The following is a 138,064-nucleotide window of genomic DNA, read 5'->3' as shown; positions in this document are numbered from 1 at the left end:
TTCGCCCCTTTAAGCCAGTCCTTATAAGGATAAGGAATCGCTATTTATTCTTGTACAGTAATAAGACTAATTATTACATTTCTCTAACTAATAAGATGCATTTGGTTTTGCATTATTATGGTGCTGCGTGTTCCCATGTTGACAGCAGACGAAGCCGTTTTTTTTTGCAATTTCCTCCACCAATCACTAGCAAAACTGACATTATCTTTGTAATTACAGAATTCAAGTACCATTCATGGAAAAGTCGAAAATGTGACGCACCAAACAAGTACTCTGCGAAAATCGGAACCTTCTACAGTTCTAATCTAGAAATTTCTACATTTAGAACAATTCATTTTGGGGAACTCCACCAATACACTGCAGGCTAAGAAAAGACAGAATTCAAATTTGTCTGACGCTTCCATTTGTTTACATTTAGCAACTTCAGAGCCAGCAAGTAATCCAATTAATAATGTCATGTCCCTTCAAGGGGAAGAAGTGCTATGAAGCCCTGGCCAACACAAGGCAGACGAGCCTAGAGAGGGATCCCACCCAAGTATGGACTTCACTTACTCCTTCCCTCTTTCATTCAGGAGCAGCACTGCAGACCAGGGCGATTAGGATATCAAGAGGTTGGAATGAACCTATGAGTGTGTAGCCGAAGTCCCGAAGTCCTGAGATGTTCTTTTGAACAATGTCCGTGACAAGACCATCTTTGATTCTTAAAAGAATCTTTAATAATATCATTGTACAAAGGATAATAGGTAGTAATAAACAGTTCATAAAATTGATTTAATCAAATGGATAACAAATATTTAGTAAACCAGACTTTACATTTCAGGATCCTTCTCCTAGCATTCCAGCAATCCAGTCTATCTAAATGAGGTATTTAAAACTTCGGGGTGGGGGAGTTAGCGATGCAGATAGTTTGCACTATTTGTTTTGTTAATCGGTCTCAGCCAAAATAATACTCGGAAGTCATCTGTTTGGATTTGGTTTTCATATTTTGCAAAAAGTCTCGTTTGCTTGTTACTAGAATTTGATGAATTTGATAATATTTCAAAGCAAATGAGGACGGTAGATACTGAGAATGTTCATCCAATTCTAGTAACACCTAAGGAAATGTTTTGAATCCTGTTTAAAGTCTGGAGGATTGAAGATTCATTACTTAAGGATCAGGAGATCAGATTTTTTTTTTTCTTTCAAAAAGTGGAAAATTACTATTAAAAAAATAAACCAACGAAGTCTGAGATTGTATTAGCTCACATATGGAGATGTGACAGCAGAACTTAACTAGTGATATTAATGTAATATCACTGAATGTTTCTTGGTAGCAAGATGGGGGGGGGGGGGGTCAAATCATCATAAAGAACAAATATCCTGATAACAAGGAAATAATATATTTTGTGAAAGACTTGTTTGTGTGAATAGCCATGAAAAGTTGCTTTAAAAAAAAGGGGTGGTGGTGGGGGGGATACTTTGATCCATAACTTATGGGTCCCATGTAAAAAAATAAAATTTTAAAGCCACTACTTTTCTTGCTAAACAATGTACTATTTTCTTCAATTAATCCTCAGGATTCTACGTTGGTAATGTTCCGTTATAGTTTATGCAAATTAGTCATATATAAGACAGGCGTCGTCCGGCGACGACTTCTAGTTAGATCCTATCGAAATGTCAAAGGAGTCGGTGTTTTATATCCAGGGGCGGCTCATGCATAGGCACTGCGGAACTGCAGCACCCCCAATTTTTCTCGATACAAAAATATATTTATTAATTTATTTATATTTGCATGTAATATTTAATTTTATCATCAACAATCCTATACAATTCTCTTATTTTGTATAAAAACTAATAAAAATCCATCTTGTAGCACTTAGGAGGGCGAAGCAGCAGCACTGTGTCATCTTGCTAGTATTTGCTACGCGCGCAAGCATATGCACGTCATAGTGAGATGCGAGCTATTAGCGTAATGCGGCACTGTCCGTCGCGCAGTTCCACTGTTGTTTATATGCAGTTTGCGCCAGTAGTAGAGTGTTCGTAGTGCTTATCGCGTTTACTCCGTCTCTTTAAATCGGGGGTCGGGAACCGGCGTGTTACGCATGAAATTTTACGACATGAACGACAACTACGTACATTTGAAATACCGCTAAATGTTAACCCTGCCTAAGGTAACTAGCGCCACGGCGAAAATTTGAACTAATTGATCAGCTGTCCTGTCAAACACCACGGTTTTTAGATACATGACGGATTTTAACTGTCAAAATAAATATTTGGTTAGTTAACTTATTTATTGTGGTACTAAACTGGTGTTTAATTTAGTGTCAGGTAATGTTATGCACAAATTATTTTTTATTATGTTGAATTTGTGTTTTTACTTGCAGGTAAATTTGTGATAATAAACCTCCTAGTATGAGTTCAAGAAAAAAGGAAAATAATCGAAGAAAACAGAGGATTCAATAAAATGTGGATAGAGCAATTTGCATTTATAGAAGTAAGTGGAAATCCACAATGTTTAATTTGCCATCTACGACTTCAAAATAACAAATCAACTAATGTCGAACGAAATTTCCAAGGAAAACATTTAGACATCAGTAAAAATATCCTGAGGGTGATAACATAAAAAAAAAAAAACTATTGAAGAATTACAATAGAAAACATTGCTTCAGCAAAGAAATTTGTCAACTTGGACGAAATCTTCGTCGAATACTACTGAAGCAAGTTTTTGTTATCCTTTGAAATAGCAAAATAAGGAACGAGATACGTAAAAAAATTAAAGATTTACCTCTTTCGGCTAGAACTGTCAAGGAACGGATTGTAACAATTTCTGCAGAAGTTTCAAATATGCAAATTATGGATATTAATTCTGCCGATTTTATATCTATTGCTGTTGATTAATCAAATGATATTTCCAATATGGCAACATGCTGCGTGATGGTTAAATATATCACATCTTCCGGTGTTCGAGAAGAACTTCTTGATCTGCTAACACTTAAAGGACACACTACAGGTCAAGATATTTCAGAAAACCTTCTAAACAAGTTTACAGAATAAAAATATAAAAATTAATAATATAGTATCCATTGCGACCGATGGCGCGCCTTTTATGACTGAGAAAAATAAGGGATTTGTTAAATTATTCTCCACTCGTACTCCACAAGGAGTTATTTCATTTCGTTGCATTAAGAAGCTTTAGTTGCAAATTCTTTGGGATTATTACCACAGCTAAGAAGAATGATGGATGTTGTTGTGCCAATGATCAATTTTATCCGATTTCAGGCGTTGAATCACAGACTTTTTGACACATTTTTAGAGGAACTAGGTAGTCAACATAAAGATTTAGTGACATGGTTATCAAGAGCATTAAAACGTTTTTTTCAGTGTTTAAAAGAAGTTTTCTTAACTACTAAAAATTATAACGTAAATCATGTGGAACTTCTCAGTAATCCTGAATGGATACAATATTTTTGTTTTTTGCTTGATATGACGGAACATTTTAATAAGCTAAATTTGAAGTTGCAAGGGAAGGGAAACACAGCCTTACGATTACTAGAGGAAGTCCTTACCTTTGAACAGAAACTAAGAGTGTTTTTCGAAGATGTTACTGAAGAAAAATTTTATATTTTGAAAATCTAATAAATTATAGATCGAATTTAAGTCAAGAAAAAGTTGATTGCAAAATATTTGCTGAAACGATTACTGTAATTTTAGATTCGTTTACAAGCAGATTTCGGGATTTTAAAAAACATCAGGAGATGATGAAATTTACATTACATCCGTTAAATTGCAATTTAAAATTAATAGATATTGAAGCTTTTCCCGGAATATCAACTGCAGAACTACAAATGGAACTTCTAGAAATTCAAAATAAAAGCAACTGGGTACAAAAACTTCAGGAAATGGTAGCACAAATTTTGAAGAAAATGAGGCAACTATGGAAGATACACCACAGGAAATTAATTCTTGTGGTGTTTTATTTAAATTGTGGTGTTTTATTTAAATGTTGTAATTTAATTTAAATTTTTAAATTAATTTAATTTAAATTAATTATATTTAAATGTGTGAATTCTTTCCCAATTAATTATTTAAATGCCAGGCGACTTGCTTTTGGGGTTTTCTACTGTTTTCGGTTCAACGTACAATTGCGAACAATTTTTTTCTTCAATGAATTACATTAAAAATAAGTATAGGAACAAATTGACTGATGAAAGTTTGAAAGCCGAATTACTATTAAAGTGAGCTACATACAATCCAGATTTAAGTAAATTGGCTGAGAAGATGCAAAATCAAAAGTCTCATTAGTCAATTTTAAATAAAAACAATCCAATATCTATTAAAATACATAATCTTGTATTTTTTACAATATTATACTTACTTAAACATGTTTTGTGATTAAAGACTTAAACTTAATGTTGTTTTTTTTATTGAACATATAAAAAAATTTATATGCAAACATAAAAGTGGTATTTAATATCTGGAAGTACTGAATTAAAAACAAATTTACTTACGTTTGAACTAACTGCAACTTTGAGTCACCGGGAAAAATCGAATTAAAGTTGCGGCTCCCAAAATTTTGTTTTAATTAATTTTTTTTTTTTTGGTGGAATGGCTCTTTGGTTCAAAAAGATTCCCGATCCCTGCTTTAAATATTTGGACATTACAATTAAAGACAAACATTTGTTACAGTTTTTATTTTAGAACATTATTGGGGTTATGATAATGGATTTTATTTTTAAGTAATTTTGAATTATACCAAACTGTATTTAATTTGTTTTTTTGCCATAATTCTGATATTTTATCCAAACACGTATACACTGTATTTACAGCGTGTATGGATATTTTAGAAGTTGCAGCACCCCCCACGATTTCAAGTCACTAGCCGCCACTGTTTATATAAAACAATGTCGACTTTACGCGTAGGAAATTGTAATAAAAATTCAGTTGATCTATTCTATTTTTAATTAAGAAAGAGAAGCATGCTAATGTCTGCTAATGTCTGGATCTGTTTTGAGGGGATTCTGCCATCAAATACGCGCGCACTTTTTTAGACGGCCATTTTTGCAATGATTAAAAAGAGTGATTAGTAAGTCCGTACGATACAAATAGATTTATTGTATAAACAACTCATATTTATTGCACAACTCAGGCATTTCATGATTGACATGATGTAACTAATAACATTAATGACAGTTTACGAGAGCAGAAGCCAAACGGTTCTTAAAGAGAGGTCACTTCTATAAGGCCAGCAATCATGGACCGCCTATGGCCAGCGATTGAATGAGGTCATTAAACAGATATCACGCGCAGCGAGACCTCCCGCAATGTACATGTACGTGTGGTCCCAACGAATAATGCGAGCATATTGTGTATGCAATTTTTGTGAAAGGATCTTAGGGAAGAAAAAAAAAATCAATTTGGGTCCTGACTAACTTAGTATCGAGCGAAAAAATCCAACTGAGTAATGTTATCTCGGATGACGTAGAACAGTTTTCTTTGAAGCAAACCATCCTCAAAACACGTGCAGTTTACAGACAGACAGACTGTGGGCATACTGCAGGAAGTGGATTAATCTTAAGATTTGCTTAAAATGGTAAACAAGCCAGTTTTTCCCATATAGTATGAAAAAAAGAAAGCCTGGGGTTTCCTAATAACTCTAAAACTGTTCCAAAACTTATAGATGCCTGATTGTTTTGACACTTAATTTATTCCTATGTGGAAGCACTACCTTGCCCTTTCAAAAAACGGATTAGGGAATCACGCGGAATCATTCAGAGATTTTGGTAGTCTAAAGGACCACTTGCATTTCGCTCAAATTGCCTTATTCAATTAATACGCATGGAGCGGAACAAACCGTAGCTGATAATTTAGCTCTCCTCTTCTTGGTGTGGGTCTTTCACATGTTCGAAATCTTACTTCTTGTGAGTACACTCGAGCGATGAGGAGTTCGTCGCTCGCCTTAAATTCTTTCAAGAAACTTAAGCTATCAATGTTTTCATACCAGAAAGTACAAGTCAAAAATATTTCTGATGCAAAAATATGTCCGGCGTTATTTTTTTTGAGCTACCGAATACATGGTCATAAAGGAGAGAATGTACTTTTGATTCTCAACGATTAAACCATCGAATATTTACAACAGAATTTATAGAAACGTAGCAATATTTCAAAAAACTTAAAGTTGTTAAAAGATTAAAATATGTTCAATACGAATGTGCTGAAGACAGGAGAGAAAACAGGAGTCAACCCTGCTGCCATCATGTGATCCTACTTAACACTCGCAAGTTTTGTGGCTGATTTTTGGAGGTGGGAAGTCCTACTTCCCTGCTCCAAAGATCGACTTGCAAAGGAGCTAGCCAAAGAAAGGCCAACAATTGATTTATATTAGGATTTCAAAACATGGTGTATATTTATTTTCAGCAAGCATTAGAAATATTACACAATGGAAATTTTAAGTGTGGAAGTCAGTAAAAATGTATACACGAATCTTCACTTACTTATTTTTAATAGAAGGTCGAAAATTATTTGCCACTATTATAGTTTCTGACAAGTTTCGTAAATCGTAGGATTTACATCTTCAGGGGGTAAATAGTATAACTTAAAGTTTTAAACAAGAGAATTAATAAATACAAATCATAAAACCGTCTGGCTATTCATAAACTCAAATAACAGAATGCAGATATAAAACGTTATTGACGTTGAACAATACTGGACGATGTCACGTGTTCTTGTTCTCGTTCATACAGTCCGAGCTCAGATTGAGGTAGATTTTTTATTAGAGCTGACCACACTTGATGGAGAATTAAACCTTGATTTTTATTGCATTGGGTTGGGTTTTTCTGTTTTGCGTGTAAAGTAAAACAGCTACATATAGTCCTAAAAGATCAAGGAATAGCAGATGGCATAAATTGCATAAAAAGGAATGTTCGCATGATATGGAATAGAAGCGAAAGTGACCCTTCTATCTCATGACTATCATATCTTGTACATTCTACAGTCGTAATATTTCTCAAATACGATGAATGCCCCTTCTGTCAAGGCTGTACAAGAGAGAAAAAATCCAACATGCTGCATATGGCTTTAAAATTGGAATCTAAAGTATTCAACATTACACAATCTACTTTGTTCTTCTTTTGTTCCAAAAGAAGAACAAAGCTAGTAATAATAAGCTTGATTATAATCGTTCAAATATAAAATAGTGCACAAATTCCTAGAGAGAGAAGATGCAAGAAATGAGAAATCCCATTGACTATGTTATTGTTGACAGCGACATCTTCAGGTTGGTTCAGGACACAAGAGTATACTGGGAAATTGGAAGTGATTACTGTTTAGTTTTGAACAAGATAAAAATGAATATCATGCTCAAAAGAAATACATAAAGTTCTAAAAAAAGAAAGATGAGCAGCTTTCAGAGGTGAACTGTAAACTCAAATACATGAACATTATTCAGGGGGAAAAAATGAGTTTGAAAACTAGAATCAAGCTTAGAAAACAGTAGCAGATTGAAGAAAGCATCGACAGATCAACCAGAGAGGTATGTGATGAAGTTGTTAAGTGTTAAGTGGAATAATGTCTGGTGTATGGGCTTATTAAGAAAAAATCTACCCACTAATTTGTATAATTTTCTATTTAAACGCAATTCATTATTTATTTTTAGGATTAATAATAATTTAATTACTATTAAATGAAATAATACAAGTGAAAACTGTTGCTATACGGTTCTAGTGCTTTTGAAATGTTGCGACTAGTAGCGCTATCTAGTGGTGATGCAAAGTTCCAAAATCAAATCACCGAAAGAAACTGAATATGGTGTTGTTAGATTTTTATGTAATTCGTGTCAGTCTCATAAAATCATTTCAAGCGTAAGGACTTTTAAGAAGCAATAGTAGCGTATCTATTCTACTGAATTCCTTGTTTTCTACCATTCCAAACTTCCACTGTGTTTATTTATTTTTTATATTCTCGAAACCCGACAGTAATTTGTGCATGAAACCCACTAACTGTAGACTTGAGCAAAACTAACGTATTCTCCCGGTTCACGTACATTCACCTGGTTATATCGCAATGTCTTAATTCAACACACGTCAAAGTAGAGCGTAACCAATTGCCCGCTACCAAGCGACAGACTCGTGTAAGTTTCTCACGCCAAAATGCTCGCGCCCAGGAACTTATGCCTTTAAGCGTTGAAATCACTGTTACTACATGCAACAAACGCTATCGTTTCCACGCGCAGCGTTGGTCAACGTCACAATGTGTCAATTTCATGGTTTGCTTTTAGAATAGCGGTTTACTGTTAGGCTGATGCTACTCTAAAAGGGGGCTTAGGCGTGTGGGAAGTATTTGCATAAGTCTACCCCCCCCCCCTTGGTTTTCCGTTTCCCTCCGATACACGTGTTTCGTTTAAGTAAATAATAGCTTTAGGTAGATGTCGGCAAGAAATTGCGGCTCAATTGGCCACGCACGACTGAGATTTAATGGGTCAATGTTTCGTCCGGGGCACGCCAGTGGTGCTAATAACTGCACCGGGCGTTATGCTGATCAGAGGGAGCCTTCAATGAAGATGTCAGTGTCAAACGGAAAGTTATCAGTCACCGTGATCAGGGCATGTGATTACGGCACCAATTCGGAAGGAAGGTTGGGGGCAACGAAATTGATGAAGGCCCATACAAGTCGGTCCCCATTTCCCATGACGAGATTTATCTTTAGTTAACATTAAGAGCCTTCGACTACATCTCATTTAGGAGAGAGGGCTGTTATGTGTAATCTCCAGTTCGCTACGTCTAAAGAGCATTGGGGAATCAATAAGACGTATCCCTAAATCAGAGGTTCACCTCAATGCATAGCTATTAGATTGAATTAGCTACAAGAGTAAATAAATTGCATTTAAGAAATAAATGGGATGAAAACGTAAAATTGAAAGATAGAGTTGAGATGGTTATTGGAAATGTCTCAAGTGGTACATTTTAACACTCCTTTAGGCAAAGATTTCAATCCCATGATTAACTGTTTAGGGGGCTTTCTTCTCTCGCAAACAGACTTCGGTCTTAAAGGATAACGTATGATTTTAAGAAATTCAGTAGTCTTGTTATAATTTAGATTCTGAACCTCAATTTTTGACTTCATAATATTTCATGATTATAGTGTTATAAATTTGTTAACCGACCTGCTGAGTCACGTGCATAGTGTCGACTCTGCAATCCACAAGCTGGGGGGGGGGGGGGTTTCAGAGATATTTGCGAATGCTTTTAGATCGTGGTGAATTTCAAGTTTAAATTCAAATGATTCAAAAGCACGCGGTCAGAAGTCTCTGCTAAATTACAATAAGACGGTACACATTATGGTGATTGGATTTATTTAATTAAAGCTGTATTAATAATTTAAATAAAATTTAAAAAAGATCCACGTGTTTGTAATTTATTATAACTAAATGTTAAAAAATAAATATCTATCATTAAATTAATGGTATGTGAATGAAATATTATTGATGACTACTCCCAAATTGCTGTGTGTGTGTGGGGGGGGGGGGGGAAGTACGCCTATTATTCAAATTTTAAAAAGGATACGTTATACTCAAAGCTTCAGAAAACCTACTATAAATTTAATTCGCTAGCTACATTTTTTTGGGCTAGATGGGTGAAGCAAGAATGCTTTTCATGTTCCTCGTTATATATATATATATATATATATAAGGATAGGATGTTATTCTTATCCTTATAAGGACTGGCTTAAAGGGCGAAGCAAGAATGCTTTTCATCTTCCCCGTTATCTGTAGAGGACAGTGTAGGGATAAGGTGTTATTGAGCTATAAAGCTCTGATCATGGCAGGAGGGTAACAGCAATAGCCGAGCCTCAGTTAGAACTTCATTGGCTACAGCATTGCCATCCATTACCCTCCAAGGGTATTAATCACCGCATCTCACGGTCGATCTCTATCAACAACCATCCTTAAAATTTTTCTTAAGTTCTTAAAAGAACTGGGAGATGGACTGAGTCCTTGACTCTTTATCCCGTCATCTGAATGAAGAAAATCTGTGTGGATGGGGTGTTATTGAGCTAAAGGCCCTAGTCATGGCTGGGTAACGGCAACAGCTGAGCCTCAGTTAAGACTTAATTGACTACAGCATTGCCATTCGTTACCCTGATAGTCCTAAAAAGATACACATCCATATCCATTCCCTCTTAAAATTTTTATACTTATCGTCCTTATAAGGACTGGCTTAAAGGGGCGAAGCAAGAATGCTTTCATTTTCCCCGTTGTCTGTAGAGGACAGTGTAAAGATAAGGTGTTATTGGGCTATAAAGCTCTGATCATGGTAAGAGGGTAACAGTAATAGCCGAGCCTCAATTAGAACTTCATTGGCTACAGCAGTGCCATCCAATACCCTCCCAGGGTACCAATTTTAGTCGCCTCGTATGACATGCATTAGCTACATTGGTGCTATTCTTGCATCTCCCGGCAACCACATGGGTTTTTTTTTGTCGGGGGTTTTATTATTTAAAGCATTATATGAATAACTTTTATTGGTGTTCTTAAATTTATAAAAAAACTTTTGCAAGATATTAAAATTTAAATAATTTCTTAAAAATTATCAAATTGTATTTAACTTGTGTAATGATTTTATATTAATTAAAATCTTTTATTTCAATGAGAACATATTGAAACAATAAACATTGTAGCAAAGTCATCATAGGAAGTCAGGAAGCAGTTGGCCTTACTCAGCTATGTTTAACTATAAAATAAGGAAGGCATCAAAACAACTGCAACATTCCAACAGCACGGGATAAGAACGACATAAATGCAATTATGAATATCACTCACGCCTACTATACAAATTACAAACAATCACCGACATATTAGGGCGCAGGCATACTACTATAACAACTCTATTAACATAAAAATTGAACTGGAAAACCCACTCCTGAAAGGCCACGAGGGAATGCTAATTCCTCCTCCCCACACAAGTAATTCTCCTATCCCATTACTTTCAAGTTTCCCATTTCCCCTACTCAACAACAACAATGGCAGCTTCAAGTGACCATCCATACTCAGCATCTAACCCAGATAAGCTATCTTTTTTTCATAAAGCTCAGGGTGCTAGGGACTATTTCGACCACGACTGTAACCATCTTTTTCAAAATGTCTGTTTTCTTGTTTCTCATTGTAACTTTCTCACATGTTTCCGTGTTCAGTCAACTAATAGATAAGGGGGGGGGGGGCATGAAGCGTGTGTGTGTGAGGTTTGCTCCGGTCAACTATTCATGGTTGTGAATCTACATTATCTGTGCTAATAATGTGTGATGCCAGTCGGCATGAACAATGCCTCATTGTTATCTCAATTTGTTTTCGTGTGCATCATTTTAATGGCGGGAGTCTTTGAGCTACTATTAAATGGGCGGGAATTATCACGTTCATCTCGATGAAAGTGATTCTTTCGGAGATCCTGCTGGCCATTTTTTTTTTTAATTTTTTTCTTTAATAGCAAATAACCTTGTTGCTGTGAAATCTCTCTCGTTGTGTAATTATAATCACACCGTATAAATAATACAAGTAATTATTTGTATATATATTTATACGGGATGGCCCAAAGGGGGGAGTTTAAAAACGCTTTATATACTTCATAATAAGATATAAAATCCGTTTCTAAAATAACAGTGTCGTTTTGCAGAGAACAAATATCATACAAATGTCTTTCGCTCTCTCATCCACAACATACTTCACGTGTGTTCCATACGTCATCACAATAAGACCTGATTTTTTACAGAGGAAAAGCCGTTTTTCCCCCCCTTCGAAAATAAGCAATACTGCCTTTTTATATAAATAAAATTAATCACCATATGAAAACTCTGGAAATCATGCACTTTCTCCCTAAATCAACTACCGAAAATTCTGTTAAAGAAACGACCATGAGTTGTCGTTTCTTTAACAGAATTATTAAAGATGGTATTTATTGCAGTTTGGTATTATTGTGGATAAAACTACTACCATCAGATGGTGTCACTATTTAAATATAAAGTAAAGTCATTTTAGATATAAATATAATAAAGTCATTTAAAGACATTTTAGATACACGTTACCTTGCATAAAACAAATGCAGTTGATCATCATGGCAGGAGGGTAACAGCCAAAACAAATGAACTCCCTCACATGAGGGAATCTATTTTCTCTATTTAATTTTTAAAATGGTGTGGTTGATAAAATGTAAGATACGTTGAAAATATGAAAAATATTTGATTTTTTTATGTTTCTTCTTCTTTTCTTTTTATTCTATTAATTTATATTTCTCAGATTTAATACAAATTTTATTCGAAAAGATAATATATATACAAACATTATGAAAAATATGATTCATGGTTCAGAATCAGAAAAGGCTGTTGTGCTACATACATGCTAATATATCGGAGAGAAACCGAAACAAAAACTCGAGTTCTTGAACACACATGCAACCGGATCAGTTTTTACTGAAAAGTCATATTGAGGTTGACATTTTTCATTACGGGATTTATTTAATGCAAGTTTGGCAAAAGAGAAATCACTGGAGTCGACGCATACAGAATTCGCTAAACGAAGAAACTAGAAAATACAATAAAAATTCCGAAAGTCGAATTTCACTAAAATGTGTCGTATATCAGTTTTGGTTAAAGAGAAGCACAACATTTACTACCCAACTTGAAAAAAGTCCTTTTTAGGACTTCCAGGGTGACAAATGGCAATGCTATAGCCAATGAAGTTTTAACTGAGGCTCGGCTATTGCCGTTACCCAGCCATGACTAGAGCTTTTTAGCTCAACAACACTCCATCCACACAGATTATCTTCATTCAGATGACGGGATAAAGAGTCAAGGACTCAGTCCATCGCCCAGTTCTTTTAAGAACTACCCAACTTTTAGGACGGGAATCAATCGACCGTGAGATGCGGTGCTTGATTCATTCAATCCAATACCCTTGGAGGGTAACGGATGGCAATGCTGTAGCTAATGAAGTTCTAACTGAGGCTCCGCTATTGCTGTAACCCTCCTGCCATGATCAGAGCTTTAATAGCTCAATAACACCTTATCCCTACACTGTCCTCTACAGATAGCGGGGAAGATGAAAAGCATTCTTGCTTCGCCCCTTTAAGCCAGTCCTTATAAGGACTACCCAACTTTTACAAAAACGATACTAAATAATATGATACGTTAAAGAAAGACATTTAGTATGTTGCCGAAATCTACGGAATTCTTGTCATAAACAAGAGATTACTGCAAGAATATATCAGCACACTGTTGATCAGCGAACATGGTAGTAATTCTGTAACAATCGCAGCAGGGTCGTAAATATTTTAAAAAATCCGTCTGAGCTGTACTCAATTTGTAACCAATATTATGATAAACGGGACGATGCAGCAAATGCATTTATTACTCTAATTGGGTTTGCAATCAAGAGGGAATCATTGATAATACAGTAGGAAAAGAGTATACAAAAGAAGACCTGGAAGGTGTTCCAGCATCAGTTCAAATGTTTGAGGTTAACGAGCGATCCATCATCATCAAAACTGGGAGTAATTAGGCAGGGGAAACTACAAAGCCAGTTGCAAAGGACAGAAGAGAATCCATAGGATGCAACTTAAGTAGTAAATAACATTACTGTTTAGTCACTACAATAAGAAGTTCGGTTGGCAACAGGATACCCTCATTCCAAGGTTATTAATATTGCCATTTCAAGAGATTAGGATTATTGTACGTCTTGAAACAATAAACCGGATAAATATCTTACTAAAGTGAGACAAACTTAGCATTGAATTATGTTATTAGGAAAAAAATTATTCGCTTCAAGTAAAATAAGCATTTTAGAGAAGTTCTGGTGGATATATCACATGATATATGCAAGTTGATAGACACGTTTTGAGTGCGTGAATATTGTAGTCTTTATTGGAATAAAGGGAAACAAGAATATTTTTAGCGATAGTGGAAAATAATAGCAATGTTTTGCTGTGAAGAATGCAGATATTCATTCGTTATCGCCAAGTTACTTGATGTGTTTTAATCCTCCAAGAATAAATGAATCTGAAAAGAAATCGCAAATATATTTGGAAACTTTTAAGAGATATCCATGAACTCACTAGTTCATGGAACTCACGTACATCATTAATTTTCAAAGACGTATTTTGTTTCTGTTCTTGTAGCCAAGTATAACAAGATTACCATACAGTCAAAAACTAAGTTCGTCCAATACGATACTTGGAAAAACCATTCCCCATACATTAGGATAAGACAGTCTTAGAGATGAAACTGACAGGAATACCCCAGAATTTATACTTAGTATTCACATATTAAACAATGTAATATTTTCATCGAGAATGAAAAATAAATAAATAGATAAAAATCGAGTCAGCATGCTTTAGTACAGAACGGTAGACATCCAGAAGCTCCCCCCCCCCAATTCCTCCCCACTGGTTCACCAGTCTCGGATTTCATTTCGCTAACAACAAAATCCAAAGAATGTCCGCTTACGCGTGGTAAAAAGCGGCTAAAAAAGTTTACCAAAAAGGTCAAACTCGTACCGTGGTCGTGCCGTCACTCAAAAGATGATCTATGGGCTTGAGCAGCTATGTTTGCAGTGTTTCCGCTCGGGGCGCGAGCTACTCCCTGGGATGGAAGATGGCGGAGGCGAGCTTATCAATCTGTATCTATGGTTGTGGTATATAATTACCGCCACCTGAGAACCCGCCTTAGAGTTAATTGAGATTCACCGAGAGCGGCGCGTGAGGGCGTGACGGTGGAGAGATGACTTCATTCATCTTGGGGCAATGGTGGGAACAGGAGCGCCCCCACATATTTATCAAATCTAATTATAGCCTACCAGCATCCTTAAGAAACTATATGAAGTAGCTTTTGAACAGTGTGCAATAGCTGAGGGCGATATGGCAACAATACAGCACCAAGAATAAGGACTGAACGAGAGTGGGGCGGTTGGGGACCTAACAAATTGAAAAATATTTCCTTGCAATGGCAATAAATGGAGGGAGGATGTAATAGTGAAAATCTTCGGAGTTTTCTTTTGTTGAACTTATATGTGCAGTCAACAGGTGTTCCGTGAGTTTTATTCAATAGGCAGGTCATACCACTTCAACATGCCTCATAAAGCAAGTCGCTCAACCATTATTAGATATTAATTCATTTTCTTCAGCCACAATTGATGTTAGAACACTCCGCTAGATTTATAACTGCAGGATCCTGTCTGTCTCTTCTCAATTACACGTACAATTTACGTCTTTGCTCATCCCATTTTTGCCTCTTTAAATAAATTAAGTACGTTGTACATATATAAAGGTCTACATCTGTATTATCCACTGATCTATTGTGTACATTCAGATGTCTCCAGCTCATATAAATCAACCGAAGGAGAGGTGGGGAGGAGAGGTTCTGAATTAATTTAAGAAAAAGTAATTTACTCTCAATATTTTAAAAATTAGTCTCAAATGAAAATTCAGTCTGAAGACACAAAGCGATCATAAAAATACATAAGAATGACAAGAACAGTAATTTGAATACAGCGTGTCAAAAGTAATTTTTAGATGCAAAATCGTGGGTCCAGAGTTTAGTAATTTGTGGTGAACTAATATAAAAATTGCTCTCCATGTCAGAAGTTACTGGAAGTGGATCTACACGTCTATTTACTTATCACTTAGATGTCGCTTAAGGTTTTCCATATGGAGTGAAGCCCCCATCCCTCAACCCCACGCTCCGTCATATATCTTAGAAAATTATGTAAGTAGCCAGGAGTGTCGAATGCATAAGCTAACTAACTCGTCGGCTAAGTTTTTAATATGAAGGAAATGGTTGACCTCGCGTGAGCAAGGTCAACCGATTATTACAGCATGGGTAGTAGTCAGGGGCACCTTGGAATGTCTGTTTATTTAAAGAGTGATGGAATACAATATTCCGGTTTTAACTATGTGACAGAATGTAAACCTCATGAGCGATGGCTTGAAGTTCGGCGATTTTTTTTTTTTTTTTATCGGATATAGTTTTAAACTTGTTGCCGCTTCTTCTAATTCATTATGCGAGTTGCTTTCGGTATCCACTATATACTACCAAATAGCAATAAATCAAACTACTTAATTATGGTTGCAAGATATAATACGAATCTATTATTATTCATGTGGATGTAATTCAACGAAAATTATAATCATAACTTGAAATAAATGTGTATATAAACAAGGTATCACACAAAAGTGTTATAAATACGAATATTCATGGAAAAAGATAACACACAACAGTAACAAATATGGAATTTGAGAGGGTTTAAATGAATAAGTTTCATAAGTTCTTAATTATTATTATTGTTGTTGTACGAGCACCTCCATGGAGTTCGAAGAGTCATCGCGGAGACCCAATCTATCTACACAATCGATCATACCTATCCTTGAACCCATTGACAGAAAAAGCACTCACAACTGACTCTGGCAACCCATTCCACTCATTCACAACTCTCCTCCAAGCAAAAAATCTAGTCCTCACACCCCTACTAACCACATTTTTATTCAACTTCCAGGGATGACCCTCTTGTTCTGGCCCCTCTAGCCAAGTGCTGAAACATTTCTCCTGCACCAATCCTATAGAAACATTTCAGTTGCTTAAAGGGTTTTTATCATATCCCTTCTTTTTCTCCTATCAACCAACTTCTGCAATCCATACACCCTCAATCTGTCCTCATAGGGAAACATTCCACAGACAACTCACCATCTTGGTCATTCGCCTCTGAATCCTCTCCACCTCATCCCCAAGAAACCCAGTATATCAGACCTGAGCGCAGTAATACAGATGTGGGCGTATCAACGCCTATAAAGAGGAACAAAAACTTCCTTATCTCTACTTGTGTGTTCTTCAATAGTCAAGTAATCTTATAGGCTACTTTAGCAATATGTTCTCTAAACTTCAACTCTCTGTCTATCACCACCACCCCTAAATCCTCAGCTTCATCTATTTCCTGGATTTTTCCGATATCATTTATGATATCGGAAAAATCCAGATATCAGCAATGATACTAACATCAAATCTTGCGGTACATCACTAATTACCTGTTTTCGCCTCGATTCTGTCCCTCAATATACCATTTTATGATATATGTCCAGCAGCCACCTCCTATCCAATTAACCAGTGTCATATCCATCTCCATTTATTCTAATTTGCGTAACAGAGTTCCGTGTGTTATTCTGCCAAATGCCTTTGCACAATCTAGCAGAATCACCATGTAACCATTTCCTTTATCCAGCTCAGCTGTTACTGTATTATATAAAGTTAGTAAATTACTCAGGTATGACCGGCACTTCACAAACCCATGTTGTCCCTCAGAATATCACATTGTTATTCATCCATTCTTGAATTCTCTTTTTGAATATTTTTTTCCAGTACTTTTACACCACTTGTGAGATAAGGATTTTTCTATAGTCTTAGAACCTCCCTTATGCAAAGGAATTATTTTGTCCTCTTTCCTCTTAGCAGTAAATGCACAGCTTTGCATGCATACTACATGCAACTCGGTTATTTCCATGAAATTGCCGAGTTACAAAAATTCCATGTAAATAAACAAGTTCGGAACTTGTTCCTCATTTGTACGCCTTTAAGATATCAAACAAATTTTCTGTATGTATTTGGGGAATGTTTCCAGACAACCCAACTCTTCTTTATCGCTTTTATATAAGAATGAATTATGAGTAGATGGAGTTTTTTAAAAAAAGAAATTAATATAATATGTAATTTTGTATTGCAAAATACGAATTTTCTTACTTATTTTAATAGATTACATACATGTCTTGGTGAATTGCAACAGTTTTTTTTTTTAATTCAAATGAGGAAATTGCTCTTTTTTGTGATGATCGCATTTCTGAAGAGACAGAACTATAATTATAATAAATATACTGTATCTAATTCTCGGTTACATAATAAATATATATTTTTCTCTTTTTGTTTTTCCCACATGTGGACTCCCTGAAAGCTTCAAGAATTAATTCTGTTGGTGTGGTATAGATCTCGGTAATACTTTCATTAATTTCCATGTTATGACACATCCAGTCATGTTGTTTTTGCTTCCCATCCACCGAAAACAAAACAAGAACAATTCTTTATTTTTTTTTGTCTTGTTTAAGCAGCAAGTTGAAATTACATCTACGCGTGATTCGATGTATCAATTATCACTCCACCCCGACAGGTGGCGCTTAAAAGACGTGGCTCGCAACAATAGAAAATTGGATTCTAGCATTTAATTACGTATATTAGTGTCATATGAGAAAAAAATGACCTTTCAAGACTTGACGTAATATATACGTATTTTATGTTGTAAGGCGACATCTACAGGTGAGTTAACAAATTATCTAAGTCTATGACAGTACATTATTATGATGTAGGTGGAGGCGTCTTTTTTTTTTTACAGAGGAGGTTAACATTTAATTCTAGTCGCTCGGAAACCACGAGGGCCCTGACTTCTTAATGGAAGGGCGGTGCGAACAAATTGAGTTGTCTTGACCTACCACTATATTTCCTTGCCTGCGAGACACGTGCGTTTCTGTTGTCTGTCATGGGAAAGTCCATAAATTTAGAACAGGATGTAAGACGTTTAATTGATAGGGAATGTTTTAAAAGTCAATTTTAATTCAAAATGGTGGTTGTTCTCCATCTTATAATAAACCATAGATTTTATTCTTTAAGAAAGATAAAATTACGATTACTTAAAGCGAAATACAAATCTCTCACGCCAATTTCATGTAATAAAATGAATTTGGAAATATTTTATCCGTGAAGTAACAACATATGAAATTCCTATTTATTTATATATATTATATTTAAATTTTAAGAAGGTGTGCAAAAGAAAGTGCCTTTTTCTTTTTAGAAAATTATGTAAAAAATAAATTTTGTTTTCAAATTATAAACTACATTTTAATTATAATGTAAAATGTAAAATTTGTTAAAGCAAAGGATTGGAATTTGGCTGTAGTACCGTGAGTGTCAAGCCAGCCGTCTAACTGATCAGCAAAGTACAGCTTTTCTTTTCTCCAACCTACAGGCTGAGGATTGGAATTCTACAATGGCATGGGTGGCTGCGAATATCGTTATACTTGGTAGATGATTTTCATCAATCGGTGTGAGAATACCATACTTCTTATTGGAGGCCTGAAGTGGCTTGAAAAATAAGTTGGGTTGTCATAAAAAGATTCGTGATAGTGCAGACTACCATAAGTGACGCTGGAGGTCAAATGTTAAATGGCATCGTATTTATGGTATACGGTATTTGGGTTCCTGTTTAGAACCTTCAGAATATGAGAAAACAGTGCATTATTTTTGCACTATTAAATCTTTGTTCAAATGAAATTAAAGATACACTTAAGCAGATTTCTTTTTTGCCATCAGTAAAGTAATAAAGATAGGCAAAAGAAGTCCGGATCATCCAGTTCGCATCAATGCCCTCTAGAGACGGGAATTTGCAAATTTTCGCACCATTCACAAATAATAACCAAACAATGGAGATGGTGAGCCAACTTCAGCCATGTATAGCTGATGTGCTAAGGGATTTTCGCTGTTTTTCAAAAAAATAAAAAAATAAAAAAAATAAAAAATAAAATAAAAAAACTAATGTGAATTCGTGATGGATATTTACTGTATTTTACGAGAAAAAAAATTGAGATACTTTCCCTTATTTAATTTATATTACTACAAACAAAAACTGTTTTATTATTGAAAACTGTTTTATTTTATTATATTGAAAGCAAATAAAACAATAAATATAATCTTGTTATCTGATGTACACAGTGGAAACTCTTTTTATAATAATTATAGTTTATTAAAAGTCAATTTTGTTTCCCGGGAATTCAATGTATAAATATTCGATTTTTGTTTATTCCCAATAAGTATATTGTCGACAACATTATTAGAGAAATGTATGAGATTCATTTTGAAATACCAGATAAACTAACAAGATTTACACGGTTAAATATGGAAAATTCAGAAGCACAAATTATGATATAAAATTATTTAACAGATTCCTTTCCGATAATCGAAGGATTAAAACAATGTGATGGTCTAGCTCCAATACTTTTAACTTAGCTTTGAAATACATTGTCCAATCTATCTAGCAGATACTAAAGGCACTAATAATAAAAAAAATCAGTACAGATTGTAGCATATTCAGTTAACATTAACATCATATCAAGAACAAACAAAGCAGAAAAAAAAAACATATTTGGAATTACTTCTAATTTAAATATTAGGAGTAATGATTTCAGCTATTGAAAGGGAAATATAGAAAAATATTTGGCCCAGTGCAAGATGATCAGATACACCAGTGAGTTATACTGGTTCTATAAAAAAACGTACAATATCTAGTGTTTGCGGAGGTCAAGAGTTTTTCTCATGAAAAATGACAATTCGTAAGACTATAAATAGTAACATTTTTGGTAAAAGACCAAAAGGAAAACCAAGAACAAAATGGAGAGATAACGTGAGTCAAAATACGAGCATCAACTGGAAAAGTAAGACATGAGATAGGTAAGGTTCGAATGGTGACAAATCCAGGAGGCCGAAGCTCGATTTTGGCTGTAGAGCCATAGGAAGAAGAATTATCATGCTAAAGATCCTGAAGGCTCAAAGTTTTACTGTCCTTAATTTTTAGCTGAGGATTAAAAGGAGGGACAGCGTAAGTAACCAATGAATGGCATTTGTTTAGTTACTGACTCTAAGCAGCAACGTTTTGAAGCCAACATTCGGGTTGAACCTGCAATATACAGAACTTGCAGTCTGTGTATCATCTCCGACTATAAGGAGGAAGAAAATCGGCTATGTCACTCCAGTTTTAAAATCTCATGAAGGTTTCTCGCGTTCAAGACAGAGGTTTTTTCAACAGAATGTCGCGATATTTTGTCAACTTTGCTAAGGACACTCCTACCCGAAAAGCAAGTGCTGCATACATTATTATATAAAATAAACATATTTTTACGAACAGTACAACCGTTTTATTAGTCGCATTAGCAGCAAATTAAAATGCAGATTTTATCAAATGAGGTTTTAAGTTAAAACTAACATGTTGAAAAAGGCTAATTACGAATTTATTTTGGCGTTATTCTGGTGAAGTATTTCTCGTAGAGATCCAAAACGGCTTCATAACTCTATAACCACTCGAAATCTCGTAACATATCTGGTTTAGTAATCTGATGTAAATCACATAAATCTCCAAGCTATCAAAGTATTATCTCATACGTGACTAAAGAACTTCGACAAGCAGGATATAATGCAGTCTAGACTACGTTAAAAATGTCACACCAACAACATAAAAATATTCATCTTACTTTTAAGTACGATGTAACAGTATGCGAATAATATGAAATAAAGGAGCCTGTCCCATCAAGGGTCTTCGTCTATTTCCTTCCCCATCGAAGCTCAGGTAATGTTTTCTACAAGGATAGTTTACGAACTTTAATCGTACACAATATTATGTTCCTCTCCAGTAGTTCACACGTGCGCCGTCACCTCGCCGATTTCAAGAAGGGCAAAGCAAATGCGCTGGGAGGGGGTGGGAGAGAGAGGGTGGCGCGCGCACACACGCACACATACGAGAAGCGAAATGTTCCAGTAATTAATGAAAGGAGCTGATGTATGCGATGATTCAATTAAGGACTGTACAGCAATGATTAACCCGGGGTTAACGCTACGTCGCCTGCTTAGCTCGGTACGTGCACTTTTATGAGATGTAAAGTCCGACGTCCTAGATATAGGCCTATCCAAAGTTATTAAGACTCGAGTAAGGATAAGCGGGGAGGGGGATAGGGGAAGAAAGAAAGGGGGAAGGAAGAGCCACCGAAGGCCACAATATTTCGTTATTAATGACGCGTGAGACACAAGCACGCTTGCGAGATTTCTACTTGAAGACTAAAGTTGGAGCTGGGCTTTAATCACTCCTAGTTATTCGCGGGTCACTGGATGTAAGAGGCTGATTTTCCAGACGTGACTGACTGCAGTGTGGTAGTGAGCATGCTAATTGAAAGTACCTTTTAAAAAAGGTTGAATTCCTATGAAACTATTCTACACTAAAACCCACTTCTTCCATTCCCTCCTCTTCCAAACAATAAGACTAAAATCCATTCAATTTTCATCCTTTCACAAACAGCGGTTTCATCCAGATAAAGGCTTGCGAACCTTTTTCAATATTTACAAATGCGAAAAATCAACAAACCCTTAGTTAAAATTATCTCTCCCCCAAGTTCTGCATAATCTCTTTCTAAACCATATCGTTTGTTGAATGTCGACCTAATATGAATATGACGCATCCACTTCATAAGTTTTGCTTGCGTGCAACGTCCAGTTCATATTCATAATACTCTAGTGCAAGAAGCTCTAATCCAAATATTCTAAATTGGATGGGGAGAAAATTACATCTTTATTTTCACTAACCTCTAACTGAAATTTAGCATTTCCTTTAAGTATGAATGTAAGTATCAGACACAGTAGTATTAGCAATACCTGTGACTGTCACCCAGAGAAATCACAGCTATTTTGATATCAGTTGCTGTCCACATTACAATTCTTATGCAAGCTAAGCGACAACAGCTTTCACACCTACCCACCCATATGTCTTTAAACAAATTAACTTTAACTTGGCTATATTTTAAATATATTGTCTTGCTATTTAATTAGTAAAGAAACACATGTATCATTATGTCAAAAATTTGTATTTTTAATATTTTGATTAGCTAGCCTATTATAAAGGCTAACTGATAAATATTCACTAAGCGCCAAAAGGATAGACATCTGTATACTGCCTTCTTTGATGCAGGTAAACGCCCATCTAATGGGAGTACAAATCCAATGCGTGCTAACATGTTCGATGTACATCTCTCTCTCTCTCTCGCAAGATGGTTCCAGAAATTGGATTTGAATCATCTGTTTCATAAAGGCAAAAATGCAAAAGCATTGACCTTGACTATGTAATTAGCATGCACTCGTACGACATACATTAGTTACATTGATGCTATTCTTATCCCGGCAACCATACCTAGCATGCACTTCAAAAAAGTCCTTGTAAGGACTGGCTTAAATTATATAGTCCTTGTAAGGACTGGTTTAAATTATATGGTCCTTGTAAGGACTGGCTTAAATTATATAGTCCTTGTAAGGACTGGCTTAAATTATATAGTCCTTATAAGGACTGGTTTAAATTATATAGTCCTTATAAGGACTGGCTTAAAGGGGCGAAGCAAGAATGCTTTTCATCTTCCCCGTTATCTGTAGAGGACAGTGTATGGATAAGGTGTTATTGAGCTATTAAAGCTCTGATCATGAATTATATTTTTTGTAAATTGGTGTTTGCTAAATTTGTCTTTAAACGCAATTGTTTTGCTAGCTATTTATTATATAGTTCATTTTCTAAATTTCAATTAAATGTTTCCTGTTTTATAAAGAAGCACAAATTATTATAAAAAACACATAAAATTACTTACTAGACCTACGCATACAATTCGGTGTGCTCACTGTTAAAATGCTTCTAAAACTTGGTGGAAAAACGCTATAAATCTTATAGAGATCAATCAGAAAGAAAATGAATATAAATCGTTAATTGGATTGTGGAAACTTCAACCTCCATTTTCTGTTTAAATTCGGTATAAAACTACATTTCTTTTTAAAGTGTCCACCATGTTCCCGACTAAAAGGTGGGAGAAATATGGAGGAGACGAAAGATGAAAGTTTTAATCTGATTTAACCTAAATCTTTTAATCTGATTTGGTCCTGAAGATAGAGAAAGATACAAAGTTTTTAACCAAGCTTCCTACGCAAAACAAGCAAGAAACTGGAGAGCTTGTTTTAAACATTTCTCTTTCGTTGCACTTACTACCCAAACAAGGCAACACTTTTAATACATCAAACAATGTCTAATTATGCGATTTTTTAAGATTTTATAGCTTTTCCCCTCTTTACACTTTTATTTCCATCAGCATTTAGAATCTTCGTGAATCCAACCAATGTAAGGTAATAGACCTATAAGCTAGGAGGCCATGTGTTATAAGCTGTGTGTTGTGTCTATTAATTGTGTCTATTAATTAATAAAAACATATAATCATATATTAACTGCTGCAATGCCCTATAACTATATGAAGACAGGCATTAAGAAAAAAGTTAAAGAAAATGAATTCTAAATGTAAAAGAATAGCGTTTGAAGAGGGGGGGGGGGAATCAATAATAAGACGCATGCACCACATTACATGACGTTAGAAAAACATAGATGCATATTAGTTGAACAGTAACTATTAATTCGGTTGCTTTAACCAAATAAAAGTACGCCGGTTGTGACTATTAAGTCTCGCGGTATGTTCAGCACTCGCGCTTAGGCAGCAGCTAGCTCAATCTGTCTGTTGCCCACGCGTGCTAAAACGCAATGGGGTACCCTACAGCGTATCTCATAGGCAGGCACAGCAGGTCCGAACGGGAACAAATAGGTGCTGTCATTGCTAGCCTTTAATATAGATTTCCATAAATCTCGGAAGTTTATTAACAATAGAAGCGACTCTGATTTAAAAGACCACCACTGAGAAAGAACTGGTCTACCCGTACAGATGTGTAAGCACACTGTATGGCATGCCCAGTGGAGGAAAATAATAATGCACATACATTCAGAGAGAGGGGTATGGGGTGAAAAAAAATATTATTGTGAATTTATATGAATTGGAAATCTGGCTTTTGCATTTATTCTTGATATATTAGAAATGGAAGGGAATTGATTGCGTTAAAATACTTTGTTCGCCGTTTTTTTTTTTATTTATTTTTTTATTTTTTATTTTTATTCTTTCGGGGAAAGGCTTGCATTTTGTGCGCTGTTATTAAACTCGTATATCATAAAAAAAGAAGGGGAAAAAACACACTAAGAGGGCAGTGGAAGACAAATAGAAAAGCAAGGAAACATTTTAAGATGTAATGGAGTATTATACGTATTTGTATTCTTACTTTCAGTTCTTTTAGTGGTAGAATGTGTCAAAATTTATGACTGTGAGCTATGATCAAAATGTTGCATTTGTTTCTTTTCTCTTTCCATTTAAAGTCTTGGAAAGTTGAAGGTGAATGTATTATAGTTTTAAAATCGTACTTTCACATACAGCCTTATTGCATTTTATAAAAGTTTTCATCTCTAAAACTCTTTCTCAGTATATAAGCCATACTAGGCTGCTGACCGTTAATGATAAAACAACGACTACCGAACTCAGCTACAGTATTTTTTTAAAAATTATTATTGAAACCTTGCTAAAAGTTAATAAAATAGCTTTGATCTGATTAATAAGAGAATCAATTAAACAGAAAATGCAGATATAAACCGTGCATTCACCATGCACAATTCAACTCTTCGAGACATCTGAAAAAAGTAAAATTTAGAAATTGAAAAACCTATTACAGTATTTTGCTCTAATAAACAAAATTATTTTCTTATAATAAATACAATAGTAACTTTTATTCCTTTTAAAACTAAAAGGAGATATGAATTTTTTAAATATTTTAACTATAAACGATGTAGTCAGGAAAATACACCTAATTAAATTATAAAGAAAATAAATTTATAGGTAAAACTTTTTATTGTTACTGATTAATTAATAGCGCAATGGTGAGACAAGCCAAAAGTCCTTTTTAGGACTTCCAGGGTAACAATTAGCAATGCTGAACCAAGGAAGTAAACTGAGGTTCGGCTGTTGCTGTTATCCTGGGTGATGAGTTTTTGAGTTCGCTCCCTTAGGGTTTTTGCCTTAAGGGAGCACGTTGAGTCTCCGGGGAAAGTGTTCTCCGGCACGGCCCGCTGAGGGGTTCTTGTCGGTGAATTAAATTATTTTCCTCGGAAAATTTGAGCGGTTCTGCTCAGTAGTCGGGGTGCTAGGACGGGGCGGCCGACACTGAGTGGAACCAATGCTGAGCGGTTCTGCTAGGACGGGGCGGCCGTCACTGAGTGGAACCAACGCTGAGATATGGACGGTCTTTCGTCCACTATGGAGTGGCCTAGAGATCGTCCGATTTTTTGAGATTTTACCCTTTACTTACTAACCAGGGTAACAAATGGCAATGCTGTAGCCAATGAAGTTTTAACTGAGGCTCGGCTATTGCCGTTACCCAGCCATGACTAGAGCTTTTTAGCTCAACAACACTTCATCCACACAGACTTTCTTCATTCAGATGACGGGATAAAGAGTCAAGGACTCAGTCCATCGCCCAGTTCTTTTAAGAACTTACTAATTAATAGCACCACTGTAGCCCATGGATGTCGTATGAGGGACTAAAGTGAGTATTCAGGGAGGGTAATGGATGGTAATGCTGTAGCCAAATTAAGTTTTAACTGAGGCTCGGTTATTATTGTTACCCTCCTGCGATGATCAGAGCCTACAGCTCTATATTACCCTATCCATCGGGGAATATGAACAGCATTTTTGCTTCACCCATCTAGCCAAAAATAAAATAATAAGTTACTAATTAATGATAAATTTATCTATTTATTGCTCAAATTCATCGATAACTGCTTTGATTTTTTTTAGAATGTTCTATTCATAAAACTCTTTCATACGTGTCTGATTAATTTTTGATTTTTGAATATGCGTTATGAGAAGAGAGTAAACTCTGTTACTAAGCAGAGTTTCATTCGTTGATGAATAGAATTCTTCTAAATAAAGTACTTTAGCCCCATAAACAGTTATGGTCTCACTGTGATACGAAACCATGACGACCTCAAAAAAATTCATATTTTGATCTGTAGAGGAAGATCTCTGTTACCAAATCCTTAGTCCACCTGTGACGTCAGTTTGCACCACTGGTTTTCCAACCAATGAAAACGATATTAGTAAAAATGCATTTTAAAGGATTATTTGATACTCGTGTGGCTACCATTACAAGAAATATCAAAATGAATACGAAATGCTTCTAGCGAAAAGGAACTGGTAAAGACTTCAACTTAAACAGATTCTTATCAATAATTAATACTGTATTAATAAGATTTTCTTGTGGATAAGATTATCGCCATAAGCTACATTATTTTGCTATAGCTATCGAAGTATGAATAAGAATGAAAAAAAAAATGATCAAGCTTGTATTTTTCCCCGCTATAAAGCGTTTAAGTAATCTCCAACTACCTGTTTCTATGGTGATGAGTACATGGAGCGCAGGAGTCAAATGATAAACTGCTCTTTCGCTCTCTTCTCCAGGTGCGATGCTGGGAAAGTGTGTGAATAAGGTATTGAAACCTGGATGAAGTGAAGCGTTAAGAGGAAGACTCACAATCAAAACTGATTAGGTGCTTCTTCGTGTAATCTGCAGCTATTCTACGTGGAAGGGTAACGGTGTCGCGGGAAACACTTTTAACTTTGGGAGAGAAATCTTACACCTGCTTAAGACGGAGAAAGTAAACGACAGAGACGATGAAAAATGTTGCCAATGACTATCAGTCTGTGCCAACCTTTAAGTGATTGTAGCCACAAGGGCGACATCTGGTGCAAATAAAACTGCCACGGTAAATTTCCTGTTACAGAAGGATATTAAATTGAAACTCGCTATTTGAACTAAGCTTTTTCTCTCTATGGAATTTACGATGTGAAAGTAGGTGGACACAGAATCGGAAAGCACTGTCTTCATCTTATTTATTGCAGTTAGAACGAAATAACACAAAAGGAAAAGAAAATCTTAGCTTTGTATAGGTTGAGGCAGTTTAGAAACAAGAACAAAAATCTTCGGATATGAAGCTTCGTCTGATTGGCAAAAGTATTAATCAGAAATGTCATTCTTTTCTTCAGAGGTATCCACAAAGGTCTATTTATTGAAACTGCATCATTTAACAATCATGATATTGATTCACCGGTTTAAAATTGATCACTATAGAGACATTATGGAATGCACACTACTTTTAAAATCCTATAGCTACTAACCAGCAGAATCTAATTTAATACTCGATTATTCCTTCATTGACGCAAGCTAAAATATGTCTCATCACACAACCCTCTTCATATAAGCAAATAATTTCGTGTTCTTAAATTCAGTGGAGCACCCAGAAGGGGACCACTGGGCCCTGGTACCCCCAAAGAAAAAAGGAAAAAAAAAAACACTGGAAAAATTTCCAAAAATATTTTCCTAATTAAAATTCATTTTTTATGTTGTGTCGTGTTTCTATTTCTAATCGTCTACTCAACTCCCCCCCCCGAAGATTAAATCCTGAGTGTCCCCCTTCTTAAATTAGTATCATTCGAATTATCTATGGATAATATGAGCAACTTATGTCATATTAAAAAATGGTACCGCTGTTAATCGATATCATCGTAAATCCGAATACAGTTAACGCGATTATGTTTGACATTTCATCCTATTATTATCAAGCGATTTTATTCAACTCAGTAAAATCATCTTATTTGTATTATTTACTACTCATTAAAATCATATTTTGAGTCTCAATTTTATGCGAATCTTTATACACTTCATAGATCTTTTTAAAATAATTTCTTTTCCCCTAAAGTTTGTTAAATAAATATAAACAAACTAAATACACCATTTATTTTTAATAATAATGTTGTATAAAATTTGCAGTAAGTTACTTCGTAAAGCTTTAGAATTAAATAGGATATGATGAGGGGACCTAGGCGGGAGAAAGTCCTTTTTAGGACTTCCAGGGTAACAAATGGCAATGCTGTAGCCAATGAAGTTTTAACTGAGGCTCGGCTATTGCCGCTACCCAGCCATGACTAGAGCTTTTTAGCTCAATAACACTCCATCCACACAGATTTTCTTTCATTCAGATGACGGGATAAAGAGTCAAGGACTCAGTCCATCGCCCAGTGCTTATAAGAACTTCGTAAAGCTTTAGGAAGAACGATGAATCGATCGTGAGATGCGGTGATTGATTAATACCCTTGGAGGGTAATGGATGGCAATGCTGTACCAATGAAGTTTAACTGAGGTTCGGCTGTTGCTGTTACCCCCTTTGGGCGATGAATTTCGAGAGTTTTTGAGTTCGCTCTCTTGGGGTTTTTGCCTTAAGAGAGCAATTTGAGTCTCCGGGGAAGGTGTTCTCCGGCACGGCCCGCTGAGGGGCTTTGTCGGTGAATTATTTTCCTCGGAATTTGAGCGGTTCTGCTCGGTGGTTGGGGAGCCCGTCACTGAGTGGAACCAACGCTGAGATATGGACGGTCTTTCGCCCACTATGGAGTGGCCTAGAGATCGTCCGATTTTTTGAGATTTCACCTTTACTTACATAGTCGGTGACTGAGTAATTAATACCCTTGGAGGGTAATGGATGGCGATGCTGTAGCCAATTAAGCTTTAACTGAGGTTCGGCTGTTGCTGTTACCCCCTCGGGTGATGAGATATCCTTGGAGGGTAACGGATGGCAATGCTGAACCAATGAAGTTTAACTGAGGTTCGGCTGTTGCTGTTACCCCCTTGGATAATGAGTTTCCAGTGTTTTCTCTCTTGAGGTTTTTGCCTTAAGGGAGCAATTTGAGTCTCCGGGGAAGGTGTTCTCCGGCACGGCCCGGTGAGGGGCTTTGTCGGTGAATTATTTTCTTCGGAATTTGAGCGGTTCTGCTCGGTGGTCGGGGAGCCCGTCACTGAGTGGAACCAACGCTGAGATATGGACGGTCTTTCGCCCACTATGGAGTGGGCCTAGAGATCGTCCGATTTTTTTAAGTTCACCTTTACTTAAACAGTCGGTGATTAATACCCTTGGATGGTAATGGATGGCAATGCTGTAGCCAATTAAGCTTTAACTGAGGCTCGGCTATTGCTGTTACCCTCCTGCCATGATTTATGCAGAGCTTTATTTATATAGCTGTTGTAAAGTTTTAAAGAAATTCACATTTTAAAAGAATTTTTATGAATTCAAAACTTAAAATATCAAAATTTTCATTTTAGCATTGTTTCTAAGTAATGATTCTAGTTCCTAATCAAACGACTGTTTAAGCTTGAGCCCTATTTCATTTAGTACAAGCTTTACAAATAGGTATTATTACCTGCTACTACAAGTCCAGGAACTCTAATAAATATGATACACAGTTTAATAAAAATTGCGGAATTGACGTAAAACACAGAAGTAGATTTTTAGATTTCGTCGTTAAAATGTTTTTTTTTTTTTATAATCCCTCACTTTTATTTCATTTAAAATATATTGTGATATTCAATTTACAAGTTGTTTCTGCAAATATCGGACTTTTTCACCGTGAAAATAAGCAATTTTCTATTAAATTTAATCTGGAAAATTTCCAGGCCACTAAATAATTAATGTCACTTCTTTAGATAATTCTTTTTTTTTTTTTTGAATTAATTAAATACGAAGCCAAAAGGCTTATTGGCTTATTATTATCCAAAAGGCTTATTAATATCCAGAATATAAAGCAGAAAGGCGATGGTGCCTTTATATGGAAAGACTTCAATTCGATTAACATCGTCGTAGTATGTAAGGAACAATTATAACAGCTTTTCAATTAAAGATGATCTACACAATCTCCCTTACCACCTTTGCTAAAAAAAAAGGGGGTTAAGTAATGAGAGGGGAGGGGTAGAAACTGGCCAAAGAACGCACACACACACACGCGTGATCTTCACGAGCATTATACTCGCCTCAAAGTCTTAGCTATCTTGTAATAACAAGAAAATAACTCAGAACTAACCAAAAACTAAAAACTATTTTGGAAACTGTTCAATCAATGATGTGTTGTTGAAACTGGTAGCATCTTTACCGCTGATAGCTGACAATCGGCATACGCATCTATCGTCGTAATCGACCTGATAAGAGAGGATGATCAATTTGCTACTGGCCAATGGCGACCCGTACATAGACACTGCAGCACCCCCAAGGAAAAAAATGAAAAAATTAAATTTTGTCTGTGTTTATAAATAGTAACAATGCTTACAACATTATATAAATGCAATACAACATGTTAAAGGTTGCAGCTTATGTTTTGACATTGATTGAATAGTTAATAATTGGAATTGTTCGATTAATGCTTTAGATTACGAAACAAATGCACTGCGATCTAACGCCGATATTCGTTTGCGCTTGTCATTGCTGTTGATACGAAACTTTTATTATTGGTGTTTGTTCGTGGTGAGGATAAAATATTTTTAATAAAGCAATTTTAATATGTAAATTTATTTATTAATAAATTCGTTACTGATTAGGAAAAAAAAAGTTGTTTTTTTTTTTTTTCGTATATGCAGCATCCCCACTTAAAATTTTCACCGGTCGCCACTGCTACTGACAGTCAAATAAGCCACTAAATTTCGAAAAACTAACTCTGGTCACCAACACGAATGTAATAAAACTCTTAATGCTTTTAAAATGTCATTTTAAATTCAATTTCTATCTGAACAGGTTACGGAACACGTTAAATGCTTCCTCTTCAGTGGGAAAGACTTGATGGAATCCTCTGTACAAAGGAAAAAAATCTTTATTAAATGCTTTTACAACTAAAAGCGAGTTAGCTGATCTCATATGGAAAGGTTCCCCCCCCAAAAAAACCCTTAAGGTATCTAGATGTGTATGAAATAATTTATACTATCAACTCGTCATGTCTGCGTATATCAATATATGGCGTAAAAGCTAAAATAGATTTTAAGGGGGGGGGGGAGACATTTTCTTTTCGAACAAGATGTTGATATAGTAGTTTGATTGAAGCTTGCCGGGGGGATTTTTTTATTTATTCATTTTTTGGACTGAGTAAACATAATCTAAAGTAAATTTAATAAAGAGAGAACGATGCGAGAAAGAACGTACGCATGCATCACATCGTAAGACGTAAAAGAGAAACACATTCGTCACATGCATTTGCTGTTTTAATAAACGGATATCTCGCTTTGATATTCCGTGACGCAATCCATCTTCACCCATTAGTACAAATTCTAAGGATTCAGGTGTAACATACTTCTGAACACTCCGCCACCGCATACACAACACGTGCGCCATTCGCGTCGCTTTCGCGCTCCATTTCCCGCCCATTTGCTTCTTATTATACTAGCAATGCACACTAACTTGGCGTCTAATGCACTCTGCCACATTACCGTCACCCCATTAGGCTGCAATTAGAGGCAGACATTTGCATGTAACTTCACTACCCGCATGAGATATACGAGTTTACATACGACGGTAATAAGAAATGATTATTGCCGCGCCGTTCCTCGGCGTGCGAAATAACCCCTCCCCTCCCCCCCACCTTTTCCCTCTCTCTTCACTGACAAACGCGGTGTAAGAACGCTACTGTGGCGTCCGGAAGACTGGGCTCGACGGGATGCGGAGACGAAGTGAGGATGTTGATAGGATGTGTGTTTGATGAAGGGGCTCCCTTAAACAAACTCTCCAAGGTAAAATGTGTTCCAGATGCGAACCCGGGTTATTATGCGGGGTGATTTATACCAGCACTTTAGTGATCTGACTTGGGATGGATGGATTAAAATAAGCTACAAGTATCGTAGCAACGTTTCTGCACAGGCAGTATTCCTTCCCTATGGCCGTGACCGATATATATGATCACCGAGGGATGGCAGGAGAACAGAAGGATGATATAATATGGGAAGTACGCATACAATAAAAGGAAACACTAAATTTAAACCACCATTTAGGCTAAGAGCAGCTGTTCTCTGACGTGGATTTGATTAGTGTTGAAAGTTTATTTCGGCGAATCTTCGAAATTTTCCGCTAAGTCCAAGAACTAAATTGCGAGTTAAGTCCCACGTAAATAATCAGTAACAACACAATTTCTTTACTGTAATTTTATGATAGCATATAACTCCATCTGGTGTCTAAAATATGAATTTAACAACAAGCTTTGAGTTTGATTACATGCTAGGATCTCTCCGTAAATTTAAGATACGAATATCTTTTAAGATATTAAACTATAATCAAATGAGTAAAATATCTTAAAATATCCATTCTCTAATTTCATTCATTCTGTTGTATTTCATATCCAATTTATCAAGAAAAAATAAATAAACAATATTTATTCTTCAAAGTTCAATCCAGCAACTATAACCAACCATCCATCATAACGTAACACAAAAAAAATCCTAACTTACGACCACAAAGCAGAAATAATAATGCACATTACGAAATTCACTCCTCTTCCGAACAAAATTACCACTTCAACAAACGGCCTTACGATCCGAAGAGGTCATAAGACCTGCTATGCCACATGCGGTCGAGGAAACCGCAAAATAACCCTAAGAACACTCTAACCCGATCGGAATATTTCCAAGGCCACAACTACACGCTTTAGGGGCATTCGTTTGGATAATTACTACGTCGCACGCGCAGTTTCTAGGTGTTATTATCCAGAATTAAGGTAATAAGGTTTTGTTTATGTTTTTGGTGAAGTTTGAAGACTTACTTAGCAAGTGTCAGGTCAAGTCATAACCTTTCTCTTCGCTGTGTCATAGTTCTTATCTACATCGTATTAATTTAACCACGTAATATATCAACCGCTTCCTTCATCTACTACGAACTAACTCATTAGAGAGGTATATGAATTGCTAATTACTTTATAAGTAAGCAAAGGCATTTTTAAAAGTCGTATAGAAGAGATAAGAAAGAAACAAGAGACAGAAAAAAAAAGGATTCCACTGCATTCTCTTTGTTGCTGGCAATAACATTTTCCCAACTCACCTTTTTCCACTTTAAAAACATAATACCTGTTCGTACACAGCAAAAATGCCATTTTTATTTACCGCTTTAAACATTAAAAGTGCAAAAAAATATCTATTTTCCAGCAAGCCATACCATTAAAGCTGACATCCAACTCCTTAATGTTCAGTCGACCGCCCTGGAAAGAACATGTTGACGGTGATTTATTACCTAATACATTCAATGTTTACTGATAAAATATCCACCTTGACACTAGATTAATGGTCGACTTAGGAAAATTCAGCAACGTAATGCACACCCGTACTTGGTAAAAGATGCTTGTTCGTGTCTTGAAACGAACTGCTAAACTTCGCGAAGGTTATTGCGTAATAGCTGTGTCTCAGGAGGCGTGGTCTTGAAACGTGTGCCTGCAGTGAACGTGAACAGCACGATGAAACATTAAAGGGCCCGTGCTAGGCTTTGTGAAAATGATTAAGTCGTGAGTTTTTCCCTAGATGCTTTTTTTTTCTTCTTTGGTTTATGCTAAGAAAGGGATGAGATGGCTTACATCACTTGATAAAGGCTTATTTATTTCGGTGATGCATTGCAAGAATGAAATTGTTTTAAAGAAATTAGACGTCTTGGATGGATTCAACCGGGATGGGAGAGAGTGAACAAAGCATTCTCTAGCTCGTTTCTCGCATCTTACTTTTTCTTTTCTTTTATTCACTTTTAGAAATGATGCTTTAGGCATCATTTTTAAAAATGATGGCTAGAAAAAATACGGAGTATCTAACCCTTAGCCCACTCTATAAAATATATAAAACAGTTAAATGCATGTGAGGTGGCGATGACCCCTTGGTTTAAAAGACTAAGGCTCTATTCCTTTCCATATCCGTACGAGGACCCCGACCTCGTACCCTTCAAGATATGGAGAAGCTTATCCTCTCACATTCCTATTCCTACATGTGAGGTGTTTGAATTCCAGTTGATGTCTTAAGAGTAGCAGATTAATTCCATTACCCGATGTGCGACCACCAACATGCTTGATGGATTCCTGAAGAGAGATTGAAAATAGATGCATTTTTAGTAGCTAGATGAGGGATTTCGGATTGATTTCTCAAAGGTGACGATAATGCGCTAGTGTATAATTCCTGTGGATTTAGAATCGTCTTAAAGAACAGTTCTTTCATAAATTATGCAAAGCTATTGAAGGAGTAGCGGAATTATAGTTTTGTGACAACGGGGAGGGGAACGTAAATGTCCTTTCTTATTTAAAATAAAGAACCAATAGGCTTCATTTCAGCGATGTAAACATTATTTAAATTAAGGGGATATTAAATCCCACATTGTTTTAAAACCGAAAAAGAAACTCATAATGTATAACATCATACATCTCCTAGGAGATGGGTTTTACATTATGAGAAATACTAAGAATAGCGATCAGAACTTTCTCCACCTTTGCAACGAGTTGGCCTAGTTTGTACTACGTACTTGGACTGCGTGCTTTAGCTTACGCTAGTAGTCGCCGATACTTTTATAGTTACTATATTCGGCATGAAACTCTTTGATTCCGATCTTTCAGTTTCTTATTCGGTTTTGAAACAATGTGGGATTTAATATTCCCTTAATTTAAATAATAGTCCTTTCTTATATTTCGGGAAATATTTTCATGCATGGTGTTCTAATGTGATTCCTTAATTGTTCAAGATTATGTCAGAACAACCAAGATTTTCAAGTTTACATTATTAAGCAAAAATGTTTATGCAGTTATGAGCTGTGTAATTGACCCTTAGTTGAAATTCGGACAAAAACCAAAAAAAAAAAAGCAGAATCAGAAATGCAAACACGAAATTATAAGTGTTAACAGAGCTACACGATTTAATATCCATAATGGGAATAAACGCCATCTATCAGATCGATTACTATAAAGAGTTTTGAAGCATTACTTCAGTCTTTCCATAAGGCATCAATTCGTGAAGACTTTTAATCTTCTTCTTCTTTCATTGAATCCAGACTATTCCGACTTCTAGTACTTAATGCATTTTGTGCTCCTCGCAAAGAAAAGTTGCAGATCCTCCTGTTTGGCCAACGTAGAATAAACCATCGGTACAACTGATCCGAAAAATACCAGGGAATCCCAATGGAAGATTTATTTATTCTTTGCATAACTTGAAGAAATTCTCCAGATGGGGAGGAATGCAACTTGAATGGCAATAGCCCTAATTAACATGGTAATAAAGGAATGCCCAGACGGTTGATATTCTCTGTAATTATTCACGACTTTACTGATGGTCTGAATCGAAACCATTAAATAAAAGTCGACTGGATATGTCCCATTTCTTGATATAGCAAAGGACATCAATGGAGAAAAGGTAGAACCTGATGAAGGGCAGTCTTTATAGTACCGCATTTTTGATAACGATGGTGTGATCCAGCATGAACCTAATGTCCAGTGTATAATCTTTCAAAAGATGGGCAACAAAACTCCCCAAGGTGAGATATGTGGCTTCCACATACGAAAAGCTTCTAAAAACCTACAGTAGTACATTTATACAGTGGGTGGGTCAATTATTATTTTTTTCTATTTTGATTGAAATCCTGCTTTAGAAACCGAGCTTGGAACTTTTTCAAACCACTTTAGGCCTCCTATACGCTAGAGGGTGGCTTCATACTTGCGAAGAAACTCATCTCCCACTGAAAGACCAATTGCAAACATCCATGCCCCAAAAACGAAAATGATGCAGCAGAAAAATATTCGTGTTTAACCTTTATGTTAACGAACAAAGAATGAAGATCATCTTATCTGAATGGTTTAAAATTCATCACTTCCTGTTAGGGTATTACATCCGGTGGTCTGAGACAAAGAAATAATAGCGAAATGTGTATCAGACATTGAGCATTTAAAAAAAAAAAAACTTTCATTCATTTTTACTAAAACATCTTCGTGTCATTGAACAAAAAAAAGGGGGGAAATGAGGTTGTTCAAATACACGTTCAGATCCCCCGGAGAAGTTGTTCCTGACAGCCGTATTTTACAAGACGTCAAGTACCCCGAGAGGGACTATCTGTCCGCAACTGCCTGTAAACAAGCCATAAAACTCATCTCCTACAGTTTCCACTAGAGGCAAAAAGAGAGTGGAAAACTCAGAAGATGGGTTCCTACAGTGGACTGGAGAGATAATCCGTTCAATTGAGCATCTCTTTCGCACTATCCTAAGTTATGGGCAATTTTACGGCTGTTAAAAAAAAGAACCGTAGTACTCATCCGTTTATTTATGGCATCCTCTACCAAGTACTGTCTTTTCCTTTCAGCGACTAGAAAAGAAAGAAGGGAAGAAAAGGCAGGACTGATCACGCGCTTCATTATCTGCGCATGCTCGCTAGAGGCGCGAACTGAAATCGACAAGGACAACAATGAGCTCACATTCAGTTGCTAATGTAGTGTCCTCCGATTGTTAGAGAGTGGCAATTCTTTAGCAGGCGCGCGCTCCATCTCGGTGTTGCGTAAGGGAAAAAAAAAAAAAAAAAAAAACTCCGCGGCACATTAATACACAATAAATAGTTTTCTTATAGCCCCGGCTTCACAATAGCTGGTTAGGCTTGAGGCGACGGGGAGTCAACCGCTGTGTTTGCATCTCCATGCTGGCGAGAGAAAGACGCGAGGCCATATGTCACCTAATCAACAAAAGAGCTATGTCCGAGAGTCGACGGGACTGTGACTGGAGTTGTGGCGTTGGTCGTTAAAAAGTGACAACAAACGCTAGAAATATTGAGTAGGGAAAACGGAGACTATTGTCAACCTACCTATTTCGCCAAAGGCCCCCAAGGAGCGACAGAAGCAAGCCCTTCCAAATGCACACACACACACACACACACACACCACTGATGCGGCTGTTGATACTGCACTGCATATAATTTCTTTTCCTTCCACTCCGCGATTTTTTTTTCTTATTTTTTTTTTAGGGGTGCTACAAGGAAGCAGTTTACCCCGTATTCTTTACTTAGGCAGTAATAGAACAGAAAATCCCATCTAACCGTGAACAGGCTATAAAGAATAATGTGTTTAGTTTTTCGACGTACATTCCAATGCATAACACATTAAATGGGTTTACATTGATAGGAAAAGACTCAACAAACAGTACGTCAAGTCTTTTTTTTTTTTATTCACCTTTTTGTCTCCCTTGAGGTCTTCGAACTCTTCTACTATACTTCTCTTTTTCATTGTTTAGATTAAGTGGAATAAATTTAAGCTTTAGCAACCTTTCTGTTTGATATTTTAAGTAATTCCATGAAGTATTTGATATGATAATACACATTTGTAATTAATCATTATATTTGAATTCAATACAATGCATTAGGTGTATTTAAAAATAAATCTATTCAAATACAGAATGCCTTTCTGTTTGTCCATTCATATTCATCTGTTATACATAATTTGCACCTTTTATTCCTAAGGATCACATTTCTAAGGACTTGATTTTTATTCGTAAAACCCGAATCTCTCTCTCTCCAAGATGAGATTTCTCTTAGGATAACTAATCTCCTATCTTTTCGGCTTAAACATATTAAAAACATCACCACCTCAGCTTTATGTTTTAAACTGAAAGAGTTACCAGTCTCATCAAAGTTTTGATCCAACAAATGGCTAGAACACAAGCAATATACAGACACAAGTACACTAGCCTCATAGCTTTGTTGTTTTGTGAATTCAGAACAATCCAGCTCAGCTTAAAAAATTAGGTTTTCTCTTTTGTGTATTAACTATCCAAATCGCTTCAACCACTCACTGGAATGTTTTTTGTTTTTTTTTTAACATTTAGGGGGGGTACACTCCTAATAATTCAATTCAGAAGCGGCCAATTAGTTTGATTAATTACCAGTGTCTTCCCAATTCGCTCAACATTTTCACACAGATATTCAGTTTTTGCTGTTTACATTTTATACGGATATTTCTATGTTCACCGTTCATCACAACTGGCATTAATAATAACCTCTCTCTCCTCTAAATTTGTCAACAGAGTTAGAGAAAGAAACTACTCAACAACCTTCGCAGTTCAATTCTAAACACACAGAACAAAGTCTTCTTGAACTGTACCTTTAGGAAAGATGTTCCAGTTTATTTATTTTCAGGAGAGTACAACCTACAGGACGTCAAATTCAATGATGAGTTTCTTTTTTCTCAACTTTGTCAATCCACGGAGTACTTACATGAAAGGTTGTTCAGCCTGTCGTGTATGGGATTATGGTAAAGCAGTATTTTCGCATTGTCTAATCCTTGGCCCATCTGTGGTACTAATCTTCTATAGAAACAAAATCTTTTGGGGTGGGCATATAAAAAAATATAAAACAACAACTTGGGTGAGCGTCGTGTATCTCATGATTATTTTGTAGGCTTGGACTATTTGCAATTACAGTCGGAACAACTAAAGCTATGAGACCAAACAATAGAAATGTAGCCGAAATAAATTTGGGGTACATTTCTATTATTTGATCGTTTTCGAAATTTTTTAACCCTTTTACAATACGATTTCCATCTGATCAACTTATGTTTGTATCGTGCTTAAAATTGTCGGATATTAAAAGGAATTTTTCGTCCGATGAGATTTTAACCAAACCCGAATATTTTATTCAAGGATTTTAATTATTTTTTCATGCTCAAAATGTTTGGTGTTTCTCGCTAAGTGATTTCAACGTGCTTGTATTTAAGTCTTCTGATATCTGTGCAAATACTGCTGAATGATCACTGGTAAGACATGAGGCGCTACCTAAATCGTACGTAATATCCTGGAAAAACTAGTGGTCGCATACACGCTCTTGTTTATTGTTATTGATGCTAATCCTTTCTGAGTTAGTTGGCCAATGCGTACTACATCAAACTCTAACGAATTCCTCTAAGAAGAAAAGACTAATAAAGATCCAAGGTAGATCTTTCCCAAAGTTCTCCTTTAGTATGTTTATACCAAATTACCTGTGAGTATCAAATTCTTCTGCAGTATATATTTCTTCTCTTAGATGTTCGAATAAAGCTCATTTAATTGTAAAAATAGGAGAGCAAGTAAAAATCACAAGTAAAAATTGACAGAATTCTTCCCATTGAATTCCAAAAGGACAGATGAGGCTGCCTCGCTCGTCTGACATGATTAGCTCTAGAAAAATTTACAATAGTCATTTCCTCTCTTTCTTTTTTTTTTTATTTGCTGAAATTTTCATATTAGATTCACTCAGCAACAACAAATTAAACTTTAAATTTCTGAAATCTAAGCGATACATTAACAAATGTGCTTTTTCATCCTTATAAGGACTGGCTTAAAGGGGGAAGCAAGAATGCTTTTCATCTTCCCCGTTATCTGTAGAGGACAGTGTAGGGATAAGATGTTATTGAGCTAAGCCTTGATCATGGCAGGAGGGTAACAGCAATGGCCAAGCCTCAGTTAGAACTTCATTGGCTACAGCATTGCCATCCATTACCCTCCAAGGGTATTAATCTTAATCACCGCATCTAACGGTCAATTACTCTTCCAACCACTTTGCTTTTTCATTTTAATGTCATAGTTCAATAATAATATTATGATATGAAAAATTTAAAGGTATATACTATATTTTTAAAATTTTTAAAGATTTTTTATTATTTTAAAATATTAAATTAAAATTAAAAGTAAAATATAAGTTACACTAATTTCTTAGAAAAATAAAATAAGTTTAAGCTATTTAAAAACAATATGAATAACAGTACTTTATTTTAAAAAAATCGCTCCGTATTTCTATATATATTCATATCTTCCTAATTTTCATGCTCCCTTTTTATATAATTGTGCTCGTTGTCAGAGTTAGCATTTTAATATTATTTATGAAATAAAATAACATAAAGTATCGTTATTAAATCACATAATTCAAGTTGATAAACTATTTTAATGGCAATGCCATTATTCTCGAACTAACGTATTCTTGAAAGTAAAAGATGGAACTTTTTTTCCAACCACCTTCAGGCCGCCAATAAGTAGGGAAGTGGTATCCCATTACTTGCTCATTACTGCTACTCAAATAAATAAATAAATAAATAAAGATGGTTAAAATGTTTCAACAGAAAGGAAAAAAAGGACGGACAGGTGTTTGTAGTATCAAATTTTTAAAAATGAATAAAAGGCGTTATTAGTTGTTGATACGAGTGGTTAAGGCGCGCGGACTTAAGCAAATGCACTTTATTTTCTACTACAAGTAATAAATACAAAATAAATATATTAAAATAAAAAAATAAATATTTTATGAATTGTTCTTTATTTTATTTTTTTTTAATTCAAGCAATTTTAATTCCTACACCACTTTCTAAATAACATCCTTAATATTGAATTGCTACCTCATAGAAATTTCTTATAAGCATTTCGTACAGAAATTTTTTTTTTTTGTAAAATTTTCGTTGACTTCGTTTTTTTTTTTTTTTTTGATATTTTCTTCCCTTTTTGGGACTTTTCCTTTTAGACAGAAAAGTCAAAAACAACCTTTTTTGACTAAGAAGTATCCAAAAAGTCTGAAACTGAGGCCTTTTTTTTTCTCCTCTTTTCGATCTTATCTTTCCTCCTACTAACTCTGCTGCTGACCCTCACAACACTCCTTTTATAATATCTAAAGACCAATGATGACAGCCGAATTTTAAAAATTACACATGAATCATTTTTATCGGTTCAAAAAGTTCGACAGTCTCCAAAGAAAAAGGGGATAGTCTGCTATAATAATAGACCCAGTTCAATCTACCTTATTCAACAGTTCACTATGGAACTTCTGACGCGATATGGTGTCAGATTCGCTACGAACATATCATTAAAACGAGTGCCTCCCGCTGCCCGCAGAATTGTGGCAGTTGATCGGGTTTTTGTTCTACCGTTTTTCAATGAATGGAGCACCACATGCTCTTTTTTTTATTTTTTGGAAGAAAGAAAGGAAAAGCCACCTTCCTGCATCCACACGTACGCTCTCGTATGCACAGAGACGCAGAAAGAGACACTGAATGCCTGTATGCATACATGGGAGGCGGGCGATGGGGTCAGGTCGGCGTTAGAAAAGGCGGGCAGACGATATACTACCCTAATGGAAGATCGCGTTAAAAAAGAATGAAAAATGGTCTTTTCCCTGAGCCTGTTAACACGGTTGGCTTTTAGATAAACAGCCCATCGATGATCTTAACCGTAACTTCAACAGATTTCGTGTCGTAACAAATGGTCCTTTTTGTAGTCATTGTTCGAGTACCAATGCCGTGAAACGATTTATTTCATGTCATATGTTGGCTGTTCTTCCTAAAAATTTCTCCATCTTGTTTACATGTGCTGATTTCACAATGACCCAGAAATAGTGCGCATCTGTTCCACGTGGCGTAAAACCACCAGCGCATGCGTTAGAAAATTTCTAATCAGATTTCAGTGTGGTGTCACCGAGATAACATTGATGAGACCGTTAAACCCAAGAAGCCATTGGGAATTGGTAGATGATCGTTGCGCATGCGCCAAAAATTTTATACTGGAACGGAATTTGCAAAAGACTGGTCAAATGATTCTCAAAGCAACGTGTATGGAAACGGAGTAACTGATATCAAAACAAGATAAGGACTGAAGCCTGGAAGCATGTTTAACAATTCATAAGAATATATATATATATATAGAAATCGGTGGTCAGGAAGCGACCTAAACTTGTACCAGAACCTTTCATTAGAAACGTCTTTTCTACTCTTTCCTTTCGTTCTCAAGTTCAAAATAACCAACCGAATCAGTCACGTAATCATAATAGGTAAAATCAGTCAATTAGCGACGTTTATATTACTTTTATTATATTTCAAGTAAATTACAACTCGCATTCAGATATAACGAAATATAATATCTATCTATCTGTTACACATTTTTACGTGCACCACTGCAAATTTGTTATCCTCTGTGATACTTGATAAGCATAAGCTATAAAATTATTGAAAAGGTGTTTGAGCTTAATTATATTTAAAAAATAAAAGATATTTATAATTCCAAAGAAAATTTTTAAAATGACTACGAAAAAAAAATATACGAGAAGATTATAGAGAGAAAAATGCTAACAAAATTAATAAAAAAGATAAAAAATATTTATTATTATAAAAGATATAAATAAATATTTATATCTCTTATAAAGATATAAAGTTTTACTATTATAATATAGTAAATACATGTATATAAAATAAATTCTCTAATACCTTTGATTCCCAACAGGAGTTAGCAAGATCTTTTAGCTCAAAGATCGGTGGGTAGCCAGTCTCCTTATCCATCATTGAGCCCAAGGTTATCAGTAAATTCATAAACATCTGAGATGTCTCTGAATTCTAAACCTAACAGGCGTGTTTAGATATAGTGTGCGAGTTCTATGGTTGATTTTTTTTTCATATTTTTACTAATTTATATCATTTTTATTTTTCTGCGAAATCTTGATATTTAAAATTAAGAAATAACAATTAACTCAAGAAATAAATGGAACTTAGAAAAGTTATGAGGATCAAGAATGTGCAGGTTGAAAAAAAAATCTTAAAGAAAATAAGTGTTAATGGAAAATGGTGAAAAAATTTAAATAATTCACAAAATTAAGAATAAAGAAGAAATATGCAGACTATAAAGGATTCTAGTTATTTTGAGAGGAAGGAAATATTTTAAACTCCTCCGTAAACCAGACATTTCCTTCATAACAAGAGAAATATTTTTATCCGTGCTTATTCAACTGAACGAGTTAGCCCTTCTCCTATAGGGTAGCAGAACGATTTCATCCCGCATACAAATAAATCGGCCAGACAACACACGCAGTTAACAGAAAAATATAATTAGCGGGCAGTAGATGGCGTAACGTGTAGATAGCGGATTCAGTAGTATAGATCGTGAGTTGTATGCTCCTGAGTAGCCTTCCTCGATGAGCTTTTGGATTACTTGGAAGTGTCACGATATATAACACTCATAATGCACACAAAAACGGACAAACCGATCCCGTGAACACACACGGCTACAGTCCTAAAATATACTACCGCAAGGAAGGCAACGGGAAACCACCTAGCTCATAATCATCTCCATATAGCTACTCCCAGCAACCGTATGGCTGAGGGAATAGGAGAAAGACCATCGGGGGAGGGGGAGAGGCATTGCCCAGTCAGTAAAGCACTTTGTCACTGATCATCTATGGATTCGAGTTTCATTATTTGAAAATATTTTAGGTTATTAATGAGCCTCGTCGGTCTAATTATACGACATCGTTTATCGGAGGGATAAGATGGCACAGAGAGTTTAAAAAAAGCAATGATTTTAAATAACAGCGTCTCCACCTACGATATAAATAATTTAGTCACATCTTAAATGTTTCTGATTTGTTCATAGATATTAATATAAAATATGTAGTTTGTGTCTAAATTATCTCCCTGGTTCCAAATATTTACTGTTAGATAAAGTTTATACACACACACACACACACACACACACAGTCGCGCGCGCAAAGGCTTTAAGATGTTTTTTGGATTAGGATATTTGGATTTTGGTTTGGACTTTAAATGGATTAGAATCTTTCAAAACAGAAAAAAGTTTTTTTTTTCTGTTTTGAAAGATTCTAATCCATATAAAGGACGTATATGTGCAACTGAGAATCCTATAATTAGTCAGTGGTTCCCCTCCCCTACCTCATTAACACCAGGACAGCTCTGATATGACACGCTGCCTTGTAATGGCCATTCAGTGATGTTCCACAGTAAACATAGCTTTGGACCTCAACATCTCTCTATGAAATTATGCCACAGGAAAGTTTACATTCATCAGTTAAAAAAAAAAAAAAAAAGAAAGAAAGAAAGAAAGCAGTCTATCCGTGAAGCTACTGTAAAAAGTTGTTTCGAACATAGCACATTTTTTCTCCAATCTAATTTCCCAAGAAGTTGTTTAAAAAAAAAAAAACGAAACTAAAACACCACCCATTATATCTCCAATGTAGGTAAGATCTAAACAAGTTCGGGATTTTGAATTACTGCTCTTATTTGGTAACCTTCTATGTCTTGTTTCGCGAGATGTTTCTCAAAACATACAACATTTATGTGTTTGTTTTAAGGAACAGTGGAGGGTTTGGGAAAGCCCTCAGCTTATTTATTTATAGGAGTGACGTTAGTTTCAATGGCTGAGATTTAATAATACGATACTGAAGTGGTATTCTAACCTATAAACCAAATTGGTATATTCATTCGATTTCTTAAGCCAGAGATCTTTGTTACGGGGATATCTAAGTGTGTATGAGATAATATGTCATTGTCACATTCTGTTTTGCACAGACAGGGCGGGCCTTTTGATGTTAGAAAAAATAATATTAAAGGATGTTGTATATTGAAGAAACGACAAAACGAAAACTGTCGTCATGTGCCATTGGAATTTGAAAATCATGCTTTATCTCTAAAGAAAATAAAATCATAAAATGTTATTGATTAAATATTACGTGGAATCTCATTTTAATTGTAAAATGAAAAAGAAAATACGAACATCTTTAAGACGGCAGTAGTACATTGTAGACAACTCAACTGGATCGGTCCTTATGCGTTTTAAATTACGGCAGTAGACTATGAGGCCAGTGTATTGTGTACGTTAATTGTGGGGATGGAATTCTTCTGTCCAGTTTGCAGGGATAAAGCCTCAGATTCTGGGGGTAACATTTCTTTCATCATCGTATAAGACTGGCTAACTCATCATTAGTTGAAAAGCCCTCAAAGATTGTTGGCATGCAACCAACAAGGCATTCGAACTTCAGTTTTTTTTTTTTTTCAGACCATGGGACTTCGCCGTTACTGACTGATCTACGGAGGATCTTTATATGAATCTATAATGTGTGGTGTGAATAGGAGTTAAGGATTTGATAATTCTGTTCCCCCTGCGCTAGAGAGCCAACGTGGTACTTTTCAATCCACTTCAGAACTATGCTATACAGAATGATAGTCTCAAGACTGAGGGAAAATCGTTCTTCCACCTAAAGGCTTTCGCAAAGATCCGTGTCGCCTCTGGATTCGAACCTAGTCTGTTGGTTGGACGACTAAGATTCTATTCATGGCTGGCAAAATAGCATATGATCAGTTACTGACAATTAAACAGGAGCTATTTTGCCAGCATTGTTCCTATTTGATTAAAAATAAAGGGGAAGTGGAAAACCCTCTTCCCCTTTAATATCAAACAAGGTCTGTGCGATTAGCTGAGTGGATATGCGCTTCGCAACCATATGATTGGAAAAGGAGTGTCCTGGGTTCGATTCCCGTCGTTGACGTGAGGATCTTAAGGATCTTTTTCAGACATAGCCAAGTTAGCCAGTCGTGGACTGCAGGGTTTTTCTCCCCCAAGCAGGCAAACCGGCCCCGTGAACACACGCATCTACAGACATAGGACTCACCGGGAGGAATAGGGCTAGTCACCTTATCCTCGGAACCGGTACGGCTTGGAAGGGCTCCGTAGTAGGCCAATAGGCCTAATACAAAAAAAGGATGGAGAATCAAACATCTATCGCAGCACTTGAACAAGGCTTGCATTTCCATGACAACAAGCAAATGCGTAAACACAGTACAACAGACGACAAAGAATTCCACATCATATTTTTGTGCTTATTTTAATTCATACCTTTCAGTTTCATCTATAATTTTTGATTAAGATAGTTGGATTTAACTTTTGAAACTTTGGGGGGGGGGATTATAAGAAAAGTTATAGGTTAATTATTAATAATAATATTAATAGAAAAGAGAAGAGAATTTCAAAAAGAAACACAAGTGGCCTTTACTGATTATGAAAAAGCCTTTGGCAAAATTAGTAGACAAAAAATGTTGAAAATATTAACCTATTTAAATATATCAAACCAACTTTTACAATCTATTCAAGAAATATATACAGGAAATAAAATAGCAGTTAATTTAGAACACATCTCAGAATGGAAAGATATATCAAGAGGAGTACGACAAGGATGTACCCTCTCACCCCTGCTTTTTAATATATATATATGAATGAAATATTAACAATCTGGAAACACCATAACCCATTTGGTATACAAATGACCCCGCAAATGAAGATAGATACGCTACTATTTGCAGATGATCAAATAGTATTAGCTACATCAGAAGATGACTTACAAAGATCATTAAAATCATTAAATGATATCTCAAAGCAATATAATGTGACAATATCTAAAGAAAAAACAAAAATAATGGCACTCACAGGAGAAAACCCAATAAGAAGTAAAATAGTGATAGATAATAAACTACTAGAACAAGTAAACACTTTCAGATGCTTGGGATGTGATCTATCATGCGAAGAAGAAAAAGACAGACACTAAAATATCAAACTTTGTGTCAAAGTAAATGGCATTATAAATAATATATTTAAGCCATCCCTAGTACAAAAAAAAAAAAAAAAAAAAAAAATAGAATCAGACTATATAATGTCTTGTCAAGACCGACTTTACTATACGGAAGCGAAACATGGATCATAATAAGGAAAGATGAAAAACGAATTCAAACAGCAGAAATGAAATTTCTCAGAAAAACAGCTGGAGATATCAAGTGGAACCATAAAACAAATGAAGAAATTTTACAATCCCTGAATATGAAACCAATTAATTACTACATAAGTACAAACAAAAATGGCTAGAACATTTAAATCGAATGGACAACAGCAGACTACCGAAAATATTATACAGATACAAAATAAGTGGAAAAAGAAGAATCGGAAGGCCACCTGACCTAAAATCATATTAGGAAGAAGAGGAAGTTATAGGTTAATATAAAGTGCAATCCTTCTTTAATTTTAATGATATAACAACCTTTACTAATGCTTCTTTTATTCATATAACTTTTATAATACCGCTACGTGTATAATGGATTGTTGTTGTTAATAGCCTAACAATGCATAACAAATACGAAACAGGCCACAGAAAATGATTCACGAGCTGCAGCGTTTAATATACAATAGCGATTTTATAGCTTTAAATATACAACAAAGAAATCGCCAACTTTTAGCCAACAACAAAGTTGTATATAATCTTTTATATTAGTAAGAAGGACTTGGGGAGATGTGTTTTCAATAGGAAAATATATTGGGTTACGTTGGGTGCAGTGCGATGGACCGCGGCTTCTTGACCTTACTGGGATCTGTGGAATTTTTTTTTTTTTTTTTCATTTTAAAATATTCCATTATTTCGGTTTTGTGTACAGACATTTACTCCTATAAAAACTATTAGTCTTAAATAAAATACGAAAGTTCACTTGCTTAGAAATGTAGAGGGTAACTACAGCAACTGTATTCTGTATTGCTAGTTCAATCTGTCCTTTGGAAACTGTCGTTAACATCAACCAAATATTATCAAAAGCAATTAAAAAAAAGTAATGTTAAATTGTTAAACTTTATTTGCATTTCTATTCAAATAAATTCACTAAATCATCGATCACTCATCGATGAGTAAATCTAAAATTATGTTTTGAGACTTTAATCTTAAATATTAAGAAAATTTTACCAAATTTTCTTAGACCATAATATTACACCCTTGCACGTGGCAGATAAATAAAAAAAAAAGCCATCGACAGACATAAATATAGATATAAATAGATTTTTTTAAGACTTGGGGGATTGACAGAAGAGGAGACAAATAGTTCGTTTAGTGCCTTCTCTTCCTCGTGCTGAGGCTTCTAAAGCGCGAGGTTATTGATCACTGATACAGCTGAAATCATGAGCTTGGAGTAATTGTATAACAGGAAGACCTAGCGCCCCCACGTAATTATGGATAAATACCAAATCTATTAACGTGTTAGGGCGAGGATGCATCGAGCCGTGCTGGCACCCCCTCGAGACAGTTTAGCACGCGCCTTTCTAGCATGAGCCGGAATGAGCACTCCCAAGTCAGTACGGTCTCTGCTCTTCGATGTCCAGAACAGCTGTTACTTGCGGCATTGCTGGCTTCGCTCCTTTTGAATTGTAACAGCACGCGCTGCGAGACAGTGCCTCTGGTTGAATTCGGCAGAAAATTCAGTGAAGAAAAGCTACCGACGTATTATTATATACATGGAGCGAATAAGCAGCGGTTGTCCTTTAACTAATGCTGTTGCCATGGTAATGACTTCGTTGACACCATTCTTTGGCCTGGGCTGAAAGCGAACTGTATACAGAATGAGGGCTTATCTGCTGCTAAATTTCAGTGCTAACATTAGCGCCAATTACGCAGCAGTCTGTCTATTAATGTATAACTTATGTCAACTGCACACAGAAGCCTCTTCTATATCAAGAAGGACAAATAAACCGCTATAATTGCCTCGGTATGCATAATTAACACCGGGAGGTTAAAGGATTTGGTGTTTAGTAATCCTATTAAGTATTCGGACTGCATTGACTCCTATTAAAAAATTTTAAAAATACAGCTGGTAATTAGGTCGTAAATGTATGTTAATTTTTAAAACATCATTAATCCAATCTAAGGCAACACAGTTTGAAATTACTCGCACGTGAATATCGGAAGTGAAACGATTCAGTTCTAACCCTCGGATTAGATATTCAAAGAGCGAAAGAAAAGATGATAAAAAAAAAAAAACAGACGAATATTTTTTTTCCTCCATGTTTAAAATTGCATTTTTGGGGAAAAAAAAAAATTCCAATCTTCTGGTCATATTCCTTGATATTCGCTACTCTCGTTCTCAAAGTAAATACTGGCCTTCTCTCGCGATAGTAATTGTCAATTCCATACGTGACCGCGCGTTTCATGCTCCTGTCATCAAATGGCAATTATCGCGTGCTACCGGTGGTACATTCATACGCTGTTAGCAGTGCAACAATAAGAGCAACAGCTTGTCCATCGGTGACTTAGAATAGCGCGCCACCTGCTGGTATATCAATTAAAACACTATTAGTAGATTATTACTGTCTATATTTAGAATTTTTTTTTTTTGTTGTTGTTGCTGTGGATGAAAAACGTTTGGTTTTAAGTGTTGCTGGAATAGAAAACAATGAAAATTGAGAATATTCATTGCGGGTTATTTAAAAACAAAATCTAATTTGATATCATTGTTTTAAAGCTTCTGCTATATTTATATCGAGTGACACTTAACTGCATACATCATTAAGGGCTGTATCACAAGAAAAATAGGATCCATAATAACGTTCTCTACTGATTGTTTTATAAATCATTAGGACACCATTTGACAATAAAAACTATCTGTGTTTGCCATAATATGTAAACAACAGGAAGTAAATCGCTTATGATCAAGTAAAGATAAAACACGAACTAGAAGTCAATTGTAGGATTTTGTGTTAAAGAACAAACATGGTGGATTTCGTTTTTAGGATTTAACAAGGGAAGGCCATGTTAATATCGCGATATTAATAATTTACTGGTATGTGTGAGGAATTCTTTTACATTATCTTTTTCTTAGGTAAGATGATGTCAACATATTTAAAAAATTAACGTTTCCACTTAAGATTATTTTATATGCCAAACTACTCTGCAATTTCTAAAGGAAATAATATTCTATTTGTCATTTCAAAAAATCTTGTTACCCCACTGCATAAATATCGAATTTTAACGAGCAAGTCTACGTACGCGGCTACATCCGCTGACCACAGCAATCGGAGGCTAGCCGTTAGCAATTTTCAAGTCGTGAGAAAGTGTAGTGTTTTCTTTGTAATTAATAAAGAATTTATAAAAATAATGTCGAAACCTTCAACCGGTATGAGTAAAAAAAAACGATTAATTGAAGAACATCGTACTTTTCAAGAAAAATGGGAATTACAATATTTTTGTATTCAAGGGAAAAAATAACTCATGCTTGATATGTAGAAACTCTATTGCAGTTTGCAAAGAATATAATATTAAAAGGCATCACGATACAAATCGTAAAGAAACCTATGACAAATATGTTGTGAAACTTCGTGAAGATAAATTGTCAGAATTAAAGTTGACATTTCAAAATCAACAAAGTGTATTTACCAAGCCTATTGAGGATACTAGAGCTATGGTAAAAAACAGTTATGTGTTATCACATTTAATTGCAAGCAAGTCGAAACCATTCACTGAAGGGGAACTTATTCGCGAATGTATTATTAAAGCATTTGAAGTGTTGTGTCCAGATCTGTTAAAGAAATTTAAAAATATAAGCTTATCTCGAAATACCATTGCTAGCAGAATTGACGATATAGCCGGGAACTTAAGGAATCAACTAAAATCAAGAATTCCAACATTTCAGACCTATTCCCTTGCAATTGACGAAAGTACAGATGTACGGGATATCGCTCAGCTGGCTGTTTTTATTTGGATGTGATATGGACTTAAACGTAAGTGAAGAACTTCTAGAAATTGTTCAAATGCACGATACAACCACTGGAGTTGATATTTTGGACGCCCTTATGGAAGTTTTGAATGAATACAGTTTACCGTTAAAAAAGCTAGTTTGTCTTGCAACTGATGGTGCTCCTGCCATGGGACTAGTGTTTTTAAAGGAGTTGTTACAAATTTAAAAGAAAAACGCAAAGAACAAGGCAATAATAATTTAGCATTTTCATTGCATTATTCATCAGCAAACACTAAGCTCCAAAGTTTTAAATATTGGACATGTCCTAAAAAATTGTAGAATCAGTAACATCGTAAATTATATTCGTGCACGTAGGCTTAATCATCGCCAGTTTAATAACTTTCTAGAAGATACAGAGAGTGAAGATAGCGATCTAGCTACCTTATTATACAAAAATTAGACGGATTTCCAGTCATGAAGTTTTAAAGCGATTCTTCGAATTTCTTGACGAAATTAACATTTTTTTAGAATCGAAAAATTATGATTGCAAAATATTAAAAAAAAAATATCAATGGATAAAGTTGACATTACAAGTCGCCTTAGTCAACGTAATCTTAAGCTACAAGGCAAACACCAAATAGTTACCATGTTATTTGACAATATTAACATTTTCAAACAGAAATTATTACTTTGGCAAAAGAAATTCCGAAAGAAGATTTATCCCATTGTGAATGTTGTCAATCATGATTACAAAAATCACCGAAATTGAAATTCTCAGAATATACCAATCAAATGAAGTTATTAGAAAATGAATTCGAAAGAAGATTTTTAGATTTTAAGAAGTATGAAAATCAGTTTCCCCTATTTACTTCTCCTCTATCGACTGATGTTGAAACTGTTGATGACAATTTACGGTTGGAATTAATTGAAATTCAGTGGGGTTCCGTATTGAAACAAAAATGTTGGAATTCCAAAGTTCTATAATTATTTATCAGTCGATCGATACCCCGATGTGTTATGCGCAATTAGGCGTATTTTATCGATGTTCGGTAGCACATATTTATGCGAACGACCATGTTCAACTTTAAAGAATAATAAAACTGCGGAAAGATCAAGATTAACAGACCAGCATGTGCACGCAATATTGAAAGTAACTCCAGCTCAACAAATTCAACCAAATGTTGAAGATTTCGTTAATGAAAAACGTTGTCAAGGTGCTTCAAAAAATGATATGTGCAATCTTATATTTAAGAATGTAAATTTTATATTTATATGTATTTTTGTAATATGGTTGTATTTTGTACTTATATACTCTAATGTTAATATTAAAAAATCTGTTTCCTCTTTATTTCGATTTTTTTTTTTTTCTGTTGAGGCCAGCGGCTTGATGTATAATTCTTAATTTGATCCTTGGAGGTAAACGAGTTTGACATGCCTGCTCTAGAGAGTTGTCGATTTTCATGCTTTCTATTAAAGTAATATTACAAACGTTTACTCCTTATGAGGGATGATGAAGTGGAATAAATGGGTTGGATCGCTTCTTCATTTATTCGTCCATACAGGAATATACGCAGTTGTTTACAAAAGGTATTAATGTAGGACTGATACAGAAATGGCAGAAAGCTTCATAATTCAAGGTATACTCGAATAATAATCAGTAAGGCAGCATTAATAGTCGATAATTATTTGCTTCCCCATTAAATACCTGATAAACGGATCTGAATTTCATCGTTATGAACCACAGATGGAATGTATGCTCGTATACAAACAGAAATGTCAGTTTAAAACAAAGGAAATTTACTTTGAAGCGAATCCCATCCACATATCGTACCTTTAGTACAGCAGTAGAGCCTCCGTAGCTCAGTCGGTTATAGACAAAGATCTTTGGTCGGAAAGACCTGGGTTCGATTCCCGTCAGTGGCGTGAGGAACCTTTATCTGGTCTCTTTCGACTAAAGGTGAGTTAGTCAGTCTCATACGGTGGTAGAGGATTTTTTCACCGGAAACTAGTTTTTTTTTTTTGTGTGTGTGTTCCTCAGAACAGGCAAACCGGCTCGTAAACACACAGATCTACAGTAATAAAAATACAAACTTAAAAATTCCTCATTGGAAGATTCAACCAGTCCTAAGAGACGGCTGAGGAAATGGGGAACCCCCACACGAATAACAAAAATACAGCAGTGAGGTAAGGCTTAAATAATCTGGGAACTATTTCACCTGAGGTAGTCTACTCAATTCTTCGACTAAAGGCTTCCTTGCCATCGTCGGGGGAGGGGGGAATGAACTCGCATCCTATTGTTTGGGGGGTGAAAACTCATTTTGTATATACTTCTAAGACTAGGGATAGGGAACCTTGATTAGTTCAAGAACCATAATAGCTACAAGTTATATTTATTCCACAATAAAGCCGTAGTGTACTTTTAAAAAGAAGTATATTCGACCATATGCGCAGTAAAACTGTTAACTATTTTTACAACATAACATTCAAAACTCAGCACTCAACTGTCCTGAGCTTGCATGGAAAAGTTTTACAAGATTCTCTCACAGGAATGAATCATACGCATTTTTCACAGAACCAATTTCTATTTTGAAGATTTGCTAAATATTTTGTATTTTACTTTGGTTGTTTAATATTTTAACATGATATACTACTATTATAATTACGGCTATTATAGCCTGTTTTTGTTTAGGATTGTCCCTAATTTTAAATACATTGGCTATTATTACTCAAAAAAGGGATAGACTACCCATTTCCCCTGCCCAGTTTCCCCATAAGTAAACCCTTCCCGTTCTCTTCCCCCCAATATGCGCCCCTAAACACAATAGTATATATATATATATATATATATATATTAACACAAAACCCGGGTTTCCAAATTTATTTTTCCCGCGTAACCCCCCCCCCCCTGTTATAAACAACCTTCAGCAGGATCATGAAATCGGAAGACATCCTTGTATTCAAAAAGGCACTTACAAAACTTTTATTCTGCTATAATTGCCTTCTACACCCACCCATAATGCCCTAAAATATATATACCCCTTTTTTGAGTAATAATAGCCAATGTATTTAAAATAAGGGACACTCCTTAACAAAAACAGGCTATAATAGCCGTAATTATAATAATAGTGTTTAAGAGGAGTAGCATTTTCCCAGAAACTATACCTAATGATATACTACTCCTCGTTGTTAAAAAAAAAAACGATGCACGTTTATTTGTGTACTAATTAATATTCGAGAATAAATTACTTGTGCTATAATTTTATTCAACGTACAAAATAAGAACCGAGTTTTAGTAATAAGAATCGAGGAGTTCCGACTCCAGTTCAGGACAAACATGTTCGAGTTGGCCACTTCTACAAATTGAGGCTAATTGCCATTCTTCATCTTTCTGTCTTTTTACACTGCAAATCATTTTAATCGGATTATTTACAGTGTAAAAGATCTCACCGTAAAAAAAAAATAAAATAAAAATGACGGAAGCTGAGTAACTCAGAATGCTTTCTGAGCTGCCTTAAGATAATCGACACGAAAATACTCGAATTAAATCCTGAGTTGGTCGCTCACTGTTCAAGAGAAATCCCTGAGTGGCATCGATTTAATGACGTATCCAATCAGACAGTCGACTCGAACACGTTCCGAAAATGGACAGTTCGTTGACCGTCTCGTGATCGAACTCCCTTCGATCAATTTGGTGTCCACTCGAGTTCGATTCGTTACATTAGCGCTCATCGTTTCAAACTCCACAACCAGACATTTAGACTACTCCGGAGCGAACGCACTAATTATATTCCTACTTGAAATTCATCAACTGTTAAAAGAACTTCTCAAACGAATACAAAACACTCGGAATAACTTATGAGAGCAAAACAATTTTGGCAGAGAAGACAGGAAGTCTACGTAATTTAGAACAAATTCCTCTGCAAAAGGAGTAAGATATTGGGTCCTCGGCAGGGCAATATTAAACTTTTAATTTTGCTTCGAACAAAACCGACACACACACACACACACACACGCACACCGATTTCTGAATGAAAGTGCACCCTTCCCCTCTAAATGACCGTCACTTGCAAGGGGTACAGAGAACACATTTAGTTAATATAGTCTTTCCGGGCGAACACCACATGCATCAAGTAAGAGATGGAAAGACGGAGGGTGGAAATATCGGCTTTTCAGTAAGAGCCAGTCATTAGGGTTGGCATACATTAGTGGCGGGGCACGTTATTATTCAACTTTATTACCGTCGTCGTCGTGCGTTCTTTCTCTTACTGGACGAAGGTTTGCGGTTAAGGCGTTGAATGTTCGCCGGGGGAGTCGCGCGCGCGCGCGCGCGTCGGGCGAGCTTTTCTCTTTTCCACGCTGCGTGAAAATTGCGAGAGACGAGAGGAAAAGGCTCTTGCTCTCCCCGCGTGCACGCACGTAACACAAACTAAGAAGGGGGTTCTCGGTTTGGTGCGAGCGGACGAAAGGCGCGCACATACGCGCGATTTCGGCGTCCGAGGGCGAACGCGGCCTGTGCGTTTCATTCATCAGTGCTACCTGTCAGCGACAGCTGGTAGGACCTAGTCGCCGGAATCCCGGATTTCGGGAATTGATGATCTTTTATTGGTCTGTTGGGTGCCGGGTGCAGAAGAGGGGGGGTAGTGGATAGAAAGGGGGGGAGAAATACGCGAAACGTGCAATAGAGCGCTAATTACAATTAACAACAAAGTAGTGAAAATGGTTCGATTCACTGGATGGTAAGCTCGCGCGCGCCTTTGAAAAGGGACCAGACGATGAAGACAGTCGGAATATCCTGTTCAGATGACCACGCGAAACGCAAGTGCTATTGAAGGAAAACGCCTGACACACGCACGAACCTTACACACATACGGATGAGGTTATCGCCATGGAAACACAAGTCGTACCATCATGACGATGTACGCGCCCAAGCGTGCAGCTCATTGTCGGTGAAAAGCCCGTCTAGACTAAAAGATGTTTGCACTTCGATGAGTCCCAAGTGACCGCCAGCGGCAGGATTTGTTCTGTGCGCAGTTCCGTCATCTTTTGGTTATGACCCCAGGCCACTCACCGAACATCATGTTTATATTCTGTGCGAAGATATCGACATGCATGCATGTATTAGAATTGAGTTCGAGATAAGTTTGATAAACGCATGATTTCCGCGGACCTCTGGTTGGAATGCACATCGTCAGAATATGTTTACAAGAAATATAGCAGGTGTTCAATAGATGCTTTTAAACATGCATTTTATTAAAAATATTCATTAATTTTGAAGAATTTTGCATATGCAATAAAATTTAAATGCAACAGTTTATGATGGTTCACCTACACGATATTTTTTCCCAATTAAGTCGCCATAGTGTTCACAGTTGTAAATATTGCATATCGTTAGGAGTCCCAAGGAATCGTCATAGCTTACTACCGGATAGAAGTAGTAGAAATCACACTGATGAAACGTCAGTTGTTTTACCCTCTAACAAGGATGACAACAATAGTAATGCGAGAAGGTCAATGGATTTTGGCATTGTCCTTTGATGAGAATAAGGAGATGACCATGTTAATGATGGGGATGAACTTGAGGATTCAGAAGCCCCAGGAATCGAGGAGCTGGATACAGTTACACATTGGTAAAAATTATAGAAAACGATTTATTGGAACAAATTCAGTCAGTCAATTGAAACGAGACAAACATTGAAAAAAAAAAAAAGAGGTTAGGAAGGTTCAGCTCAATTTGCCATTTAGACTAAGGAACCTTCTTGGAAAATTATCAGTAAGTGAAGGTATTTATTTCAGCAGAGATCTTGTAGATGAGATTTTCTTTTAAATCTATAAGGATCTACAGAAAAAAGGAAAAACAGATGTCTTCCTAGTTGTTTTTTTTTCGTTCCCAATCAAACCATCCTGTATGGAATATCAGCATTGAGAGACGGGGTCAAAGACTTTTTGCTTCACAGTTATATTTTGATAATCTCGCGAATGAAAGTTTGGGATAATCTCATCTATATCACATTAGTACCGTACATGGTGTAAGGAGTAGATAGTCGGGTAGTCCAATTTTAAGAAACCACTTCGGTCCTCCTGTAAGAAGGACGATGAAATCCATTTACAGATTAAACACAAACAAATGCCAAAGCATTTCTGTCCACTGCCAGTTGAACTAGTAGCATAATCCATTGAATTAAAATGTTTAAGATAATTTAAGATAATATATTAATTTTAAGTAGCTGGTAATATCGATACCCGATTACGCTAATTATTATTTTTAATATAGTAAATATATATTTATTTCTTCTACTTTTTTTTACCATTACTTCCTCAAGTTTTAGTTTTTCAAGTATTTGCTAAAAAAAAAAAAAAGTAATCACCAAATAGGCTATTCTTGTACGAGATATTTAATATACGAACCTTTCGAGTGGATCATTAATTAAACAACTCCACACTTCACGTGTCCTATTCCTACAGTGAATAGGACAAATTATCAGATTGCCAAAACAGTAACTTGTTGAGAAACAGTTGATGATACAGCAAGATTTTCATCCAACAATCTGGTCGGCAAATACACGCGGTTACCATAGAGATAGTTAAAAACCAAGAGACCTGGAGTCTTATGTTGTTAGTCTAGGCACTGTTATTCGAAAAACAGTGCAATCAAACCAAAGAAACAGTGTTTCAAGCCCAAAATCTAATATAAAAACGTAGCACACGGCTGACAAAACAACCGCCACCTATCGGTTATAAGGAGCATTTAATTATGTGTACTGTATTACAAAAAAAAAAAAAAAAAGTAAGCGGACATTGTTATTCTTCTCCAATAATGCGACTGGCAAACCACGTGACACACACCAATGTATAAAACTCGAGGAGGCACGCTAAATGACTGTAGATAAATAATGGAAACGGAAAGGAGAAACAGTCAAGCAGATTACAGACTGGAAGAAAAGGGATAGCGTAGTACAGAAAAGGGTTGCGCATTCCTCACGTCATGCATTAGTGGTTTTCACTGCCGAAAGGTCGGGGCATCCAGAATTGTAGTGGTCTGTTCACCGCATCGGTTGCCACGGAATGCTTACTGCGTATTAGCGAGACATTACCGGCAAACAGTGCTCAAGATCGACTTACGTTTGGAAAGCTGCAGTTTACAACAATCTTCATTTTTCAAATTGGAGAAGGGCGTTTGATTTTACCGTTGTCAGGAGAATATTATTTACCAGAGTGTGCCATTCCATCATTCCAGTCAATGCACAATTTTTCTTGCCAATATCATATTCACTGTTCATTTTTCCACTGCGAAAAGGAGCCAAACCAGAATTCACACGCAGCATAACATGACCGCTGAATGTTCTGCTCCTGGTTTGGCTCCTTTTCGCAGTGGAAAAATGAACAGTGAATATGGTATTGGCAATAAAATTGTGCATTGACCTAGTCTGTGATAACTGTTAGCATCAATCAACATTAAGTGAGAATGGAATTAATCCAGATAAAGAAATAATGGAGATGTCTTGATAATTCGCGATCTAAATAAAATATTGAGGAAAAAAATAAATTAAAAAATTGGGGTAATTAACGAAGCTAGTTTTCTCCAAGTGTGTGTATTTATGTGTTAAGACAAATTTGAATTATTAATGCTTAAAGTAATTTTAGTGTAGAGTTAACCGAAATGCCGAAAGAATTTACCAATAGATAGGTAAATTCTTTCGATGACCGAGCAACTTAAAATGAAGGAATAACATTAAAAAAAAAAAAAAATTAAACGTGCATTTTGCTATTATGCACTGCTAACCGGACCCTTTCGTTCTTACGGTCCTCCTAAGCAGGAAGCGCCGTAAGAACAAAATTAAGAAAATATTTAAAGAATAAAATTGATACAATTCGATTAATTTTGATTTATTGAATTATAGTGTGTTAGGTCAGTTGAGTTTGAGACCATCGGCACTATAAAAGAGTGCACCGCCCCTCGCTGTATACCCTCTTTATTAAGGGACTTTAGATTTCGAGGTAATCCTCAGTACGTCGCTTATATTTTCCCCTCAATATTTATAAATGATTATATTCAGGATGAAATATAAATACACACAAAAAGTGTAAGGAAAAAAAACAAGAGTGTATATCAGCAGAATGCGGAGAAATCGATTAAGAAACTATTAGTGACTTCATTTCAATGCCTAAAGTGATGCAAACCCCATAACACAACGTATAAGCGACTGTTTTATATTTAAGGCATCGATGCTGGGAAGGAAAAAAGAAGTCATACATCTTTGTATTACTGAAGTAAATTACCGAAACAAATGCCTATTTCTTTATCTACAAAAGGCGAATATCGTCTATATATTGCATTTTAATATACGTTCTAAAGGAAAATTTAACGCGAACATCTTTAGGAACAGAATCTTGGAGTTATTTGAGCTTTAACTGCGTGGGTCTGTTCTTTTAAGAGAGATGGGAGCCAAAATAATCAAAGCAAGAAGGTTATTTGTACGTAGTTTTGACCTTGAACAAATTCAAGTTTAAAAACGTATCCAGCGCTATATCAAGTCAGCTATTAGCTCAACCATTAGGGAGTGTTCTCTTTGGTATGCATTATTGTCGGCATCAATCCTAAAAATGGGGATAACATGGGAAAAAGAAAATAATGGAATCCCTGTCAGAAACAGTCCGATGAATGATTCAATGCTACCCATCTTTCCACATCGTCCAAAACAAATAACTACACACTGCACAGACTCCCCTAAAATCATCTACCAACCCCTCCCTTCATACATCTGAAAGCGTGAATCGAGTCCATAAGAAGTCTTCTGTGAAGGATATTTTTATTTATTTGTTTATTTATGTCAGCTGCGTCGCTGGTATATAAAAGCATAGAGGACTGCAAGTCAGAATACGTATTTAGGTGCTATCAATGTCAACTGCTACAGATGGGGTCAACCTAACTTTCGCTACACTATTTACCAATACATTGGTCGTTAAGTCTATTACTTTAGATGTGATCACTTTCTTTTGCTCTCCTTCATCTGGACTTTATGCTCCTGACATTTGACTTCACTTATCTAAAATCTTTGATTGCATTGTTGACCTATATAGTGCGCTTTCATCGCCATCTGTCGGTAAATAGGATGAAATAACCAGGTTTTTGTGTATCAGAAAACAATTAGATAAAAAAAAAATAGTTCAAAAATGGATTCGGTAAGGAAAAATTTAAAACGAAAAGGAACGGAAGGCAAATAAGTGAAATAATTAACAGAACGGCACAAATAAATAAACAAACAAACATAAATATATAAATACTTATCTTTCAATTGTATATGTATTGTTGACTTCCTTTAATTGTTGTGCCATCGTTTTAATTTCATATTGTTGATTTAATTGCGAAAGGGTATTAGTTTCAAATTTACATGGCAGCATGTAACGTGAATCAACAAGTTCAAAGGGACCGTTGATGTGAGTACTTTTGTGGTGATAATGGCTATTTGATTGTTCCTGAAATAAATCCTCAAATATGAAGCTAACCTTCTAACGCTATTATATAAACTTGCTATCAATCAATAATCAATTGTGATAATTTGAAGGCGAGTAAAAGAAGAATGTTTGGGTACAAAATAACCTTAAAATGTTAAATTAGATTTGTTTAATCCTGAGTAACGTCCACCTGATTATTTTTCGGATTAATAATCTAAACACGAAATATATCCGTCTTGACTCGACTCCAGCAGACTACGGAAGGTGTCCTAGGGTATTCTGGATCAACTAGACAGAATAACGTCACGGGAAGCCAGCGATGCACTAGCATTGACTTGGTGGATGCTGCGTTCCAGATGATCCCACAAACATTCGATGAAATTCAAATTCGGATAATTAGGCAGCCAGGGGGAGCAAACGAAATGTTTGAACACGCTCATTTGCACAGCACGAACCTTGTGACAAGGGATGTTGTTATGTTGGAAGAGTTCCGATCCATCGGGTGTCATTTTCATCATATATAGCAATGCCCGGTTCAAAACAACCCTTAAGTAAGAATTAGTGGTTGGTCTGTGTTCAGTAGAGATGAGAGGACCCAGTGACGTCCATGAAAACAATCCCCATACCAGAATATGGCCATTGCGGGCCTGTTCTGGCCAAATGTGCAGTTTAGCTGGCTGGAAAATCATAATGTTTTGGCTCATGAGTATTTGTCAAAATGAAATATTAATTTATAGAGGAGATAGGCAAATATTTATTAAGGATACATTTTATATGAATGATTAAATAGCAGAATGGATATTAACTTTCAATTTCGTGTCAGAAAGTTCGTTTTTGCTCCCGTCTCGCAAACTATTGTGTTACAGGTTTTGCAACTTTTCAGTGAGAAGGATGAAAAACCTGGCAGTTAATTAAGTATCTGATCATCATCGTCATAGAAATAACCGGTTGGTTTCCGGAGACCATTTTTAGAGGTGTTCAATCAAAAATGTAATTAAAAATTCAGTATACAGTTTTCGTAATGAGTGTTGTTCTAATTTTTTTATACAATGTATGATGCATTCGATTCTTGCAACATGCTGTAAGATATATTATGGATATTAATTTCTTGATTTTATTTTCTTAGAGCAGGAAATTAAAATTAAGTTGTTATATAAAATTGATTTATAACATAACAAAGTAGGAATTATATCAACTAAATAAGTTGCTCCTCTTCTTGGTTTGAAATATGTCAACTTTATTCCCCCCCCCCACCTCGTTTTAGATGACATTTTTTTTTTTTAATTTCTGTTTCTCCAATGGCTTTTATAAGGCATCCACTGCTTGCGAATATTGTCTGCATATTTGTGATTACTTTAGTAATGATATACCCTATTGCTGTGATGGTCGTATATACAGATCGCCTATTTCGTTCTTGACTACGTAATGTATGAATACAAATAGAACCTATTGGGTGTGATGCATGTTTTCACTATAACATCACTCAAAACTATGGATTTCTATTTTTTGGCTCTCTTAGGCGTAAAACAGCATCAATACAAGAGTAACTGTAGGAATTCGAAATCCTTCAATTAATTGTTTCATGCGAAACAATTAATTGAAGCAGAGACCAATTGTTACATTTCGAAAATGAAATTCAACAATTACTTGCTAAACAAAACAAAATAAACGAAAAGAAAGTAAGTATTTTTAAACACGCTTAGAAACAATTGCCGTTTTCATTGACTTGAATATATTGCATATTTCTGGTGTAATTTATTTCCATAATTGAAAAAAAAAAGTATACCGCTCTTCATAAAAGATATGATTTAGGGCTTTAACAGGGAACAGCCCATGAAGGCGCGCGGCAAAAGAACTAGCAGATGAGAACCTGCATTTTTCCAACCCTCATTCATTACCGCATGATTAGGGGGAACTGCATTCCATTATTTGGGCATCGCACGGGATATCGGAAGGAGATGCGGCGGGGTGTTCACGAAATATCGAAATATTTAAATAAGAATATTTCTATGAAGAAAGCCGCCTTTATATTCCCGAATGTAGGGATCAATATATTTTCGGATAAGGATCTTTATCTTAACAAGGGCTGTGGAGGCTCGTATCAGAGAAAAATAACGTTTGTGCTCTGATATATATCAGAATATTTCTCGTTTTCAGCTCTATTTGTTTTCAGTATTTTAGCTCAATTTTGTTTTGCAGTGTTACTTATAAATTAATGTATGAGTCACGAATGCTAGCTAATTTGGCTAATAAGAAAATACCCAATATATAAATGTGTCTTGTCATTGAGCTTTATGTATGTCCTTATTTTTTAGCCTCATTGCAAGTAATAATTTGGAAAATTATAACAATTTATATGAAACTATTTGGTATCCTATAAATGCTAATTTTTAATATATGTTAATTATTAAATATCCAAGAATATTTTTTTTTAGAAAAATTATTCAATATTGTAATATAATTTATTCATAAATTTACTTAAATTAATTCCTAAAGCAGTTACATTAGTTCATCACATCCCAACGATTTGGTTCAACAAGCTGCAGCATACGAGCCAACGGACATATTTAAATATAGAAGACCAAAAACTATATTAGCCTCCTATAGCGATACATAATCTCCATGCCCATTCAGGGCGAGCAAACTGCTCGTAAATTTTACCCTCACTGTAACCACGACAGATAGCGGGGAATATGAAAAGCATTGTGCTTCACCCTTAAAGAATAAATGTCAATTGTCAATTGTCAATTACATTAGTTCACGGATTAGGCTTTAGACAAGCCTAGAGTCCTTTTTAGGACTTCCAGGGTAACAAATGGCAATGCTGTAGCCAATGAAGTTTTAACTGAGGCTGGCTATTGCCGTTACCCAGCCATGACTAGAGCTTTTTAGCTCAATAACACTCCATCCACACAGATTTTATTCATTCAGATGACGGGATAAAGAGTCAAGGACTCAGTCCATCGCCCAGTTCTTTTAAGAACATTAGTTCGCTCCCCGTGTGGTTGCCGGGATAAGAATAGCACCAATGTAGCTCATCGTACGAGGCGACTAAAATTGGTGCCCAGGGAGGGTAATGGATGGCAATGCTGTAGCCAATGAAGTTCTAACTGAGGCTCGGCTATTGCTGTTACCCTCTTGCCATGATCAGAGCTTTATAGCTCAATAATACCTTATCCTTACACTGTCCTCTACAGACAACGGGGAATATGAAAAGGCAATCTTGTTTCGCCCCTTTAAGTCAGTCCTTATATAGACTAGATTAGTCTGTGTATCGTTGGCATATGCGTCCTGAATAAACGAAGTTACTGGCATAAATAGGATAATATTAAAACCTAAACAGTCATGGATTCGAATCGTTCAGCATGGATGTTTGTAGTTCTTCAAAGGCTGCAGGTTTATAAGCTTATTACTGAGGACATGTCATAACACGAATATAAAGGCTATTAAATAGCCGATGATTGGTACACCAGTTCGACAAATGATGGTATTCTTATTGAGATCCGAACAGATCGCAATGATAACAGCTCCCTCTGGTGGACAACTATTATGTTTGGGAAAATATTAGAAAACCAAGTCTTTAATTATGTGAAGATCGTGTTAGGAGGCAAGATTATAGGGAAGATAAAGATGATGGTGGCCTAAGAGGATGCGGCTTTGGTACCATATCTATAAACTGGTAATCACAGCCATCTGGCAATCCATTGCTGCCGATATTTGTCTACGCTGAATGCAAATTTTCATATGAATGGATATCTACTTGCACTGTGTGCCGAGGTTTATTTTATATATGAACAGGATATAGAAGATTATTTACCATTTTCTTTTCACGTATTTGCATAGCGATCCTAGGAAATCGGGAGGAGAGCTACTAGATGCATCGCGCTATTAAAAACTCAATTTTACTTCGGTAAAAAGAGATCGATTCCACACTCTTCGTTCCTTTGAATCACTCTATAGGAATTCGCTAATGCAAACACCGTTTTCTCCCTAATCTTAATTCAAATTTAATCCTATTCCGACGCTTAAGTGTCTCCGTAGGAATAAAAAAAAAAAAAAAAGAAGAAGAAGGAGGAAAGGGCAAAGAAAGAAAGATAAGAACCATAATAATAAATCGAACTGTGCCCGAAAAAAAAAAAAAAAAAAAAAAAAAAAGAAATCTCACGCACGCACACACAACACACACGCGTGACCACAACCCAAACAACACCGATATCGGTTTCACCGTGTCACGCCCTCACTGGCTCCTCGTTACATTCTCCACCAAGAATAAACGTCGAAAGTAAGTGGGAAGCTGAAAAGCTCAGACAGCGCCCGTACGCAACGAGAGGATGGGCACGACGATCACAATTCGTCCGAGCGACGGAAGATGCTGGCCAATAGGCAGCCCCGCTTCCAGAAGCCCATACATTCATGTGGCTGCCATAGAAGGGAGCCTGACCGAGTTATAGCGTGCTCATGTGTTCTTGGTGCGCGCATTACAAAACCATTTCCCGACTTCTCTATGTTTTGTATAATTCATAACTCGCGCCCGCTAGCTGCACCCGGACAGATACCTACAAGTCAAGTGTGCAGACTATCACCTTGACAAAAAAAAAAAAAAGAGGTCTCGCGGTTAGGCTTAGCCGATGTTCCGAAGTGCACGAGCCAAATGATGTACCCGAACATCCTGGCCCAGTCCCCGGTGTATCCTACCTTCCTCCGGTGTCCCGTAGCACCAACCCCAGTTCCGGCCAGCGTCCCTCCACCGACACCCCTCTCTCCAGCCGCCAGCCCGCCCAGCAACAATTCCTTCTACGTGGAGAACCTGCTCCGGGATCGAGTGTCAGCTGCGGCGGCGGCGGCGGCGGTCGGAGCGACGGGAACCTTGCTTGCCAGGCCAGTTCCCATTTCCGCCGTTAGTGTGGCTGACCCGTCGTGTACAAACTGCACCACGTGCACGTCGTGTAGTCCGATCCCGACAGTCAACAGCGGGAACCACATCGCCAAACTCGGAGAGGTCGTCTCGACGAAGCATGCAAGGAACGGTACGTCGGAAAACGTTGGTGGGACGCCCTACCTGAAGTTTGGGGTCAGTGCTATCCTAGGGAACTCTAGAGACAAGATGATGTCCGTGAAAGCTGCAGCAGCAACAGGTAAGATGGGGATGGTTCGATGAGGGATTCGGGATGCTCGCTTTGTTAGTGTGTTTAGTCTGCATATTGCAATTAATAGAGAATTTCTGGTAATGAACATCAACTCTTTCTAGAACAGGTGCATTATTGATTATGTGTAAAATAATAATCAAAAACTTTTCAGTTACTTACACATTTAATTATGGTAAACATGTCATTCATTTAAAACAGTAATTTGCAGTTAGAAGTAATTTCTTGATCCCGTTTAATCCATTTATTTAAATGGAGAATCCAATAGTCCAATAAATAAATGGAAAATTCATTTTAATGCAAGATATTTAGTTTAAAAAAAATCTAAACATAGTTCATTCTAAATAAAACCAAAATTAACCACACTGGAGATTCAGCAATTAGCATTGTTGATCAAACGTAACAATTTATTAAACTGTTGTGAATAATAGGAACATTCTTGACAACAATAAGGTCTTTTGACTTCTGATTTCAATTAACTGATTGTTAATGCTATGACGGCCATCAACAATGTTCCTATTGTTGACGGCCGTCATAGCATTAACAATCAGTTAGTTGAAATCAGAAGTCAAAAATGTCTTTAGATCTTTACAGCATGAATTTCTTTCCTTTTATTTTTTCCCTATTAAAGCAATACATTTGTTCCATCTAAAAGATCGTAAGCATGAAATCTAACTAATTGAAAACCATAGCATAACAACTCTACACTAATCACGGCATTCGCCATCTGTATGTTAAATTCCATTTATCCACCACTTCAATTAAACTGTCACCATTGAATCCAGTTTGACTTATTCGTCCGGATCTAAATATATCTCACCCAAAACTTTACCCTGGCATGTAATAGAAGTGTAATTAATATATAACCATTCTAATGATGACGATTGCAAACAGAGGAATATTCATTTCCATTTGATTCAATTATAGTAATGTATGCACTGGGGTGGAAATGAGTATTGCGTCTGCATCTGATGGGAAAATCCTGCTTGGCCAAAATCGAGGTGTGATTATTACAAGGATATAAATTAGTAATGTTTGATTAACACGATCTCCAATAATTTGAGGACTGGAATGAAGGGCGGCCTTATATGAGGATAATAATCAGCAAATTAATTAAACTCATTCAGATAAAGAAAATTGTTAGCACGTCAATTGATGTTCCCAATTTCTCTTAAAGAAGTTATCTGAAGTATGTTAAGAATTGTTTGCTAATAGATTCTTCAATAGTTTGGATCATTGGAAAATACGATTGTATAAGTTTCAGTAGCTTACTGAGAGAATTTACACATGTGAGAAATTATATTGTCAAGCAATCTAATAGTAACAACAATTTGTTAACAACAATGCGACTTCAACAATTAAGAAGCTAACTCCAAACAATTCATCACGATATACTGATGTATATTGCCATGTATATTATCTAATGTCAGCCATAGCAATCCACAGAAATATCTTTATCTTTTTTTTTTGTCTTTTAAAAGACAAAGACCTGTATATGCAGAGAAACTAAAGCATTCATGAGAAGTCGCTTAACCCGTTTTTCAAGACTGATCAGAATTTGAAATTAGTTCTAATTAAAAATATTTAAAGAAATTATACTGTAAATCACTCGATTCCAGGGATGAGAATACATCTTGGATAATTCGTTATAATGCGTGCTTTAATTCTTATTTTCATTCTATCGGCAGTTCTTAAAATTACTCCGATTTTTATGGGAAAATCACAGTTCTCATTATTTGACGGAAGTTATTCTAACAGAAAATTTAATCATCTCTTAACATCGCTAAAATATTTAATAAATTAAAAACAACATAATGTGGTTATCCTACGTTGCCTTCAACTCTATTCAAGTGACAGAACGAAGTACTTGGAACAGTGACAATAGAATCTTGTCAACTTAAAAACGAATTACGAACCGTATTACATAAAATAAATCTTATGCTAGTTTTTTTTTTCCTTTCGGATGACGTAACTTAGTGTACGCAAGGCTTTCCTCTGCATCTGTAACTTAACGAATGTTCACTTTCACACTGTGCCTCAGTTGTATCGGACCTGTTTTAACATCATTTATTATCGGGCAGGTTTTACCGCTAAGTTTATTCAGCAGTTAACTTGAAACACTTTTGCTCGGATAAATCATTTATTTTAGTCCTTCTCCAATGCAGACCACTATCGTCATTTTTATTTCAGTATGTCTTAATCACTTAATCACTTAAATCATAAATAAATATTCAAAAATAAAGATACAAAATAAAAAATAACGAAGAACCAATTATTTTTATACAAAAAACTGTTCTACAGTTTTTAAGAATTAGATTATTACAAAATAATTTTGAAATTAAAAGCACACCAAAAATTTAATCCTAGCAAAACGAATTAAAAGTTTCATTCATTCTGTAGTTCACAATAAAGGATCGAAGTGAGGAGTAGAGATCCAGTACCCTTGGAGGGTAATGGATGGCAATGCCGTAGCCAGAGAAGTTCTAACCGAGGCTCGGCTATTGCTGTTACCCTCCTGCCATGATCAGAGCTTTAATAGCTCAATAACACCTTATCCATACACTGTCCTCTACAGATAACGGGGAAGATGAAAAGCATTCTTGCTTCGCCCCTTTAAGCCAGTCCTTATAAGGATAAGTTCACAATCAAGCTTTGAATATTATAAAAATATCAAAGTCTTTCATGTTCGGTATTTTATGCATGCACATGTATTTATACATAAAACATTTCTCAAGATTACATAAGAAATGCAATATGCTCCTCCAGAAATTCACTTCTGTCTGTTAACCGTAAAATAAAACGTACCGTAAAATAACTGAATCAAGAAAGCATACGATACATATTACAAATAATAAAGTAATATAACTGTTCTACAAACAAGTAAATAGTATTTTCCTCACTCATTGAAATTTTTTTTCTCCAGAAAGTATATCTAATAAAATTATAAGTGTCTGCATGCTGTTAAGTAACCCATGCAAGTTTTCACGGAACTCCTAGGGTTCCTTGGAATACAGTTTAAGAAATACTGTCCTGAAATCTTTCGTGCGCGGGATTAATCCACAGAAAACTTTTTTTCCATTTCAGATTTAAGCTGAAAATAGCTGCTCTAATCTACTCGGTCATTTCATACAAATAGAAAATTTCCTCATTCATTTTCTTCAAGTTATTTTTAAATTACAGTAATTATTTGTAGCAAAATATTAAAGCAACTACCACTATATATATGTAACGAATTGTTACTGTAATAATGTTAATTATTACATTTGCCATTGTAGCTTGTTGCGAATGATAACAATTATCTATCAACCATCCAACAATTAACATTATATCGCTATACAATCCTTTTGTTAACAATCACATTTAATGAAAGTGATTGTTAATAAAATCGTTTTTTCTCTTGGTATTTGTTCATCCTGTACTACTCAATTATATGTTTGGCACACGTTCTCCAGAACGTTTATTATTATTTCTTAATGTGACGTACTTTGAGAAACAACTTTTATTAACCAGTATAAACCTGTTAATTGTATCAATTGAACAGATGCTCACAATTATCAGTTTGAAGTATGAATTCCCGTAAGTCGCATTCTTTTTGTGAATCGGACATGCTCATCATTTAAAGCGAACTTATCTTACTGATGTAAGATAAGTTCGGTAATTAATTTAGTTCAAAGTATTGCGATATCTTAATTACTGTACTTAATATTGGATTTGGACCAATTTTTATAACGACATTTTTTCTAATCCTTTCGACTTTCGTTACATAGCAAACTTGGAATGTATTTCTGAGCTCTGCTTCTGATAAATCAACGCGAGTGAGAAGGCTATTGCCAAATTCGGTTTCTTTATCAGTGATGAGAAATTTAATGACAGTACATCCCCTACTGTGTTCATGAATAGCTCGCCACCACTGCCACGAGCGGAAATAAAAACATATCCGATTGACGCTGACAAGCTCATAAATGATTAAACCATGTCACTGTTCAATTTTTCTCCTGTGAATATCTCGCACTTTCCTCATCCTTTCATTAATAGTTCATTCTTTACTGACAGTTTGTTTCAAAATATCTCACATATTGAACAAATTAAAGGATCGTAAAGTTTTTCGTCAAGTTATACCAACAGAACTGGTAACTGATTGATATCGTGAATCATTTTTATTATACAAAAATCTTGGAATAGCTTCGAAAACTTACCGAATATTTCAATTTGGTTTTATAACCTTTAAGATTTTCGATCCTGGTTCTAGCTGCTAGTTAACCAGCATCAAAACTAGAAATATTGTCGCAACTTTTTAACAGTTATTAACATTACTGATTGTATGCGTCTCTACATCTACAGTTTCGCAAAATAATTAACTGTCGCTTCAGGTGTACATTACCTGAGAATGTGGATCCAACAGTTTCAATGTTGAGGTTATTTTGCCGAGTAAACTGATGTACAAAGCGTGGTGTCCGCTTTCAAAACAAAAATCATTAATGAACTCGAGTGTTCCCTTGTGTAGGCTTTTTTTTTTTTTTGCCGTTGTAGTGAACTTATGAGATTTTTTTTCTGACAGACTTGTTAATGAATTAATTGTATTAACGTAACAACAATGTTGTAATTAGGCATTTCAATTCTTTGCATCGAAAAAGCAATCAAGACCACATAATACTTCATTTATGTGAAATACGTAATCTAATTACATGACATCGTGTAAATATAAAAAAATAATAATAAAATTTATAAAAAAGTTTTATTTTAAAAATTATAAGTCAATTCACCTTTCTGGAGATCAACAAACAGTTTATATAAATAATTATTTTTAGCTAATAAACTTTTCATTTTTATATAACTGAAAATAGTCCCTTTAAAAACACCACAGAAACATATATAAAAGTTTAAAAATCTGTTATATTAATATTAAACGTCTAAAGAAATAATATATTATTAATATTAAATATAATTATTTATGAAATAATTTATTTTCAAATGTATTATTAAAGATAAAGATATTTATTAATATACACCTTTATTTATTACTAATAAACATAAAATAAATATTTCCTTAATGTTCATCTTAAGGATGCGAAATAACGTAATATATTATATTATAATATTATATATACTTACAAATTGTAAAAATGTTTGCGTTAACTTCAATTTGTAGTTTTTTTCGTTTAAATACTCTGGTTCCGTAGAGAATCATTTGGTTAGTTACACTCTTAGATAATTAAATATGTCGAATTGGACCGATGCTGTTTTATTATTAAAGATGACTCAGGTAACGCCACCTGTTTTTATAATGATCAATTCGTGTGTCTTCTTCAATATTGGTTCAACAGAGGAAACACTATCATAAGTCTACTCTAACCAAATTATTTAATCATATGCTATGCAGCTTTAAACATGTCTTATGTAATTTTTAAATGTAACATATAATAAACAAAGAACGTTGCGATTTCGATAAGTATTTTTATACCGAAATAATTTCATCGTCAACATTAATTTTAAAAAAATTATAAAGTAATAAATTATTACTTATGACTAATTTATTAATAACTGCAGTAAACGTTTTGTATATATAACGAAGTAGGTTGTGGAGTTATTTTAATATTAGTTATCCATTTTCAGTGTTCATATAAGAAGTATTTAATATTTTTTATAAGGAAATAAGACCATAAACCTCTCATAAGATGAGAATTATTGCAATGAAAACCACTACCACGATTTTATGCGTTCCAGTTACTGTAAAGAGATTTACTTTACATGTGCTATCAGCTAATGGGCAAAACTGATCATTTATCCCAAAAGTTCAGGTTTTTATTGAATGCGACATCACTGACCAGAATTAGGATTCAAACTATACTGAAGATGTTACCTTGCTGCTCTTATAATGTGAATGAAGGAGTGGCCTATTTGCATTGAAGTGGAAGTCAATGCAGTGTAAACACCAACTATTATCGTTATTGTATAACCTGTTTTTTTGAACTCAACTCTTTTGAAGAAAACATGATAACTTATCGGCTATTCTCATAATGCATATCAAGACACCTCGCTGAGGCAAGAGTAGTCAAAAAAAAAAAAAAGTAAATAAGGAATTAGAAAAGTCGGCTCGAACAACTTAAAGAAACCCAAGTCCCTTGACCGTTAGCTATCGGCACGCTCAACCGCATTCGCGTTAGTGCAACTCGCGTCAAGAGGGGGCAAAACCTTGAGGGCAAAAGTGAATGGTGCCGGCCGGTTGTAAGATGGATATCTCCGTACAGGTGTGAGATGAATATCTTTGACGTATACATATATAATATATAATTTTAAACTATTTTAAGATGTGCGTTTTATTATTTTTTGTTTCTGATAGTTTTTTGGAAAATTTCAACAAGCAGTGCGGTCGTCTGTCATAACCCTTCAGGGCTGCATGTAGCACGAGGGTTACAAGTTGTGCATCCCTACCTTGAAGATTAAGAGGAAGTAATTATTATCATTTTCGAAATAATGAAAAGTCGCATGCATTCGGCCTTGAATGCCTTTTCACACGTCGTAATTGCAATGTATATTGCAGATTATTCTGCAAGCAACGACATTTGGTGAAACTTATACTAGATTTAGCATGGATTGGCTTTTCAAAGTCTGAAAAGACACAACTTATTTGTGTCTCTTACTAACCATTTAAATGCATTCACGTGGGAGTAGCACCGCCTATGCATTTTTATGGTTGAGTTTAATTAACCGACTAGCTCAAATGCCAGAAGCATTACCACTCTCTCAATTTAATTGCACCCTGAGGCTAACAATTTTTAAACTTACGCAAAGCAAATGGAAAAGCAAATTGTAATTTGTTGAAACTCGGAGTGAATATTCAGATGAATTATTTAATTTCTGCTTGACGCTAAAAGTTTTCTCCAAACTGTTAATTTTTTTTTAATGTAATCACATACATACTAGATATGATGCCCTCTAGTGGTCAAGCTAAAAATATCACTTTTCGCTTAAATACAGAATATTTGAGAGACTCGTATCCCTTTTGCTAGTTCAGTAAAATTTCAAACAGAATCTCACCGTTGTATTTGAAATGAATCAATATAGGGGATAGAAAAGAAAAATATTTCTTAGTATTATAGTTATTTTTTTCTTTTCTATTCCATATACTAATTCATTATTAACAGTCAGAATAATTACTGTACTATTGAACAATCTAAAGACAATTAAATATGAAAAAGATTGAGTCCAAATCGTACCTGAATAGAAAAAAGAATATTAGTCGACAATAGAAGAATGAAACAATGCGTTTTCATTTGGCTACTGTTTTAGTCAGCTAGCGAACTTGACCAGTCACTGTTGCTCAAGAATCCTGCCTGCATATGTGTTCCCACAGGAAGTACAAGAGCGCTGAACGTCCTATAAAGAAAGTTGCATCACTAAAAGCGTTCTACACGTTCCAATCAATAATCTAAAAGCATTTTTCCCTCACTAAGTGTTTACGAAGTTTTCAAATACAGTTTAATTGCATTCGCTTTAGAGAAATTATTTCGTTACAATTCGTTTTCGTCCAAAACTCGAATTTGAAAAGAGAACTTTTCAAATTCGTATTATTGATAACTTAAGTTACATAATATACATATTATGTATATTTATGTGTAATGCAACCCAGACATGAACTCTGCACACTTTGTCTGCTAATAATCCGCTGCAACCGGATCAAATGGTTTGAGTATATCCGCTCGCAAAGCCACAGCCTGCGGGTCCGAATCTCTCTGCAAGAGAATGAATGTTTGAGATTGTATTTGCGTGCACAAAATACAGACTTTCTAACGATGGGAGAGTTTCTATTTTACACGCCGTGCAAGAACTAGACCTATCGCATTTGGGAGAGGTTTTTATAATGCTCGTGCATCCCTTTCATCAAAAGTGTTTTCTGCCTGTTTGGAACATTGCTCTTCTTAGGACATCGCGTTAGCAATTTCTATAATCTTAATCTTTTTTTCTATTGAAGTGCATGCCAAATTCATCACACCTTTTTCTATCCAAATGGGGTTTACTTCAGTGGGAGGGGGTAGTAAGGGCCAGCTATGACCTTTTTATGTAACAAGGAATAACTACTTTGGGCACATCACTGAAGGACTTCGGCTCGACTGAGTGCGAGTGGTTTAATGTGTCTTGGTTTAGTCATGTATAAAGTGCGCTACCCAAAGCCGGATTGGCCCCCAAGGGGAGTGTGATTTATAGTACGTATATAGATGTATATTTCCGAATAACCTCTGAGATGTTGAAAGCAACGATTATTAAGAATTGTCCATTATCACTATAACCAGTTGGAAATTAGTTCTTGCAAACTAAACTGTCACTATACATTTAAGGAAAAAATCCCCCCCCCAAAAAAAAGGAAAACGCTACACATCGAAACCAGTTGCTTCCCAATGACAATATTCGACCCACACTGTTGTCTTGGCAATACTTTTTGGCCAAGAACAATATAGCTGTGATCACCGATTTTACATACTCTCCAGACGTGTATATCTATAATTCATTCTTATTCTTTAAGATGAATTTGAAGTTCAAAGGAAGACAACATCATTGGATAAAGTACAGATGAAATTTTTTATTAATATGCGAGCAGAATTTCTTTAAAGGGAACAAAAATCTCTAATAAAGTTAAAGCCTATACTTTGTTTTTCAGCCAATTGGAAAACGTTTAGTAGTATTTCGTATCTCATGTGAATTCTATGGGTAGGCTATCATCAGTACTCTTCAATGTACATTCAGGCACTTCAACCACAAAAAAATAAATAAATAAATAAAATAAATTAGGTGTATCAATTGTCACATCTCATGTACGTGGTAAAAATATAAAAGTAGAAAAACGACTGCTGATAAGAAAGCCAAGTAAATTCTTTTGCGGAAAAAAACTTGGAGACCTTTAGAAACAGAGCAATATGTGAAATTGTGGCTAGTTTTTTTTTTAATTTTTTTTTATGCGGCTCTAATTGAAGGTAAATCGAATTCACTTGGAATGAATTGATTTGTGAGACATTCGTTCTTTCATATGTTATGTTTATGATTGTGTCAAAGTAACTAAGGCTATGAGACGATTCATTTTTCGGTTATCTCTGGCGATACGCCTGTTTTGTGGAGAGAAGACACCTGACATTACGACAGGAATATACCTCGCCACCCTCCTATAACTTTAGGCAAAAATCCCTTTGAACAGGTCCTCACGTACTACGATATGAATTAAAAATTAAAATCAAGAATTAAAACCACCAAAGGACGACATTTCAACCTAGTGTATTGGAGAGGTGTCATGTTGGTATGCATGTTGCATACATCATACTCCTAGCGAATGTTTCAATTTTTCTGATGAATAGTTGAATATCTTCGAAACCACTTTTCAACTTAGGAATGGGTTGTTTGTTGGAATTATGGCTCGAAACAATTAAGGCAATGAGACTAGTGGATGATGTCGATCTGTTAACTGCGTGCGTTTTTTCGGTCAGTTCTGACTATTCTATTGAAAAAAAAAAAAAAAAAAAACGAACATTTCTTCCGATGAATTATTTTCATAGTATGTTTAATTCGAAGTTGTGATTCAAAATTAAATACTCAATAACTAGAATCCCCTTATCAATCCTGATTTGAACGCAGATATTCGTTTATCTTTACCAATGAAAGTAATCTTATTTCGAGGCGTATATGAGCTAAAATGCGACCCAATCCTTACGCGCTGAAATAGCATTTGGAAAACTTACAACACCATAAAAAACGGAATTTAATTCTTTACTTTTGGCGTGTTTTTCTTTGTCACTCTAATCCACTAAGAATAGATTATCCAGAAATCCTGCTCTAGAGTCCAAACTCAGAACTTTATCAAGCCATTTCATGCTTCCAATAAACAGAGTATTGGTCACGCACTGGGCAATGAACTTCATCTCTCACTTAAAAATATTCATAAATGTCTACATCACACAGCCCGATTCAAATTCACAGCATGTTGGTTGGAGAGCGGATTCGCTATCGGTTCAGTCAACTAGGACGATAATTTAGTTATTCAGGCTGCTTAGAAAAACAGCGAGTATCACCAGCGAACAGTCTGAAGTTAAAAAGACTGAGTTTGAACGAAAAAAAAAAAACATTAATACCAGTTATGCATATTTATTTTGTCGTTGGTTGTTAATATCCTCACAAGCGAAATATACAAAGTCCGAACGAACATCCGTTGCTACATAACTCTGTTGGTCAAAGACATCTGGAGAAAACATAATATTAAACCCGCAAGCATCCACAAACTTGTGGATGCTATTAAAACTGAATGCCGTGAAACTCATGACGAACTTCAGTTTAAGTTCCAGAGCGACACAAAACTTCACTGGGAGTTTTACTGATGTGCGTTGTACAACGTATACAACTGAGGGCGTTGCTGATCGTTCTGGGATTCTAAAACATTCAAGATTCGTTTTTGGAAGTAAGAAGACAACCGTCAGACTGGAAATGTTCAGGTATGAAAACTATTTTCAATAACTCCAGCAAAACCTACATTTATGTGACATGCTGGGCACTTCTATAATTCTTCTACTTAGGTGAGATTTTGTGAAATATTCAAAATCACCACAGGAGCAGCCAGTATATGTTACAGTATTCGTACTGTAGTATTGAATCAATCCCAAAGATTAGCTAACGGTAACGACGTTAGCTAGGACACATATTGAACGAGCTGACTGCGGATCTTTTAATACCTCAAATTCGAGGTATTAAAATGGTAACTTGCATAAGATTGATGTGTGTGCAAATGTTTAGCTGCATCGTGTAGTGACCTTACCATAAATGATCATTGCTGTTGCATTACATATTTCCAACAACCTCATTCGACCACAAAAAGTTACTGAAATGTAGAGTGTACTACAATAAGTATCTAATTTGATAATATTTTTAAAAATTAACATTTTTAATGAGCCAAAGAATACAGTAAATAACACTGAAGTGAAATAAAAAAACTTTCCACAAGCATGAAATTATACATCATCACGTCTATGCTATATCATAAGGCTTGCTCGATTGCAATCGGTATTTATGCAGCAGTGCATAACAAACTACAGTATGTCCTTTGACACGTCCATATAGAATTCAAACCCAGCCCGTTATTAATCCTGAAATACTAAGTATTTGCGTCTTCATTAGGTCTGCATTTAATTTGATACTTTTATTTTTAAGAAAAAATCTACACGTAGTATTTCGGGATCCAAAAGTATGGTATAACTTCTAATACACTAACATCCCTTTTTCCTAAATAGGGACAACTTAGTCTGCTTAGAGTGGTTATTGATATAACACTTTTTTTTCCAGATCTATGTAAATTTGAGTACTAATATAATTGTGAGCCGTTTATAATATTTTGTGTTATTATTTTTAAATATAGTTTGCTAATAAAAAAAAATCATCTTATAAACGTTGATGATCTCATAAAATCTTTATAATCTCAAAGTTTTTATATGTAATCAGATATTGTATGAAGATTTCCCCTAAGGTATGTCAAATTGCAAGGCCGTATTATTCGCTGTCAAGATAAAATATTGCCGAATGTTGCCGAATATTGCCGATAGCTCAATCACCTTGCTTATTTCAGCGCACTACGCGCGCCGTAGTTCTAGTTCCAAATTATAATTTAAAATTAAAGTCGTTTAAAGTATGAACATTAAAAATAAGGCAGAATCGCATAGCAGACAAAATGGAGTAGCTAACTCATTGTATCCTGATAGACAATTTTTAATTGGGAGGGGAAAGTGGGGAAAAACTAAAACACGCATTTAAATAACTAACAGCATTATTAAACTGCAATCATAGTTTTTTTTTTTTTTAAATTCAAATTAGCTTATCTGTAAGTCACCTGCAGTAAGAACGTTTAATGCAATCCGACTATCATTCACACGGCAGCGCTTGCTGGTTGAAATTCTATGTTCCGTATGGGGTGCGGCCCATCTGATGGCATGTTCGTTTTATACAGCATAACAAATAGAGGATTAACCACACCCCATACTTATAAACAGTTTACTGTCCTTGCACAGCCAACATACACGTGGGCTAATTGAATCATTCCTGTACATAGAAATAGGCATAATCAAAATCGGATGTGTTGGCCATACTCATCGTGTTATCAACTGGCAGGGAGAATCGTACGTAACACCAAAAGCTGACCAGTCTGCATCCACTACGTGCGTTCGTGTCAGGAAATGAGCTATCGTTGGGTGGCGAAATGCCAAATAGCGTGACATAGTTAATCACGGATAAAGATAGCACGATGCACCCAAGTGAACCCCCGCAGCCAGTAGACTGCTCTCGATGATCCGCGGTGGGAAAAATATTTATCATGATCTAATCATTGGCTCTATTTGGTTGGCGCTATAATAGTTTGCTATCGTTGACATACTACACGAAGAATCGCAGACGAAGGTCTCAACACCCACAAGAGAAGATAAAATACTAAAAAAGTAGTTCAAGTATGGGGGAAATTAAGAGCGTGACGATTCATGTATTTTTTTCTCTACTTAGGATTTATCACAGCAACGGCGTTAACGTTCACAGATATTTATTTACAATAGAAAATAGGCAGGTAGCTACATAATTAAAATTTAATTTTCACTGTCTGAATGTATTTTAAGTTCATTGTACTCTGGTTCTAATTTCTTCCGGTATGTCGTCCTATAAATTGTATTCGTTTTCTTCATCAGATTGAGCATCAATTTCGTCATCATTGTAAACAAAATCATCTTCCGAGCCATCTAATTTGTTAGATATAGCACATTTTTTAAACGATTTTATTACTGTATCTGGTTTTATTTCATCCCATGCTTTCGCAACCCATTCACACATAGTCACCAAAGACGCTTCGCATTTGTCCTTCTTTTGTGTAACTTTTCTCTCCTTCTTGCATCCACGCGTTCCACTGTTTTCGTAAACTGTCTTTTAACTTGTCTATACAAACATCCAGCGGTTGCACTAGTGAAGTTAACCTACTTGGAATCACTGCGCTATTGGTATTATTCTCTCTTAATAAAGATTTTGTGCTCTCCGATAAATGGGAGTTGAACATGTCACACACTAAAAGACTGTTTGGATTTGTTAATGTACCTTTGTCGTGAATTCCAAATATTTTTTATCCACAGCTTAACTCCTGCTTCGTCCATCGAAGCAGGAGTTAAGAATTTTAGAATTAAGAAGCAGAATTTTTAGTCGAAGCACTAAATTTTTCCTTTCCATAAACCGGCTACACCAACTCAACGTAGTTTGAAGTTTTCGCTGTCCTTTTTATTTGCTTTGCCCCACTTCAAAGCAAACAAACGAATATTATTTCTCGTTATAATGAGTCCATTTTGGCGATTTTCTCGAACCCAATCCGCAACATTATTTTCCAGAATAGGCCACTTACAAATACAGAACTTTCTTTAATGTGCACTTATTTTTTGGCATTTTCATTATTTAAAGTTTCATTTTTTCTCCAATCGCGAACTAGTTTTTCGTTTACTCCTAACTGACGTGCAGCAACACAGTTAGTATTTTCTTTTGCAAATTAAATCGCTTTGCACTTAAAACTCGCGTCATATTTCATTCTTTTAAAAGGAGCCATTGCACTTTAGTTCACTATTGGCCAACTGGTCAATACGAAATAAAATTTCTTTTGTCAACTAAGTGTCTTATATCTTTTGCTAAAACAAAGAATGGAAGGACTAAAAAGGCAGTTATGATCTTAGTAGTTGACGCCTGTATAAAAATTTTACTTAAAAACTGTCATAATTTTTATTTTTAAAGAAATTTTTCGAGTCGACTTATACGACGAGTATACTATAAAAACTCAAAAAATTCCAATATCGACTTATACGCCAGGTCGACTTAGACGCCGGAATATACGGTAAATCCGAGTTTTCGGAATTAAATTGAGAACATACACAGACATTAAATTATTCCGAAAAAAAAAAATGGGATGTTTGTCAATTAAATGGGTTCCAAGCAGGTTTTCGTCATATTTATAGGGGAAAAAAAATTTCCACTCTTCTTCATTCTTGACGGGATTTGAACCATGAATGTTTAATCAAAAGAATCAATAATCCGACTGGAATTGAGTGGAATAGGGCAGATAATGATGCAGATAAATCAAATCACGATATGTACCATTAAGGCAGTGTTTCCCAACATTTTTTAGATCATGCCCCACCTCAACGCCTCAAAGATTTTGATGCCCCCCCCGGCATAATATTCAGCCAAGTTCTGAAGAAGTCTAATATAAATACGTACTTTAAATAAAAAAGGTAAAAATGTTTTTAATTTGACTTTCTTCAACGAATATAAATTTTATGTTATACTTTGTATATTATAAAACATAAATCGAACTGAACTCGGGAAAATAAAATCCAAGTTAATGCGATCCTTGAGCTTGATGTCTGCTGCAAAGAGTTTTTATTTGAGGTACTAATTTAGTCATTTTCAATCTCAAATCCCCATGATTTGTGATATCCAGATGATTTCTTTTTTTCAGTAGCGAGTCATTTACGGCACTAAAGCCACATTCAACTAAATATGACGATGGGAAGGGCAACAGTATTTTTTTTTTGCAAAACTAGTTGAATTTCGGTATTTCGTTTCTGTCTCGTCCGAAAGCCATGCCATTGTTCCTTTTATATTGAATAAAGTTCTAATAGACTCATCATTTTGCTTTTCTGAGAGTTCTTGATACTGTATTTACGTTGACTGCTGTACTAGTGATGTCAGCTTTTGTTTCTCGGAAAGTCAGGGTTGCAACATCGACAATTTATCCCCGGCAATGATGATGAGTTTTTTTGAGTATATCGGTGATGAGGTGACGAATGCAACATATTTTTTCTAATTGTCCCCTAAAATATTCAAATTGCCCTCCCTGTTGGGCGTATGCCCCACGCTGGGAAACACTGCCTTAAGGGAAGTGTATGATATGAGTGTCCAGCACAATTAATATTTCTTTATTAGTTACCCATCTTTTTTTCCCACTACTATTTTTTTAATAATCTCCTATTCTATTGAAATGACTACGACATCTCAGATTAAACTCTGCTAACACTTCTTAAATATTAATAATGTGTAGGTCATTTCCGATATCTTCATTTTCAATATTGTTCTGTTGTTGATCCATCTTTTCAGTTCGCTAATATTTTATTTATTTTATTTTACAAATTTATTCAGCTGGCTTCCACCACACTAGCTCTTTACGCTCATTAGTAAATTGTCTTAAATATAAATAGTTAAATGTGGTACGTATGAATTATTGTTAAATAATTCATACGTAACAAAATGAATAACAGTGGAGTGTGTACCGTCGCCTTACAATACATCAAACCATCTTTTTTTGTAGAGCATTTATCTAATCAATATAATTCAAGTATTTTAAACACCTATTCCTTCTCATGTTATAACATGCATTTCACTATACTCTGTTTAATATATAGCACAATAATCTACAATATTTAAAAATAAACTATAACGTTATTTTGTAGAGCAAACGCTACTCTCATATTTGTCACAAAAGAAGTCGCCGGGATATTACAGTTGTCCGCTTTATCCTCAACTACACGTAAGATCAGCTGTTCTTCTATCGATTGCCCAAATAACATTTCCTCAGACTTGGTTTTCGTGGCAGTTTATGCGACTAACTGGAGTCCACTTTTTTTCTGTGTGGTCTATTAATTTTTAAATACGGGGATGTTCAAGAGCACTGCCTCTTCGGGTGTATCAACAAAACTATCGCTATTGGGTCTGAGTACACAATTATCGAAGAAAAATATAAGGATTAAAATCTTACTGGGAAAATATTCTATAAAACTTTATAGAATTCTAACCTTAGTAGAATGTATTTATTTATTGGTGAATCGCACGAATGGTTGTGAGACTACCGTACATTTTATACTGCGGGTGGTCTGAAGTTAGATTGTCCGGAAAAACTACTCCAGAGACCAAGCACGGAATTCCCCCCCTCCCCGGCTATTAGGACGTCGAAATCGGGTGCTTAGCTTCATTTACCAGAGCCTTTTATAATTATCTATACCCGCAGTGGGATTTCAACCCACAATCATCACTCACATTGGTTGGAGAAAAAAGTGAAGTTGACCATCGTCTATTTCTTCAAACAATAAGTAGGACAGGGAAAAAAATATATATATATATTTATATTAAAAGCTGATGAAAATATTGCAGTAGGGTGGCGTGTCACTGTAATATGGTTATCTTTAATTTGTATTTAATTTTATTTGCGATTTATGCTCCAACTTCCAGTCCATTCTCTATTTACTGTATTGGGCATTACTTAGCAGAGCTTGCTGTATTTTTCTGGGGGGTTATGAAATAATATTGTGCATATTTACGTCAATGTGATTGTTTGGCATTCGATATAGCACCTTCGTTGACATATTGTCAGGTCACGTGGAGGGGAGCTACCTCCCGGAAAGAAAGAAAGCATCAATGGCCTCTAGACAGAAGTCTGCATCACCTAATCTGAATCGAACTTGCCTGCTAAGGGATTAAGTAGTTACTAATGTCGCATTTTCCAAGAATACGCGCAGTTTTCTAAGCTGATGATTACAGCAATACGTTACAGTTAACCGGTTTAGTTGGCTGAGTGGTTAGCGTATTTGCTCTCCGACCAACCGATTTGAGATTTTTCGATATAATGCACTGATCTTAGAAATCTTGTTTATTAAAATTCTTTTCTTTTGGAAATTAAATTAATTTTTTAAAATTAAACTTTTGGTTGTATCTGATGCCGGATCTTGATTACGTAGTTAATATTTGCTTAGCAAAGTACTTGAAAACAACAATACTTGTAGCTGAATGCACCCGTTTTGCGTAAAGGCCTTTTGAGCTACGATTTCAGATTCTCGAATGAAAATAAAAGAATACGTCCACAACAAACAGTCTGAAAGTTGCATGATCTTCGATAACTTAAAATGTTACACGTACACTGCTTGGAAAGAAGTCAACGAACACCATAGTGCGAGGAACAAACAGCCACCGCAGGACCCACAAGATGTGGGACCACCTTTTCCTGCGATGCAATCCTAAGGGGCATACTTTTCAGAATTGTACGATGGCGATCAATGGGAATTTCCCACCATTCTTTCTTGGGCATGTAAGGAAGCCCTAGACTGTTATAGGGTGGACGTCCCGTGACGGTACCGACGCTTCAGTTCATCCCGCATTGTTCAGCAGGATTCAGATCAGCACTCTGTGAAGATCAGTCGAGTGTGGCGATGTTCATGTCCACAAACCACGCAGTTACAGCAGCAACCTTGTGACACATCGTCTTGCTGAAAGAGACGATGCTCAGTTCCGTAGAAACTCCACAAAGTGGAAAGCATTGCATTGTCCAGAATGTTCAGATACCTCCCGGAGTTCAATGTTAGTGGCACCACAGACGAACGTCTGAGGCCAAATCAGGAAAACACAGGATCATACCTTCACATTGCCACATCTGAATTACGCTGTTGGGGTTACGCATTCCGGGGAGAGACGTTCACCGAGCATCCGTCACACCCATAAGTGTCCATCTGCTCGGTAGAGGGTGTTGCGTGATTCGTCGCTCCATAGCACAGCTTTTTTCCACGTCCCACTGTGCACGCTCTTCGCATCACTGAAGACGACGTTGCGTATTGGGTTCGAATAACGTGGAGCGTGCATACTGCTCTCCTATCATGGAAACCCCATGTTGTGAGCCTCGGTTCTGAATGATTTGGTGCAGATTTATCGATGCCCGGAACTCCGCATTCAAATGACGGTTGTTACATGTTATCCTTCGTAACACCCTATGGTCACATTCGGTGAGTCGTCCACTGCGAGTACCACCTGAAGTTGATTCCCTGCTCTTCCATCTGAGTATGGAATCACTGATTGTTCACCTGGGATGGCCCAGTTTGCCGAACAGATAGGCCTGCCATGTTGCGAGCCTATCATAACACATCTTTCGAATTCAGTCACTTCCCTGCTCGTAGGGAAGTGACTGAATTCGAAAGATGTGTTATGATAGGCTCGCAACATGGCAAGTCATTTTCACCGGGGCACAGTTGCACCGACTTGGAAGCATCATATTACTCCAATTTATACTGGCTACAAACACGCGACTCATTAGTACGGTGCATCTTACTAATGAAGACGTTCGCTAACTTCTTTCTAAGCAGTGTATTTCTTCTAGTTACGTGTCGAAGAAATAAACTTTATAATTTCGCTTGACTAACTTTTGATTCAAGTAACGGAAGGTATGTTGTTGTTTTTTTTCCCTAGATGATAATGTAATTGCCCCCCCCCCACCAAAAAAAAAAAAAAAACTTTCACATTTGACGTCCGTAGACGCCGTATTGTCCCTGCCGTACCTCACATGGCTTTCGCAATGATCTCTTCTGCTAGAATAAGTGGTAGGGTCGCAGATTCCCTTTCCACCCAAAGTTTGTAGGACAATCACAAACAACCATGCCCATGGCGGGATTCGAACCCACGGCCTCTTGGCTGGAGAGTGGACACGCTAACCACTCGACCAAAATGCAAAAGAGATAAGCTGACCTGAAAATGCACGCAGGCGTCAAACATATTACGGATGATGTTCATTTGCCTTTAGTTGCTTTGATAATGCTACATAAAATAACTCAACTGATCAATGTATTATAAAAAAAAATTAAAAAGAAAAACAAATTTTGCCACATGTATGAGAAAGCAAACAGACAATTATTAAGATGCAAGAATGTTTTATCGAGTTAGAAATTAAGTCATTATTATTAACGACTAATACGCATATTTCCAACCCGTTTACGTTTAAAAAATGAAGTTGTTGCCCAACTGCTTTTCACGATAACGACGTTAACGCTCTCGATCCATCAAATTGTGCTCAGTAACATTTGGCATAAAAAAAAATATCCGTGAACACCTTATCCATGGAGAACATTCACGAGGTAAGGTTTGTACGTTTGCCGGCCAATCGCATGGCGAGATAAAGAATAGCTGTTTGCTTGTGTCTTCCCCAGCTCGGCGCTTTCAGGCTTTAGTCGAGTTGATGATGGTGAAGAAGAACGTTTTGAGTTTATAGAGAGATAGAAAGAATGTGCAAATTATGCTCACGTCTGTATTGGCATGTGATATTGAGATGAAAAGAAATCTGTCATCACATGAGACCGATTATTCTCACCTTTAGTTAAAGAGAGATCATATAAAAGCTTCTCTCTTATGTGAATACATAGGGATAGATCACTGCAAGATGGACTATTCGCGATGACGGCTATCGAAGGAACAAACCATGAATCTCTTCCAAACATTTATGATCAGCAATCTCTCAGCATACAATTGAAAAATACTAACAGTTATCGCTCCATTGTTACCACAGGAGTCACAAAAATTAATCACTCCCTTTGTTGCCACATTAGCACTTATGACTGCTATGGCAACAATGATCACCCTAACAATGAAGATGTGTATTAGTTGGAATCTTCTGCAGCAACTAATGCTATGAAGCTAGTGTAATATGTCTGTTAATACACTGCTCTTAGAGCTTTAATTAAAACCCTTAAATAAGCGGGAGGAAAGAATGATATTACATCAATATCAATCTCCGAAAGCTAAATGATTGTTTTGCACTAAAGTACAGTCTTTAATATTCTCCTGGAGAATATTAAATGCCCTATTAGAATCCCTCATCAGAACTTCATATTATTAAGCAAATTATCTGTTTCATTATCATACGAATCGCTATCTTAAGGATTACAGAAAACATTAACTTTTAATAGTTAATTTGTATAGCTTCTAAATTGTAATTACCGAAAACGTTCCTAAAACTGGTGTAAAATCACTAATGAAAGCTTCTTCAAATAATGGTGGTAACATTTGATGATACCTTTTCTTCGATGATGTTGAGCAGCACCAGTTTGGGAAAGCCAGCTGTAACAAAATAGTTTTTAGACAGCAGCGAGCAATTCGTATCATCGCTTGTCTATAACATTACAGAATCAGCCGACGAACAACAATGGATTATAATGAGAGTTCAATAACAATGACGCGCGCGCACACCCAGATGTCTCAACAATGAAATACTTCAATTTAACTCTTGGACTAGCTGCGAACTCAGATTGTTGATGATTTCATTCTTAAGTGAACGTGTTTGTTTCGTCATAAGTGAGAATACTGGGAGAAATTAAAAAAAAAAAGATAACAAAAAAATTGGCAATAATAGAAAATTATTATTTTATAATGGTTTTTATATTATAATCATGATTATAAAACTATTACAAGATTCTTAAATGCTCATAGAAATACGATTTCGTCATAGAACTAACCTTTGCCCGTCTATCAATGAGTCATCGTAACTTGTGTTAATGACAGAGGCCTCAAGTGTAGCGACTGACAATTACCCTTTGATTACATGTGAAGTGGCAAGCGCTGCAATGATATTTATCTAAAGTTGTTACAACTTAAGTGTTCTTACTGAAAGAAATCCAACTAAAGTCCTCTTCCTTGAAAAAGAAAATGGCAAATACATGCAAATATCCGCGTTATGACGACTAAGTGTTGGATTAATTACACGCTTGATTATCGCGGGGCTACCATGTCCGTCCGGGCTTGTTATCTTCTGCTCCGAGCACGTGAGTTTTCCAGTCTGGGTGTGATAACAATTTTACGGCGCTGAACCGATAAATCCTCCGCACCTGCTACGCCCACCCCTTACCTGGTCGTTAAATGGTAATGTAGACTTGCAAACATGGCACCTCGTTGTACGAAGAACGCCGCAACGGAGAGGGTGCAGGACCACGTTGACCCCTCCGGTGACCTCTTCCGAGCCCCCATAAACTGATGACTTCATCAGTTGTAGCCGCTCTGTGACGTCTTAATTGCGGGGGGTTAATAGGTGGCACGGAATGGATAGAATAAAAGGCAACTGCTGACCTGTTGTTTTTCTATTCTGGGGGATGTAGAAAATAGATGGTTTGTGCGCGATGTGCTGGGGTTTTCCATCTTGGCTGGGGTTAGCAAGGTGACAGGATGAAAAACGCTCCGTTAGAACGCTGTGTGGTAAAGTTGTGGGTTATTTTATTTAATAAGCTGAAAGACAAATGGCGTGTACGGGGGGTTTTGAATGTGTAAGTATTTTATTAGCCTTACAAAGTAACTTTCAATTGCTCTTTGAAGAGCATTTAGAGGTTAAAAGGTTTTCTTCCTGCCTTTTAGTTTCAAGTGGATTTCAACTTGCAGAAAAACTTTGTTGCCATGTCAACAAGGATGAAGCATGCGTGTAAATAAATAATAAATGGACTATTTAAATAAAGCAAACCAAGTAATATTAATTTTAAAGACAAGATGCTCGAATATTGTGTGCATCATAAGATTTTACTATTGAAGTGTTTTTTTTTGTTTTGTTGTAAGTCTTTTTTTTTTAACTGAATGATGGCAGTGAAATTAACTAAGGACAAAGGTGGAATTGATTTTAATGTGTCGAAGGTTAGGCACCAAAAATTGATCAGTTACTGCTGGATCCAGAGAATAAAACCCTTGAAAGAAAGATCTAATTGATAGAAAACCGTGAGTTGAATGATTAATCTCCTTGACTGATGGCCGTAAACTTCCAGTGTGATGATAACAACGATAACACCAGATTATCTAAGTTAACTTAAAGACTTTCACAGAGAATAAAACTGCCTTAGGGTAGGTGTTCGTACCAAATCCCACAAATCCTATACTAAGAAATGTGCAGTCATTCCACCCTACGAAGCGGAGCCATTGCAAAGGAGGAACGACCCGTGCCAAGATATAGATGTTCGTTTTAAAGTGGATGTAAACATAACTCATTTTACAAATAATAAAATATATCAGCATACTTTTGTGGATATTTTTTAATGATCTCATTTTGCTAAAAAAAACAATCATATCAGTACACCTGGACTGAGCAGTACCAGAATTCTGAACATCGACCTATAAGAAAGTTATTTTAAACATTCACAAATTTAAATGTAAAAAATATTAATAAGATCCGGGACGAACCACGAGGGTTATCTGAAAAGTTCTCGGCCTCGACCACAGATGGCAACACTATCGGCAAAATATTTTTTTCTAAGTCGGTACATCGGTCATAAGCATCCACGTGAAATTGCAAGTCATTCTATCAAGTAGTTTTTTTTATACAGCTGTCTGAAGCAAAATTGTTGCCTGTATCCCTTGAAATGGAAAAAATTGAGTATCGTGCGGTTATAGAATTCTTTGTAAAAGAAGGCTTAATGCCAAAAGAAATTCATTCGAAATTCATAAAAGTTTATGGACACTCTTTTCCTTCGTTTTCGACAATTAAGAAACAGGCTGCCGAGTTTAAACGTGGCCGAACCAGCCTTGAAGATGATCCACATGAAGGACGTCCAAAAAGTGTAAAAACACAAGAGATCATTGATCAAGTGCACGATACGGTATTGGATGACCGGCGAGTCAAAGTGCGTGAAATTGCTGAGACTATAGGCATTTCAAAAGAACGTGTAGGATATATTTCGCATGAAGAATTGCAAATGAAAAAGCTTTGCGCAAAATGGGTGCCGCGCTTGCTCACAGCAGATCAAAAACACACTCGCACGAAAATCTCTGAACAGTGTTTGCAGCGTTATAACAAGAATAAAACTGATTTTGTGCGTCGATTTATTACTATGAATGAGACTTGGATTCACCAGTGCACACCAGAATCCAAACAGCAGTCAAAACAGTGGACAGAAGCCGGTTGTTCAGCACCAAAGAAGCTTCGGTTCCATCAGCAGGAAAGGTCATGGCATCGGTGTTTTGAGATGCTAAAGGGTTTACTAATTACCTTGAAAAGGGTAAAACAATAACCGGGGAATATTATTCCGATCTTTTAACCAGATTAGATGAAAAAATTCGTGAGCAAAGACTCCGTTTGCAGAAGAAAAAAAGTATCTTTCACCAGGACAATGCATCTGAACACAAAGGTGCTTTGGCAATGGGAAAATTAAGGGATCTGCACTATGAATTGTTGGAACATCCACCTTATTCCCCAGATTTGGCTCCCTCTGACTTCTATCTCTTCCCAAAACTAGAACTCTTCCTCGCTGATCAGCGTTTTTCTTCGAATCAAGAGGTGATTGCAGCTGTAGAGGGGTATTTTGCAGATCTTACTGAGAACCGCTACAGGGACGGGATAATGGCGCTGGAGCATCGCTGGAATAAATGTATTTGTCTTAAGGGAGATTATGCTGAAAAATAAAAATAATATTTTTAATTATAAATTTTTTTTCATTGTTAGGCCGAGAACTTTTCAGATCACCCTCCTAAGATCAGCATCTACATGTAACATATTGAAGTGTTCTCTCTCAATTCCGACTCTATGTTTGCCGCATGCATCCCCATGTGTGGTGCTTACTGCATCGAGTAGGTCCTAGTCACCCCGCCCCCTCGTCTCATCTTCAAAAACTACCTTCAGATCCCTAAATAACACTCAGTCTAGTTTTGGATAACCAATGTGTAGAATAATAAGAGAGTAATATACCAATGCTTGCGCTGTTTATTTGAATTATTGAGCATAAAAATGAATATGTTTCAGGTTTTATAAAACATGTCACAGTTATTTATGCTAAATAATTTTATTTCTTATCACTCGACTGTTCATTAGACTAAAGAATATTTTCAGGATCGTTAATTAGAATCGGATGTCTTTGGATGATGTGCCGACTCGCACATTGCGATGCGAAATACGCATCCGGGACTTTCTAGTGATAAATGCTTTATAAGAGTGACTGCTTAATCCAATTATTCAATCAGAGAAGAGTGTGGAATCTGATATTACAAGAAGCGTACTATCTCTCTCTCTCTCTCTCTCTCACACACACCAAATCAAACACAAAAAACGACTTTATATTAATAGATATACGCTGTAAAGAAAAGAAAATATTAAATTGTCAGACAAGTTCGTCACGCGAATATTTCAGAACGACCCCTGCCATAGAATTTGTTGAAATGGTTAATGCATCGTAGCAAAGTCTTCTCCACTATAAATCGCACGAGCTTAGTTTCTATGATTTTCTTAAAGAAAGTCGACTGACGCTCTTATTACGTATGCATGATAGAGAAAAAAGTTATTAATGCAATAGATGGTGTGTAGAAAATTTACTTCATTGTTAAACGAAAAATCATTTAATGTTTTTCCCCCTTTGTGTGTGTGTGTGTGTATTTGTGTCTGTTTTTCCCTCACTGTCCTGTTTCATAACCATGTGCTTGCTCTAAAAAGTTTCCTCCCGTTTTTTTTCTTTTAACGGTTTCTCTTCGAAGACCTCGTGCAGTTTCAGCGGCAAAGGTGGAGTAACAGTCCTCTGTTTTCAGGTAAGCGACAAATTCAGGGAATGTTCGCCTTAATTATTTCTTTTTTTTTTTTTTTTTAATTTGAAATGTCGACAGTCATTGCCCTTTTTTTTGTAATTGAATTGTACTTTTATCTTCGTTTATTTCTTTCCAGATGTTTCCTTCTCTCTACCGTCCTTTCATTCCCTGTTTTCTACTTTCGTTCTTTTAGTTTTCTTTCCCTATCTTCATCCTCCTTTTATTTAATTGTCAATTTTATCTGACGACCTCACTCTTTCCTCCAATGTAACACCTGATGAATGCTATCAACATTTGTTTAAATAGCAAACAAATAATGCTTGTATTTTTAGTAAAGAACACTCAATAAAACCCTTGACTATATTTTGTAGTGGTTTAAATACTGAATCATATAAACCACATTCCGTTTATTCTTACTCTTCGGACACGAATACATCGCAGCTGAGGATTCTTTTGTTCAACGGACTCCATTACACTTGCATGTTATTTCCAGGTTGCCACCATACGACTTTGAGAAGCGACTTTATAATGACACAAATCAGTCCAATCAGATGTTTTTAACACCGATGTTTCAATACTTTCTGATAGTGAAATAATAAGCTATCGATGTCCACTCAAGTTACCCAAAAGGTTAAAATAAATTCACAAGCATCAATATATATATGTACCAGGGTTGTCTGAAAAGTTCGCAGCCTAACAATAAAAAAACGAATTCATAATTTCACAATTATTTTTATTTTTCAACATAATCTCCCTTAAGACTAATACATTTATTCCAGCGATGCGCCAGCGCAATTATCCCGTCCCTGTAGTAGTTCTTAGTAAGATCCGCAAAATATCCCTCTACAGCTGCAATCATCTCTTGATTCGAAGAAAAATGCTGACCAGAGAGATACAGTTTTAGTTTTGGGAAGAAACACAAGTCAGAGGGAGCCAAATCTGGAAAATAGGGTGGATGTTCCAACAATTCATAGTTCAGATCCCTTAATTTTCCCATTGCCAAAACACCTTTGTGGGAAGGTGTATTGTCCTGATGAAAGATGATTTTTTCCTTCTGCAAACCGAGTCTTTTCTCACGAATTTTTTCGTCTAGTCTGGTTAAAAGATCGGAATAATATTCCCCGGTTATTGTTTTACCATTTTCAAGATAATTAATAAACAAAATGCCTTTAGCATCCCAAAACACCGATGACATGACCTTTCCTGCTAATGGACCCGACTTTGTCTTCTTTGGCGGTGAACAACCGGCTTCTGTCCACTGTTTTGACTGCTGTTTGGATTCTGGTGTGTAATGGTGAATCCAAGTCTCCTCCATAGTAGTAAATCGATGCACAAAATCAGTTTTATTCTTGTTAAAACGCTCTAAGCACTGTTCAGATATTTTCATGCGAGTGCGTTTTTGATCTGCTGTGAGCAAGTGCGGCCCCCATCTTGCGCAAAGCGTAAAATCACACCTTTTTGGACGTCCTTCACATGGATCATCTTCAAGGCTGGTACGACCACGTTTAAACTCGGCAGTCCATTTCTTAATTGTCGGAAACGAAGGAGAAGAGTGCCCATAAACTTTTATGAACTTCGAATGAATTTCGTTTGGCGTGAAATCTTCTGTAAGAAAGATTTTTTTAAACCGCACGATACTCAATTTTATGCATTTTAAGGATACAGAAACACTTTCGCTTCAGACAGCTGTATAAAACCATCTACTTGATAGAATGACTTGAAATTTCACATGGATGCTTATGACAGGTGTACCAACTTAGAACAAAATATTTTGCCGATAGTGTTGCCATCTATGGTCGAGGCCAAGAACTTTTCAGACCATCCTCGTACTTCTATAAATATGTTTCTTGTTGGTAATATTTAAAACTGTTTCAAGTACATCAGAAGCAAATATCCCCAAAAAATAGTGATGTATTTACCTAGAGCCAAAATAAGGATATTTCTATGCAATACGCAGCCATAATAAATTAAAATAATTTTGTGTTTAAGATATTAAATTCATTTTAAGGAAAAATAAATAACTATAAAAAGACGGTATGATAAATTTAAGTCACTTATCCTTATGAGGTAGGAAAGCCAATGTTAATTCCGAAACGCATTACAATTCAAATAATGCATTTGAAATACGAAGTGAGTGAAGTCTTTTACAGCTAAATAAAGTAACAAACCACCTTAGATATTAAGAAAACACTCACGGAGTTTCCACGGCGCACAAGGGCCCGACATCTGTTGACGGTATTGAAATATTAATTTGAATCGTGCATATCGGACGCTGTTTTATATCGGTGTCACCGTCATCTTGTCCTTCATGTCTTCTTGGAGCGGGAAATCGAACTCACTTGGTTAACATTCCCATCGCGTTAATTAAATTTATTTATATGGTGGGGAAATATTAGCTGCGTGACATTGATACATGCTTGCTAATTTTATCAAAACCTTTTAGTCATCGCCTCCTAAACACGACCTCTTCCTCTCTCTCTAACCCCATGTTTACAGTATCTCAAGAGGGGCGGATGTACTAGAGTGTTATCTCCTTTAAAAAGATCTAAGACACTTCATCATGACCTACTCGCACGAAGGTGATGTGTGCAGATAACCTCAAAATACGGTTCAACTCGCATATTTCGTGGCTGTCATCACCTAAACCCATAACCGATAATTAGCCTTGATAAGGATTTTTTTTTCCCCTATGGCAAGCTGGTCAACTAGTTTTCTCCTTCTTTCTCTCTCTCATAAAGTAGCTTCAAACAAATTCATCAATTTCTAAGACGCGATCCAAATGAGGTGTTTTATTTAGGCAAGTCTCGCGCCTTGTCTAGACACTAACAAAACCCATCGTGCAAGAAGGGGGATTTGTAGGAAATTCCGTAGGATATAGCTAACTGAAATGATAATAAAACACTAAAAATAAATACATTGTTGTTATTCATTGAAAATATTGCCCATTTAGATACGCCCACGTGCATATATTTGCCGATTCTACATTCTGATACAATGATATAACTGATGTAAAGTGTTATATTGGTATCAAAGAACAGAACATAATATCGTCACTCTCTCCCTGTCTTAATCGAATATAATTAGTCGTTCATATTTATTTGTCTACTAAGTAATACATACTGATGTCCATTTAGGGGGTTTAGGGATTATAAACGAATTTTAGGTAAGTTTTCATTGAACCTTAAACTTAGAGAAGTCTCAAATTTTCTTTAGTATCGCCAAAACAACCAATTTATTTCTTTGGTATGATAATTTGATTTTCTTAAAGCAAAGAAAATTCAGGTTTCGAATCCACGTTCGATGGAATTGGATAAAGTAATGCGCATACCACATGATTTGAAGATACATATAATCACAACAACATGCAGTATCCATAGTATGATTGTTATTTTGATCATTATTGTTGAACACGCAGTGGCGTGTCTGTTTCTAAATGTATTGTTAAGATGTAACAATCATAAGTTCAAATCGTATTTTTGTTTCAATAGTACATAAACCTAATGTTGGTGCAAGTACATTTTATATAGTGCTTTTCAACAATGAAAGAATAGATGCAGTATCCATAGTATGATTGTTACTTGGTTCAACAATAACGACTGACTTTTGGTACGCACTGTCTGTTTCTAAATGTATTGTTTAGATGCAACAATCATAACAAGTTCAAATCACATTTTTGTTTCAATAGTACATAAACCTATTGTTAGTGCAAGTACATTTCACATAGTGCTTTTTAAATAAATGTTTTAATCTTCTACAATATGCATTAATACTTTCTGTATGCACAATATTAGCAACATACATGTGTGTTGCTGTCCGAAGACAACATATTTGTCTTCGGACAGTTAATGTATCAATTGGAATAATGAGACTTGCTTGTCACCTTCACATATACTGCATCTTTCTTTTTTGCTATTTGTGAAAACGATAGAGAATTGTCACCTAACACTATATTATATTACAACCAGAGACTAAATTCTGTAGTTTCTTTATTCGTCTACGTGAATATTATTTCTATAACTTTTGTGATCATAGCGAATAATATAAACTGTACTTGATCTGTTATTTCGGGAATTTTCAAAGTTTGAGTTGTCCTTTAGTTTAAGATCATCTGACGTTGATTTACATCAAAAACCATCTATTTTAGCATGCGGGAATATCAGATAACCTTTTGACCTTTCACAATTTATAATAATTTTAATAAAAGTTTGCATTTTTAAAACAAAACACAAAAACAACGCCTGTGTCCTTTACGCATATCAATCAACCATTGTGAAGAATTCGCATACTTCGTCTCTTCCCATTGAAGTAATAATTTCTTGGAACCGCAACGGTGATGAAAGTTTTCCCGACACAATATCTCTTTGACGCATGAAAATATTCTTAATTGGACTCAATAAATTGTAATTTATTCATTGATTTTAATCTTCCGATGTTGCAAGAATATATTAAATGCTTTCTGGCCTTTTCTTCTCATTATCTCTTATTATGTGCTGGAGAACTTGCTCAACCATATCATTCCACTTTACAAATGACACTAATTTTAAGTAGGAGGAAAAGGATGGGAAGAGGAGGGGGGGATGGAAATTAAATGAATGGGATCTAAAGGGGGGAAATTGTCGCGTTTTCCAATTAAAGTTGCCAAGACGGTGCGATACGAAAACAACCGAAATATGTCTAATTGACAAGCCTCTATTAAAACTGTTGTCAATTTCCTAGCAGATGCAGGAAAACAGCCAAGCAGATGATGCAATTTCTTCAGCGTGTGTCTTCAGTTGCAATCAGGCTATTACCCCAATGATTTTCTCGTATATCTTCGTCGACATGGCAACGGGAAGATCTCAGTCAATTATTACGTCATGATTATCTGTTCATAAAGGTTGACGTCGACAACAGATGGTTCCATCTGGCTCATTATCCCTTCACGCCGAGTGCTTCAGTCTCTGCCATCGATTGTGCCTTGTTCGGTCCACTGTTAACTGTATTAATTCACGAGCATCAGCGTTGGCCGACTCTCTCTCTCTCTCTCTCATGGTACGTGAAATACGACTTTTAACAATGGCTCGGAAGTTTGTTTTGTTCAGTGAGAAACAGGCTGAAGGAGATGACGGTTGGCTAGCATTAATAAAAGAGTAAATATATCCTTTAAAATTTTAATTTATTTTCGAGACAAATTTTTGACAGCCTTTCAAATATTTCATGTCATGTGGTGGATCTGACTACAGTAGTTAATTAAGATATTTCTGCATTCAGAAAAGCAACTATCGTATGCTTTTGGCCTTTAGGAAAACATGTGATGCTCCAAATATTTCTGAAACAGAAATATCGCAAGCATAATTTTTTTTTTTTTTTAAATTTTGAAAATAAAATAAATACGAATCAGTTTCTACGATCTAAAGTAGTCACCAAATTTTTTTTAAATTCAGGCTTAATATACTTAAAAACGCATTGAAATGGAGGATATTATAAATCAATTCGTATTGTATAGTCAAATATAGAAAGTAAAACATTACTAGCGGTAGAGTCATACATTATTGAAAGCAAACCAATTTTAATTAAGTAAATTCTCTATTAAGTATAAATTCTTTTATTCCTAAGCGTAAAATAAATTGAAGTTAACAGAGTAGAATAAAAAAAAGTTCAACATTGTACAATGATTTATAAACTGAGCACAATTGACACGCTAACAATTGAACATTGTTAGCGACTAAATAATATTTAAATACAATTCATTGTTTAACAGAGCATAGTAATAATAAATAATACTATGTTGGGATAAATATGACAGCTAAACGAAGTAAAATTGAATAAATTGGAACAAGAATCATTAACAATTAATAAGACAGAGAACGTTTAGTCGCGATTTTAAGATTTCTCTGGTTATACATTAACTTGAAAATGTCTCCATGGTAACCTATTATTCTCTCAACAAATACCCGTATGATACCATATTTTCCCCACTTACTTCTCACTATTATTGTGTAAATGGTTAGCGATAAAAAACAAGATAATGCGTATCGTGCTAGCTTTATCTGCAGTTCCAAGAGGTGTATCTCAATGCCCGAACCCTCCCCCTCTGGTTTTTCTGACTTCAGCGGTTTGCAAAATTTAGAGAGTAGTGCACGTGTCGCAAGCCAATAAAAGTAGCAAAAAAGCCCCATGCGTGCTTTGGCGACATCCTCTCTTACATATGTATAAAGGAAATGCAGGTTCATCTGTCTATAATCGTCTCCGGGCAAAGCCCACATGACAACGGTTAAGCACGTGGCCCATGCGAGCTGTGGACACGCGCCTTCTCTTGCTTTATTGTTAGCACGAGGGAATCTGACCAACCGGATTTGACATGTGCTGTACGTGGCGTGTGTCAAACAATTCGATGCGCATGCTCGCTATAATAATGGTGGTGGAGAATTTCTCTTCGCTGCTTTGTGCTTCCTTTTTTCTCACAGATAGCACGCACGGCAATTGATATACGGAAGAGGTGGCAAGGATTTCGGTCAGCAGGGATGCTACGTAATGCGATAGCTTGATGCTCACTTTATGACGTGGGAACGAAGATCGACTTACTCATGTTCCATAGGTTCATTTTTGTGGTGGTAATCATCAAACACTATTGGTTAAGATCGTGCACAGATTTTATGTAAGTCTGCTGAGTTATTAAATTCTGGTTAATTCACTGTACTTGGCGGGCTGTATATCCTAGTAGCTTCCTGTCGACTACCGCTAAGCAACAAACCTTTCTCTCCGATTCTGTTTATTTATTATCCCATGCATGCTCCACAGTCACTTTCATGTAGATTAGGATTTTGTACGCTCTAAATAATTACATAGAAATATCAAAAATTATAGATATTAAAAAATAAATGTCAATTCCCAACGTAACTACAAGAACAAAAGTTATCATCTCTTCGTTTCGCTAATAATAATATCATAATATATTAGTACACCATTTTATTATTTATATATCAGAAATATTACCTCCGAATGCCAAAGTACATGCTATACGCAAGCAGTGCTGTAGCCAATGCAGTTCTAATTCGGCTATTGCTGTTACCCTCCTGTCATGATCAGAGCTTTAATAGCTCAATAACACCCTATCCCTACACTGTCCTCTACAGATAACGGGGACGATGAAAAGCATTCTTGCTTCGCCCCTTTAAGCCAGTCCTTATAAGGACTATAAGGACATGCTATACGCAAGATAAACAAGAATGAGTTGAGGAGGATGAGAAATTGCAATGCTGTAGCCAATGAAGTTTTAACTGAGGCTCGGCTATTGCCGTTACCCAGCAATGACTAGAACTTTTAGCTCAATAACACCCCATCCACACAGATTTTCTTCATTCAGATGAGACGGGATAAAGAGTCAAGGACTCAGTCTATCGCCCAGTTCTTTTAAGAACTTGAAGAACATGCTATACACGGGAGAAATTGATACTTCCAGGGTAACAAATCGCAATGCTGTAGCTATGCGGTGATTAATACCCTTGGAGGGTAATGGATGGCAATGCTGTACTAATGAAGTTTAACTGAGGTTTGGCTGTTACCCCCTGGGGCGTAGAGATTCGAGAGTTTTGAGTCCGCTCTCTTAAGGTTTTTGCCTTAAGGGAGCAATTTGAGTCTCCGCAGAAAGGGTTCTCCGGCACGGCCCGGTGAGAGGCTTTGTCAGTGAATGCGTTTCTTTGGAATATGAGCAGTTCTGCTCGGTGGTGGTGGTGGGCGGAAGGCCATCACTTAGTGGAGCCAACGCTGAGATGGACGGTCTTTCGCCCACGATTGAGTGGCCTAGGGATCGTCCGAATTTTTAGAGACGGCTTTACCTTAACATATGGCAATGCTGTAGCTAATGAAGTTTTAACAGAGGCTCGGCTATTGCCGTTACCCAGCCATGACTAGAGCTTTTAGCTCAATAACACCCCCCATCCACACAGATTTTCTTCATTCAGATGACGGGATAAAGAGTCACGGACTCAGTCCATCGCCCAGTTCTTTTAAGAACATGCTATACACGAGACGAAAGAAACCCTTGGAGGGTAATGGATGGCAATGCTGTAGCCAATGAAGTTCTAACTGAGGCTCGGCTATTGATGTTACCCACCTGCCATGATTAGAGCTTTAGTAGCTCAATAACACCTTATCCCTACACTGTCCTCTACAGATAACGGGGAAGATGAAAAGCATTCTTGCTTTGCCCCTTTAAGGCAGTCCTTATAAGGACATACTGTTTCCACTGGTTTTGTTTCTCGAGATTTCTGTATACTTCATGGTTCAGTAGGTCGGAGTAGTGATCATTCCCACAATGCATGAAGTTGTACATGCTAGAAAATAAATGTGCTTTGCATTATGAAATACTGAGGCAAGTCGTGTGAAGTCAATTGCACTATACATAAATAGCCCTGTTTGAAGATATTCATGCACAGACTTTTGTTTATAATCGAAAGGCATAAATATAATTTGTTAATTATAATTATATTTTTTTCCTTTAAAAAAATTGCTATGTCTTTCTGTAATCCACAGTATTATAATAATATAGAATGACACCATTTTGTTACTTGTATATGTAAATATGACATTGCCATTACGCACTCTCATTTATCAATTCAGGCCAGAATAAGAATAGCACCAACGTAGCTCGTGGGTGTCGTAAAAGGCGACTAAAATGGGTACCCAAGGAGGGTAATGGATGGCAATGCTGTAGCCAAAGAAGTTCTAACTGAGGCTCGGCTATTGCTGTTACCCTCCTGCCATGATCAAAGCTTTAATAGCTCAAAATAACACTTATCCCTACACTGTCCTCTACAGGGGAAGGTGAAAAGCATTCTTGCTTCGTTGTTTTAAGCCAGTCCTTATAAGGACATTTATCAATTCAAGTAAAAATAAAAATTTATAGCATTTTCAGTATGGCATATCTTGTGCATTCAATATAAATTTTGTGTGTTCTCAATCATGTTTTTTCGGTTTTGTAAGAAGATAAAATCCTATTACCGCTCCTTTTGGAATTTTGGAATATAAATATTGTTTTTTTTTTGAAAGGATTTAGATTTCGAGACAAATTAAATAGCATATAACTGACAAAGATCAAGTATAAATAAAGCCAATTTAAAAAAGTGAGCAGAAATCAGAATTTTCGAGTTCAGTTTGGAAAACTCCATCTATAATAAAGCCTTGACATCAATCATAAGTTCGGAAAGTTTAGCCTTCGAATAAATTCAAACCTTTGACCCGTAGCAATAATGGCCATAACGTAAGATGCCTTATATATATATATATATATATATATATATATGTATTTAGATTGTGTGTTAAAAATATTCCAATTACTCAGTTATTTTGTTGATTAGCCACAGTCACAACCTATTTTGTTCAAGTGGGTGTTAGAGGGCGAGGCATAATTTTCCCTTTTCCTGTCACTTTCCACTACACCACTTTAATTACAATGACGTAATGCGTCTCACTCGGTCCTGCTGAAAAATGTGAAATTCTGATGAATGACCACTAATTAATTTCTCCCTCGTGCTAATAGCGGGCACGCAGCGTAGCGACGAAGCATATTGATTAGGCTTAGTCACTTACCCATACAAAACAGCAAGTGGGCTAACATGTTGCTCGTTAATTTGTAGGGGGGGGGGGGAAGGGAAAACAGAAATGCAGTTAAAGCCCAATTTCTCTTTCTCTTTTGCTTCTCTAGGCACGGGCGTACCAACTTCCCTGCCGGCCTTTACATATTCCGCTGCCATCGTTGCCAAACCAGTCCCGAGACAGTTCCTCGAGTCGCCACTACCTTCACTAGTCACGTGCAGAACACCCTACCTACCAGGTAAATAATTTGATTTGCTAAGCAGTTTTTTTTTTTTTTTTTTGCCTTTAAAATTACCTTCAATAGGTACACACATCAGCAAAGGGTAATAATCCACAGAATCATTCCTAACATGGTACTATGGCTTGGTTGATCAATGGTCAGATCTATGGCCTGTTAAGTCCAAGTCAATTTTAATCCCAACGGTTACTGTATTGAAAAATGAAATTGTATAAGAAGCTGCTGTTCAAATTCTATTTAGATAATGGCTTGGAAAACGGAAGCTGTCTTGTTCTTTTTTTTCAGGGCGAATACTCTTCTTAAAATCGGTTAAAAGAATAACAGTTGATGAAATCAGTTAAGCTGTAGACGCATCGTTCTAATTACTCATTCAATCAGCTACCTCTTTCATGAAAGAAGCTCTGACCATTTATTTTCTAAGAAATCATAATATATAGTCATAATCATAACAAAAAGCAGAATTCCCAAAATCGTTCACTTACAAAGTGAATATTTTGGGCTACGTTTCTGCTTGATTGTTGATGACAAAAAGCTCTCATTCCAATAGACGTTTATTGGTCAAATGAACTAATAAAGCACGCATCTTCCAAGACAATTTTTTAAATAGTGCAGTACCAAGGTCAACTGTTGCTAACGTCTGTAATTACTTTGGAAAATGTTTTATAGTTTCAAAGACAAACCTTATTTTCTTAGTTGGCAACATGAAACAATACTGGATATTTTTTACCCATTCTTTTAATTAGATTGAAAGCCAACTTGAAGATTTGCTTTCCTTCTTCGCTAGCCATTTTACCTAATCTGATAAAGAAACAATCATGCCTTTGGCAAACCAATGAAAATGAGGAACGGCATCAGTAATTTCTTTTAGTTCTAAGTTCCTTACGGTTTGGTTGCACACAAAAATGTGATTGAAAAAAAGTATCCTAGAAGTCCAACAACGTCGACAAGGCCAGTTGCCTTGTCGACGATGTCATATAAATACTTGTAATTACAACTCATTACACTTGCAACGATCTTAAAGAGTCTGACATTCTTTTTCATTTAACATCTCAGATATACATCTAAGGATTCTCGCAAATTTCAAATGGAAGCAAGAACAGGATTTTCCAATATTGGCTTAGAAAGCTGTATTAATGTACATTAGAAAAAAAAAGACAGAGAGAAGGGAATGTGTCCCCATACATTCTTCACACGCAAAATCTAAAAAAAAAAAAAAACACATCGGTATCGTCTTAATAATAGAAGTTGTCCATTTAAAGATGTGAAATGAACAACTTCCCATTTTGACTAAAATCAAAATAAAATGTGACACTTGAAACATTTTTGGCAACTACTATTATTTCGAAGATGACATTTCTATCATTCTCCATGATGGGCCCAAGTTCATTATTTAATACGATTAAGAACGCTGCAATATTTAAAGCTTGATTTCAAGATCCAGGAATCATCTGTACAATTTTTTTACATCCTAAACGTGTCCTTTCTAAGACTTTTGCAAATTTTCTCAAATCGTGATATCCAGCAAATGGTGCTTACTACTCGGTATAAATGCAATGTAATTTTCTGTCATTGGAATAAATGAAAATGCGAAATTTCATTATTCACGCTTCTCAATACTCCACATGGATTTTCTATAACTGTTCCACGATAGTGAAAAAAAAAAAAAAAAAAAGGGGGAAGGAACATTGCAAAATTTGTCTGTTATGATGTACAGAAAATTCCGTAGGCTATATGATCTCCAGAAGATGAGTGAACAATTTCATGCTGTCCATCGATGGGCTTTCGATAAACGTAAGTCTACGTTGTCTTTTGACAATATAAAAAATATCTAATTTTTTCTTTTTATTATTAAAGAAAGTCAACTTGTTGCTTAAATCTAAACTACAAAAACTCTCGTAATTTTCAGAATATAAGACAAGGCCTAAATATAAATCACCCACTATGAAGCTTATGTACCCGTTAGATGACAGATAATCCTCATTGTAATATCTTTAAGAAGTATGATGAACGTACTCTGCACATCAGCAGCTCCTCTTCCTTCCATCCAGAGTATAAAAGAAATGCGGTTCCACACAACTAGCTGTAGCTAGAGGGTGCATTAGAAGGACTTGACAATAGAATTTCTACTAACCAGAACTGTGTAGGAAGCCCAAGTACACCTCCGAATCAGAAAAATTAGAATAATCAAAGAAAATGTGTTGAATGATTTGCAATTCTAATTCATTGCATAGAAAATAATCATTAACAAATATGAATTAGCATCATCTAAATCTACGTACGTTGTAGATTATATAACTATGTAAACACAAAAAATGTAATATAAATTATAAGAAAACTTATTTGAAAGCATTCACAAAATTGAAATAATTTTTAACGTGGTTCAAAATATCAGAAAAATGCGAAAAAACAAATGCACAAAATTACAGTCAAAGGGGAAACAATATAATAATTAGTACTTCGCTGCATCCACTCTTAGCTTTTATGACCGTTCGTAAATGGTTGGGCATATTATTTACTAGCAGTTTACAGTATTTTTTTTTTAAATCAAAACATGTCCATATACTCTGCAGACTAGAAACAAGTTCATTTTTGTTTCTTTGGGCAACTTCTTGAAGATCCTTCTTCATAATTCGCCACAAATTCTTAATGGGTTTAAATCTGGTGAGTTTACCAAGGAATTACATTGATTTGCCTTTCTTTGAGCCATCTAGTAGTAATCTTGGAAGTGTGACAAGAAACTGAAGCTTGCTGAAAAAGGAAATCACCATCACATAGATCTTCCGGTGCCAGTAACATAAAGTGCTCAAGAATTTCTTGGTACAATTTGGAATTGACTCTTTCGTACACAATACGCAGCCTACCTGGACCCTCTGCGGTCATACAAGCCCATACCATGACAGAGGTTGCAAATTTCGCCGAACATTTTAGCATTCTTTATCAAATGCTTCTTGCTTAAAACGCCAAACACTTATCTCTTAACGATCATGGGACACATAAAACCTACTTTCATCGTTAAAGAGTATCCTTTTCCAGTCCTTTTGACCCTAGAATAGTCTTTGCTTATACCATAGCAATTTATCTGCCTTTTGCTTGGACGTCATAAGCGGCTTCGTCTTAGGCACGTGATTTAAAACCCAATTTGTGAAGTCGTCTCAATCTTAAATTTAGACACATTCACACCTAGTTCTTTCCATCTCCTCTGAAAATACCTTCAACTTCGGAAGCGGTATTATTAACTCTATGACGTAACTAAGACAAACCTCGACACCAATTTCCTCCCCTAAAAAACACCCTTTCAGAAACCAGTCCATATTATGGAATAGTTATGTGCAGCAATTTCTAAATAAGTGATATCAGAATGAAGAAATTTATTCTTGATTCTGTTTTGAAGTTCCTCCTTTATCTAAACCTTGGCTCCTCACATTGTATCAAAATAGATCTAAAAAAAAAAAGCATATTTTATAATTGATTTGACACCGACACCTTATCTTACACAAAATTCTGTAAACAGTTTTAAAGAACTATCGTTCAAGTGAAATGTAATTATAAACGGCCAAAAAAAAAAAAAAAAACAACTTTTGGATGTGAAAAATGGCATCTTTGCTTGGAAAGACAGTTTGATAAAATCAAAGACGGAGTAACATTTTAAGGCTTTCAAAATGAAACTTGAATGTCGGGTTCAACTTGAAATTTTAGGGCTTCTCTCTCTCTCTAAAAGAGAAAAAGAAAGATTGATAACACGCTCCACAAATATAACGGACTGGCCTCCTAGTTTTAACTGCATCTATAGCTCTGCCCTATTATTATTTCGGTGTCATTCACATCCATTTTTTTGGTTTCACCTCAATATCACTTAGACATAAGTGAATGACCACGTGCTATCCATATCCAAATCCTGTATTGAGATTTATACAGATCGCCTCCGACAATGCCATCAGTAATACATTCAATGCCTTTTCCGATTTTTTTTTCTGTAGAAAGAGTTTTGTCTTGTGTGAATATCTGTTGCCTGTCTGCTCTTTCATGATTTCGCATCTATCCTGCATCACCCCCATACATTTTGAGGCAGTGCGTTAGTCACCGTTAAAATATCAACCTTACCTAGGGATACCTGAAGGAGCAAAAAAAGGTTTACAGCGGTGTTTTTCGGTTTATCTAATCCAGGGAGGGGGGGGGGGGGGTGTTAGCAAAGTGGTCGCTGTGGCTATCCAAAGGGTCAGTAAATGTCTAGGGATCAAAAGGCGTTTAAATGTTTAATATTCTTTATAAATTTCTTTGTATTTTCTTTAAATATTTCTTACTGAGAAGCAGTAATAAAGTAAAAGGGTGAAGGAATTATTATTTTTAAATTGATAAATTTATTATTGATAACATTTATTTAACATGATGGGGTCGATGAGCGATCAAGGATTCCATGAAGGGGTCAATAGTCTAAAATGTTTGCCGACCCAATGACTATTCCCAACACACCGTACTGTAGGCTTTTAAACTTTTGCGAGTTGAAATGTCGTAAAAATATCTTTAAAAAAGTTACCATCCTTTCATAAGTAATGGATACATCTAGAAATAGCCGATCTCGTTATTTTGAATTCCACGATTTAATCAGAGGGGATTTTACCATTTTAAATCCATGGAGATTCAGTTTACATAAATCACACACTCTACTATACTTTCCATGAATATACTTCAAAAATTCAAACTTATCTCTATACACTTCCAGGACATTTTATCGGGTCTATAACAGAGATCTTAACAAAGCATTCCTCCTATGGTTCCGAGCTCTGAATCTCCGAGTATTCAGAATTCTCAATGACTTCAGATTGTCTTCGTGGTTAAGCTAATAACGACAATACATTCCATTCCTCTTCATTTGTCAACGATTGAAAAACGAGGAATAACTTCCTCAAACAATTATAGCTTCAATTCTATCTTTAAAATGCCTTAAACGTTGATATTAACGCTTCAATGGGAGAATCACGATCTAAAAGAATCTGAATACAACTAAAACGCAGTCCACAGTTATTTCTGTCGAAAGATTTTTACCTCTTTTCTATACGATAACTCCTAGGCGTTGACAAAATAAGATTATCTTGTGCGATTAACATTTATTTCTAAATGTTGTTGGTGGTTCCATGAAAATTCATCGAAAAGGCAATTCACCGAAAATTTTAAATTTTCGATAAAGTTATGATAAAAGTGATCCATTTAGAACATAAACTGAACCATGCAGACAGCTTCTTGTACTGGCAACTTCTACTAATTCCGCTAAGTCAGAAAGTTATTGTAATACATAATTTGGACACGTGATTTCTTTGTTGCCCCGAATATAGCTGAACTGAAAACGGTTCGACATTTTCTTGTAAAAGTTTCAAATAGCGAATCGGAGTAAAATTCATCCCATAATAATTGCTGCATTGAAGTCGCATATCACTACTAGCAACAATGTCTGTGCGGTTAGCTTAGTGGTTATGCGCTTCGCAACCGCCTGGGGAAGGAGTGTCATAGGTTCGATTCCCGTCGCCGACGTGAGGAGCTTAAGGATCTTCCTCAGCCATAGCCAAGTTAGCCGGTCTTGGGCGTGGACAGCAGGGTTTTTCCCCAGGTTTATCTGGGGTTTTTCATCTCGCAAGCAGGCAAACTTCCCCACACGGAATCCGTGTGAACACACACGGATCTACAGCCATAAATACTTAACCCCCCATGAGGGGGGGGGCTCAACTCGTCCCAATAGGGACGGGGGAGAAAAAGGGAGGAAACTCCATACGAATAAATAAACTAGCAACAATAATAATAATAATGGAGCCTGCGTAGTTCAGCAGGTATAAACGAAGCCGTTTAGTTAGAAAGACCTGGGTAGTTGGAATCCTTTTACGACGCGCATAATTTTTATCAGTCCTGTTCAGGTAAAGGTAAGTGAGCAGGCATAATACGGAGATGGCTGGGCTTTTCCTCCCAGAAGAAACAGGCAAATCAGTCCCATGAACAGACATGAAACAGTTATCGGACAAGAAAGACTGTAAGAAACCATATTATTCTATAATTTTTTCCTATTAAAGTAGCATTGCTATCTCACTCTGCACGGTTCAATTTTTGTTCTAAATAGATCGGTTTTCTCATAACATTTTCGGTGAATTGTTTTTTCGATTAATTGCATTTTCGACGATTTGTCGTTCGATGAACTCTCCGGATACCGTTGTTGGCACAAACACAACAAATCTACCCCCCCCCCCTCTCTCTCCAAGAATGTTCTGTTCAGAAAAGAGTAAATGCGTCTTCTCATTCCGCTACTTCCCTTCCGCATTGCATAGACAGGCGCGTATGTCTCGTACATTTCCGAAAATATCTTCCCTTAGTATTCTCTAATTATAATTCACGTTTATTCATCAGAAATGTCTAAAATTTCCTTTCCTACTCCAAACATAATCGCTCTTAAAAACATGGAAGGTATTACTTCGATAAACCCTTTGGTTAGCTAAAACCAGGCGTGTGAATTCCCTTTAGGATGCAACCAATCTTTAAGGTATTCCGAATGGAAGCGAGTTCAGCCAATCATCTGGCAGCAGAGGCCAACTGCGAAAAAGTTTATTTTTTTTATAAAGAAATTTGTTATACATCGAAATATTATTAATAACCATTCTACGCGAAGAACCTTCTTGATTATGAAAACTTTCCAAAGGCAATAAAAATGACACCTGTAAAGAATAACTAAGGGAAACTGTATGCGAAGGTTGAGATCCGGGCTATATTTCAGGACAGTGCCGTAATTAATTAGAATACTGCGCTTATTGATAGTAAGCTAAATGGATGAAAACGCCAAACTGACAGTAACTTAGCAAATGGGATGGGCAGAACGAGGAGGGTTATTCCAGGGAGTGGTGCGAAGGAATTATAGACGAGGCCACGGAGTGAGGCGGGCTCTTGTCGGTTCTTACAAAATCACTAAGATTAATGACTGAAATCCTACTGATGCGGGCGGATTATGGCCACTGGACATGCATTCCTATCTTTCCTATTTATTAAAAAGATAGTGTGGGAGGAGACAAGACCATATCGGATCCTGGGCCTTTGAGGATTTCACTGGATGTTCTGATTTACGTCTTTGTCACTCATTTTAACACTCGTTCTAACATACGTTGATATCCTTCTCAAGTATTTTGTTAGGTACATGTAGGAAAAATGGGTAGCAACTATTAGACTCGCTTTTTTTTTTTCTGTAGTCATGTTAACTCTGGAAAAAGCCAATCTAATAGTTGGTAGCCATCGGATCGTCTATGTTGGTAAATTTAGGCCTTACCAATGTTATCTTAAGTGGTTAAAAAAAATAATAATAAAGATAAGATGTTATTGTCTAATGCTAGGGGAGCAGTGCATTATTGCCTAACGTGTTCTTCTGGTCGGTTTTACGAGATGACAAATCTTGCAACCTTCTTGTGAGACAGCGAATTCGCCTTCAACTGAAAAATCCCTATAAGTTCTTCGCTTCCTATATGGGAATTCGAACTTAGCTCATCCCAATCGAGGACGTGAATACTTATGAGCTCTGGAGTTTGCGTTAAAATAAGAATGAAAAATAAGATAAGAAGGAAAAATATTATACAGCGACATTTGGCATGTTATTGACTAATACAATACAGAGGAAGCATTACATAATGCCTATACGGGCATTATCTCTACTCATTCGTGTCCTGATACTTATAGTCCTTATAAGGACTGGCTTAAAGGGGCGAAGCAAGAATGCTTTTCATCTTCCCCGTTATCTGTAGAGAACAGTGCATGGATAAGGTGTTAAATGAGCTATTAAAGCTCTGATCATGGCAGGAGGGTAACAGCAATAGCCGAGCCTCAGTTAGAACTTCATTGGCTACAGCATTGCCATCCATTACCCTCCAAGGGTATTAATCACCGCATCTAACGATCCATCCCCTCATTCGTGTATGCTTCTTCATAAACTTAAGTTGAAAAGACAATCAAAAATTAAGTTGGTGTATGAATTCTAAACATAATTTGAGGGATTACAAAAAAAAAAAAAAAATATTTTATTGAATATCGTCATTATTTTTATGTTCATTAAAATTTTAAATATAACTGAATCCTTTAACATAATTCCTCTTATTTCTATCTATCTATCTATTCCAAAATGAACAATTTTTTCCAGGTCCGTATTTAAAAGTAAAGTTACTCATTGAGGTCGGAATCTCTTAAAGTCAAACTTAAAATGAAAATCACTGTTATATTTCAGAATGTGATTCATTAATAACATAAAAATTTCTAACAGCTTTTCACTCTCTCCGAGATTACGTGCATTCCCGTGGCATACATGATACGAGAGCAATATTTCTAATTGGAACTATTATTTATTCCATTGTATTCTTGATTGTTCTCAGTAAATCTCACTCGATGTTCCCAAGTCTTTCCGTCTTGAATCTCAATCAATTTGAGGTACTGAACAGATTGTCTTAATAACTAATTGATCATCACTAACGAGTTTGCAAGCTAAAACTCATAAAGAGTTCTAAAGCTAGAAGAATCACTAACGAGCAGTGCAATCATCACTGGAGAGAGGGCGCTGATGTCACGATGCTACTTAAAGAGAATTAAAGACTATCTTCTCGTCTTCAAAATTCCAGTTGTATGGTTTCCTGAAAAACGCCGACTGTGCGTACTTTTAAATATGTATCTCTTTCCCCTCCTGGAGCGGTCACCGCGTGAATCGTGCACTCCAACAGCGGGCAGAACGGGCGACCCGTACAGCTAACTGACGACAATAGTGGGTAGTCGCGCGCCTGAAGCAGATCCAGTACACACACACATCCACACATTTTCTTAGGTTACTATGGAAACAAGGCGATTGTTGTTGCGCTAATTACAATTGATAAAGTACTTAATGAGGACATTACTGTGCATCCCTCATTACCCACACTCTCGACACGATGATCAGACGTCGAGGGGGGAGGGAAGGTTTCAAACTAACCTCTTGGTAAATTTAAATTGTTTTAAACTGTGTGACCGCACGCGACAAATGCTCTTGCCCCTGATTAACTGGCTCATTTAAGGGACTTTAAAGACAATTAAGACTTTAAAGACAATTAGGAGTTTAACATGCAAATTAGAGAACTCGGCCCTTTATGTAAGTATCATTAAGTTCTCCGTCATCCACTTAATTACATCCTTTCTGCCGCTAATAGCACGCGCCCGTACACAGCCCATATTAATTAAATAAATTAGCTACAGTTAGAAAGAGGGGGGGTTTGCCATAAAGAACGACAGAAGTCTTGGGAGCTGTCTTTGTTTGAAAAATAGCCGCGAAGATATTACGCGTTCAAGTAGCGCCAAAGAGAATGGAGGAAGTACAATTAGTTATGATGGATTTCCGCTTCCGGTTGGAAGTCTGAATCGTGATTCAGGATATAATATCATTCTTGCAGTTTAATTTTTATCTTAATAGAATAATTAACGGAAATACTATTTCCTAAATTATTCCACATTTGAAGTGTTTAGCTTAAGTAAGATCATCCAAAATATAAAAGAAAGGACCTAAGTTTGGATAGTTACAAACACGCAAAACTTAAGAACTCACAATAGAGAACATTTGAGTTGATCTTGGTTAGTAATAATGAAAATAAAATGGCAGATTAATGTGTGAAAATGCATTTCTGAATGCTGATTCCATTAGTGATCGATGAGCAGTGAACAGCGCCATCTGTCCTTTTGCTAGAGTACTAATTTTTGCAAAGTTCGGTGAGTGCGGAGTATGGGAGAGGATAGAATAAAAATAATAAAATGAATGGAATTTTTCTCACATATTCTACTAGTCTGTATTCAATTTCATTATCAGAGTAAGGCTTTAATAATTGCAACATCTCTTTGGGAAATGCATTTTACTCTTCATTTGTGATCTAATCGGCGATAAATATTGCGAACATCAATCACAATATATTTTTTAATCAGACGAAATTAGTCTGCAGATAATGAAAGATTTAATCTATCCTAATCCTAGAAATTTTGGCAATCCTGATTAAAAAAAAAAAAGCAGAATTCCAGCTAATACGAAAACGTATTAGTAATTTCACGGGCAGAATAATTCTGACTTCATAGTCCTAGTTGTGAAATCAACTAAGGGAGAAAAATCCGAATTGCGATTGCCCCCCCCCCACACACACACTGTACTGATGTGCTTTACAGGGTTTGCAATTTCTCTTGCGTGTGTGTGTGTGGATTTAATAGTAATAAAAATGTTGCATGGAATTTTCCGACTGTGCTATTGATGTGTTCTCTTATGAAAAGCAGGCCAATTATCAAACTGCAGAGCAAGGGTAGAATTATCCCTAGAGAGAAGAGATCGCAGTGAGAGACGACATGCTATATGGTTGATCACCTGCTATTTCGACAAGATGTTTATGCTCGCAGTACGTCCAAACAAGTCAGTTTATTAGTGACGATCAACTGGGTCTAGCAACAAGTGCTTCCAAGATTTGTAGGGAGTTGAATCTGGTAGGTATTCAGGACTGCTCATGTTTTCATTATGATGGTAAAAGCGTGAAAAATATTACGAGCTTTTTTTTCGCATAATTTTTTCCTAAACCTTGGAACAAACTTTTTGATCGTTGACTTCCATCATTGTACAATTTACAGCATTGTGCATATCCATGTAATAATTTTTGAATTGTGTATTACGCATAAACTGGTCTGGAGAGTATGCTTTTAGCCTGAAATGAGCGGTAGCCATTTCAGGCTATTACACACTTATGATTAATTGGAGTGTCCAATGGCATCGTTCTCCAAGATTTATAGACAGAGTAGGATACGCTTTAATTGCATTTACATGAAATAAAAAAATAACTAAGGGGATGGGGGCTAAGAAGATTATGTTGTGAATAATTTTTGTTTTTAACACATTTTCTAAACTGAGAATTATCTTTTTCCTTCATATTTTCTTCTTTCAAGTCATTAATTTTTGTTTTCATTAAAAGTTACGTAAAATTGTATGTTTTTGAAACGAAATTCTTTTTTTTTTTTTTAATTTGTTTTTAAGAAAACGTTTATCTGATAATATTTTAAAGCCTTTCCCTTCTATGAAGGTCTCGTCTGAAAATAGTCTTTCTGGGTACATTTTTTTAAACAGAAATCCTTGGCAATACCGCTTAACTACAAATAAAGTCTGCACTTCAAATGTTTATATGGTGTGTATAAGACTTCCTCCTTCTTGATCACACATACCCACGTCTGAACTTATCACATACTGATCACAATTATTACAAAACGAAATCGTCATCTTTTTTCGGCAGTATTAACGATTTCATCCACTTTTCCGACTCCTCGCCACTGTTAATTCTCTTTTGCTGACTGCTGTTCCATAGTTTGGTAGTTGGTGTCGAAACATTTACCGCAGTCGCGTGAATCGGCTGCACGTGCGTGCTCTAGCAATGGACACTATATATATAAAAACATAAAATAAAATAAAATAATAAAAAAAAGATGTCAAAACACCATCCTCCTAACGACAAATAGCAGCTATGCTTGTAAACGGTCTCGCCGGTCGACGACTCTATGGGCGTGAACCCTTTTGTCTGACTGGACCCTACAGCTATAAATCTGTCCCCGATTCCCATGCGAGAATTCACATTAGCGCCACGTAGAGGGGAAGAGAAGAATTATAGAGCAAACGTCTATTGTGGCTTTTATGATTTTTCTCTTACAAACCATTCGGTGCAAGACCATTTGCCACATTATTGCTCTTTTCACCTCTTACTTGCGTCCATACTCTGAGGCAAATGATATTGTTCGTTTATGGCTGCGTTTATGTGTTCACGGGAATTTAACTTGGCATTCAATATGGCGTCATTGTTGTCATAGTTTATTCATAATGGAACTGACAACTATATACACAGACGTCCATCTACCTACCACCTGTACTATCCGAAAGAGAGAGGAATGAATCTACCAAACATAAAATGAGGCTTTGGTAGTCCTTTATTAATAGGTTTTACTTTTCATTGTGGATACATTAGTCATATACGACAAGCAGTTAAAATATGAATTACAAAAACGGCAATTAGTTTTAAAGATTATCCATCATACATTTCAATATCGGTCATTTTTAATCACACTAAATTTAATACTATTTCAGTAGATTAATATATTGCAATAAGCTAGGTTTATTAGCTTATATATACAATAATTCATATAGAAAAATATTATACTACACTTTTTAATATATTAAATAAAAATAAAATTTTTGAGAGTTAATTTTTAAATAATATTAAAACACCATTTTGAAATTTGTATTCTTTATTTTAAATAAAACAAAGTTCAAATGATACCATCACAGGATTGGCCAATCGACCGTGAAAAGCGGTGATTAATACCCTTGGAGGGTAATGGATGGCAATGCTGTAGCCAATGAAGTTCTAACTGAGGCTCGGCTATTGCTGTTATCCTCCTGCCATGATCACAGCTTTAATAGCGCAATAACATTATCCCTACACTGTCCTCTACAGATAACGGGGAAGATAAAAAGCATTCTTGCTTCGCCCCTTTAAGCCAGTCCTTATATAAGGACTATAAGGATACCATCAGAAATTTCGGCATAGATAAACTATTCCCATCAAAATATATATTTTTTTTTATTTACACTGGTTGGGGGCGGAGATAAATTTGCTTTCATAAGCGTTTAAAATAAAATATGCCCTACTTTGAAGCGAGCTAAATACGACAAATATCTCCACTCCGGCTGGTCATAGATAGGACGTACTACAGTAAAAAAAAAAAAAAAACTCTAAAGTAGCAATTGGATCCTTATTCAGTTAATGATACTGCACTACATCTCGAAATTTTAAACCAGACCTAAAAGGTTTCGCTCAATTTGTGTTGTTGTTATTAACATCATTGCAGTTTTATTTCAGAAAAGAGCCCTCAGATGAAGAAAATAAACATAGCCCAAAACACACAAAACTACTAAATCTGAGATCCAATTTCAAAGTACAGAAAGTTATCGGATTTTGTCTATTGCCGTGATACAAAGAACAGAAATAAAACAAACTTCAAAGTTTGATATATTTTATACTCCATGTATTCGTAGTCGTAGAATCAGAGAGAAAAAAAAACTGTGCGAGGTGTAAAACTGCAGGTTTATCTCATAAATTTATTGTGGCGTAACTGATATCTCCTTAAATGACATAAATGAACAGTTGAAAGCCATAAATTGCGATCAAGGTTTTGTAACTTGCGACAGCTCCTGGCAACAGGTGGAGTTCTGGTGAGAATTTCGACCATGTCAGAAGATGTGCGCTTTCCTGTTTAAAGTGATGAGTAAATCGAAATCTCTAACCCACTCTTCTGTTTTGTGTTGGAAAAAATGTCTGAATGTAAGGTAACTGTATCATGCGTTCCAACATTTGGTAAATAGTTTACTTTACTTCAATAAATAATCTAAATTAAGTGGATATTAAAATACTAAGGAAAGTGGTCAGAGTTTACTCCACCTTTACCACGAGTTGCCCCTGTCATGAAAGGTTTGCATGCGCTTGGATCCGCCGAAACTTTTATAGTTTCTATATTCAGCACGAAACTCTTGCAGTTTCTCTATTCAGCTTTGAAATAATGTTGGATTCAATATCCACTTAATTTAAATAATTTTGTATCGCCGAAATGAAGCCTTTTGGCTCTTTATTTCACTAATCCAAGAAATAATATTTTGTTAAAAACTTTCTCAAATTCAGAATATAGTATAGTAATATGGTCGAACACCATTTGGTTATTTGTATATCAGAAATATTAATTCAACTGTTACTACTGCAATGCTTAGATCAACTGTTACCGCCAGGGTGCAGTGATTTAGTAATAATTCCGTCCGATATAATGTAATTCTTAGGATGTGTTCTACATTATGTAGTACTTAGATCAACTAATGGTGAAGGATTGTGCAATACTTCAAGCGAAAACGTTTGTGGTTCGTTTATATACTAAGATAAAATATGGATGTAAACAGCAATATAATTTCCTGTCAAGTATAATATAATATATGTTTAGTCCTTTTTTTTTTTTTAATTTTGCTGTTAAAATATTTAATGTGTTAAGAGTATATAAAATTTCAATTGTCATTTTGAAGGAAGGATTTAATAAGAGTTTTAAACTGCTATTTTTCTAAGAAAGATGGAAAAACATCCTTGTTGTACATATACAGGCCACTGAATTAGAAACTTCAGAAATCAGTGGTTTCCGTGTTGTCATACGACTACCAATACCGATCTTCAATTCCCTGCGCATAGTTGGTGAGAAGAGTCGGGAACAGCCTTCATTAAATGCTTCGGTCAATTGCTGCAGAGAAATTCTGTTTGTCCGGACAAACTTCTCAGACGACGGTGATCTCGTTCCTGTCAGACTGTCTTAGAACCGCAGTTACGCCTCTTAGACAAGAAATGTGGGTTATTTTCCCACTGATTAAATACCGAGGATATCTCACTTTTTGAGAAACCAGTCAATTTTGTTGTTTTCAAAACCGTGGCACTCACATAAACCCTAAATTTATCGAACTCGGAAAAATCGTTTGTTTTCCCATTGTGATCGACAATATTAACGATTACCGACCAACAGCATTCTTAAATAGTTGCCTAGAACAGTGCTTCCCAAACTGTGGGCCGCGGCCCCCTTGGGGACTGTAGGTTTTGTTGAGGGGACCATGAAATAATGAAAACAAATTTAAAATGTTTTAAGACTAAGTGCGCCATGTCAAATGTGCATGTAAGATGCTAAAAATGTAATATTTGCATTTGATTTTTGCAATATTCGCTGTGTATGTTTTGTATTGAATATAAATACATAAATATTATAATAATATATGTCTGTATTACGATTTTTTTTCGAGGGGGACCGTGAAATATTTTAATTTTTCCAATGGTGCCTTTACACCCATAAATTTGGGAAGCACTGGCCTAGAGCACGTGGTGACCAAGTATTTTGCATATACGCCGCGTAAGTGGCATTTACGTATATCTGCTTAAAGGTTTCTAGTACATTAGTACTGTGAGTGAGCTACATTTTTCGTTCTTTTTTTTTATTTTCATTATTTTAAAAAATTTGAGGTTTTTTTTTCCAGTTAATGGCTTCTTAACGTCCATATTACCAGAAAATAACATGCCGTGTATAAATTTAATATCCACTTTTCTGATATCAAAGCATTGATATGTATTCATTGACAGATAATGCTATAGATATCAATTTTGGGTTGCATGGAAGAGAACATGCAACCTATAAGCACACATCGACTCTGTCTTTACATTCAAAGGCCACCAAAAATCTCCAGCTTTTGTCTTTGACGGTTTGGTTCTACGAACTTACATTATCTTTTAAGCATTGTTTGTACAAACTCAGTTTCATTGCGCATCGTATCAGTTTACACATACGACGTTTTATGTGAACACAACGCCCTCAAGTGTCATTTTATCGTTAGAAATAAAACAGCTAAATTAATTATATAAATTTGATAGCAATCTTATTGTCTTTTGGTAAGTCATTAAGCGTAGTCTAATCCAAAGCCATGAGTAATCGAAGGAGGTTTAAAAATTATTTTTACACGTACTCAAATTGAAAAACTTTAATAAATATAAAAAAAATAAATACTTGTAAAATGGCGAAAGATATTTAAGTGTAACAATTTCAGCTACGATTTCAGAAACAGTTGTTTCTTTGAATGTTTTATTACAAAAGTACTTTTATTACTATTTTCCTGATTTAAGTTCAAAGTTATAAGCTATTCAAGTGTACGGATGTATATATGCCTATAGATGAACGAACATTTATCTACATGAAAGATTAAAATAATAATTCCAATACCCCAAAAGAATAAAACCCACACATTTATAGGAGTACTTATGATCTAATGTATTTCCGATTCATAACGTTCCTTTTACATAGCTACCCAAGTTCCTAGCTACGTAAAGCAATATAGACTTTTTGCTGTGCACTAAGGATTTTTTCTTCTTTCTTTTAGTGTTTTTCTTTTTTTCTTTTCTCCTTGCTTCGTTCCTTCTACTACTAAAGACCTGCATCTGTATCTAAGGCAGCTTGTGGCAACGCCGCATGTCATTACGGTAAGAATTTTCCGGGACGGCAGCTTTGATTTTCTCATCTGGTTTTCATTCGAAGATCGTTACCATCAAAAAATCACATAAAATCAGTCAAAACATGGAGTGGGATTTCTTGATGAAAAGAAACATGAAAAACTCTTTCTTGTACAGGGCGCCTCGCCCGTTTTCCGTATAAAAAGCAAGAGGGGGTGAAGAAAGGGGGTGAAAAAACAAGACAAGTATTCTGCAGAAGAAAAATACCTATGGGAGACAAGGGAAGGAAAACACATTTAGGAAGCGGAAAGAAATTAAAAGAACAAAATATAAAGTACTTTCCCTCTCGTAACATAGAGGCCTAGAAATGTGTATAAGAACAAAACGTATCGAGATAAAAAAACGGTGTGCGGGAGGTTAACATAGTTTACTGGCAACTGTGTTCACACACGTAATGAATTCTACAAAGAAAACTTACCGAATAAATAAAGAAAGAAAAATAATAACGCATTCTGACTTTCAGTATTGAGGTACTAGCGGCAAATGAGGCTCACTTACGAAGAACTTGCCGATTGCAAAATTAATAAATAGAAGGAAGATTTATGGTATGGTAAAAATAGCTTCAAAATATATCCACTTTAGATTACCGAACGTAAGATAAATTACCAAAATGGACGACATTACTAAACTTAAGTCTACTAAATTACATTTTCCGTTTCTAGCTGGAAAAGTTACATCAGGATCTTTTGGCATTACATATCAGGGCTTCTTTCGTTAATGAATGTAGAAAGTATTCATTAAGTATTTATTAAGTAATTGTTATTGAAAATTAATCCCACCATATTTGTGAGTGGCACATTTTGTGTGGGCTTCTTATCCCAATCTTATGACATTTAGTTCCGTTAATTTGTCGTTTCGTCTTGAATTTCGCAACATCGTCAAGAACACCAATCGAAAGTTAGAAAAATAGATATTAAATGACTATCAAAGTCTTTCCAGTTTTTTTTTTCTATTTTCTAATCAAGTTTAGTTTTCTTAGTCCTGGATATTATCAACAAAGTATACAGAGAATCTAGTGGATCGATATTGCTTTTATCCTGTCTTATACTGAACTTCGTTAGAAAACACAAAAATGGCTAAGAGGAAGAACCAAAGCCTAATTAAAATCTTCTACACTTGTCGTGGAAGCAGAATAAATGCAAAATAAATATACATAGCCGATCACGGCTAACATCCCGCCCCTTTCTAGAAACTTACATTAACTAGCCATAAAACTGTGTTTCAATCTCATCACGCCTCAAGATACGGTTTTACATGAAGTAAAGACGTCATTATACCCTAATGATTGTGTCGCAGGCATGTTCTATCCCAGGATAATGGAATTTTTAACCTCATTACCGCGACCTCTGAGCTTCATTGGTTTTTAATTATTCCCACTGTGTGTGTGTGTGTGTGTGCGTATGTGGTTGCGAAAAGTCTTCATTACCATCCCCTCATTTCCATATCCATTATCATTAATTTCTTCTCCGCCATCGAGAGGTTTATTATAACGCAACAAAACATAAGGGGGAGGGGCTTTCTGTTTCAGACAACTTGTTTCTTTTTCGCATGCCTTTACACCAATCTTTTACTTTGTCCATAAAACAAAAGATGGTGCTGATAAAAAGAGAACTTGGCGACACAAGAATAACTTCTAGGGACAAAGAAAACTTGTGTTATCTTTAAAAGTTTCATCTCGCAGCTTCGGGGCGATAATAATGAACGTCTTGGCATTGTGATTTCTGGGTGTGTAATGTCGACGTTCAGGTACAATTTTTCAGTAACTCTTCGTTTTGCGATACAAATGCTAGTTGATTATGAGTTTTTATATGACGGTGAATGTTTCAAAGAATAACAATTCGGAAGCTTTGTTTTTCAGAGTCGTTTATCTTCTTTTCATTAGAGCAGCGAAAGACTCGATAAATAATAAACTACTGCATTTCTCTTCTTTCATTACGGCTTTGTGTAAGGAAATTTAGTTAGCGCTGACATTTATCATGCATTATCAAATACATTATTTTTGTTTTACTCAATTTAAAAACTTTACTCTGCTATTTGAAACATCGATCGACTTTTTATGTCGTTACAAAATGATATCAGTGGCTTATATTCTTTCCCAGAGCTTGTAACGTTTTGTACCAATTAAATTTGGTAGGAAATATTACTGACCGTCTGAATCGAGTGTTAATTTTTTTCCAGTTTGTATCGTTTCTAAAATAAACCTTATCTTTTAAACACCAAATTCTTAAGAACTGGAGATTAAGATAGATTTTCGCTGACAAATCGAACTTTTCCGTACAATTCGCTTTGAGCAAGGTATATAATTATATGTACATATTTCGAGACACATTTGTACCAACAGCTCAATATAGCATAAAAGATGGGGGTGTGCATTCTTATTCGCGAAAGAACTTACTTTTCAAATCACTCCCTAAATTTATGGTTGCAATTTATTAAAAATTTTTTGTTTGGCTAGATGGGTGAAGCAAGAATGCTTTTCATATTCCCCGTTACCTGTAGAAGAAAATGGATGGATGGAGTAATATAGGGCTGTTAGTTTAATTGGAATACTTGCAATCTAGTTTAACCTATATTGCATGCTCATAATCAAAATATTCTTCCCTCCCTTATTCTTCCTATTAAGTTATCCATTGTGTTCCTCAGTAACTTGCTGAGGAACACAATAGATAACATTCGAGATAACTCGGCCTAGAGATTACCGTATTTTAGTTATTTTGTTGAAGTTATGAATATCACTATTTGATTACACTTCAAACAATAGTACATTCACCACTTAAGTGATCCTGGTTCTCGATAGAAAGGTCTCTCATTTATCTGATACACTTACTTCCCAAATAAATGAAGTTTGTAGTCCGATTTTACAAAAAGCATAATTGAATATTTTATGTATGGGTAGTCAGTAAAAAAAACAAAGTACATGATACTTTCTAACTGCTTCGTTGAAGTAAGTAAAAGTTAATATTTTTCAGTACTACTTAAGAGTTTAATAAATGTATATGGAAGATTTTGTTTTCTTTCATTAAGTGTGATTAACAAAAGAAAAAAAAAACACTCGGTTAAATAAGAAGACGAATGTAATTTATACAGCAAAAGAGAAGAAAAGAAATCTCTTAAAGAATAATAAGCACTACTTTCATACCGTTCAAATACTGAATTAGCATTCATTCTCCTTTCCAAACAATAAATGTGCTTTCCAGACAAATACTAAATTTTATACTTTTCTCCATAATTGAGTATCCAAATATAAAATATTAATATGTGTTTACTTAATTTGGGTCACATTTCTGAAATATCATCAAATACCAAAAAGTTATTTTTTTATCATATAAAACTAATAATAAATTAAATTTTTATTTTTTACTAAGGAATTTTTATTAACTAACTTCTTCGACCTCATTTAAAATATTGAGTATAATTCTAAAACCTCTTTAATTCCAATATCTTTAAAATATAAATATCATGATTTGCGATGGCTGTATAAACACCTCAGTCCTTTTTAGGACTTCCAGGGTAGCGGATGGCAAATGCTGTAGCCAATGAAGTTTTAACTGAGGCCCGGCTAATGCCGTTACTCAGCCATGACTAGAGCTTTTAGCTCAATAACACCCCATCCACACAGATCCACACAGATTTTCTTCATTCAGATGACGGGATAAAGAGTCAAGGACTCAGTCCATCGCCCAGTTCTTTTAAGAACTTTAATGAATTGCGAAAAACCCATCCAGGGTAATGGATGTGGATGGCAATGCTGTTTCCCCAACAGGAGTTTTATAGTTTTTATCGATTATATTTCTCTTCCTCTATCGAAGTTCCGTAATGGCACCTACTTCACGCCGATATTTAGAAAAGCAATTTCCTTCTTTTTGGGGTTAAATTTACAAAAAATATTTACTGAATGACGTTGGTCGAAAAACTGCCTGTTCGCTGATCACCAGCATGGCACAAATTCTAAAATTAAGGAAAACAAGAAGTATTACCAAAATAAATCTGTCGCTCATAAATCGCACAAGTGAAATGCAATCAACATATCTGTTGCGTAACTTACATTCGGAACTCGGGAAGGTTAGAAGTAGGAAGCGAGTATCTTACCCACTAATTTAAGAACCGCTCCCATATTTCATTCTTCAGGACTTAACTTATTGTTGTCATGGAAACACGGATGTATCACAACCAGACTATTCTGTTACGTAGAAAGAACTGTCACTAATTTTTCTCAACGACTGTGAGATATAATGAAGGAATTTGCTTCCATAGCGAATAAGAGTAATGTTATGCAACTAGTGATGAAGTCTATTTGCAATATGAACGTTCTTGTATGAGATGTGACAAGAAATTCTCTTCTTTTACAAAAACACTTGCTTCGATTTGAGCCAGCGAATGAAATTCCATAAATAACACTAAACTGGTCGCGATTTCCGATTTTTTTCCCCTTTCAACTCCTTTTCTTCTCTTGATTAAACTGCTATTTGTGTTTGACTCGTTGCGTTTCTCTCGTCATCGCAAAATCGTATTTCTTCTCGCGTGATCAAATTTTAAGGTTTTTTTTATTTCTTTTCTTTTCGTTCTTCTACTCCAAGACGTCTTCATTGTGCGTGTTTTTCTTTACGTACAGTTCTCTCCTTTTTTTTTTTTTATTTCTGTCTGAAACGCACTTTTACTACGGATAACTTTCCACTTTTCTCCCACCAAAACCTTCCTTGGGATATTTTTAAGACACTTCTACACACTTCAAAGAATGACTGTTACTGCAAACAGTAGTTTTTATTTTATTTGTTCGTTTCTTTCTTTTTTTTTTTTTCCCGCGTGCACTTTCTTTTCAAGTGGATTTCTGAGTGGCTACCCTTTCATTGTCTCTTCTTAATGATCTTTTATGTGGACCACAAACGGAAAAGTATTGGATTTTTATACAATAAGTCTTTTCTTTAACTTGTTTGATTGCGATAAGGAACGTAAGATGTGGACAATACAATACTGAGAATCAAAGACAAAAAAATTTCTTTTAACCTTATTAAGATGAATATTGAATGATTAAAATATTAATCACTCTTTTTTTTTTTTAATTTGTTGACGGACTTCAGTAGAATGTTTGTACTGAAGGTGCTCCACTTGTATTCAGAACAGTTTCTTAACTTCAGTGTCATAAAGGAATAATTTAAACTATTTAAATTTTTTTACCTTCCTTGTAATGTCGAAAACCTATTTTTATACTATACTGAAACTGCAAAATAATTTAGTGCTGTCAAATATAAGTGAAAAACCAATTACCAACAGAAAAGACTGTATTAAATCAAAATACCGTTTTATATCTTCAAATTCAAGTAAAAATGTAAGGGTGAGATCTGCGTTTTCTCGTGCATTATCGGAGAATTAGTGTACATTTGAAACACAGTTCAAATGTGCATAAGTTCAATGATCACCTAGTCAGTTTAGTAAGTTAAAATATTTAACACGAAATATCTAGATTCAGAAAGAAAGTCTGGAAAATTGCTTTGTCGTAGGCAACATCTAGCGTATTAGATTGAAATGGAAGTGAAATGTAGGTATTGTTCTGTCTATTTTATAAGTCGTTTATTTCTCTACAATATTATAACTGTTACAGTTATATCATTATGATGCCACAAGTGATTTGTTTTTAATATGAACACCGGCTTACTACTTACATTTTCTGATGGAAATGTTTTCTTTGAAATTGGGTTTTATTTACTTAAAAACAGGATAAAATAAATAAAAGCCACGCGCGCGATTCGTGGCCTTAGCTGCTTTGACATTTAATTTGACATTAAATGCAAACAAATCATTTTCTCTCACTCAAAACTGAACAGAATACACTTATCCTTTGTGAACAGGATATCATACCACCTCTAGTTTTTTGTAACATTTAAGTAGGAGATTTTCATTGCCGATGTGACACTACTCGAGGTGTTAATGCTCTACTGGTTCGCAAATATAGATTAGGTGTGACTTGTTTTAAAATCAAGACTTAAAAAAAAAATCGAATTCATCTGCCCAGTGTGTTAAAATTTATGTGTACAATTCAACCTCATTTCACGCTCACAATAGTTAGACTTATAACACTTGCAATACTACTAATATATTCAAAGCAATAAATAATATCCTGTTCTTTAAAGGAGCCATCAGAAAATCATAATATAACCTTGATATTTTATGCTCATGCTTCTAGGTCACACGGCCGGTGTCCACGGTATCGGAGTCACAGGCGTCAACGGAGTTAGTGGAATGACCGGACTTCCTGGAGGACCAGGAGTCATATCAATGACCCCGCCACACGGTCTTGCATTCCCATTACCAGCATCTTTCCCTTGGGCAGCGGCTGCAAGAGGCAAACCGAGGAGAGGAATGATGAGGAGGGCCGTGTTTTCCGATGCACAGAGGCAAGGGCTGGAGAAACGCTTTCAAGTCCAGAAATACATCAGTAAGCCGGATCGTAAAAAGTTGGCGGAAAAGTTGGGGCTAAAGGATTCTCAGGTAGGGTGCACTTGTTGATTGATTCAATAATTAATCACAGTTTACTTATTTTATTTGTAATGCGTTTTAAAACTCCCGAAACTTGCCTTACTATCAGCGCATTTTCGTAGTATGATCATGTGATGATACTCGTAAGCAGTAAAACATTAAGACTATCCGGTCTGTTTCTGGCCAACCGTGTAGCCCGATTGACCCTGAAAAGGCTGATAGTGGTGGTATCCCTGAGGAGATTGTTCTTATGGGCATTAGTGGATCAACTCATCCTCAATTGAGAACACACAATGAAGGTTAATTCTTACCTGGTGATTGTTCGACCGTGCATTTGCCCTACAAGTGACTTCTCACCCAATGGATCTGGAATCCAGCAAGACAATGTCCTATATTACAAGGCATGCATTGTCCAAGCAATTAGTGTACTCCCTGGCCACCTAGTTCTTTTGTGGGATCATGTGGAGCGCAGAATCTAAAGATTAGTAGTGCCGGATTGACCTCCGAGCCGTTATTCTGTCTAGTTAGTACAGAATATCTCAGAACACATTTCCTGGTCCAGTGGAGTCAACAACAAGCCAGATGCAAGCAATTATCTCTGCAAAAGGAGGCGCAACACGCTACTAGGTAGGTGGTCGTAATGGTTTGTCTCATGAGTGTGTTTGTTAGCGTAATTTTCTTTTTTCTTTAAGGAAATTTTCATTAGCGACAAAAATAAAATGACCATTAAATAACTTTACAGTTACCTGAATATATATAAACTACGAAGGTTCTCTTTCGTACATATGTGTTCTAGGATATTTATCCCTATGATAGTACATTTGTTCGATCCTTAAGATCAGTATTTGAATATTTCGTGGACCTTTTAGGTATAATATTTCCGTTATATCCGAATGTGGTACTGTTTATTATAATAAAACAGAATAACACAAGCAAGGACCCTGAAACTGTAGTAATTTCTGTTTCTGCATCATTCGCTATGAAATATGTGCTGTTGGTATACATCAACTGGATAAACTAAGTAATTGAGCGATGATGAGTAATACAGTAGCGAACAAATAAATCCCAACACTTACGTTTTAAAGAAAAATTTTAATTTCGCAAGAAAATAATACAAAACTTAAACTACCATTTTACCTAATAATTCATATGTGATCTTCTGTTCCTAATAATTCATTAATTTGCTTAGGCATGGATTATAACCAACGAAGAACACATTTTTCTTATTTCCGCATCTCAAAACCATACTTTTATAATGGATTATATTAAGTCATCTTTTGTATCACAATTTAATTTTCCAAGTCTCTTTTTTACTATGGCCAACATATTTTCTATTGGGTTAATGTCAGGAGAGTTACGGCCACTGAAGCAATTGGATTTTTGAGGAACGTTTTTTGAAGTGTGGCATGGAGCGAGATCCTGTTGGAAGATGAGTTATTTGTCATTCTGGATCTCTGGGACCACTCTTTTCTCCAATATTTCTATGTATTGGTCACTTTTCATCATACCATCAACAGGCCCAAGTAATTCTGAAATGTCATGTGTAAAACAACCCCAGAACATCTTTTTCGCTGGGTATTTAGGAGCTTGTTGAAGGTGGGCTGGAAAAGTATTCTCAGCAACTGATTTACGACTCGCTTTTCTTGGACAAAGAAATGGCTCTCATCTGACTTTCTTCCACTTCTCAACAGTACAATCTTTGTGCACTTTTCCCCACTGGAGCCTCTTTTTCTGTATTGCCTTCTTCAACAGTTGTTTCTTTTTCTTTTTCTTTTTGGTATGTGGGCTATCCTCCCTGCTTCCAACAATCTTCGATGGACTGTCATGTCAGAAACATTAATCTCACTAGTAGCCAAGCCTCTATGTCCAAAGCAGATAATCTTGGATTTATTTTGCTTTTTCTAACTAGTCAACGATCTTGAGTAAGTGTAGTTTCCCTTTTCTTTTTCTCCCAAATTTTTCTTTTGTCAGGAGAAAAAGGTACCTGTCTCCCTAAACTTAAAATCGCATTAACAGCGATTTTAATGATCCAAACACCAACTCACACTTTTTGGCAGTTTGTCTTTGAGTCATGGATGTGTGCCGAGGAGTACATATTTTTGAACGCTTTCTTGGAGGTGTATCCATTTTACCGCTACACAAAATGAATAAGATACTACGAATATCAACTTTGTTTATACGATTAAAAACGCAAAACGCTATTAATATCCATCGTAGAGACAAAACACGCAGCTGACCAAAATAGTAAACCGAAGTCAAAAATATTGTGAAAGAAAAACAAACCAAAACAAAAAACTTGATGAAACATTGGCTTGTTCGGAGTAATTTGTTCGTTACCATATTACAGATATTTAGTACCTTAAAAGAAAATTACAAATTTCGATATTACAAAAGCCTAAATAAACCCACAAATATGTTAGATAGGCGTGTCATGGGTATAATAATTCTCAAAATAATACCATAAAATATAAAATTTAAGTGACGAATTGCCTCCAGATGAAACCACTTGTTATCAGTAATTTTCTTTCAAATAAACGTTTTACAGAAAAAAATAATAAACTTAAGAAGACAGGAAATGAGATACCGTATTCAGAAGTGCTAAACAAGAAGAGAGCCTCTCGCATAGTCTCTTAAATATGATGGATGACCAAATGCGTTGGACGTTGCGATATTACAACAGTTTCTAAAGACCTTGAGAGCATGGAATCTATAATGAAAGAAAAAAAGTCGGAAGAGTTAGGAAAACTGTGGTTTAAAAAATATGTAAGGTAGCAGTAGATGATATTAATGGATTATAAGATATTATTTACATTCAAGCGTGTGGCCATTCGAGTATATAACTGACGCAGCCCCAGCTGAAATGCTTCCCTAATAGGGAAAAAATCGGTTAAGTTGCATCTGATGCATAGATTTCGTATGGCAACGAGTAGGCTTACAAGCGAAATTCTGAGTTTCTTGTGTTGAGTGAAAAACCATACAGTTTTGTTTAATTGATGCCTTTATTGGATTATATTCTTAATTGGAATTAATCTATTGTTCTAATTTTCCGTTTTTTTCTACAAATACGAGAGCAAATAATATGCTCATAATAAACAATCAAGATATTTTAAAATACCTTGACTTATGGTTTCTCATGCATCTTCAATAAACTAGTGATGTGTGTGTGTGTGCGCGCATCTTCAATAAACTAGTGAAGTGTGTGTGTTCGGCAGCTGATTTGGCATGGATATAAACTATTTCCAAAACATAAAAAAAATCCATTTAAGAAAACTTCCAAAAGAATTTTTATAATCCATTTTAAGAACAGCTTAGTTGTTCACAAAGTGTTTTATAAAAGAAAAACATTCTTTCAGCGTCAAAACTACACATTAACGACAAATGATTCTATTAAAGAAAAGACAGCCACTGCCTTTAAACTTTTAGCGATAATCAAAAAATGCTGTTTTCGAAGTTTGAGGGATATCTTTTTATTTTGTTAAAATATGACATGTGGATCTGAAGGCAGAATCCCTTCTGAGTAGCATGCACTATTGAAAAGATAAAACTGCAAAAATATTTCAAAGGCTATTTTCCACATTTAACAGTGTATTAATAAGTTTGTTATTTTTCAAAACAGTATTTACAAATGAAATGTATTTTGAAGGCGTATTTTAAAGATTTGATATTAAAACTCTTTTATAAATACGTCGGAGTCCTGCGGATTTTATTTTATTTTATTTTATTTTTTTTTTGTATCGCACTTCGTTCTTCTAGCAAAATATACAAAACCAGTCTGAACAGACACGCCACTAACAGGACAAAGCTGAGACAGCGAAGGAGATTGGATAGTCCAATAATGTTGATGGACATGTCTTAAAATAGGTGCCTATCCAGCACTTAGCAATTTTTTTTGGGATGCTCCTGTTTCCATCAAACATAAAACAGACATCGGAAACATTTGGTAGTGGTGTTACATATATCAAGTATGAATTAGGCTAATTATAGTTAAAAGGATTAACGCAAACATTCGTAAAGTAAGTACTAATATTTGTGTTAGTACCGTATGATCCTTCTACAACCAAGGCAACAAAAAAGCTTTTTTTTGATTGTCGGAAAAAACTTGCAACTTACAACGGAAATTCATGTAACGTAATTGTAGACCACAAAGAAGCTTGCCGTCAAGTACAAGTAAACTACAAATGTACTGTCGAAATAAATGTATTTATAGTTTTGGATGGGTACAGACGTGTATGCAAGTAAATACACCCTCTGTCCAAAAACAAACCGAACTTTTCGAAAATAGCAGAAACTAGTGGCGCCACCTGTTGTATTTTTTTTATGTCGAAAGCGGCAATCTTCATTAGTGTTGTGTCAACTGTTTATGACATTTGTTTCATTAGAAGCCGAGTTATAGTGCCAAGAGTGACAGTGCATTTTGACGAAAGGTAGGAAAATGAGATTCAAACAGAGAGCTGCGATTGACTTTTGTATTAAACTTGGTAAAAGTTTTACCGAAATGCATCAAATGCTTCAAAAAGCGTACGGTGATGAATGCTTATCCCATACTCAAGTTTACGAGTGGTTTAAGCGATTTCAAAGTGGTCTTGAGACGCTTGAGGACGACGAAAAGCCGGGCCTTCCAAAAACTGGACTGAGTGAAGTTAACATCCAAAAAGTGCGCGATTTCATCAACGAAAACCCGAAATCGTCCATGAGATGGATGGAAGATGAATTGGGGATTCCAAAATCAACTGTGCACAACATTTTTATCGAGAGTTTGGACCTTCGTAATTTGAATTCACGATTTGTTCCTCACAAGTTGACCGACGACCAAAAAATGTATCGAATTGAACACTGCAATTAAAACCGCTCGTAAGTACTCAAACCTTCATAGAAACAATCGTTACTGGTGACGAAACGTGGTGTTTTGAGTATGAGCCCGAAACAAAGCATCAGTGCTAAGTGGAGACCCCCAGAACAGGGGCATCCGAAAAAAAGTCGCTTGAAGAAGTCAAAAGTAAAGACAATTCTGATTTGTTTCTACGATTCCAAGGGCATTATCCACAAAGAATTCGTTTCGCCCGGTCAAACGGTCAATGGCGAGTTATATCTCGAAGTTTTGAAGTGATTGATAGCGAGAATTCGTCGTATACGGCATGAATATCGTGATGCAGGCAGCTGGTCACTTTTGCACGATAATGCACCATCTCATTGTCCGAACATTGTGAGACAGTTTTTGAGCAAAAACCAAGTTTGTATGTTGGATCACTCTTCGTATTCACCTGCTTTAGCACCCTGTGACTTCTTTCTCTTCCCCCGACTTCATTTGCCGATGAAAGGAAAGCGATACGACACCATTGAAAATGTTCAAGCGGCAGTAACCACGACCCTCAACAGTATCCCAAAAACCGATATAAAAAACTCGTTTAACGAATTAACTGACCGTGCCAAACGCTATATCGAAGCTGAGGGAGAGTATAGTGATTGAAATAAATCATTTGAATAATTATAATTGGCCTGTGTTTTATTTTATACTTTTGCTAAAATCTGCTTATTTCTGTCAAACCATTGCAATAGTAAATGATTTGACGAGGTTCAAGATTCCCTATCAGATTTAGGAGTAAGTTCAAATTCCTCAAAACAGAGCTGTGTCTTAATCATGTAAGTCAAATTACGGTCGAGGCTCGATTTTTAATAGAAATCTTGAAATACCTCATGAAAAGCTTTTGTGTTCATTAATATCTGGTAAAAGCTCAAAGCTGTGACAGTCTTTTTTTTCTTTTTTTTTTTTTTACAAAATAAACTTGTGTAAAAACGGGGTTAAGCAACACATTTTTTACGTAATAAGTGCTTAAACAGACAAATTATGATATAATTTTATTCTGGATAAGGCACTAGTATTGGAGATGAGATGCGCACGCCTTAGAAAGCACCATCACTTAACGGATTGCATGATAAAGAGAACTATAAATATCATTCCTGGCTTCCAACTGGTTTGTTCCACTTTTTCAGTTTTCTTGCGTTTTTTTGGCTATGTCTCTTCTCCGTATTTTCATGTGAATTCCACCCACAGGTGTGGAATAAATTACATAATTTAGAAATCTCACGCTTGAGATTTTGTTCAAGCAGTTTCAACCCATCGTGCAGGGTGATAGTCTCGCAGAAGGCGATGAAAATATTCTACAATCATGTCATAGATTGATTTGAACTAACAATATGCTGACTGCAAACGGAGACGCTATCCAATCGGCCCACCAACGCCAATCTGACGTTCTCCGTCTTCATTTGTATCATTTTATGCTATCGTTTCCAGATCACTGTTGTTGTTTTTTCTAATTATTCTTTATATTTATTTTTTTCTTAATTCGTCGCTTGTTCTGACCGGTCAGAACAATCGATGTGAGCTTTACTTAGGAAGATCTGGTGTTAGATCTCTTCCAAAACACGAGTAACGATTATAAGGGCTTTCACAGGTGAAGGTAATTTAGTCAGTGTTATAGAGAAGTGATGATTTTACTCCGGATATCGAACGGAGAATATGCGCAGTCATCGGACACCACCTCTTACTCTTAGTTGCTTCGTCTCATTCTAAAAGAGAGAACATGCAGTTATATGGTTATGGGTATCGTGGAGGCAAATGAGGCTACCAAGAGAGTTAAATCGTGTCTAACAGTCGCATTTTACGCTGTTTGTTTCTAGAGGCTGGTTTGTATAATTTTTAAGAGAGATAAAATTGCTGGTCATCTTTAAATGAAATCAAGCAATTTCGTTTCAGTTTCAAAAGACCTAGTAAACGTTTAAGTTCTTGAATCGAATTCAAGGTCTTCGTAATAAGGAATCATGTCTCTTCTTGCAGAATAATTATTTTTCGTATGATAGAGTTAAACTATTTCAAAACTATAAAAAAGACCTAACTGAACAGAGTTAGAGTAATTTGATTAAAATCATTTTAGTTGTCCGCATTAATATATACTAAAAAGAAATCTTAAAAGTACGAAAGGAAAAACAATCATAATCTTAGTAGATAGAGAGAAATTAGGATTATTTCAAATGGAAAACTTCAAACTCGAACTGATTGTGAATATCAAAAATTCTCTTAATAAATAAAGTCGGTTTCATTTCACACCCGGCATGAAAGAGAATTGAACTGAAATGCAGCTAAGAACATTATAATTGCTCTCAGCATGGCGCCGGATATTTTTCAAATAATCAAGAAGACTGAAACCGATTATCTCTTTAGTTAATTTGTATTTAGAAAAAGAGTTTTTACGAATACAAATCCTATAAGTATCTTGTATTGTATATGCCAATAATCGAGATACAGAACGTGCTTAAAACATCGTTTTAATTTGTCTTATAGGTTAGAACGATGTTTAACCAGAAACTTCGCTTTATATTCTACCAAACTAAATCTGCAAAATTCTTAAGTAGTTAATGGGCTTAGAATACGGATGAAAAAAAAAGTAACTTTTAGGGATTACAATTGCTTAAATATTTCGTGGGATTAATTCTTTTCTAGCAAGCGGGATTACGACAAAAATTGCTACTCCAGAAAGAGGTAAGTTTCAGTCATTTATTGAAAATAAAGTAATTGTGTGTACGAGAAAAAAATAAGTTAGCAAACAGAAGAGTTTTGATGTCCTGTAAACTTAACTCGTCTGTTTTATTCCCTCGCGAAAAACTCGCAGTTCCTTAAGAACTTATTTTCGCTCCCAAACTCCTTTAAACTTTCTTCTCCGCGTCATTAGCCCTTTGATGGAACACGAGCGTACCTTTCCGAAACGCTTCGTGTCCATCGACGCACTGCATCTCACTAGGCAGCACGCAGATAACAGACACGAGAAGAGAACGCCGATACGAAATTCTCCTGACAGACAACCCATCCTCTGTTAGTCAGCCTGAGCGCCAATCAATCGCGCTCTGACCAACACGATCTTATGAATGCGACTGAGGCGATGAGACCGCCACATTGTGTATGCTAATGCTGCAATTTGTTGGCAAACATGAAACATATTGCGGTCTCTCTCTCTCTCTCTCTCTCTCTCTCTCTCGCTAAGAGATCGATGGCTGTTACATGGCGCGCGCACACACCACTCTTTCCTCTGGGCGCGCGCGCGCCGACCGTTCCGATCAATAAAGAAGCGCTGCCTTTTTGAGCATCTGGTGTTCTCAGCCAAATCTGATTGGTGACAGCTGTGACGTCATTTGTATTCACGCTATTCAGACACGTGGTGTGCTGGCGTCAGGAACAGTAGAAAACTGTTCTGTCGTTGCTGGTTGTTAATGCTATTGCATCAAAGTGGCATGTATGGTCCGATTTACATGCGTCCTGCGATGGACAAGTGCCGCGCGCGAGCTCGTATGTGAAACCTCTGCAGAACTGCATCACAAGCCAAAAGGCACAGGTTAAAGTTTTCATTGCTTTTATGGGCCTTTCTTCGCGCGCGCCACACACGCACACACACACACAGTAAAACATTTTAAACTTCATTATACTCACGCGGCGTATAAAGTCATCCCATCTAACGAATATTAAATATTAACCGTTTGACCTCCGCACTTGTAAACTAATGCGACTCTAAGTTGTTACCGTGCTGGTGTTTCGGATGTCTGATGTGCAGATTTTTCCAAACTTTTCCATTGTAATGTGCTTCAATCAGTGGATTGAAACCATGGAGACTGCAAAATTAATATTGATACATGTAAAGTTATTCTGCATGAATCAAGGATCCCTTGATAGATGAGAAACGTCGAAGGCAGTTGAGGAATACAAAAATATCTGAGTATTATTATCATTATTTCGGGGGGGGGGGATGAATTTCACAATTTTAAAACCTGCTTGCTAAACTAATTGCAAACTAGACTGCAATCTCTGAGCAGATTGTTAATTAATATCCGCAGAAAAACAAAATAATCTGTTTTAATCAAAGGGAAAAAATCTAAGTTGGAAATTGCGAGATGCTAAAAATGTAGATTAAGTAGTAGTTTCGGTATTGCGTGACCAAGAAAGATTCTGTAATGAATTTGGTTCATTGTTAGATTAAGCTTTCAACCACATCATTACAGATTTTTGTAAATTTTCTCTTTGAATAAAGAAACAAAAGCGTTGAATAACTACTAGCCATCGCGAATTAAACACCAAAATCAACCACAAACTAGAAGAATGTGCGCATGCCCAATATGAGCCTGTGATTATATTTAGTTTATTCATGAGCTTGGCTATAAAACGTATATGGTGATCAAAGAAAAAAAAAAAAAAGAGAACGCTCTCCTACCTTGAAAAGCTTTGATAGTTGGCTTCATAAGTTCCATCGCTCCATAAATACGAAACTATTCGTTCTGGTAGCCACAAGCCGATCCCCAAGACAAGCTGAAACAAATAAAGAGAAAATTACTATGTCTGATTGCGAATAGTAAGTGATAACATTAGTTTCGTAATGTGTAATGATAACAATGTAACTGATAATGTATTATTCGTCAAACAGGAAGAAGGGAATTTAAAAGGAGAACAGTGAATTTAGCACACGTTATAAATTGCTTATGTGATCACCTCAACATTAATAATATGGAATTTTTACTCATTTTCTCTCTTGCATCCATTTTAGTCTTATACAGAGTAGCTCATAAATCATAGAACATGTCGTAGAAAGTGCCCGACTTTGTGAAGTAACTGCACCATTTTAATATCCCCAGATTATTTTTAGTTATGAAAAACCACATCACTTAAATGCCTCCCATTTTCGGCTTCACAAAGGTGGCCATTTTCTACGGCATTTTCCACGCCTTATGGCCACCCTGTATACTGTAGAAACAAATGTATGAACTGTCTTTTATCCATCTCTAGTTGAATTAAGATTTATCGCTCACTTTAAACAGTTCACAATGTCTCCAAGAGACCAAATGGACTTCTTTTATTTGAGAATCCATTTTAAAACTTGTAGCTGCAATCTACTATTTGCTCATAGGGTATTACATATTTTAAATTCCTAGTAATCAAGTTTTCATGAATTTGTCTTTTCGGCGTGTGTGTGTGCGGGGGTTGTCGCATTAGTACAAAACGACTCTTTTCATTCTACTGTTTTCTTTACAGGTAAAAATATGGTTCCAGAATCGCCGTATGAAATGGAGAAACTCCAAAGAGCGAGAACTTCTCTCTTCAGGTGGAACCAGAGAACAGACATTACCAACTAAACACAATCCGAATCCAGATCTCAGTGACGTCGGCGGATTGAATACAAAAACAGAGTGTGATGACTTTGTTACCAAAGACAGTGGACTCGATTCCGCTGTCGACAGTGCTCCTCCAAGTCCTCATATAACGGATTGCAATTCTCACGTGCTATCACTAGATCCTTCTCAAGGTCATCCAGACTGTATTTCATCGGAAGAAGAAGGAGAAATTAAAGTGCTTTGAACTTTTCACAAATAAATTGTGTACATTGATTTGCGCCCTATGAGCGGTGTGCCACCTGGTGTCATATCTCCAAGTTAATTCCACTGATTTCTGTTTCTTATTCCTCTGTCTGTCTATCTGTACGCTCCTGCTTAACATGAGCAATACCAATCATCTCCAGCTATTTTTTCTACAAACAAAACATTAGTATGGGCTGATGAATTGGGAATTTTTTTTCCTCATTAAATGTGATTTCAGTCCTTGATCGCGGGTCATGTTGGAAATAATTATTTCTATTTGAATAACTATTCGAGTAATATGTTTTAGAGGGGGTGGAATGTATGTGCGCGTGAGTGTGTTTATATGTATGAGTGTGTGTGAGGAATCCCCCTTAAAAAGTCTTCCTTGTGTAAGATGTACTCAATCTCTTTATATCCAGGACACATTTGCACACCAGATGTGTTTTTTTGAAAGTCCGTAAGACTTTCTGTTAATCTTAAACTTCGAGTAGGTTTCAAATAGAAGAAATTACTCTCACTGACAAGTACGTCATGGTTGGAAGTTTGAAAAACTTCCAAAGAAAATAAGAAAAAGCTACATTCTTCCTGACAAAAGGTCTGACAAACAAAACGTGAAGGTTAAAACCACAAAGTCAGACTCTAATCTTATCTTCCATTTGGGTAATTTGCTTTTACCCCTTAATAAAGACAATAATAAATGATGCAAGCACGTTGGTTGATGAAGCTGATGTAAATAAATTGTCTCTCTGTATGTTTTCCTTTTTTGAATATTTTCTTGAAAATGGCCGTCATCTTGGCGACATTGTAGTGACCGCACAAAAGGTTATAAAGCATATCAAAAAAATCTATTAAATTGTAATGTGTTCTTTACAAGTGTTTCTCATTCATTCACACTTTAAATGTAAAAAAAAAAAAAATTCAGCTGATATACAACACAAAATAGATATCCGCAGCTATTAAATATAAAATCACGGATGGCAATTCCTCCCACCTTTTCAATGTATGCTTTAATGAATCATATTTGTTTGCAACTAGCTGAACGATTTCATTCAATAAGCATTCTACAAATGTATGGATGATGTTAGTACTTTGTCGGATGCATTTCAGGGCTGCATTTTCTCATGAGGATGATGTCTTGAAGTGCAGCTATTCGCTTGAAATAATCCGCTTTCATTCCATGCTTTTTTAGGGTTTAACGTGTTAAAATAATATGGATTGAAGTACCAGATGTCGAGAGGATGCCACAAACTTCCAATCTTGCTTATTCGCTGTAGTTGAATTGTCGTTACCACAGATTAATAGTCGAACAGAATCCTGAAATAATGTCAGCATAACTTTTATTTTAGGAAATTCTCGCTTGAATTTAAATGATGTTCTATTTAATTCTCACAGATACATACATGATGCTGGTGTTTCAGATTCCTTCCATTTGCGCAAACAACATCCTTCATGTGCGCAACGATCACTTCATCTATCACACAAAGATACGCGAGTCATGCGTTATCCAAATGAAAATGAATTTTTTTTTTTTTTTTTTTTTTTTGTAATCGTTGACACTCTGAGTTCTCTAACTCCGAGTGTCAACTCTCCTATAATTTTTGGTCGAGATATGATCGCGTTTTTACAAGACTTGATATACAGAGATATGTCACAACGCATACCACGACTAGAGAAACAAATCAGCCTTGATTTGTTTCCCCAAGTTGATGTGGTCTCACATTGGGCGATGAAAGGCATCCTTATAAATATCGTGTTGGACCTCCTTTAGCCCAAATTACAGCACATATCCAGCTTGGCATAGATTCCACAAGGTGTTGGATTTCAACACGCCAGGCTTTTACCAGACAGTCCTTTAATGGCTCAGATTTGACGGAAGAGGATTCGTTTTCTTCCCGGATCTATTTTTCTAACAGGTTCCATACATTCTCAATGGGATTCAGATGCGAGCTTTATGCTGGCCAGAGAAGATAATGGAAGTCTCTGTCATGCTCGCTGATTTGGTTTATTTATATTGTCGGCCGAAGCAACTCGGGCTATGAAGCCGGTGTATTATGTATGTTAATTGCGTGTGTTCTAATGGACGGTTTGCAGGATGAAAAACCCGAGTTTCCGGAAGGGGAAAACCCTGCCCCCCCCCTCCTTATGAGCATGCTTGCTGAACAATTCTTGCGCGATGTACAGTAGCACTGTCATCCATAAAACAAATGTCACCTGCTGAATAAAAAGTCAATATTGTAGGATGAACTTGATCGGCAATAACGTTCAGATATTTGTTGGAGGATATCCCAACCTTCTAACAATATCAGGGACCGGTTCCGCAGAACGTACCAACGGAACATGTCCCACACCGTGGCACCACTTCCATAACTTTGAATTGTGTTCACAAGGCAAGCTAGATTCTTTGCATCATGGTGCTCCCGCCAAGCTCTGTGCCTACCTTCGCTACAGAAGAAGATGTACCATGACTCTTCAAGACCATAAGACTACTTTTTTCAGTCTTCCAGTGTCCAGTCACGGTGTTCCTGACCACGCTGTAGATGAACTTTCCGGTTCGTCGTAGAAATCAGCGGTTTCCATATAGGCAACTGCTAATACTGATCCTCTTCAATTCCCTGCGCATAGTTCGGTGAGATATGGTCGGGAACAGCCTTCGTTAAATGCTTCGGTCAGTTGCTGCACACAGGCATTGATGAGGAAGTTCTGTTTGTAAAAACAGAATTTTGTATGAGAAAGTAAAAAATGAAGTTCTGTTTGTTTGTACAAGCCTTCTCAGACGACTATCTCATTTCCAAAAAAAAATTGTCTTAGGATCCTTTCACCTTTTACCTTTTCACCTTTCAATTTCACCTTTTAAGTGATGTGGTTTATTTTTCCACTGATTAAACAGTCATGATAATAACACCTTTTGAGAAACTAGTCAGCTCTGCTGTTTTCAAAATCGGGGCTCTAGCCAGACGGGCATTTAAAATATAAACCCTTTATCGAACTCCGGAAGATCCTTTGTTTCTCTCACCGTGGACCAAGTATTTTGCATATAAGCTGCATAAGTGGAGTTTACGTATATCTGCATAAAGCTTTATAATTCAGTGGCTGGTATGTGTAAAATATTCGCTCCACAATCACCAATATGTTTACTCGAATCTACAAAAGAAAAAAAAAATTCCTGAAGATGTTTAATACTTTGTGAGTGAGGTGATCACAAAACACTTAAAAGTTAAATGTTCTTTTAGAGGAAGGCTCCGTGTGGATAATCCCGGAGCCTTCCTGTAGAGATTAAATGCAACTCACATCAGGGAACGAAAATCCATCACATGCCACAGTGGAAATGGACAGAAATTCAACGAGTGTTGAATTTCTATCCCCATTAAGACTAATTTGTTTAATATTTCTGAATTATGCTAAATCGTTTAAGATTCTGTTAACTATTAGGAGAAGTTCAGCTCAAGTATTGATAAAAACCTTGATCAGAAATGTCAACCAACATTCCACTTATCAATGTCGTGTTGCCAATGGACGTTTACGGTTCTTTTGACTGAGTCAGAAAGATAAAGTGAGGACCAACTTTTCTCCCTTTTCCTCAGTTGTCGAAGTGGCAAGATATATGACACGACAAATGACTTGCTCCGGCTCATGTAGACCCAATACAGTTCCTATAAGTTAAGTTCACAAGAATGAAGATTTACTATTGTGCAATCTTTTAGATTTCTTGAGTATTCTGCAATTGAGCAGGTTCTTCTTTTAGTAGCAGAAACTTTCCTTCCACTCTCTTGTTCTGAGCCTTCTCTTTCAAGGTTGTGTACCTGTCTCCATTGAGCATGTCATCTAGCATCGTTTTCCTTACTCTTGGTCTGGGTCTTTTTCCGTATATTTTCCTTCGATGGCATCTCTGATGATTCCCTTCCCTCTCAGAATATGTCCGATCCAGTTTCCCTTGCTTCTTTTTATCCTCCTTAACAGACTTCTTCTTCTACTCTTTTTAAGACCTCTTCATTACTTATTTTATCTGTCCATTTGATTTTTTCCATCCTTCTCCAAAACCACATCTCAAAGCTTTCCAAATTCTTAATTTCTTCTTTCTTCAATGTTCAAGATTCAGCTGCATAGAGGGCAACACTCCACACATAACATTTTATTAGACTTTTCTTTACGTTTCTATCCATTTTACTTCTGAATAAATTCCATTTTATATTAAAGGCATCTTTTCCCTTCGCTATTCTTGCTTTTATGTCACTTTTACATCTTCCATCACTGCTAATAACATTTCCTAGATATTTAAATGTCTTTACTTGATTCAATTTTCCCCCATTTATTCTAATATTGATATTTGCCTTTTTCCTTGTTATTTTCATCACCTTTGTTTTTCTGATGTTGATTTTCATTCCATAATTGATACAGGATTCCAGTAATCTGTTCAACAGATGTTGTAGTCCTGTTCAGTATTTAATAATAATGCCCTGTCATCTGCTGCGTATCTTATTGCAAATATCTGTCTACCTCCAATCTTTATTCCTTCTTCCGAAGTTTCTTTAAACATTGCTTAAGAATACATGTTAAACAAAATAGGTGACAGAGAACAGCCTTGTCTTTTAGATTTATTTGACCCTAAATCTAATGATTTTTGAATAATCAAATGGAAAATACTCAATGATTTTCTCATCATTGAGTATTTTCCCCTATGAAATTTCTTCATAATTGATTACAAGGTCAATCAAATATCTGCCTATTAATGTGCTTCCTGAATCACCGAAAAAGAGATTTGGGACTTTTTTTTGTCTTATTTGTATTGGTCATTTTCAATAAATTATCAGCTCCAAGAATAGAAAACTCGAATAATTCGCATGATATTGTACTAATATTTAGTTTATCATCACTGCGTTTAGTGCCACATTCAGAATATTTTAGGCTACAGACCCAGAGACGTCAGGTGTATGAATAAAGGTTGAAACAAACTTCCAGTATTGCTGTGAACACATCTCTGAATGTCTTTAACAGTCTAGATCCGATCTTCTGAATCGGCTTTTCAGTTTTGATATAAAAGTTTGAAAAGCAAAACAAAATCGGGCTATTACAATGACTATTCCAACTCTATTTAAACTACCAAGGTTGTGTGATACACAAACATATGGAACCTTCATGGTACAAAATTTAATATTAGTTTGCCAATACTTCGATCTTTCCCCACGCACCTCTCTTCTCATCCCTCCCAACTTTGGTATGATGGGATCTGAACCCAGGTTTTTCTTGATAAAAGGCTTTGAAGACTGAAGAAAAGTAAAATGGAAGAAAAAAATAATTAGAAACTCTTTATTATTTATAAACTAAAAACAAATATAAAGAATTGCCAGTTAATTGGAGAAGAGATCCTGAATAAATGTACGAATCGGAAGACGACATTTTAACAAGAACAGTTGATTAAAACTTAGTCTAATGTTTCACCCATCTTCGGACTTTTGAACGAAATTACTGAATAAACATAAACAGCCACCCATCCTTTTAATCTAATATCATATAGCC

At 35.8% G+C, this 138,064-nt stretch overlaps 1 protein-coding gene across 1 annotated transcript; it reads left to right on the top strand.

Moving 5' to 3' along the window:
- The first annotated feature begins 64,932 nt into the window (after nt 1-64,932).
- Nucleotides 64,933-132,551, top strand: LOC150092798 (homeobox protein DBX1-like). The gene is made up of 4 exons (XM_090414281.1): nt 64,933-65,413; nt 99,438-99,566; nt 121,866-122,170; nt 132,228-132,551. The coding sequence occupies exons 1-4, from the start codon at nt 64,933-64,935 to the stop codon at nt 132,549-132,551; spliced, it is 1,239 nt and encodes a 412-aa protein (XP_090270407.1).
- Nucleotides 132,552-138,064: the final 5,513 nt, after the last annotated feature.

This window comes from Typopeltis vanoorti, chromosome 25 (genome assembly GCF_054136105.1).
Source record: "Typopeltis vanoorti isolate ZY-2024b chromosome 25, IOZ_Tvanoo_1.0, whole genome shotgun sequence".
Classification (NCBI taxonomy): domain Eukaryota; kingdom Metazoa; phylum Arthropoda; class Arachnida; order Uropygi; family Thelyphonidae; genus Typopeltis; species Typopeltis vanoorti.
Note: the sequence above shows the minus strand (reverse complement) of the source record. Positions and strands in the feature narration are given on the sequence as shown.

What these genes read in the sequence shown, in the direction of transcription:
- LOC150092798 (XM_090414281.1), top strand. Translation starts at nt 64,933, where the DNA reads ATGTACCCGAACATCCTGGCCCAGTCCCCGGTGTATCCTACCTTCCTC. An exon ending in CAGAACACCCTACCTACCAG is followed by an intron (nt 99,567 to 121,865) that starts GTAAATAATTTG and finishes TCATGCTTCTAG; the next exon opens with GTCACACGGCCGGTGTCCAC. An exon ending in TGGGGCTAAAGGATTCTCAG is followed by an intron (nt 122,171 to 132,227) that starts GTAGGGTGCACT and finishes TTTTCTTTACAG; the next exon opens with GTAAAAATATGGTTCCAGAA.